We start from the raw sequence: 144,179 nt of genomic DNA on the forward strand, positions 1-144,179 counted from the left end.
CAAGACAGTCAGTACCATAAGATATAGGTAAAAACAAAACGTTAAAAAGCAGGGGGGATGAAGTTAAGATGTAGAGTTATTTTATGTTCCTTTTTGTTTCTCTGTTACTGTAAACAGTGTTAAGTTGTTCTCAGCTTAAAATACTGGGTTATAAGATAGTATTTGTAAGCCTCATGGTAACCTCAAACCAAAAACCATACACTAGGTACACAAAAAAAGAAAAAAGCGAGAAACTAAATTATATCACCAGAGAAAATCACCTTCACTAAAAGGAAGACAGGAAGGAAAGAAAGAAAGAAAAGAAGACTACAAAACAACAAAAATACAAATAACAAAATGGCAGGAGTAAGTGCTTCCTTATCAGTAACAGCATTGAATGTAAATGGACTAACCTCTCAATCAAAAGACATAGTGTGGCTGAATGTATTAAAAGAAAATAAGATCCAGTAATATGCTGTCTACATGAAAATCACCTCACCTATAAAGACACATAGGCTGAAAATAAGGGGATAGAAAAAGATATTTCTTGCCAATGGAAACCAAAAAAGAGCAGGGTAACTATATTTAGACAAAATAGAATTCAAGACAACAAAAACTTGGATAAAGAAGGTCACTATATAATCATAAAGAGGTCAATTCAGGAAGAGAATCCAACGATTTTAAATATGCATGCATGCAACACTACATATATAAAGCAAATATTATTTTAGCTAAATAGAGAGTTAGACCTCAATACAATAATAGTTGGAGACATCAACACCCACTCTCAGCAAAGGACAGATCTTCCAGAAAGATAATTAAAAAAATAAACCCATCAGATTTAAACTGCACTGTAGACAAAATGAACTTAATAGGTATTTACAGAATATTTCATCCAACAGCTGCAGAATACACGTTCTTCTTGTCAGTACATGGATCATTCTCAAGGGTAGACCATATGTTAGGTCAGAAAACAAGTCTTAAAACATTGAAAAAATGAGAGTATCAATTATCTTCTCTGATCACAATGGAATAAAACTAGAAATCAATAATGAGAGGAATTTTGGATAATATGTAATTACATGGAAATTAGATAATATGCTATGGAATGACCAGTAGGTCAATGAAGACATTAAGAAGGGAATTGAAAATTTATTTAAAACAAATGATAATGGAAACACAACATACCAAAACCTATGGGAATACAGAAGAAGCGGTACTAAGAGGGAAGTTTATAGCTATAACTGCCTACATCAAAAAAGAAGAGGAACTTCAAATAAACAACCTAACAATGCCTCTTAAAGAACTAGAAAAGCAAGAGCAAACCAAAGCCAAAATTAGGAGAAAAAAAGCAAATAATATAGATCAGAGATGAAATTGAAATGAAAAAAATACAAAAGATCAGTGAAACAAAAAGTTGTTCTTTTGAGAAGTTAAAATTGACAAACCCTTAAGCCAAACTGAGAAAAAAAAAAAAAAAAAAAAAAAAAAGAAGACCTAAATAAATGAAATCAGAAATGAAAAAAGAGACATTAAAACTGATACCACAGAAAGTCAAAAGGCCATTAGTGGCTACTGTTAGCAACTATATGACAATATACTGGAAAATCTAGAAGAAATGGACAAATTCCTAGACACATACGACCAACCAACATCAAACCATGAAGAAATGGAAAATCGGAACACAACAATAATAAGTAATGAGATTGAAGCCATAATAATAAAAAAAAAAAACTTCCAGTAAGGAAAAGCCCAGCATCCAATGGCTTTGTTGCTGAATTCTACCAAACATTTAATGAAGAATTAATACTAATCTTACTCAAGCTATTCTGAAAAATAGATGAGGAGGGAGTACTTCCAAAATCATTCCTATGAAGCCAATATTACCCGAGTACCAAAATCAAAGACAATTCTAAAAAAGAAAACTACAGGACATTATCTCTGATGAAAATTAATGCAAAAATCCTCAACAAATCAAATTCAACAATACATTAGTAAGAGCCTTAATCATGGCCAAGTGCGATTTATCCCGAGGTTGCAAGGATGGCTCAACATATGCAAATCAATCAATGTGGTACATCATATCAACAAAATAAAGGACAAAAACGATATGATCATTTCAATTGATGATGAAAATGCATTTGATAGAATTCAACATGATTTCATGATAAAAACCTTTAAAAAGAACTGGGTAGAGAAGGGACATACGCCAAGATAAAGGCCATATGTAACAGACCCACAATGTATGGTTGTATTAAAACATCTCATGTACCTTGTATGTACCCATAAAAATAAAAAACTAAAATGTGTGTGAGTATATAATAGAGAGAGAGAGAAGAGAGCGAAGGGAGGACAGAATATTCAAAGCCTGCAATTCATTTTCAGTGATTAGTTGACTATACTCTGATTTAAGAGGAACTCACACAATAGTCACCCACCATTTTCTCCTTGACTGTGCTGCAAAAGTGAATACAACAACCATAATATGATTAATTTTTAAATACATCTCTTGCTCCTAATAAAAAAAAAAATGTAGCTGGCCTGTCAAAATAGTTGCTGCCTTCCAAATTTCCAGATTACAGGTGTTCCCTTAATGACTTAAATGATTGTCTTTCTGCCAAGATGACAAAGGTGGGACAATTGATGTAACTGTTATCCATCTTGTAAAGAGTTTATAAAATCCTTCCTCATGATTGGCTTCACACGCTGATTAATAGACACTTTCTATTTCAGACTTTAATTAAAAGCAATAAAAGCAGTCAACTGTAGGCTATGAATGTGTTGGTGACAAAAAAAAAAAAAAGTGCCATTAGAGAGATGGAAGATCAAGCACTGAACAAATTTAGTGTGAAGCCTCGTAAGTAGATCCATATGCCTGTGCTTAAAGCCTCTCTGTGATAGCCACAATAGCTAAGGGATTGCACAGATAGAATAAAACAGCAGTTAACAGGAGAACCGTCCGTTTGAGACCCAATCTGCTTTAATTTAAGAAAACTATGCACCATCGTTCTTCATATTTATATAAATGTCAAAGTTAATGAAAACAAAAAAAAAGATGACTTTTGAAGGAACAAACTCTAGCCGGCAAGTTGTGTTATAAAACATAAATTGGTAATTTAATTCAGTTGCATCTGAAGAGTAATTTAATATACATCATTGAACAGATGTCATAGACTGTTGTGAGTCATAGAGAAAATTCGAGCAAATGGATATCGATTCCCACCGTATTACAGTAATTATTCACTTACCACTCAATTAGAAACATTTACCTGTACTTAAAGCCATATAACTCAAGAAAGTGAGTGTGTGAAAATGCAGTCCTGTTAGCAGCACACAGAAGGATACAAGTTGTTAGAGGGACAAAACATGACATGTGGGTTTTGCTTCCTGCTGGCATTTTTGTAGCCATCTCTAAGCACTTGAGTGATAAAAAGCAGCAAATGTCACGGATTCCTTAAAGCCTGATACACACATTTGGATATTTCACAAATATGCACACACATCCTCACTTTCTCGGAGATCACAAGGGGCATTTTCTACTTGCATGCCTGGATCACAACCAAATAAAGAAGATTTCAGGAAAAGTCTGAGTTAAGTTGATCTTTCAAAGGAAGGCATCTTTCCTAAATCCTGCCACGGAGGAATGCAACACGGTGTTTTTGCATGAGGTAAGGCCCTGACTTCTCAGGGCTCAGTATTTTGGCACAGGAGGCAGACAGATACCAACTTGGCAATTTAAGAAGGCCATGTTACAGAGAATTGAAAAATGAAATCTAGTGTGACAGGAAAAACATTAACATCTGAGTTTCATAGCCTCTCTTCCTTCACTCCCCATCAAAGATAATTCTATTTTGCCAGTTTTATTCAGGTTCTTACTGTGCCGACTGGCACAGTTGGGGTTGAGGGGTGGAAGGCTGGAAATAAAAGAAGCTAAAACCAAAATGATTGATTTTGTTGAAAAAGGCAGAGATTTACTCCTACAAAGGAGAAAAAGCATATGCATGTAGCAAGTGGAACTGGGGATAAACATAAAAGCCAGTGATATCGTGCTGTAGAGAGGTATTGTGGGGCCAGGGGCATGTTTTACTTTTTGCTTTGCTGAAGGGAGTGAAGTATGGAAGGATGGAGGAGGGAAGAAGATTTCTGTTTAATTTAAATAAATTTTCTTTTACGAACCTGTGATCTTTTCAAAGGCAACAGTGAATTTTATTTTTGTTTATTGTTTTAGACACAGAACTGACATTTTATTTTAACGAAATGTTTAAAAAATTTATCCCAAATGGAAATAATTTGTGCGGGTTTTGCAAAAACAATATTTAGTGCAAAGGGCAAAGTATCTCTTTTTTTAAAATGCATAAATCTTAGGATCTAGCCAGTTTTTCTTAAAGCTACAATAGTACTATTAATTCTAGTTACTCAAAACATAATATACATTTAAATATGTGTTTTAGTGTGAGCTGTTGTGTTTAAACATATTGATATTAGATGTTTAGAGGTAGACTAACTTCTCTGCTAAGACAGGAAAAGCTATGTCTTCTTCTCACTATAAACTGAAACTAAGAATATCTCCACACACAGACACATGCACAGGTAAGTGCTCACCGTTTTTTCCTGGATGGATGTTATTCGATTTCTGTTTTCTAAAACCTTCATATCAGTTGCAAACCACCATAGCTTAATTCCCCGGAAATGCAGGAAGGACCATTTTTTGCTATTATATTCAGTTAAATTATGATTAAAAAATCCAAATGTCCTGATTATTTCATCATCAGTCCACTAGTCCATTAAATCCCAATATTAGTGGTTTCATGTAATTAAAATGCATCTGTACATTCCTTTCAGTGATCATGAGACAACTTCTAATTTATACAATCAATGAATATAAATTTTAGGAAACTAGGGATAAACATCCTAAACCTAAAAATATCTCTACTTATATACTTGCAAAAATCCTATTCAGCAAGCAAATCCAGATTTACATGTATACCATTTCCACCACTCACCATTCAATCCATTGACCCATCTACCCTCTCTTCTGCGTCATGTTATTTTGTGTCATTAGATAAAATTTAGTGCGTGTGACAGAGTCAGAACATCCGGGTTGAGCCTAGGCTCTTTTTCCTAGTAACTGGATATCCCTGTACAATCAGCATAAGTCAGTCACTTTTCTTATCTGTGAATTGGAGATAAAAATTATACATGCCTCATACATTCCTGTTGACATTTCTATACAACCTTGCATGGAGCATGCACAATACTCAACATAAGGGACCAGTACATGGCAAGGTCCAAAAAAAGGAAGCTGTTCTTTTCATTATTGAGTTAATGTTCCCTTTCCTTTCCCCTGCAGAGTCTCATAGAATAAGACTTTGTATTTCAACATTGATGCTTTTAGTTAGGCAAGCCATCATCAACATAAACAAATGTAAAATGTTCACACTATGTAGACATGAAAACCACCCACTAGGCCTAATATTAGAATGCCTTGACTTTCCCAGACGTTTACATATTCTTCCCTACAGAAAACATTCACTGCAAATATCTCCATGAATTTTGGGACATAGATGAGAAACACAACTCTCCCAGTTCTCTCTCTCTCTCTCTCTCTCTCTCTCTCTCTCTCTCTCTCTCTCTCTCTCTCTCTTCCACTCTCCCTCTCTACACCTACTCTGTTTCTCAAAAGGCCATACACACTGATTTTTGGGAAACAAAAATGAGAACCTCTTTTAAAATTCTATCATTATGGAGGGCAAATGAAGATATTCTATGTTTTGTGGTTGTGATGGTTAATACTGAGTGTCAACTCGATTAGACTGAAGGATGCAAAGTATTGTTCTTGGGTGTGTCTGTGAAGGGGTTGTCAAAAGAGACTAACATTTGAGTCAGTGGACTGGGAGAGGCAGACCCATCCTCAATCTGGGTGGGTGCCATCTAATCAGCTGCCTGTGCAGTTAGGATAAAAACAGGCAGAGGAATGTGGAAGGACTGGACTGGCTTAGTCTTCTGGCCTCCATCTTTCTCCCATGCTGGATGCTTCCTATCATCAAACAGTAGAATCCAAGTTCTTTGGCTTTTGGCCTCTTGGACCTACAGCAGTGATTTGCCAGGGGCTCTCAGGCCTTTGGCCACAGACTGAAGGTTGCACTGTTGGCTTCCCTACTTTTCAGGTTTTGGGACTTGGACTGGCTGCCTGGTTTCTCAGCTTGCAGACAGCCTATTGAGCTTCAGCTTGTGATTGTGTAATAAACTCCCTTTCACATATACCTCTAACCCATTAGTCCTTTCCCTCTAGAGAACCCTGACTGATATAGTGGTATATTTGTATCTCTTTAAGATGTTGGGCTCAAATGCAGTAATTACTTCAATCAGGGAAATATTACTTCCACCAGGGAAATATAGTTAGACATGGTTCTAACTATAATTATTGTAATTGCTCTCACCTTGAGCAATTCCTTGATAAGATGGACACATTTTATCTTTTCTGTGGTCAGTGCCCCTGCTTCCTTCCCCTCTAAAGTGAGATAAGAAGGCTAGAGGGGGCTGGAATTGGGGAGAGTGGAAGAGGTAGTACTCTTCTCCAGCAGAGAGAAGGCTCTGATAAAGTTGCTTTATCTGCAGACGTGTCCTTCTGGAGAATACTCTGGGCATATTTCTCAAAGGTTGATTTCTCCCTTTCATGCCAGATTCCTCAGAGGATCTTTTCTTGCTCTTTACCACAGCAATCCCACCTGGTGGGATTCCTGGACGGAAAGCTCATGCAAGCCTGTGTGACCTCAAGGAGGGGACTCTCTATCTCCCTCACTCCCCTCCCCACTGTCAGGATCTAAAAAAACCAACACCATTTTAATGCAGCTGACAGCTAATTTTAATGCCTTATGAGCTCAAATGTAAAAAAAAAAAAAAAAAAAAAATCAAAGAAAAGATAAAACAAAATGAAAGCTAAGCAATGATATATGAGGATAGTTTTTAAAAATTGACTAAAAAATTATTTCCTTTCACCCCAAAATGTCTAATCATGTCAATAGTGGAGAAAATAAGGGGGCATTTGCTATTTAATGCCAGTGAAGACAAAATATTTTTTAGTGTAGCAGCTCCTCCTTCCCTTCAGGTGTCCTGGTATTTACTATAAATATTGGAAAGGAAATCTCATTATGGCCTCTGTCCACTTATGGAGAATGTTTGAAAGAGGATATAATATGTAGAGAGAGAACACCAGGGAGAAACAGAACAATGAAAATTTTCTGGTAATAATCAACAGGCTTGCCAGAACAAGAATAGCTAATTCTGAGTGTTAACAGGTCTTACAATGCAATCACATTCTCTCCAATTTCCCTCTATCTTATACAGAGCTTTGTAGGGAGAAGATATTGAGAAAACATTTAGCGCAGGCCGATGCTATATAGAAAAGGTAGATTACTTATTAACAGATATTATTAGTTCAGCTCAAGAAATTCAGAGCCAAGAATGGCCAGGAATTATGTCATATTTCTCCATGTATCAGAGATTTTCTTGCACAAGTACAACCGGAATTGCTATAATATTTGGGATGTAGGTTATAGTGATATTTCTATAATATTTGGGATGTAGGTTATAGTGATACAAATACCTTTAGAAATATCTAGAATTCTCATTCTAAATGAGAATTACTTATGTCAAGCCCAATTTTGCAATAATTCTAGATGTTGCTGACATCTGTGTTACATCTGTAATACCTGTAACAGAGATACTCCTTTACAACTTGTGTTTACTAGGCCATATAATCTTGTTAGTAGAAATAACAAAATAACAAAAACTCCTACTAGACATTTTTTGTTTCATATCCACTAAATTTGCTGAAATTTCAGTCTCAAAAAATCCTTCCCGTATAGCTCTGTAGAGGGTGTGGGATGGGATGGGTTAGAAAGAGATGAGATGAGACAGGGTGAGGTGGGATGGGAATGGGATGGGTTAGAAAGAGATGAGATGAGACAGGGTGAGGTGGGATGGGAAAAGATGGAATAGTATGAGAATGGGATGGATGAGATGAGATAGAATGACATCCATGGGATGGGATGGGATGAGATGAAATGTTATGAGAATGAGATGGATGAGATAAGATGTAATGAGATCCCATGGGATAGAATGGAATGGGATGAGATGAAGTGGTATGAGAATGAGATGGGCAAGATAAGATGGAATGAGATGCCATGGGATGGGATGGGATGGGATGGGATGGCATGGGATGGGATGGGATGGCATGGGATCGGAGGGGATGGAATGGGACAGGGTGAAATGGGATGGAATGGGATGGATGGGATAAGATGAAATGGTATAAGAATGAGGTGGGTGAGATAAGATGGAATAAGATGCCTTGCAATGGGATGGGATGGGATGGGGTGGCCAGGGATGGGGAGCAGAAGGGAAATTCTCTATCTACTCTTCGTATGCCCATCATTATCCTCTCCTAACTAGCTCATGCTAATGATGTCTTTAGTCACTCTCCAAGTCAGAAATGACCATCATGGCCCTTATGACTATCAAAGATCCTGCTGCTACTATTGCTGCCAGTGTCCACTGTGTGACCTGCACACACTGTGTGACCAAAGTCATTCATTCCCTACCAAGAACACCAGTAGGCAATTTGGTGCGTCCTAAATGCAAAGCTGTTGCCAACCCAAAGACCCCATTCTTAGTGTTACTTCCTTATTCACCGCAATTAATATTTGGAGTATTCATTGCACCATGGAAATCGAATAAAGTATTATCTTTACTTTCAATTTGTCTTTTATTACTGCTTCTTTTCTAGAGGATCAGGCACAAATTCAGGAAGAATGACCCAGTGAGACTGTATTTTTATTACTTCTTCTCAAGAGAGGTATTAAAATCAAGGGCAAGAAAATTGATCATGTCTTATATCTAAGAAATTGGCATTCATTCTTACAAAGTGTAAGAATAAATGTAAAACTTAAAGTTCTGGTTTGCCTTGTCATGGTTCTCCTATCTCTTTAGAAAGCTTTTCTTTTCCAAACAACTGATGTGTAAGGAGGATCTGGGTGCAAGTTGTTAAGGAATTGAGGAGGACAAATCTAATTTGCCTCGTCAAAAAATAAAATACATTATGCAGAAGTATTTGACCTAAAACTTGGAGATTATTTATTGATGCAGCAAGTAGAAATGGGGCCTGAGTGGGGTGGGGTGAGTGCCATGCTTTTATGCACTCTGAAGATATCTGTTTAGTACCTCACATATGCTAGGTGCTATGATGTAGAGTTGAAGAAAGAACATGCAGCCTTTTCCCTCTGGATCTACTAATCTAGTGGAGGAAACACACTTGACACAAATAATGGTACAACTACTTTTGTAATTACTAATTGTCGTGAGTTCAATGATATAAAAGTGAAGGGTACTATGGAGTGGTGTAATGAAGAAATTAATTTATATTGAGACCATTAGGGAGTATTTTGTTGAAGAAGGGGTCTTAAATATAAGATCTTGTTGAAGAAAAAGTGACAGGAATCTAGCCAGAAGGAGCAAAGGGCAAAAGTGAAGCCTTTGTGGATTAAATGTGAGGTCATCCCAGGAACTCGAAGAAGACTCATGTGGTTGAACACAGAGTGGTAGATTACAGGGGTGAATCTAGAGACATGAGTATATTGTGATGTTGAATTTTATCTCAGGGATAATAATGATGCATTAAGCATAACTCTGTAAAAAGGGTTTCATTTTTCTCTCTATTTTGAACTACTCCTTTCAAGGGTCCTTAAAATGGAATTACTGAGCTTCAGGTAGAAAACTTAAAAAACTCTCAGTATATGGTACTAGAAGGGCCTAAATTGTGTCTCCTCAAAACCGGTATGTTGAACCCCCCAAACCCTAGTGCCTCACAGTATGACTATATCTGAACATAGAGACTTTAAATAAGTGGTTAAGTTAAAATAAGACCATTGTCACAGCCCTAATCCAATATGACCAGTATCCTTACAGTAACAGGAAGAGACCCCAGGAGAACATGCACACAGAAGGACATAGTGAAAAGTTAGCTATCTGCCAACCAAAGAGAAGTCTCAGAAGACACCAAACATGCTGGCACCTTGATCTTGGACTTCCAACCTACAGAGATATGAGAAAATAAATTTCTGTTGTTTAAGCCACCTGTTCTGTGGTATTTTTTTTTATGGTAGCTTTGGCAAGCTAATACAAGTGCCAAAGTGGTTTGCCAAGTGATATGGTTTGGCTGTGCCCCACCCAAATCTCATCTTGAATTATAGCTCTCATAATCCCCACGTCATGGGAGGGACCTGATGGGAGTTAACTGAATCCTGGGGGTGGGTTTTTCCCATGCTGTTCTCATGATAGTGAATAAGTCTCACATGATCTGACAGTTTTATAAAGAGCAGTTCCCCTGCACACACTCTCTTGCCTGCCACTATGTAAGATGCGACTTTGCTCCTCCTGTGCCTTCCGCCATGATTGTGGAGTCTTTCCAGCCATGTGGAACTGTGAGTCCATCACACCTCTTTGTCTTTATAAATTACCCAATCTCAGGTATATCTTTATTAGCAGCATGAGAACCGTCTAATACACCAACAAATGAAAACAAGATATAATAGAAACAAGATCATATTAATCTGGAAACAAAAGCTGGTGATACATATGTTTATATTTCATTTATAGAAAAACTATGATGGCTGGTGGGAAATGTTCTAAACCTAAGGGATGCAGGAGGCAAACGCCTTGAGATGATTTTAAGATAGCCTCAAAACAGGTCAGGGCCTGATTCAGTGTGGGTAGCAGGAGAGGAGAGGAGGAAAAGAACTGAAGAAGATTTGGATATGGGAATTGAACAAACTTAATTACACCTGAGTTTTTATTTTTTGTAACAACTAGTAAATATTTGTCAACAGAGATTACAATTTGAGGAAAAAGTAATTTTCTGCAAATAGGGAACTACGGTTACCCATGTATATTTAGAAAGATATTTCAAGAAAAGTTGTGCATACCATCTTCTCATTCTGCCAGAGAAAAATGTTTTCCAGAAAATTGCGTCATTACCACTTTTAGGGTCTGGATGAAAACATTCATTCTGGAATAGTTGAATAAATAATAAAAAGCAACAAATGTGTTACAGTGTGTGATGAAAACACACACACACATATGCATACAGATATAACATTTCATTAAACCTTTGACCTAGGAGTAAGGAAGACAAAACACAGTAAACTAATAGAAAGGAAAGAGAGAAAGATGGTGCCAACAGTTAGTAAAGGAACAGCTGTCACTGGGGACTAATGTGAACAGAGGAAACCTGGAGGATTAGGCTGAATTTCACTAAAATTGAAAAGAAATAATACTTGGTAAGTCACGGTAACTGGAGCACGTAGAAAGCAAGGAAATCACAATCCTCGGTGATTGTGGTGAAGTCTTAACACTAGGAAAAAATAGAAGACATGGTTGGAGAAAGATTGTGATAGAGTTAAAGTATAAGAACTCTCTCTCAAAAAAAATTTTTAAAAATATACGCAACGAATAGCTGAAGGATGACTGAGATTGCAGAGCTCTGCATCTTAGCTCAGGATGTTTGGTCTTAGGAAGAAAACTCATACAACCTTCGGTTTCATTTGCTCTCCTGCTAACTAAGGATTCTATTATGTAGGCCATGTAAATGGTGCAAAAATGAGTGATCCATAGACGAATAGATTTAACTATGCCTGAAGTACTGCTACATGGGTGAGCAATAGCCACCTCTGTTGCAATACGTGTTTTAAACTGACATTCTCTGAAATATATTTTGTAGCTAAGCTGTATATAAGACATTTCCAAAATGAGGAATATATGGAGAAGTTGCTACATTTGATCAATACCCAATGAGTCAATTCAGTTGGCATCTGTCAAAAATACTATAGAGATGGAATTGTAGTACTTGGAAGCACAGATTATTCACAAGTTTCATAAGAGCCAGTACTGTATTGGGTAAATGGTCTAGAAGAAAGTTGAAGTTAGTAGCATTAGGACAATCCATTTTCCAGGCAACAAATCATTCAACTGTATGATTACCATGCACTTCCAAAGGCATTTAGGTTTTCTTTTGAAAGAAACAATGTGTTTAATTCTTTAATAAATTTGAATCATTGAAATAAGCAAGTACATTCCAGTGTACCCAGTGGGAAGTACTTTGCTTATAAGATCTTGGACACTGGATCCAAAGTTGTGTTTTGAAACAGGCATTAAGAGTAACGTCATTTAAAAGTGACATCAGAGTCCAGATTTCCTCTGGTGCAATATTTACATTATGTGAACACATCTCTTGCTCTTGACACTGGAAAGAAACTAATATTATCATGGTTCTTTTCTCTCTTTAATGATTGGTATTCAAGGTCAACATACCCCAAACTACATTTTTTATTTTATGTAAGTAAACTCATCAAAGGTAGTAAAGTCAGGCATCATGTGCATTTGACCTGTAACCTGCAGTGGAGCCATTCAGCAGATCCCAGACATGATCAACTAAACCATAGTCAATCTGCAAACCCACGATTATGGTGTGTCGGGAATTGGTTCCTTCTGGTGGGTTCTTGGTGTCACTGACTTCAAGAATGAAGTCGCGGACCCTCGTGGTGTTACAGATCTTAAAGATGGTGTGTCCAGAGTTTGTTCCTTCAGATGTGCAGATGTGTCTGGAGTTGTTATTTCCTCCCAGTGGGTTCATGGTCTCACTGACTTCAGGAGTGAAGTCACAGACCTTCGCGGTGAGCGTTACAGCTCATGAAAGTAGTGGCCACCCAAAGAGTCAGCAGCAGCAAGATTTATTGCCAAGAGCGAAAGAACAAAGCCTCCACAGCACGGAAGGCAACCAGTCGCTTGCTGCTGTTGTTGCGGGTGGCCAGCTTTTATTCCCTTATTTGGTCCCACCCACATCCTGCTGATTGGTCCATTTTACAGAGTGCTGATTGGTCCATTTTACAGAGTGCTGATTGGTCCGTTTTTACAGAGTGCTGATTGGTGCGTTTACAAACCTTTAGCTAGACACACAGCGCTGATTGGTGTGTTTACAATCCTTTAGCTAGACAGGAAAGTTCTACAATTCCCCATCCCACTGAGAAGCCCAGCTGGCTTCACCTCTCCATAGGATAAGTTTTGGTTGCCTTAAGTCATTCAGAATGGGATAGATGCTATACAGTATTATTGTGGCAATAGCTCATTGATATTTGAATCAGTGTCTAAGAAAGATTTTGTAAATCTAAAATGAGGCCAAAATTCACAAAGATGTTTAAATAAATCATGCAATCACTAAGCAAAAAAGAAAATTAGGATAGCATAGATAAAAATAGGAAGATTTGAAGTAATAATATTTGACTAAATCTCAGATTAGTGTAGTGAGCTGTTGTATGTGTCAAGAAACCAGACTTTCTAAAAAACAAAACAAAACCCTACGGATCATCAGTGTGTCAAGAGCACCAGCAGCAGCCTTGTCTTGTCTGAGTTCTGTATGCTCTACTGAGATTGAAACCTATATCCCTACTATTGCTCATAAATTGACCCTTTAAAAGTTTGTCCTAAAATAAGCACAATGGCTATTGTATTTGTTAGGCAGAGAATAGAATAAAACTAAGTAGTCCATTTTAACCAGGCTGAATTTTACAAAGAAGCCAAAAAAGGGCAAAATCATAAAAGTGGGAGAATCTTAAGAATATAAACCTATTTCATTTATACCAATAATGATATTGATCTCCCTGACCCGAATCTGCTTTGCCAGCTGAGCCATCTGATATCATGACACACCTCATCATGTAAATTCATCATTCTTGGTGATCCAGTCAAAATTTTAAAAACTGCAACATAAGGTAAACAAAATGTATAATGGCCTATTTTTCTTTACAATTTTTATTTCAAAACTACTTTCCCCTTAATTCAAGAACTTTATCATTAGCTATACTATTAAAAATTCATATCTTTCTTGTATTTTATATATCTAGACTACTTGGAGAATAGTTCATTTATTTATTCATTAACTCAATGATATTTACTGAGAGTTTACCAGCACTCACCAAAGCAAGTGAGTGAGTGACCCAACAAAGAAACAAAAAACTCATGGTCCCTGCTCTCAAGAAACAAAATGATAAGAATCAATGAAGAAAGAAGAACTACGCAGGGTAAAATTTAATGCTTCTAAACAAGCTAAAATTGCAAGGTAGAGGAAGAAAATGTCATTGTACTTCAACTTCAGGGGTGAGGGACTGTGTCACAGAGGAAACAAAATGTTATATGACCCTTGGAAAAAAATGTGAAGTGATTTATCTGTACAGAGAACAGAAAAACCTTATATACTAATAAAGTACAAAGTCTATTGTGGAGGTGAAAGAATGCAGCATGTATAAGTAGCTGTGTTTAAAGAGATTTGGCAAGAGTGAAGCTTGATGAGTAAAAGTGAACAACAAAGCAGAAATCACGTGCAAAATGAAACTAAGAGCGACTAGGTTCAAGGGCTGTTGTGATCTGTAAACACATCAAACGGGGCCAGTTTCCAGAATCTTAATGACTTTAGGAGGTCAAGAGTTCATTAAAACCTAAGACCCCTAAAAGCTGACCTCCAGGTAAATTTCAGCTAAGGAAGATACTTATCTCAAGTATGCAAGATATAATGTTCTGAAAATACCCTAGTAACCGAAACAGAGCAGTCCAGTTAAATGGTGGCTGAGCTAAGTGATTTTCGGTAGAAGAATTAAGAGGTAGATGGCCTATCATTCTGTAAAGCTGAGTGATTAGGCTGTGGGAAAAAACTCATCCATTCAAGGATAAACATGTACTTACATCCCACCGTGTGCTATCTGGGCTCTGTGCTAAGAACTGGGGATGCAACGTTGGACTAAGCTGGCAGGCAAGAAGGACTGTGGATTGGAAAAGAGAAATAGAGTTATGCTCATTTTTTCACACTAAATTGAAGTTTAATTTTCAAAGGCATTTTCAAAACGTCCTAAGCACAGGGAGGATGGTGGATATTGTGGATACAGAGGCAAGTAGGATGCGGTCATCATTTCCCTTCTTGGCCCTGCCCGTTAATAAAGTCCTGTAGGCCAGCTGGAGGGTCCTCCGTTAAAGAAGATCATGAGTCCTCACCAATCACACACATGCATTTTAGCCACAACAGTCTGAAAATACACTGAATTCATCGGTAAGAAAGTGAAAAAAAATGTGACTTAAGCCAAATTGGCAAGGCAATCTGATCCAGAGGAAGGAGCTGTGAGGCTGGTACAGGAAGTGGAAGAATTTGGGTGAGGAATGGCATTGCTGGATGAAGTAGAGCAGTGCATGAATCATGACTGCATTACTGACATCCCCTGGGATGTTCCTTTAATGGGATGCCCAAATTCACACTGCCACTGCAGAGGTGACTCAGTAGAACCATTCTGCAGGATGCAGGGCCTCAAGATATGGACCTGGTTTTTCAAAACAGGCTCTAGACTATAAATGGAGTGTTGAGAAGTAAAAGAGTAGAGGGCAAGCCAAAGGAGGCAGATAGTCTTGGACACCAACAATCATGAGGTCTCTTCAAAAGATCAAAACCAATTTAGCATCAGAGAAAATTGGGGCTGAAATTTTGAAATACTCAATTCGGCCATTTTTAATGCTAGAGAAATACTTGATTTCCAAGACCAAGGGATGTAGGAGGACTGTGTAACCTGGAAAATTAAATGCAGGGATTAATTACAGGGGTGGGTGATTACAGGCATACAAATTAGCCACAGGCATTGTGCAAGATGGATTAGAAAAGCAGGTATTAGGCACATGGAGAGGAGTTAGGAAGGTCCTGGAGGGTCCTGGTAGGATTTCAAGAATGTACCTTGGAATGAGCCTGTGGAAATAGGAAGGAATGGATGGATCTGAAAAAAAAAAAAATTAAAGAAAGCCTGGGGAGGAATTGTTGAGGGAAAGAAGATAACAAGGAAGGCAGAAGGAAAAGATAGAAATAAGGCTTTTTTTGGTAACAGTATTAATAAAAGCTATCGATTACTGAACGGCAACTCTGTGCCAGGCATGGTGATATGTGCTTTTATATTCTATTTGAATTGCAATCTGAATGAATTAAATAGCTATGCCCCAATGTGACAGCTACTAAATAGTTGTAGTAGACACTACAATGCTCTGGCCAGACACCCTCACTCAGATCCTTTGTATCATTGGACATGCGTGTATGTACACATGTGCATCATATACATGTGTTTGTGTGATCTACATGTGTGTGTGCATGTGCATAGTGTGCATGACATGCTGTGTGCATAGCTATGGGTGTGCATGGTGGGCATGTATGCATGTCTCTGTGTGTGCATGGTGTACATATGTGCATGTGTGTGGTGTATGTACATGTGTACATGTCTATGTGTGTATGTTTGTGTGTGCACGTGTGTCTGTTTGCATGGTGTGTGTATGCATGCCATGCGCACTTTTATGCCCGTTCTTCAATCGTCTTTTGGGTGCCTTGCTTTTGATAGCTGGCACCTGGCACTTTCTTCCATGGATGTGTTTGAACTGCGGGAGCCACCTACATTTACAGAAAATGGAGGTACCCAGAAAATTACACCTTCTCCAGAACATATCTTAACGGAAACAAGACAATCACTGCCCCTTGTTTAAGGTGAGGCAAACTCTGAGGTATAAGTTGTACTTCAGAACTCTCTGTGGAGTGAGATGGGGCTGGGAATACACCTGAGCTCACAACAGAAATTGTCTTCTTTCCCCCTGCCTTTCCCCTGGCTCCTTTAGTGGATTTTTAGAAGGAATTCCTCAAAATTGCTTGCTCATGAGTTGTCAAGACAGGGCCTACTTCTAAGGAATCAGGCCTAAGAAACTGCTAGAACCGAACTTGAACCCAGGGCTGGTTCACTACAAAACCGCTGCTCCCAACTCTGCATCACATCATGGTAAAACATGCAGAGAAAGTTAGGCCTCCAACAAGCACCCCCTTAGCCCCCATCTAACCCATGCCTAACCCCCACCTAGCCCCAGGATGGTTCCTGACTAAAGCCACACTAGCTCTCCACATTATGCAAGTACTGCCTGGCGATGGCAAAATGCACGAAAACTAGGTAGTCAAACATGAAACAAACAAGACTAACAGAAACTTTCCAAGTTCCAAAATATTGAAGTTGAACTGTGGCGCTTCCTGAACTACAGAACAGTTCAGAATCATAGAAATTATTGACAAGTGTTATGTAAGAAACTGAAGATTACTTTTTTTCCTCTAGAATCTAATAATCTAAACTTGAAGCAGAGTGAGCTTGTGACATTTGCATGACACTCAAACGGAATATGTAGTAGGCATTTGGGAAGCAGGATGCAGTTTCCTAAGAAGTAAGCAATTTCAGATTAATTACTCTCTGACATTCATATGTGGAGCCACCAAATCACTAATGTAATGCGTGATCTCAATGAATACGAAAGGACGGAAGCAAACTCGCCAAACTGAGACAGCCAAGAAGCTTAAGTTGAAAGAACATTAACAATAGCTTAGAAAAGCAGGTCAGGGGATAGTAGGTACCACCCTAAGAGAATCACCAGGCCCTTGGCCTGTTTGGGCAACTTTCATCTTTGGAGGAAGAAAAATGCCTTGAGGTAAAACGCTCTGTAGTTTACACTATATTTTGTTTCATCACATTTTTAACTTGTATTTTAAGTTCAAGGGTCCATGTGAAAGTCTGTTACATAGGTAAACACGTGTCATGGGTGTTTATTGTACAAATTATTTCATCACCCAGGTATTAAACCCAGTACCCAATAATTATACATGTTTAAAATTATAATCATTTCCAAAATATTGAAGTATCTTTTTTATTATATCTACTTTTACCCTAAATGTTCCCAAATATCTTATGAGACTTTATTTAACATATGTCTGTATTCCTCGTTTATCTTCTGACTAACTACTTGGATCCTGATTTTCTATAGGAAGAAATCTTTGCTGTTGAGTGTTGGCAAAATGGGTGAAAACTCAGGTAGTCAATGACTCTCCCTGAGCCTGAGAGAAGAAGGTCTTTCGCAGAGCCTTTTAGAGGGAGCCCATTGGTACAGCAATTGGCCAGATTTACTCATATAGTCTATTACAATTTTTCAAGTATTGAAAACCCTCCTTAAATTGTCCCACTGGATTCACACAGATATCCATTCAAGAACTCTATCATTTAATGAAACTTAGAAAAAAATCCCCTATTCTTCTCATAATAAGTAAGGTCATGCTTTAAGGTCAAGCATGCTATCCTAAGTAGAATTTCTTTTAAAAAAATTAAACCTGGTAGATAGACACTCAAATCTGAAAAACAGTGAGGTCAAGTTCTCTGGAAAATGATGTACTTCCAGAATATAATCCACACTCCAATATCTACTTTCCTGGCTCATGAGAGGAGTCATTCACTGTTTGAATAACCGTTAGGGACACTCTAAAGGCCAAATAAAGCCATGATTTTTTTCTAAATTAGAATATTAAAGATAAGTGACAGAGAGAGAATCAACGGCATTAAGATAAAGCATGTAAGGTGAAGGCTAAAGTGCGACATATCACCGAGGAATTCTCAGAGCAAGAGCAAAGTTTGTCTGGACCCTGTGCTATGCCCGTGGATTGCAGATGGTGTTGGGATGAAGGGGTGTGTGGCTGGGTCTTCTCAAGAGGCGGTGAGCAGACGGGGCCCCTGCAGGGATTCCCATGAGCGTTTCCTGAGGACCTCACAACCAAGTTGGCTCCAGCAGCATCAGCAGATGGAAAGGTAGGGATGCAAAGAAGAGCAGGGGGCAACCAGGCATTGTCAGCTGCCATTGCTGAATCCTGTCACAATGGTTCTCTCATATCCACAGAGAAAAAATGAACAAAATAGCTTTCCGAACAAGTGACCACGTTTCCTCTTCAACCTTGCCTGAGAAAGTGAACATGAACCATAAAAGCATCTGAGGTGAAAAGAACTTGATTATGGGATTGCCTCTAAAAGTAAGGAAAGAGTCCTGTGGCCAGACCTCAGAGACCAGTCACCAAAGATGCAGTATGAGAGGGGAATGATGTCCTTCACTTAGGCTGTGTTCTTTTCTGTTTCCACACTCAGGAGGTAGAGGTGAGTCCACTGCAACAACTGTGCCTGTCCACCGTGTCTCTCCACGGAGCTAAAGCAAGAGGATTAATGGTTTCATTTCCTCCCACTCAGTTCTCGCTCCCATTTTCTTCCTTCCACCAAATGGACATTAAAGATCACCACTCTCGCCCAGGTGCAGTGGTTCATGCCTGTAATCCCAACAATTTGTGAGGCCAAGGTGAGTGGATCACTTGAGGTCAGGAGTTTAAGATGAGCCTGGCAAAATATAGTGAAACTCCTTCTCTACTAAAAATATATAAGTTATCCAGGTGTGGTGGTGCATGCCTGTAATCCCAGCTACTCCGGAGGCTGAGGCGGGATAATCTCTTGAAATGGGGAGGTGCAGGCTTCAGTGAGCCATGATTGTGCCACTGCATTCCAGCCTGGGTGAGAGAGCAAGAGAAAGAAAGAAAAGAGAAAGAGAGAGAGAGAGAGAGAGAGAGAGAGAGAGAGAGAGAGGAAAGAAGAAGAAGAAGATAAAATCACTACTCTCCACATTTAGTAGCCAAGTGTAGATTATTACATATTTTCAGTTGTGAGGTTAATTCTTCATCCTCCCCGGAGTTCCAAATAATACTTACATTTTTTCTCTTCCTCTCCAAGGCTGTGTCACACTTTGGAGCTTTGAAAGTATCCAAAGCAAACATGAGATCAGCAGTATCTATCTCAAGACATTTGATGCTACCGCTAAGCAGGTTTGAGGGAGAGAAGGCAAAAGCACAGAGGCCATTAACTTTCTTTTCCAAAATCACCTTTCTCATTAGATGTGAAAAATGTGTTTTAGAACAGCAGTTTATGGCAGTTGACTAGATAAAACTTCAGAAAGATAGTACACACAACGAAAGGTGAGACAAATTGCAGTGATAAGGTATGTCAGCAGAGGGCTGATGCTGCAAGAATCTAGTGTCTTTGTGTCTGTAGTCATTCATTAAGCAAGGTTATGTCAGTGTGGTTGGCACAGAGAAATGAACACTCCGATATACCCAGGAGCAGCTCAACATAATTATCAGGACCTCTGGATTTCTGTATCCTTTCCTCAGACTATGTATCGGCACTGATATGTTCATTTAAAAAATAATATGCTGGAAAATTACTTTAAAAATAATTATTTTTAGTAATTTAATAAACAATTTATGAACTAAAAGTAACTATCTCTCCACATTACAAAAGTGAGGATTTTCTTTCAGAAAGAAATCGGTCCGTTTTCACACTGCTATAAAGAACTACCTGAGACTGGGTAATTTGTAAAGAAAGAGATTTAATTGACTCACAGTTCCACAGGGTTGGGGAGGCTTCAGGAAGCTTACAATCATGGGGGAAGGTAAAGTGGAAGCAAGTAACTTCATCACAAGGCTGCAGGAGAGAGAGAGTGAGGGGGGAAGTGCCACACGTTTAAACCATCAGATCCCATGAGAACTCACTCACTATCCCAAGAACGACATGGGGGAAATCCACCCCCATGATCCAACCACCTACCACCAGGTCACTCCCCTGATGCATGGGGATTTATAATTCCACATGAGATTTGGGTAGGGACACAGAGCCAAACCATATCAAATGTGTAATTATTAATTCTGAATAAGTATGAAAATTCAAAGGTGTTCCATCAGCTTAGGAAACATAGTTATGTTTCCTGAAGAAAATTTAAAAATAATGATACAAGGTTTTTTTCAAATTATGTTTTCAATTTTAAGCTCTATCAGTATGTTTCAGTATATACCATTATAATGGAATAGCATCAGTGTTCAATTCCTCACTTACCAATGAAGCAGAGATAGGTTCATATTAAGGAAAATAGCAGTATTGCCCACAAAAGAAAATTAGGAAATGGCAGATTTTTATCTAAGAAGGTTTTCCAATGCTTTTATCTTATACCTGGAGAATGGTCACAGCTTCTCTTCATTAACTTTCTCTTGGAGAGGACATTACTACCGCACTACACATGAATAATAGGGATCTGAGGTAAACAATTTCGTTTTGCAATATTAAGTCTCTTAAATGTGAATGTGGAAAAATCAGAAAATAACTTCCACATAATCCCTAACCCTACCACCTTCCCACTGTATACTCACATACTCTGACCTCATTTCCATCTCCATGGATGACTCTCTCTGCTGCTTTCTAAGGCTAACTATTTGTTTTTTCAGTGGCTCTCATGCTCTCTCACCTACACAAGAATGTTGTTTCTGCAAATAAAATTTCTTATGTATCTACTGGATCATCCCATGAGCCCAAATATATGTTATACCTTCTTCCACTATGAAAACAAACAAGTTTTTAAAAATACCCTGACTCCACATCTCTCGAAATTAAGGCAAAAATAAATAAGTTATTTGAAACCAATGAGAACAAAGACGCAACGTACAAGAATCTCTGGGACACAGCTAACGCAGTGTTTAGAGGGAGATTTATAGCACTAAATGCCCACAGGAGAAAGCAGGAAAGATCTCAAATCAACCCCTTGATATCGCAATTGAGAGAACTAGAGAAGCAAGAGCAAACAAATTCAAAAACTAGCAGAAGACAAGAAATAACTAATATCAGAGCAGAACTGAAGGAGATGGAGACACAAAAAAAACCCTTCAAAAAATCAATGAATCCAGGAGGTAGTTTTTTGAAAAGATTGACAAAATACATAGACTGCTAGCCAGACTAATAAAGAAGAAAAGAGAGAAGAATCAAATAGACACAATAAAAATGATAAAGAGGAGATCACTGATCCCACAGAAATACAAACTATTATCAGAGAATACTATAAACCCCTCTATGCAAATAGACTAGAAAATCTAGAAGAAAGGGATAAATTACTGGACATATACACCCTCCCAAGACTAAATCAGGAAGAAGTAGAATCCTTGAATAGACCAATAACAAGTTCTGAAATTAAGGCAGTAATTAATAGCCTACCAACCAAAAAAAGCCCAGGATCAGATGGGTTCACAGCTGAATTCTACCACAGGTACGAAAAGGAGCTGGTACTATTCCTTCTAAAATTATTCCAAACAATAGAAAAAGAGGGACTCCTCCCTAACTCGTTTGGTATCATCCTGATACCAAAACCTGGCAGAGACACAACGACGAAAGAAAATTTCGGGCCAATATCTCTGATGAACATCGATGCAAAAATTCTCAATACAATACTGACAAATCGAATCCAGCAGCACATGAAAAAGCTTGTCCACCACAATCAACTCGAATTCATCCCTAGGAGGCAAGGCTGGTTCAACATATGAAAATCAATAAATGTAATCTATCACATAAACAGAACCAGTGGAATAAAAACACATAATTATCTGAATAGATTCAGAAAAGGCTTTCGATAAAATTCAACACCGCTTCATGCTAAAAACTCTCAATAAACTAGGCATTGATGGAAAGTATCTCAAAATAATAAGAACGTATCTCAAAATAATAAGAGCTATTTATGACAAACCCACAGGAATATCATACTGAATGGGCAAAAGCTGGAAACATTCCCTTTGAAAATTGGCACAAGACAAGGATGCCCTCTCTCACCACTTCTATTCAAAATAGTATTGGAAGTTCTGGCCAGGGCAATTAGGCAAGAGAAAGAAATAAAGGGTATTCAAATAGGAAGAGAGGAAGTAAAATTTTCTCTGTTTGCAGATGACAGGAGTGTATATTTAGAAAACCCCATCGTCTCAGCCCAAAATGTCCTTAAGCTGATAAGGAACTTCACCAAAGTATCAGGAAACAAAATCAATGTGCAAAAATCACAAGCATTCCTATACACCAATAATAGACAAACAGAGAGTCAAATCATAAGTGAACTCCCATTCACAATTGCTACAGACAGAATAAAATACCTAGGAATACAACTTACAAAGGATGTGAAGGACCTCTTCAAGGAGAACTACAAGCCAATTCTCAAGGAAATAAGACAGGACACAAACAAATAAAAAAGTATTCCATGCTCATGGATGGGAAGAATCCACATTGTGAAAATGGCCATACTGCCCAAAGTACTTTATTGCTATCCCCAACAAGCTACAATTGACTTTCTTCAAAGAATTAGAAAAAACTACTTTAAATTTCATATGGAACCAAAAAAGAGCCCATAAAGCCAAGACAATCCTAAGGAAAAAGGACAAAACTGGAGGCATCACACTACCTGAATTCAAACTATACTACAAGGTTACAGTAACCAAAACAGCATGGTACTGGTACAAAAACAGATATAGACCAATAGAGCAGAACAGAGGCCTCAGAAATAATGTCACACATCTACAACCATCTGATATTTGACAAACCTGACAAAAACAAGCACGGAGGAAAGGATTCCCTATCTAATAAATGGTGTTGGGAAAATTGGCTAGCCATAAGCAGAAAACTGAAACTGAACCCCTTCTTTATACTTTATACAAAAATTAACTCAAGGTGGATTAAATACTTAAATGTAAGACCTAAAACTGTAAAAATCCTAGAAGAAAACCTAGGCAGTATCATTCAGGACATAGGCATGGGCAAAGACTTCATGACTAAAACACCAAAAGCAATGGCAAGAAAAGCCAAAATTGACAAATGAGATCTAATTAAACTAAAGAACTTCTGCACAGCAAAAGAAACTATCATCAGAGTGAACAGGAAACCTACAGAATGGGAGAAAATGTTTGCAATCTATCCATCTGACATAGGGCTAATATCTAGACTCTACAAGGCACTTAAGCAAATTTACAAGAAAAAAAACAAACATCCCCATCAAAAAGTGGGCAAAGGGATATGAACAGACACTTCTCAAAAGAAGACATTTATGCGGCCAACAAAGGTATGAAAAAAAGCTCATCATCACTGGTCATTAGAGAAATGCAAATCAAAACCACAATGAGATACCATCTCAAGCCAGTTAGAATGATGATCATCAACAAATCAGGAAACAGATGCTGGAGAGGATGTGGAGAAATAGGAACACTTTTACACTGTTGGTGGGAGTGTAAATTAGTTAAACCGTTGTGGAAGACAGAGTGGTGATTCCTCAAGGGTCTAGAACCAGAACTACCGTTTGACCCAGGAATCCCATTACTGGGTATATACCCATAGGATTATAAATCATTCTACTATAAAAACACATGCACACGTATGTTTATTGCAGCACTGTTCACAATAGCAAAGGCTTGGATGGAACAACCCAAATGCCCATCCATGATAGACTGGATAAAGAAAATGTGGTACATATACACCATAGATTACTAGGCAGCCATAAAAAAGATGATTTCATGTCCTTTGCAGGGACATGAATGAAGCTAGAAACCATCATTCTCAGCAAACTAACACAAGAACAGAAAACCAAACACTGCATGTTCTCACTCATAAGTGGGAGTTGAACAATGAGAACACATGGACACAAGGAGGGGACTATCACACACAGGCATCTGTCAGGGGTGGGGAGGGATAGCATTAGGAGAAATACCTTGTGTAGATGACGGGTTGATGAGTGCAGCAAACCACCCTGGTATATGTATACCTGTGTAACAAACCTGCACATTCGGCACATGTATCCCAGAACTTAAAGTATAATAATAATAAAAAAGAAATTTACACACATTAATGGTGCCATGCTGAAATTGTTCTTTTCATTACAACACCTTATTTATGTAAAAAAACCCACACAATGAACAATCACTTCACACATGTCAGGATGTGGGTGTGTTATAAAAATAAAACACATGTATATAACATGCTATCAAAAAGACAAGGGATTACAAGTATTGGTAAGAATGTGGAGGAAAGGAAAACCGTGTGCACCTGCTGATGGCGATGTAAATTAGTGCAACCATTATGGAAAACAGTACAGAGTTTCATCAAAAAATTCAAAACAGAATAACAAGATGATTCAGCAATCCCACTTCTGGGTATATATATCCAAATGAAATGGAAATCAATATCTTCAAGAGATAGCTGCATTCCCAAGCTTATTTGCAACACTATTCACAATAGCCAGGATATGGAAATGATCTATATGTCCATTGATGGATGAATGGGAAAAAAAGTGTGTTTTATATAACCTGGAGAACGTTATTCTAAGTGAAACAAGCCCGACACCAAAGGGCAAATACTATATGATCTCACTTATATGCGGAATCTAAAAAGTCAGACCTGTAGAAGCAGATAGTAAAATGGTAGTTTCCAGGGGCTAGGGTTTGGCATGGGTACAGGATAGAGAGATGTTGGTCAAAGGCTACAAACTTTCAGTTATAAGATGAATAACTTCTGGAGCTCTAATATGTGGCATGGTGACTCTAGTTAGTAATGCTGTATCGCATACACGAAATTTGCTGAAAGAGTAGGTCTTAAGTGTTCTCACACATGCACATAACTACATAAGGTGATGGATGTGTTAATTAGCTTGGTTTCAGTAATCATTTCACAATGTGTATGTATATACGTATATAAAATGATCATGTTGTATGCAATAAATGTGTACAGTTTTTATCAATTATAACAAGAAAACTGGAAAATAAAGGAAAAACTGAATGAAAAAACTGTCTGTACTCATTGAATTCCACCATTCCACCAAAGCTGCTCTTATCCACAGTCTTCAAAATATCAACTCAAATGATCAAACGTTGGTCCTCCTCTTTCTTGTCTTCTCAGCAATCTTTACCCAGATGTTTTCTCCCTCGTTCTGGGAGCATTCTCTCACCTTCCTAAACATCAAATTGTCTTCATTTTTTCTTCTTTTTGGTTTGTCTCACTCTCTCTAGTGGCTATCCCTCCTCTTTCTGAGACTTTGTAATATTCAAGCATTGAGGCTCAAGCCTTGAAGCTTTTCTCCTGTCTCCCTACTCATCCTTGGTGTGGTATCATTTATATGACAGTAAGTGCCGTGTTTACGCTGATGACTCCCACAGTAACTTCTATGATCTCAACCTCACCCCCGAAATCACTACCATTACGTTCTCATGTTCATTTTGCATGTCCTCTTGACTCCCTTCAGATCTTAAATAAATAAGTGAATGAATGAGTTTATGGAAAAGAAATCCTGAATAACTAATAGAAAAGATTCTCAATTTACACAGTCATCAGGGAGAGATACAATAAATCACTAACGATACACTATTTTGGAACCTTTATAATGGCAGAAAATATTTTTAAAAAACAAACAAGAAATCTGATTTATAAACTGATGGTGATGATATGGCAGAAATCAAGTCCGAAAAGACTCTGTATTCTTGAGACTAAGGAGAACTATCAGGCTTTTCCCAGTTAGCAGAAGATTACACATGCCCTACGACTTAACAGACTTATTATCATGTCTCTACACAAAGAAATGTTCCTGCAGGAAAAATAGATTGAGTAACTATGAGCAACTTTTGCCTGAAATTTGCATATGCAGAAATCAAAGTGACAAGTAGGCTCATTACAAAACCAATTACTTTTGTAAAATGTAGGAACAATCTAAGTTTATGTTAATAGTGGAATGGGTAAACTTTGACATATTTATATAATTTAACATAGATAACTAAAGTAAATTTTAAGACATAATGATAACAAAACCAAGTTGAAGAATGTGTACATTTCTTAATGTGCTATGGGTGGTCATGTACATTTATAACCACATAACTAATGGGCCTGGAAAGAAATGCACCATATTTAACATAATCTTACCTTTGGTGTATTGAAGGACAGAAAGGTCCAGGTAGACAACAAATAAAAGCCCAACGGTATATATAACATTTTATGTAATAAAAAATATTCTTTGAATAAAAAAAATCATGCTTTCAAGTGTTTTAAAAACTGTATAGCTAGAAAGAAACTAACATGTATCAATGACCTACTGTACTCAGATTCAGAGAGAGTATAGAGTCCAGAACCAGAATGCCTGGGCTTATATCCTGACCTTACCATTTGCTAGATAGATCACTTTGAACAAGTGAATTAGCCATGCTAAGATTTGGTCTGTATAAAAAATGAGGATAGTAATAGTTTCTATCACTTAGCACTGTTGTGATAATTTAATTAGAGGATTCATTTACAAAGTATTTCCTATATGCCTGTCATTGACAAAGGCACAGTAAATATGAGTTATTATTTTTAGACTATGAACTCAGCCAGTCTGCCTCCCTCCAGAGCCTCCCCACGCTATTCAAGGAGAAAACCAAACTGAAAAATAATAATCATTGGGATTCACCTTTTGTTTTTTCTATCCTGAAACTATACCCATTGTTGATGAGGTCATTAGCAAGAGGAGCTGCAGCCTATTCTTGATTAATTAGCACAAGGCCTTAAGCATAGGTCAAGCTTGGTGAGTTGTTTCCCCTCAACTGACAAATAATATCATGTCCATAAATCTAAGCAATTAACAGATACTATTTCATCAAGGATTCTTGTAAAATTTGAATATGAAATGTTAAAACATAATTGAAATACTATTCATTAATGCAGTTATTGCATAGTCTAAATTACACTGATACTAAGGTGAATGCTCAAACTGAAAATAAAAACATCAATTACCTGTCAATTCCATCAGGAGGATTATATATTAACCAGTTGGGGGAATTGCAATCAATGGCTTTATAAATACATAACATCAAATTTGCTGAATTTGAGTCTGTTTCTAAAATTCATACTTTTTTTTCTGAACATTAAAAAATACAGCAGAATTGAAGGTTAAGGAAGAGATAGGAAAGATTTTTGCGAGAATAATTTAACCTAGGAAGGAGGTTCTCTGCCTGGCCTAGTTACCAGATTTCTGCTGAGGTGGCATTCCTTGGAGTGCTTGCTCTTGTGAACACATGCTTTTGTATTTATTTCCTAGGTTTTTCTTATTTCAACTTTTACATGGTTTCCTTCTATAATTCCTCGGGGGTCACCTGGCCTCTTTTCCAGAGTAAGTGCTTAGGTCGGTACTGAAGGCGAGCCAGTAGCCACCTGCACTCTGAAACTCCCTCCCTCAGCCTTCATAAAGTGGCTGCAGGGCCCACAAAGCAATAAAACACCGCCACTTCTGGACACAGTATCCTTACTCTCTTTCTATTTCACTACCGTCATCTGATTGAGTGAAAATACCCTAACCCGTTTGCCATGCTTCTCGTGATAAAACTAGAGAAGTATAGAATGTTCAAGAGGGATTTAAACTGTCACAGACACAAGAACATTTCAGACACAACTCATTTTGATTTTAAAGTGAAATCCATTTAGGTTGGTTTTCTCATCTTTACAGAGACCTCAACATCAAAGGAATTAAAGAAAGAATAGAAGCTTGTTAAATGACAGGCATTTATACCTATGTACTTGCTACTGTGAAATAACCTATGAATATTTTTTAAAGACATTTCCAAAGATGAGATTTTTTTTATTTACCTTATGAATTTGGCAGTAATAAATTTACTAAGAAGCATTTTAATTGTGTGTTTCCATTTTTAGACATAAAAAGAAAACACATGTATAGAACAAAGAGAACAACTGTCTTTATCTCCAAACAGGTGTTTAGAAAATGTCATATATAGCAGAATGTTTAGTGTTCACTTAAAAGAAAAAAACCCTGCAACTCCAGAAGGTAACCTGATTATTTCAGAAAGTTTCTGATTTTTTAAATTAAAGAACCATTGTAAATTACAAAGGCAGGAGCATTATTATTAGAAATTATAATTGATGAATAGAAAAGTGAATCCTCCAATCCCAGAATGAGTTTGAGCCTTGTAGCTATCAGGTTGGTTAGGAAATGGCATATAATCATGTCAGGACTATAGAAGCCAATTTTGATTAAATTCTGTTTCTGAAGTGGAACCCATAGAAAAAAGAATATTTTCAGACACTCATCTTTTCAAAGTTCCTTTTGAAAAAGCTTGGAATCTAACATTGAGCACTGACATACTAGCATTATTGCCTGTAATAGGTGGAAAGTGGTTTACAGAAAATGGAAGAATTCATTTTAAATGTTTGTTGTATTTTTATGATATTTTGATATATAAACTTCAACACAATGGACTAAAACTATATATTCATACTTCTTAAAAAGTATTTTAGTATTTCATAACTTAGCAAGATAGAAAAAAAAGATGACAATGTTATCTTTGGATATATAAACATAGTATTCACAATGATAGCATGCACAATTTATAGTATTTTCTAATTATTTCAGCCAATCATTCCATGAATATTTATTTTGCATCTTCTATGTATGACATTGTGTTCTAGACACTGGGAACGCAAAAGTTAATAAACAGACAACACTACCTTCACACAGTGTATAAACAAGCAGAAAAATAAACAAGCTTGTGTCTGTCTACATTGTAGACAGTAAGGACTAAAGAATAAATAAAGCAGAGAGGCAGGGGCATGAACTGCCATGGTTGAGAGTTACTGTTTTAGATAGGGTGGCCAAGGATAGCTTCACTGGGAAGATAAATTTTGAATACACCTGCTGAAAGTGAGAACTTTCACCATGTTGACATCTGTGGTTTCCATGAGAAGTGAATCCTGGTGAAACCGTAATTAAATCTGAGGCTCTTCCAAGATGCCAGAGTGCCCTGGTGCCTGAGGGATGGCAGAAAAAATAGGAAGTAGAAGTGGCAAAGAGACACTAAGTCATGTAGGGTTTAGAGTCACAAGATTTTGTATTTTACTCTGAGTGAGCTGAGAAGGCATTATGGACATGTGAGTGAGGAATGGCATTTTAGTTGAACAGCTGTGGCTGATTTTTGAGAAGATACTGCAAGGTGAAATGGTGGAAATGAGCTCAGGTCGGAAACAATTGATGTATTATAGCATTTTGGTAAGAGACGATAGTGAGTTGGGAGGGTGAAATGTGCCTGAATTCTATATATTGAAGCTGCCAGGATTTACTGACAAATTGGAATAAGAGACTGAGGGTGATAAAATTGAGAAGTCTCTGGCAACATCAAATTTGTGGGCCTTAATAATGTCGGGAAGGTGGATGCATACAACTAAGAATGGAAGAACTACAGAAGCAACAGATCTAGGGAACTTGGGGACTCTGCTTTGAACATAGTAGAAAATGGCTACACCACTCTAGCACCCCTGTGAAAGATCTAAGTGTGAAATTCCATTTGAATAATTATCAGAGGATAGAGCACGTATCCACTCATGGACTGAATGAAATAAACCAGGGAATGAGGAAGGACAGAAAATATTTTCACAATCTGAGCACTGGAGTAGTGCAACATTAAAAGGACAAGGAGATAAGGGTAACAAGCCAAATAGAAGAGAAGAAATCGGAAGAAAAATAGAACAAAAACCAAGTTAGTGTGGCATCCTGAAAACTAACTGAAGTCAACGTTTCAAGGAAGAAAATTTTCAGATGCCTCAGGCAGGTTTTATAGGGTAAGGATCAAGAAATGGTCATAAGACTATGTGGTTTTTGGTACACTTGACAGAAACTTAATAGAGATCATCCATAGAAGAATGGAAGGAGAGGCAATAAACATGGACAGACTTTTCTAGCACTTCGGTTGTAGACATAAGGACAGTACCTGCAGGAAAAAAAAAAAAATGAGGGAATAAATGGAATTTTAAAGTGAGTGACATAATAGCATGGGAGTGTGTCCGTGACAAGGGTACATGGAAGATGTATGAAAAGGAGGGTGAGGGGGGAAGGGATGGAGCATTGTCCTTGGGGTGGGGGTAGGGAACAAGGGGTACCTGGTACCTGAGTGGAGGGTAAGGCTCCTAGACCATCTCCTATTACTCATCAATGTCATTTCATGAGAAGGACTTACCTGACCAAGCTGAATTCCTCCCCACTCCAACTGCCTAGGCATGCCTTTTCCCCTTATGCTGTCATATTTTCCCCACATGTAATAGTTAACTAAGTTCAACTGTGGTATAAATAGACCAACCGATGCATAACGGTTCGAGTCTAATAAGTTTATGTTACTCTCACATTTTAGGTTGAAGTGAATATTCCAATATTCCTGGTCACTGAGTGGTGGTTCTTTTCATGGGGACTCAGGATGAGAGGTTCATTTCATTTGCAGTTTTTTTTTTTTTTATTCCGAGTCTTGTCTTGGTAGCAGCTGAAGAGAGGATGGAGGAGGGAGCTAACTTATAAGCCTTAAGAAGTGGGCACACAGGGCTTTTGCCCACTTTGCAGCAGTGAGAGAAAGGGCCGCACCTCACGTACATTTGAAAAGAAGGACAGATTTTGGTGGAAGCTTGCTTACCATGACATACTATACTGAAATTGTACAGAAAATTATCTATCTATTTTCACTGTGAAACTGTTAGAAGCTAGGCGCCATTAAAGAGCTTTGCTTACTTTTATATTTCTAATGGCTTGACAAAACTCAAACATGCACTAGACACTCAACAAGTATTTCCTAAATGAACAAATTTGAAGCATACAGACTTTTTGGCCTAAAAGAGAGTTTCTCCTGAGCCAGAAAAGGCAGCTATCTCGGCTTTCAGGATAACGTATCCATCTGCCAATGCTATTTTGCTTTGCTTAATAAGCTTCAAATGTGGAATGTATTTTCCACAATTTCCCACAAGATAAAAATAGACTTTAAAAAATACATGTTTTGCCTATTCTGATAAATGTATATAATGTTAAAGCTTCATTTGATATGGTTCCACATGCGTGAACTCTATTTTTTTGTCTTTTGATATTTCTTACTAGGTAAATGTTACTCAATTTAAATGTGTCCTTTAAATATATAATAGCTAATCAGAAAGTAAATTTAAGATTTACTATCTAGAAGAAACTAATTGAGATATTTTTATTATCATAATACATTTAACTATTTTTTTTGTCTTCTGATATTTCTTACTAGGTAAATGTTATTAAATTTATGCATACCTTTTAATTATCTAATAGATAATCAGAGGATAAATGTAACATTTACTATCCAGAAGAAAGTGAGATTTTGTATTATTATAATATGTTTATTATTTTCTTTTGATATTTCTTACAAGGTAAATGTTACTAAATATATGTATACCTTTACAACATATAATAGATAATCAGAGAGTAAATTTAACATTTGCAACCCAGAAGCCACTGAGTTTTTTATAATTATAATGTTTTTGACTCCTCAACCTGGTTTAGCTAATTTGACTGATCCCTACTACTGCTAGTATTGGAAAAATAAAAAAATATATATTAAAATTCACAGTTACAATTAAGAGATACAGAAGTCACCTCAAACTCAGTTACCAATGTGAATGCTCTTAGGAATATTTAGGCAGGTAGAAATTATCTAAGTTACGATATTTTACATTACAATACAAAGTGTGGGAAATTTATATAGCTCTGTTTTGAAATATTGCTGAACATGTGTTGCGTTAAATATATGGCCTCTAGGTACATGCTCATTTGCTTATTTAGATTTTCTGAAGTTTGAGCCTTAAATGATTGAGAGCTAATTGTGGTAATCTGTTTTGGGATAATAGTACTGAGTGACACTCAGGAGCCCTAGCTGGAAGACAAAAGTGGCCATACGCTTAAGGTCATGGGATTTGTGACACCTCCACCAGCTGTGCTCTAGAGCCCACTCTGGCTGCCTCTTTGTTTCTACATGTAATTCATAGTGTTGACATTTTGATTTATAATCGTGTCCAAGTCCTGAGTGCTTCTCTGGTAAGTGCCCAAGCAAATGAATGTTCTGAGGGGCTATTTTTGAAGTTAACTCACTTTTTAGTCAGTCTATGGACAAAGTCTAGCCTCCAACAGTTATCACTAATGCCAAGAAGTATTCATAGTGAAATTCCAAAATTTCTTTAGCTTGAATTTTGTCAATGATTCAACTGGACTTCGAGGTTACCTTACAGCAGAACCAAAACTCTGTGTGAGTCTAATTAAGCAAGTCAATCTTTTCATTGAAATGGGTTCTGGGTGAGATGAGGTGGGTAAGTTTCCTCTCAGAATGAATACATGTAGTTTTGGACACCATTCTGAAAAACATCTTTGTGAAATTTTCCTAGAACTCCTGAACCATAAACTACTAAAGTTTTTAAAAATTGAAGACCCATTCAAGTACTATTGCCAAGCCACTAGTGGTATCTAACATGATCATCCAAGTTATTTGTTCTGCCTTCATCTTCACAGTTTTCGTTATAACTTCTTCAGTTAATAAAGATATTAACTTTGATCAAATTTGGAAATAGAGATGAAAAAATGCCCTGGTTTAGGCAGTACATCTTTGTCCACTGTTGCCATGGAACATCACAATATTATTGAATCTTTATTAAGTGCTCACAACACACCATGAGATGTGAAAATTACTCAATTCATATTCTCCACATTAATTCTAACAAACAATACCTATGAGATGTTATATTATAGTAGCAATAAGGTAATACTATGGATAATTGACTGTGGAAGGAACTGAAGCTTCGAGAATTTAACAATGAATTGCATCTCAGCTAAAATATGGGAGAAGCAGGATATAAACCCCAGCCCCCAGCTACAGACTTTTCACCTCTACGTTGTATTTCCTTGATTTAAAGTATCACACATTTTTTAATCTATTGGCCATATCGTTTTCTTTAGAATGCAATCACTGTCCCATTTTCATCTTTGGATGCCTACTTATGTTTCAAAGTCCAATTAAAATAAATATACAGATAGTTTTCACGGCAAGGATTGGCTAATTTTTCACCACAATTGAGAAGACCTATATTCTTTATTCCTTCCTTTGTTCACTACTAGACCGTATTTCCCAGGCTCCTCATATCTGGTTGGGACCATGGGACAGTTGTTCGTGGAATGTGGAATGTGTGTGGGAGGGTGAGTGCCACTTCTGGGCCTGATCCTCTCACATGTCCTCCTTACACAATTCCTATGCTATCTTTTTTCACCTCTTGACTGGAAGCACTGAATTCAGTAAAGGACACCAAGACTTTACAACATGATGGAACTAGCCTACGTCTTCGATTCACCATGTGCCTGCTGGGAACATCTGCGATGGATTTTTCATGGGTTTGTATCATACTTTTATTGTCTTAAGTCCCTGAGAATTATTATTTTTGTGTGTATGATAGCAGTTGATGCCTACCTTGCCTAAAGCACCATTTAACCTTGATTACCCATTTTAAGTTTACAATGTATTTTCCCACAAGTAATATCCTATTTTAACGCTATAACACTCATATGACATGAGTACTATTAGTGACTCTTACGAGCTGCTGTTTTACCCCCAAATGTATATATCAAAGTGCTAAACCCCAGTACCTCAGAGTGTGATTGTATTTGGAGATGGGTCCTTAAAGAGGTAATTAAGTACAATGAGGTTGTTAGGATGGACTTGAACTTACTATGACTAGTGTCCTTGTATGAAGAAGAGATGTAGACACACCACATGGGGAGACCACATGAAGACACGGAAGAGACAGCAGCCATTTGCAAGCCAAGGAGAGAGGCCTCAGAAGAAACCAACCCTGCTAACACAGTCATATCAGATTTCTGCTTTCCAGGATTTTAAGAAACTAAATGTCTCTTGTTTAAACCTCCCAGTGTGCAGTGCTCTGTTACAACTGCCTGAGCAAACCAACACAGGGTTGCGCTCTGATGAATGCATGAAGCTTAGAGAGAAAAAGGAACTTTATAAATGACACATGAAAATAAGCAGCAGCATCAGGCATCAAACTCAGTTTTTGAAATGCCACCAGCCGACATTTAGTATTTTCTCAGACCTGTACAATAAAGATTCTAGTTGGATAATTTCTTCTGATTTCTATATTGTTTACTATTTTTACCATTAATTTGGAATATTTATAATACCATAGTTATTTATTTTTATAGTTTTCCTTATTAGATTTTAAGCTTGTAGTAGGCAAAGACCATATTTCTAAATACTTATATCACTTATAGCATATGAACCAAAGCCTAAAGTTGAGAAGTCAACGATCAGACGTTAAAATGTAACATAAGCGGGGGGAATAACATATAATGAGGGAGTCCAAAACCAATGTCATAGGTTATTCATGATGCAATACAAGTATGTAGCAACATATCAGATGGTTTCATGTAGTTTGCTTGTAAAAATATTTGTCAAACATGTATTTCTTTAATATTCAAAATGTGATTTCTTTTTCCTTTTATTTTCTTTCTTTTCCTTTTTTAGCCAAAAGGTTTTTGTGAAGACATTTTAAGTTGTATGTATAGATTGAGTCTGCACTGTTTTGCAATTCACACTTATCCTTATAAAAAACTTTATATGTTTTTAATAACTTGGAAATTAACATTGTTATAGATATTAGCATAGCAGTATATGTAAATACAAACTTCACACTTACCCTTTGCTTCTATATGTGGGATTTAGAAAAGCTCTGTTCAAATATTTATTGCATTACTTATCCTGATTCCTTTATGCATCCTATTTGTTTGATACTATCTCACTATAAAGGTCTGAGGCAGAGTTCCTTAAAATTATGATTGTCATGATAACTACCAGCTACCACTGTAATGGTAACCCTGGTAGTGTGGTTTCCTCTAAAATATTTAAGGCTGGAATAGCAAAAAGCAAAATAAAATGACTTTGTAATAACAGAAATTAATTTAAAAATAGATTCATAAATCTAACATTCCTGTTTGTCACTTTTGAAACATTATTAGCTTGTAAAACATAAAAAAATTAGACAAAAATATATGCATGCTGACATAAATTAGATTTCAAAAGCATCATTTTTAATAAAGGCTTTTAACTGCCTCAGTCTGGAAATAGTCTGCAATCTGGTTGATAAATATGCGGCAAATGACAAATTAATATGTGTTGGCCCTCATCAACATCGGAGACAAATGTTATTATAACGTTTTGGACTCTGCTCAGTTTTGTCTGTCTGGAGAAGGCTGTACAAATGGCAGAGAGTCTGCAATTCAGAGGGACGAAGCTGCCCTCTATGTGAAAACAGTGTGTGCTGCACCATGCAATAAAAAGTGAAAGGTGAAAAGATTTAGAAAAAAACACATTTTATTAATATGCCAAATCCATTAAAACCCTTAAAGATTGAAAACAAGGACTATGTAACTGAGATCCAATAGGACCTGTAAAATCTCAATGGAACTAGTCCATGCTTTCCCTGTGGATTATCTACTTCTAGAATTCAATACTCTACTAAATGTGTCTCTCTTAAAATTTTTCATCTATAAACTTTTAAAAATGGAATAAAACATTTCAGAAAATGTAGAATAATACATAGAAAATATAGACAATTAAAATGATTTTAAACATTTCTGATATCTTAGACTGTGTATAAACCTAATAATAAACCAAACTATTTTCTTATTCTCAAAATATTTCTATAAAACAAATGTTTTTATGAGTTTCCTCAGAGTTTTCTTTCCCAAGAAAACAGGCCAATTATGACATATGTAACATCAAGAGTCCAGAAATGTGCCCATGTCTCAAGTCACTAATATTAAATAATATTTTTATGGGTTTTATTATTCATATTTTTATTTTCTCTTCTATATTTAGATTGACAAAAGTGATTACTAGGACTTCATATGGAAAGATGCTATATTATATTATTTGATTACTATGGATTTATAAATAATTGTATTTTAGTCCCAGATGTGTCCATTAATGGATATATTATTCTGGACAAAAACAGAAAAATTTATAGTATATCAAACAGACTTCTTCCAAAGATTAAACATATCTCAGGACTAAAAAACACTTTCTCAGCAAAAGGCACCTAGTAAGTTATTAATAAATATTGCATATCCTTACTATTAATATTGCTATGATGTAAGTTTTTGTCTTGAAATCTGGAGCACATCATAATGAAAGTACTCTTTTCCACTGAGATGGTCTTGCTTATGTTCCATCCCAGCATATCAAAGTAATAGTGGTCAGAATATTGTGCCACAACTATTAAATTGTGTTTGACCCTACCATTTCCAATTCTGATTTTCACCTAGCATGGGATCACTACTATGTTTGTCTTCAGATCTGCCTTCCCCCTTTCTGCTTAAAAATTGCTCTGGGAGCTTGGGAATTGAGTTTGTTCAGGGTTAGAGAAAGCCTAAAGCTAGTAATATTCTACAAGTGCATTGCTGTGTGCAAATACCATTACAACAAATATTAAAACATCCCCCATATAACAAAGATTTCCAAATTCTTGCCAATGGCACTTTTGGTATGAACTACAGTCAATACAACTAACTTTCAGTGCATAAAAATAATTTGAGGGTATTTTGAAAGTATTTCATTATTATAAGAGCGTATCATCTGCAATTTATTTCAAAATTAAGTAATCGTTCAATTTTTACTGATCACCTATTTTGTGTTTTTGTATAAAATATGCACCAAATAAAATGTTTTATAGAGTAAAAGAGGGAATTACAGTGCCCATAATGACTTCTGAATATATAGCTAAACCATAGATTAAAACAAAGTTAAAACTTCAAATTTTCTATAGTCTGAGAAGGTTCAATAGTGCTGTTATACGCTCCAGTGCATGGAATCATAAGAACAGAACACAAAAAGAAGAAAAATTCTTCTGTGTCATATGGTGGAGAAAAGATGAGTTACTAGCACACAGGAGTTTCCTACCTGATTCTGCCATGTGACCGCCAGCAAATCATTTTACTTATATACAACTCCAGACCTTCATGTATAAATTCAGAGGTGTTCTTATTCTCCAAGTTTCTCCTATCTCTGTAAAGCTAAAGTTCTAATTTTTTTTTTTTATAAACAAAGGCTTATCTCCAGCCCATACCATAGCTATGGTGGCCCCAAATCAGAGAAGAGGACCAGGAAGCCACAGTAGGTCCTGAGGCAGGTACATGCATTTGCAGTAACCTGCAAGATAGCGGAATTCTACTCCAATATACCGCGATAGCCTCTGTGTAAGCTCAAACGAACATATGACCTTTTTTCTCTCAATGTAGGTCAAGATTAATAATGTCTTCTATTATCCTTTACATTGTACAGTTGAGAATGAGCCATTGTAAATCAAGCCAGGCTTGATTTGTAGTAGGTTAATAATAGCATCTTTGTAAATAAGATAACTGCAGTGCTTACATGCTTAAAAGATCCATAAATATAACATAGGTTTCAATGACACTTTATTTTAAATCACTGAGTAATTTAGGCACTAAGGAGAATCTGAGTATTTTTATAAAGTGAAAAAAAATGAGTGAAACCAAGAGTTTTAACCAAACTACTAGGACTTGCCTATTCATGAAGGGTGAAAGTGGGGGAGGAAATAACCTAACATTTACCAAGAGCCTTCTTCTCTATGCCAGACATTCTGTTATACTTACTGTTTTTCTCATGCTCTAAATGCGGAATTTGAGGCATGAGGGGGTTATGTCATATGTCCAAAGTCAAACAACTGGTGTACTGTGCAACAAGCATTGGGTTCCATGTAAGTTAGTCACTACAGTTTGTGCTCTTTCTACTATGATGTACTAGCCTAATAGTCGTCACCTTGGAATTCTCTAAATTTATGCCAATAATTAAGTTAATTAATAACCAAACTTACCTGAAATTTTCTTTTTTAAATTCCCTTTAAAGTAAATTATGCGCACACACACACAAACACACACACACACACTGACAGTCACATATGCACACATTCCATCAAATTATTCTCATAACCATAGTAGTATCTCAGATAGAGTCTTTTTTCACAATGTTACATTTCTTTATTGTCTTTGGATGACTTAACATCAATATCATGTTATCTCATATGGTTTGGCTGTGTCCCCAACCAAATCTCATCTTGAATTGTAGTCCCCATAATCCCCACATGTCATCGGAGGGAGCCGGTGGGAGTGAATCATGGGTTTGGTTACCCCCATGCTGCTGTTCTTGTGATAGTGAGTGAGTTCTTATGAATTCTGATGGTTTTATAAGGGGCTTTTGCCCCTTTTGCTCAGCACTTCCCCTTTGCCGCCACTGTATGAAGAAGGAAATGTTTGCTTCCCCTTCTGCCATGATTGTAAGTTTCCTGAGGCCTCCCCAGCCATGCTGAACTGTGAGTCAATTAAACATCTTCCTTTTATACATTACCCAGTCTCGGGTATGTCTTTATTAGCAGCATGAGAAATGACTAATACATCATCCTTGTAGGATCTATCTGAATAATATTTGGCTCCAGGGTGGCACAGAAGACAAGTTTAACATTTGGTAGAACTAGTAAAGGAAAACCTACAAATAACAAGTGTTTTTCATCTAGATCAATGTGCCTTGGTCATCCATACTTGAGAACACATGCTTGAGATGGATTTAAATTGATCTCATTAATATACTGCATGTCTAAACCACAGAATCTTTATTAAATATTAAACAAAACTATTTTCAACATGTTAGTGCCTGTCATTGCTAAGTTTGATCTTAACTAGTCTTATATGCATGTACGAAACTTATGGTTACCATATACCATATATAAAAAATGAAATAAAATTATATATGGTAGGAAAAAATAACATTCAAAAAGCAAAAACATTAAACTTTCTTAAAAAGGTAATGACTACAAAAAATTCTATCTGACTTTGAGAAAGACTGAATGGATAGTAAGAAGGTGAAAAATCAGAGGCTTTCCTTCCTACACTTTGCCTCTATTCTAAATAAAAATTCATTATTTTAAATCAAGGAAACTTTTTAGTTAGTCTGAAAAGTTCACAGAGATCAAGACAAGGGACTTAAAAATTTCACAGAAAGTAATGTAATGTTGAGCTCTAAATGGAAATTCAAAAGTTACAAAACCACCCTTAATTGCCCTTTGTAATACTAATACCGCCTGAGCCCTGAGCCCCACCTCCTGTCACATCAGCCATGACATTAGATTCTGATAGGACCCTGAACCCTATGGTGAACTGCACATATGTGGGATCTAGGTGCATTCTCCTTACGGGAATCTAATGCCTGATGATCTGTCACTGTTTCCCATCACCCCTAGATGGGACCATCTAGTTTCAGGAAAACAAGCTCAGGCTCCCACTGAATCTACATTGTGGTGAATTGTATAATTATTTCATTGTATATGACAATGGAATAATAACAGAAATAAAGTGCATAATAAATGTAATGCACTTGAATCACCCTGAAACCATCTTCTCCTCATCGGTAGAAAAATTGTCTTCCATGAAACCAACTCCTGGTGTCAAACAGCTTGGGACCTGCTGATATAATTATACGAATTTTATTCCATTGGTCAGAGGATTATCATGAAGGGTAACAAATTTAATCTTTATTTTCAATGTAGTCAACCAATAATTATGAAGTGCTTACTATGTCAAGCATGGTTAGAGAGGTTTTCTTAAATTTGCCCCTATGTTCATACCTATTACCCATCTTTTTCACTAAATCCTTTCAAATATGTAACATCATTAAAGTTTTTCTCTGACAATTACAATATCTTGATCATCTGTGTGACTAGTTTTGTTGAGATTTTAAGTGTGAGTTACATTTTCTTGCTTCTTTAGGAATCATGTAATGGTTGATTAAATGTTCACAAGAACAGCAGGAAGTTAAATAAATAACATTATCTGGAAAATTCCATGGCTTTTCTTTTATCAGGCCTCTGGTTTGCTGATTTTAGCCATTGTCTATAATTGAGATAGACTGGGACTTTGTTGTTGATTTAAATTTAGTGCAGCTTGAATTCAACTCAACTCATTTGAGGCAAGTATCAGGGCCTTCCCTCAGCAGAGCTTGGGCTTTAGTGCTCCAAAGTGTGTCTCCATTCTCCCACACTCCAGGAGGCCCAGTGGGCTTGCCCTTGTGTTTCCTGGTACAGTCACCTTTCCCCAAAGCAGCAAGTGGCCACTGCACATTTTCACTGTAAAACATGGAGTGTCTGGAGGGTTTTTTTATGATTTATCTGTCCTGCCCTCAGATTTTCCTCAAAGAAGATCACTCTTACTTCTCTTCTTCTTCACCATTAACATTCAGTGAAGAGCTGTGGGCAAGAATTTTTAAGTGAATGCAATGCACACACCCTGTACGTGTGAGGCTGTCAAGATACGCAACCATCTGATCACCACACAGTCTGACTTTCAGACTTTATTAAGGTCCATCTGTTTTTGTCTCATTTGTGTCTATTTTATTAAATAATTCACCTAACTTAGTTATTTAGCACCCACTCAGTTCCAAGACTTTTTGTAGATGTGATTTCTCTTCTTTCAATAGTAACACATCTTTATAATTCATGTTTAAGTTTTATATTTGTATAACCATATAGAGACACTAAATACCTATAACATATCCTGTTCTCAGTTTCTTACTTCACACTCTACCATATTGTTGTTAGCTACGTTTTTAGGTCATAATGTAATTGCCTTGCAGTGCATAATTGTATATCCTTGATTGCATCTATATTTACTGATATTTAAACCAATCTTTGTGGTATGTTTTTGAATCCCTTACATACCTAAATTAGTAATATTATTTTCTCAAACATGAATTTTCCTTCAGCTGTGTATAAAACAGGATAAAATTTATCATGCCTTGATACTTGGACAATATTTCTTAATTTTCTTCTGCATTCACTAGAGATAATGAAGCATATGTTATATATCTGATTCTTATTCCTTCGAAGATACTAGAAAAATTAGCATAGAGTAGGATTAAAAATTAAGAATTTAAATTTTGGATATACCACTTACTATACATACATATTATGTGAGGAAGCTATTTAAATAATTTGTGCCCTAGTTTTCATGCCTGTAACATAACAATAATAATATTAGTTACCTCCTCAGGTCATTGTAATGGTTAAATTATGTAGTTAAAAGAGATACTTAGGCCTTCCACTAGAAAATGCTAAATAACTGTGAGCTGTTATTGTTCTTGCTATGTAAAACTTTTAGCATTTTTTAATTTTCAGAATTCTGAATTGTACCCTAATGTATCTAAGTGTGACTATTATTTCTTACCTAGTACTCCATAGGCCTCAGAGTGCAAATACACAAAGAAATGAAAACACACAGTATTGCTTTAATATTCAAGTCATGGGCAGTTAGGAAACTGATATCAGACTCTGAGGAGATAAAGATTGGTCACAATATGTGTGTGGTGACCCATTACAATAGCTGCCAGCTGTGATAACTTGGAAATCACGCTGGCCAAGCCCACAGCTTCAAGATACGAGGTTAGAAAACTATTAGTTGCATGGTGGTAGTTTCTTGATGCAACAAGAGATAAAATTGAGCAAAAGTCAATTTGTTTGAGATAAGAAGTAAAGGCCAAAGAGAGAATGCAGAGATGTGGCACATTGTAAAACCGGAACCTGGCTGAATACCAGAGTGAAATGAATAAAGCCGAAAGTAAAAACTTTGAAGAACAAGGTCCGGGAAGAATCACTTAAACAGGGAAGCTAAGTCCTGTGGCAAAGATCAGATGAATGGTTTCCTTCTCACCAAATTGTTTTCAATGGTTTCAAAGTGGTCTCCTTTAGGTTTACAAGACAGAAAACACAGGTGGAAGAAATTGGCCAACTTGAGATGTACACAGAGACAGTGACTTTACCTGGGGTTACTGAAAATGGAAGCAAATAGCTCAGAAGGCCAATGGCATTTGTGGGGGTTATATACCCAAGGAAACCTTGAGTCTGACCCAAGTAATCCTATGATGGTGAAAAACCCAAAATCAGGCTAGGAAACTGCCATTCTCCAAGATGGCATTGTCCAAGATGGCATTCTTTCAGATGTGGTCTAGGAAGAAACTGAACAAGGAGGAACTTCTCAGCATTTGGAAACAGAAGACAGGATGTATAGTGGATGAATCTTGCAATCAATGAGACTTCCTTACAGAGAGCAGATTCAGAGACTTGTCAGGGAAATTCCTTCATTGCAAGGGCAGGGGGCCCTCCCCTTGCCTGCATAGCACGTTTCATATGGCCTAGTGACTGTAGGGTGTTGTGCAGTATTACCTGAGGCTCCATCACTCTATAATTTGATTTTGGTGGTGGGAACAATGGGGAAGCTGATGTGTCATCTAACCTTCATGTAGAACAGATGAGGAAGCCGATGATCCATCTCATCTTCCTCAAGGCTGATCTGGACACAGACACTGGATGGGACTTTGCTCTGTCTTCCTTGGGAAGGATGAAAATGTTCTCTGTAGGAAAAGTAACTTATGCAGTTATTTGGTTGTAAGAGGGGCAGATGGAGTCTTGACTGAGCTAGTTGCTCCTGAAATCCATGCTGTTTCTATAGTATGGGATTTTCATTGTGACATAGCTATTTATCCAGGAACTAACTATCCTAAGCCTCTTGCATCTAGAAGTATCCACATCAGTAACTGTCAGAAGTGAGGTGTGGGTTTTTAAGAAGCTAATATACCACATTCACTTACTCTTTCCCCTCATCATGCCACAGGCACAGGATTCTTGGGCCATTCCTGATAAAAAGAGCTACAAAATGGAAGGAGGCTGAATCCCTGAATCAATCCAGGGAGAAAAGCCTCTTATTCACTGCCCAAGATCACCTGCATTGAATGGTTATTTGAGTAAAAGTATGTTTCTCTTTTGTCACACAACTTGAATTTGGAGGTTGACTGTAACACTATCTAATAATTTTCTATAATACACTTACCACTCATTGCACCTTTTTTTTTTCTTCCAGATTTTCTAGCATTTAAAAAAATTGACACTACTGACATTTTGGATCAAATAATTATTTGGGTTGAGGGTCCCCCAGTGCGTTGTAAGATATTCAGCAGCATTTCTTGTCTTACCTGTTTAATGCCAGCTACCTCCACTACTCTATGCAGTTGTGACAATGAAGTATGGTTCTAGGCACTGCCAAATGCCCAGTGACAAATCACCTCTGGTTGAGAACTACTATATTAGATGATGTTTGGAACATCTGAACCTGTCTTCTCTTTCCTTTGACTTTTCTTTCATTGTTTTAATATTATTGTTATTGGCCAATGTGATGCATTCAGGTAGATTTTGGCTTGATCTCTGTGCTTCATAGACCTCTCCAATACCTAAGACCACTTAGTGCTACAGTCATTAGACTCTCACATCTACTGACCATGGAATGTGCTATCTGTGCTGATGCTGCCTCAGAGATGATAGTTTCTCCTTCCCAACACTTATAACTCAATTATGGTTTTATTTCTGTATTTAAACATTTTATGCTGTTTTACCAGGGGCAAGAGATTGCAGTATCAGTTTGTTACCTTGAAAGGGCAACGCCTGACCTACATCTTGGATATTCCTTTGTTTTTACTCTTGATCTGATGTATTTTTATGTGTATTCTTTGGCTGTTTTCTCTCACTGATATCTGCCTTAAGTTTCAGTTAGGTGACTTAATTGCTATTTAATGAATAATGACTCTCAACTAACCTACTTTGACACTGTCATGTAAAACTCTTGTTGATATTCATAGAGAATTAGAATGGATTGGCACTGTGCACGCTTTCGAGTAGCCACGCATAAAGTATATGTTGAAAAACTCCTGAAAATATGTTTTAGAGACCAGTATTCTGAGCACACTCTCCACACTTCTGGACCTTTCTCTCATCCAAAGGCGATTCCTTCATGAGTTTGTTATGATCTCTCCTCCAGCTGACATTTTATGCTTCTGCAATTCCCCTCTCAGCTCTTGTGAGCCAAATAATATCACCTAACAGCACAGACTCTGCCACCACACTATATTAAAATTTCATATTAAACAAGTCAATGTACATATACTTTGTATTGACCATGCTAAATTGCTTTCTATATCTGATTCAGCCTTTTAAAATGTAAATCCATCACCAATGATTTCAAGCTACTGCAAGCGATATTACCTGATAATCACCTTCACTTAGGCAAAGAGCTGCCTCAGTGCTGTGTATAGGTGGGTGGTTTTCAGGAAAGAAAATGGAGATGCCTCAATCGAATTTGTAAGTCTTTTGGACAATAGGACCAGTAATGCTAGTAATCGTCTCTGTACTGTCAGCTAAATGCAGCCCTAGAATTTCCAAGTCTTCTGAATTTTTTTCAGTGGAATTCTAAAGCAATAAAGGTAACTCCAGCAGGAAACTCAGTAACTATATGTAGAGAGTTATATAGTTAAATAGGAATCTATACATATAACTATATATAGTTACATGTAATTATTTATATTTTATTTGTGTAACTGAATATACAGATAAATAAAATTTCAGGAACATGCCATTCCTTGCAAATAATGTGTCTGATTTTACTGATTTTTGATAAACAGATATGCAAATATATATATATATATATATATACATTTTTTTTTTTGAGACGGAGTCTCGCTCTGTCGCCCGGGCTGGAGTGCAGTGGCCGGATCTCAGCTCACTGCAAGCTCCGCCTCCCGGGTTTACGCCATTCTCCTGCCTCAGCCTCCCGAGTAGCTGGGACTACAGGCGCCCGCCACCTCGCCCGGCTAGTTTTTTGTATTTTTTAGTAGAGACGGGGTTTCACCGTGTTAGCCAGGATGGTCTCGATCTCCTGACCTCGTGATCCGCCCGTCTCGGCCTCCCAAAGTGCTGGGATTACAGGCTTGAGCCACCGCGCCCGGCCGCAAATATATTTTTAAGAATGCATCTGAACAACAGAGAATGACTTCTCTGTTGGACTGAATATTCAACCCTTCTTATTTTGAGGACAACTTTGTATTTGTACACCTGAGTGTGTTTGTGGGTGTGTGTGCGTGTGTCTGTATGTGTTTGTGTTTATAACCATTATATGGTATAAATCTCCCTTATCAGAACTACCATCTAAAAGTGATAATCTCTTTCTCTTTTCCAACAATGATAAAATTAAGTTTTTCACAGAAATGTTATCTATATTTACATATATGTGCACACACCCATATTTATATACATGTACACACACCTATGTTTATATACATGTACACACATCTATATTTATATACGTGTACACGCACCTATATTTATATATATGTGCACACACCTAGACCCACATATGTCCACGTGTGTATGCATATGTGTGTTTTCAGCCAGGCATATTCATATATGCAAACTGCTTGTCTTACCTCTTAAATTGTTACTTTTCTATCTAGCTTCATAAGCTTTCTCAATCTGGTTACATCTTCCTATTTAGCAAGAAGAAATTTTATTATCTTTGATGTTATGTTTATATTTTATATTATTCTTCCAATAGATTGCAGAAATTTTCTAAATTAGAGGACTTTTCATAACAAGACAAAGCAAATGGAAATAGTATATATAAAACTAGTTTGTAACTATTAATGATAAGAAGGGTCTATTGAAATGAAATTTTAGTAGCGCTAAGAATAGAATGGATAAATATATGTTAGCATCATAGGCTTGAGTACAAAGGCTGTAAGGTTATAATTTTAGAACATGCTATTTTTACTTTTTAGGTTTCCTTTTATCCAAGCGTAGCCAAAAGACAGTGTCCTACCCAGATTCCCTTGATCTTACTACTTCCATGCACTTCAGCTTAGCTTCCAAATGCCAGCACCTCCTTGTCTTTGCCTGCTGGCTTTCTCTTGTGTCTGAAGACCAAGTTCCTGCCTGAAATACTAGGGAATCTATGTCCCTCAAAAGCAGCCTTTAACAAAAGACCACTTGGAATTGATGTGCATGTTTTATTCTCTTTGCTCCTTAGATGGGATAATTCTGGGATGCAGTTTGACTCTAACACCCAAGACTTCTCCCGTGGGATCAAGCCCTATTATCCTCAATTGCAAAGTGCATGACAGTAAAATGTATTAAATGCTTTTTCCCCACTCTCTCCCTTTCCCACTCCCCTACTGAAGCTTCTTGGAATCGCTCTCAGAATAAATTGTTTGCACTGGAATCCCCAGATCAGGTTCTATTCTAGTGGTAACTAATCTCAGACAGTTGGTGGCAGAAAAAGCTACAGGAAGTAGATATTCAGAATGAGATTTAAGAATTAGACTGCCTGCTAGCAAGATGGCAACAAGGACCCCTTTACGGGTGTTAAAAGGGGGTAGTGATACACACTAGCATGCTTCACCATCACAACTAGTAAGAAACTCAACTGTGGCGAATTGGGATGGAATTCACTGGTTTATGCAGGATCTCCAGTATTTAAGATATATGGAGACCATGGCATTGCAGAAGACTGCGGAGAAATTTGCGGTTAAATGCAACCAACTCATTGAAAAAATAAAATTATAGACTCAATCTACCTATACTTCAGGCATAGAGTAATGGGAGAATTTAAAGACCTTCATCTGCTGTGACCAGAGGGCAGAGCCTGCTGGAAAAACAGCCCCAGGGCTTAACTGCGAAAATAACATAACTAAAAAGAAGGCAGCGTTCTGCAAAGGCAGCATTCTGAAGCCCAGCAAGCCTCTGACACTGAAGTTGGTGTCTTGATAGGGAAGTAATGAAGCCCTGAGACACCGAGTGGAGACATCTGGGTGTATTGGCTTAAGAACCTTGAACACCCAGATTCCCATGAACTCTCCGGCTTAGAAATGGTTCACTACCACTTGTGAGAGCATAGCAACTTCCATGTGTAGGATATTGAAAGGCTTCCGCTGAGACAGTTGCCTCATGAGATGATGTTTCCATTTCCCATATCTTCCCCCAGCTTCCTACTGCCCCTTCCCACCTCCTCACCGCTCTAGACCAGTCACTGGTTCAGAGGTTCAACAGCGTAGAGAGGGAGCTTTATCCCAGGTTCAGAGAAAAAGGGATTTTCCGTAATTATCGTGTCACATTTCACTATGATATGTGGTCAAGAACTGGAAAAACATTCACGGGATGGATGTTTTGTGCCCAAGATTAAGAGAGGGGAGGGTGTAAAGCTGATAAGCCACAGAAATGCAATTTCCACAGTTCTGGAAGCTGGATGTCTGAGAGCAGGGTGCCAGCCAGCAAAATTGAGTTCTGATGAGGATCCTCTTCCATCTTCTCACCAGGTCCCTGTATGACAGAAGAGAGCTCTCTGGGATCTCTTTTATAAGGGCACTGATACCATTGATGAGGGCTCCACCTTCATGACCTAACCACTCCTTAATATATCACTTTGATACATGAAGTCTGGAGACACACATTTATTCCAATACACCTCTTATTTAATTCCTAGTAAGGATGCTTAAACTGATCTTGATGTGCAGCAGGAAGTGCTCCTTGAAGCTTGGAAACGTGATGGGGAGATTGTGGCCTTTTCTTGAGAGTGTGGTGGAAGGAATGAAATGGGTTCAAGGAGTAGGCATTCTAGAATTGATTTATTGGATAAAATATGAGAACCCACCAGGTCATCATATGCCCTGGAAGGGATCATAAAACAGTCCCTTTACTAAAGCAATAAGAAAAGCCTAGTGAGGAGGTACTGGAATCATTGAGAAGCCCAGTGGTGTCTCTCCTTTGTGGACCAGGGCTGGATGGTAAGAGGTATGACTGTGCAACTGGGCTTCTTGCATTGAAGGTGGTGGTAGAGCTGATGGCTGTCCTCAAGCATCAAAAGCAAGGTGGGCATAATTGTGAAATGAGCAATAAGGCTAGAACAGTAACCACAGACCCCTGACCCCCACAATCTGTGATGATGGCTGATGGACCCTGGGGAACCTAGAAGCAGTGTAGAAAGACAAACAGATGCTACTTGATCTATGCAGCAAAAAAAATTGAACAGCAGATAGGCTGGTAGCTAATGTCATCCCTTAGAAAAATTACTATTCTTCAATGAGTTTTCAGACCTGAGACAATTCTCAGACTCAGAGCCCATCAACGAAAGTAGGAAACAGCTACTTTTAAGCTTTGCAATGCAAGAACACACTAAACATAAGCAATAGTAATTCATCCATTTTTTTTTTTCCCTGAAGCTATTTACTAGAGTAAAGGAGTTATCTAGACCGTTAGATACAGGGTCTGAAGTGACCCTTATACCAGGAGACTCATAATTGCATCATGGCCTCTGGTTAGAGTGGAGGCTATGGGAACCAGGCAATAAATAGAGTTGGGGCAGTGTCCATATCCTAGTTCATTCAATGGGCCCACAGAACCAATCCTGCAAGATGCAAATTTCAGCCTTGATTACTAGGCTGAAATTATGATCATCTTATGACCAAGATGAATATACTTATATTTGTCAAGCCCTCAGTCACACTGGTTTCTTTACCTGTTACGTAATAATAGGGTAGTACAAAAAGAAGCCCCTAAAACTGTACCTGCCCTGCTCTGGTCCTGACAAATTTAGTAAATCAGAATCAGTCCTGTATCCTAAATAGAATGACAGAGACATACAAAGACTTACAGAGCCCAGAAATGGTGGCCATCGTCGTATCCCTGTTTAATTCACTGGTCTGTTTCCTGCTGACACAAGATGGATCTATGGTGCCAGATCCCAGCAAGTAACCATAAACTTGAAGTGGTAGCTCCAATAGCAGCTGCTAGCTGGATGTTCCCTCATTACTTGACTGAATCCACATGCCCTCTGACACTTTGAATGGAGGTATTGATCCAGCAAACGTGTTCTTTTTAATCTCTACCAGGAAGGAGAATCAGAAGCAATTTCCATTCACTTGGAACAGACAGCATTACACATTCATGTTCTCAGCCTAGCCAGGCATGTCCACAAGTGACCTAAAACTGCTGGAATTCTGGACATGGTGGAGTTCTACAGCTGGCAGTTCCAAGGCCTGCAACAGGGACTGTCGCTTGTCCCATTAAACTTCCTGCTAAAGGTTTCTGTTTCTCATTTATTTCTTTCATTCTCATATGTGACTGACAATCCCTTCGAGGAACTGATGACAGGGTGGAAGGACCTTAACATGGTGCATGAGTGGCCTCAGGAGGGTGGGTGAGTAGCTGCAGAAGGAAGGGTGCTGCCCATATCCCTCACCTCTTCCATGCCAGTGTCTACCAGCCTGAGTTCTCATTGCCAACACTTGCATTTCTTTTCCTGAGAGGTTTTCTGGTTTCTGGACCCTACTTTCTTGCTTATATGGCAGGCCAGAGGGGCTGACGATTTGACCCCTCCAGGCTACACTTCTCTAAGAATGGAACTCTTCCCACTCCTGGGACAGGGATAACTCCATAGTGCCTGTTTTACACTGACTTTTAAGTTGCTTAACAGGATTAAAAGCTGCTGTCACCCACTGTCATAACAGGTTTGATGACAACAAACCGATTTTTACCTTCCTTTTATTTCCAGCTTCTGCCTCTCAGTTTCCCTTCTATGTTTCCTGAAACCACCTCTAAAATCAACTTCTTCCTTTTGAATCCTTCTCTTGGGGTCCGTTTCATGTGACTCAAACTAAGACATTCAGGAAGAGTAAAGGAGTATAATTAACTGAAGGTGGAGATATGATGCAACTTGTAAATCTTGAAACTTCATGCTGAGAAAATATATCAACAACGTGCACCCAGAGCCACCTTCAAGCCTGGAGAAGGAATTATTTCCATCTGTGATCATTGCCCTTCTTCTAGCGTGTATTTCCACTTATATCAAGCCCCAAACATTCACCATGCTTTCTATAAATATTGATTCGTTGAATAAATTGCTAGAAATCTCTGACAATGCTTTGAAAAGTTGTAAAACTCCAGCAAAATAAGTGACAGAATTAAAGAAGTGTGAAAAAGAAAGTAGGAAGATGACTTCTTCAGACTTCTAGAAATAATCACTGGGGTTAGTGATATCCCAATATGGCTCCTATGATTTTAAGAAATTTTTATACTAAACTAGATTGTTGTCAGAGACCTCCCTTTCATTTCCCACAGCATGGAATTCTTTTAGATTTTCTAGTTATGTTACTAGATTCTTTAAATTGTTGTAACTCTCTGGGACTTCAAAAAATTTCTAAAGTGGAGTTTAATAATAAAGTATAATGACTGGTTGGGCGCAGTGGCTCATGACTGTAATCCCAGCACTGTGGGAGGCCAAGGCGGATGGATCACTTGAGGTCAGGAATTCAAGACCAGCTTGGCCAACATGGTGAAATCCTGTCTCTACAAAAAATACAATGAAAAATTAGCCAGGCATGGTGACGCACGCTTGTAGTCCCAGCTACCTGGGAGACTGAAGCAGGAGAATCACTTGAACATGGGAGGTGGAGGTTGCAGTGAGCCGAGATTGCACCACTGCACTCCATCCTGGGTGACAGAGAGAGACTTGGTCTCAAACATAAATAAATAAATAAATAAATAAATAAATAAATAAATAAATAAAGACTTTATGAAATTCTGATTCTGATACTTATAAAATAATTCTACCTCATATTAAAAAAAAAAAAATTCTCACTCTGTTGCCCAGGCTGGAGTGCAGTGGTGTGATCTTGGCTCACTGCAACATCTGCCTCCCGGATTCAAGGGATTCTCCTGCCTCAGCCTCCCAAGCAGCTGGGATTACGGGTGGTGTACCACCATGCCCTGCTACTTTTTGTATTTTCAGTAAAGACAGGGTTTCCTCATGTTGGCTAGCCTGGTTTCAAATGCCTGAACTCAGGTGATCCACCCATCTTGGCTTTCCAAAGTGCTGGGATTACAAACGTGAGCCACTGGGCCAACTCAATTCTACATTTTTAATCATTCCTACATTCTTGGTGGCAAGTTTCCATCCCAGAGCCTTTCTTGCACTGTAACCTCATTCGGGTCTTCATGTTTGTCCGTTTCATCCTCCTGGGTTTACCAGCAGTAAGTAAGACCCTGGGGACTCCTAGTACACTGCCTGCTGCATTACAGAATCACAGCCAAGTCAAACTTCTCTTCTTCTCTTTCCTTTTAGTGATATTAAACGGTTTGTGTTAAGTTCACAAGATCTTAATTTGAAAACGAAATCATAGCTTTTGATTTCTGATAAAGAATTTACTTAGGCCAGGCATGGCGGCTTATGCAGGAAGAATGGCTTGAGGCCAGGAGTTTGAGACCAGTCTGGAAAACACAGCAGGACCCCACCTCTACAAAAACATTAAAAATTGGTGGCATGTGCCTGTAGTTCCAGCTTATCGGGAGACTGAGATGGGGGGATTGCTCGAGACCAGTAGTTTGAGGCGACAGTGAGCCATAATTGTACCACTGCACTCCACTCCAACCTGACCGATAGGCTGAAACCTTGTCTCTACTAAAAAGATATATACATTTCAAGAACAGCAACAAAAAATACATTGATGATAGTAGAGCCTTATTTTAAATGTGAATTGATTTGTTGGCGAAATACTTGTTTTGGCTTGCAATACCTAAAGGGAAATTATTTGCTAAGCTAATGTGTGAAAATGAACTCATTCTCCTATTTATATCGTGAAACAGTATCTTTTTTGTTTTTCTTAATTAGATGAACAGTCTCCTTGCCCATCCACGCAATCTTAAAGCCATTACCCTTTACCTCTCATATGCTAGCCCTGTGATCTGGCAAAAGGCCTCAAAGAGTAAAAAAGAAATAGGTTTAATAATGAGGTTCCTGATGCTGGTGTTTCCACTCTGTGCAACCATACGGAGAGCTGAACACAGCAGAAAACATCTTCTACTGCAGTTATTTTAATTGAATAAGCACAATTTTAACATGAATGCATTAAAAAACTTCTTTGGTTCTGGGAAACTGAGTATTAGAAATATGATGAGCATATTGGAGTAAGTTCAAAACTGAACATCAGGAGTAATTAAGGGAGTGGAGAGATTGATTTATGAGAAAAGATTAAAAGAGCTCAATCTGTTTAGCTTGGCTAACAGACAACTAAGTAGGGGATATGGTAATTGTTTACAAGTACTTACAGGATGTAAATATCAAGGCTGGAGCAGAAATGTTCAGGCTGACATCAGAAAGCCTGAATCCCTCCACATTAATAAAGAGAAAATTTAGGTTGACTGCCATCCAAAATTTGGTGATAGTTAAGGCCTTTCAGTAGGAATTGTCTCATAGGGAAAATAGAAAAACAAACTCTTCAGGATGTTTAAATGTGGAATAGCTTTTGTAAAACTATAGCTGCTTCACATTTATCACCAGCATTATTTGAGAAGTATTTACGATGCATCATATTAGGTGCTGAAATGGCTCTCTACGCTGTTCCAATGAACCACAGTATTTCTGAAATATATTGTATGAAGATAAAATTCTGCTAAAGATAGATAAACAAAAGATATGTAGATAGACATTATTATTATCCTTAAAAAAGAAGCAAAGTACTTTTTACTTTTGTTTTTAAAACTTTTCTTGAACCCAAATAAGTCATACTTTGGGATAGTAATAGGAACAACTTCTTGCAAAAATGTATCAGTAACAAAATAGTGCATTATTATGTTTATATGAGTGCCAGTGATATTAATGCACCAACGTTTTTTAAAATTAATAGAAATAAGAGATAGACAGCTATTTATTGTATGCACGTAAAGATTACCGAATAGAAAAATAATAATAAGAGCATTATTATATTGAAATAACATAAAACATATGTTGTGATTACATGGATTTTTTTATATAAAAATAATTCTAAGCTAGGAAAATTTAATAAAATAATATTAATCCTATAGCAGTAACATATGTGTACATGTGTGTATACATATATAAAATATGGTTTATGTTTGTGCATACATACATTTTCTTTTTCCTACATTTTCTACCTGTTTTCTACATTTTATACACACTTTCTACATTTTTCATACATATCTACTAACTTTGATATTTATTGGTTTTCAAATAGATGATTATTTTTAAAAATAGATAAACTAGATTGACAACCATGCCACTCCTTTACAATGTGCTTCTTAAATATTTACCCTTGACTCTATTCAGAAGGTTTAAATTGAACTAAACAATCTGTTGCATATATATCCATTGCCTGAGAATTCTTGTACCTCTGACTACATATACGTGCTGTTCACCTATTGGCCGCTTAGGGCCAATGGGGGAATTAGGGTATATATATACACACACACCACATACACACCACACACACACATTGTGCACCACAGTTACACCCACTGCACACACCTCATATATCACACAGGTGCCACAAACACACACACCAGTTTGCATCATGGCTGCCCTTTCCTTGAGATTATTTTCTCCCTCATTGAGAACATCTATTTTTAAAGTAGACATTGGGAATGGGAATTCATTTGTTCATATGATTTGTAAAAGAATTTAAAGTAAATGAAGAGGTTTGTGTCATGTACAAAAGCATTCCTTTATGATAACTGTGCATAGATAAAAATAATTATTGTAATTTTAAACAAAATAAATTATAATTTAGGTTCTGAGTTGTTAAATTACCACAGAAAGAATATTGCTGATATTTTTGAGTACTCATAATGGTTTTAGTGAACATCAGTATATCTATAAAATTATAAAATCATATGTATTGCTTTCTTGTAGATGAACATATAAATGAAACAGCATAATATAAAAGAATAGATATAATGCCAAAATGAAAGCATATGATTCATTTGGCATAAGCCACTATTATACCAGATTAAGAAAGAACAAAAACTGGCAGAATTCATAAATGTGAATGAAGACCTGTGGAAATTCATTTTTCTCATAATCGATAGAAATTTCACTAATTTGGATGCGTTAAAATGGGCATTAACATATCTGTAATATTACGAGACCATCTGATCTCACTTTCTACATGTCCCTGTGCACCTCTTCCAATACTATTACACAAAATCATCTCTCTGTGATTAAGGATGTGTTGCTGAAGTATCACCATTATTTTATTTAAGCTAATACTGCCATGATGGCCAATCAAAACTTGATTTATGTTAGATTATGTGTACAGAATCATGTTCTCTCAGAGACTTCGAGGCTCTTTCTGGAGTCATTTATCTCATGGGTAGGAAACAAAGAATCCCATTTCACTCCAGGGGATGAAGACCATAATTCTAAGCAAAATTTTTGCTGGATTAAGTTGCATGACTGCCTAGCTTCAATCAGTTCACTCCCAAGGATCTAAAATATTAAATAAAATATTAAATAAAAATAAAAATATTGATTTCTAGAACAGAGATAATCCTGAATATTAGACAAAGTCTGTTACTATTACATTAAAGAGAAATATCCTAGGACTGTACACAGATCATAAGATTGTACAAGAGGTCACGAAGCAAGAGGCAGGATTGTCTAAAAATCACTCTGGCACTCGGTCTGTGTTGCCTGGACCATGAGCCAATGGGAATCAAGGGCATCCTCCTTCTTCCAGTAGGAAGAGCAGCACCCAAAGCCCACCTCCTACAGGATGGCAGTTTCGATCTCCCAGCAAGAAGGCCACCATCTTCCCATGGCCTCTATGTTTCCTGGGTGTGGGAAGTCTGCTTTCTGAGTTAATATAACTGAACAGCTGCCATGCAAACCCAGACTACCAAGTGGCCAAGCAGTCCTTCCAAGACTGATGGACAGGGTGCTACCTGCCTGGCATGTAAGTATGGAGACAACAGAAGCTGGCGTATCTGTCAGGATATGGGCATTACCCCCTCCAAAAATAAAATGAGAGATGAGAGGAACTTGCCTTTTCTCTTTTGTTGCTGCCACTTGTCTTGTTAGTTTTTCTAATGAAGCTTATTTCTTAACCCAGACACTTGGTGACATTATGGAATTTGTATCCCACCTCAATTAATGACGAATACAAGAAGGCCACCTCACAATACTAAAGAGGAAGCTCTCTTAAGATATATGTGTAAGGACTATAGTTGGGAACGTATGGGTATTCAAACAGAACGTTCCTTAAATTTGAAGTGAACTTGATATTCAGAAGAATAATGAAAGCTATCAGTAGATACCCAGTTGTTATTTTAGGATTTGACTAAGAACACACACATCTCCTTCACAGTCCTTTGTCGGTTACAGCGACATCTATTTTTCAAAGAGAAAAATGTTTCCCAGAATGTACCTGGAGATGCAGTGTACTCCAGTGATCTGCAAGTCAGAACTAGGTCATGTGGCCCAACCCATCCACACAAGAGTCTGGCAAATATATAATCAACTTATTATTCGTTATTTTAGAGGAGAGTAAGTGATGAAGGATGTAAACCCAAGTGTTTTTAACCAATCATCACCGTTCACTTCTTGCACTGATATTTTAACTGAGTATGTGGAGGGAATTGATACCTTTAATGAATCGAGGGAAATACATATGTATGTTTATTCCAACAAGTGTAACATGTGTCATGGTCTAAATACACTCCGTGGGATATCCATGTCTCACACAGTTGATGTCTGAGAAAGCTACATGGTATTCCAGGAGAAGCTGAAGTTGTGTATTCTTTCTAGGAAGCAGCATCTCTCTGCCAAGGAGTATTGTGAAAAGGTTAGGTCAAAGATGGCCTAATCGCTCCACAGTTGTGCATATTCTAGAATATTTTCAGTCTCTCCTACGCTGGACCCACGACTTAGATGTTTTAGATACTGTTGGCCTGAACCAACATGATCCCTTCAGTGCCTTCTGGGCTAGTCTCTTTCCCACACTCATGCTTTACTGGATCACAGGAGAAGTGGGACTTCTGGGATACCCATATGTAAGATTCATCCTCATCAAGTGCACCAGAAAGTCATCCTGCCTGAGTCTTTGCAATTTACCAAGGCTGCTGCCACAGAGGACAGCGTGGTTTATTGACACACACTGGACCCACTGACCTCAGACAGATTCCGATATCCATATAAATCTCTCCCTATCAATTCTGGCTTCACTTCGAGTTCTTAACATTTTAAAGCAGGAAAATATCACTCATTTCTTCTATTTTTTCTAATTCCAGGATCACAGCTGTTCACAGCACCATGTCAATGCCCTTCTTCAGACTAAGTGCGGGTGGTGCAGATTGCGTCATTTTACCCCAAAGCAGCTTTCTGTGGGTGTGATCCCCAGACAGCCCCTCACCTTGAACTCTGATTATTAGTGTTAACATTGATAACTCAGCACTCTACACAGAGAAGCCTCAGTATGTGATTTGGAAATATTCTTGGAACTGCTTAATTATTTGCCTATGAAGGAATTAGAACTATGATTGTGAAGCAAAATTATTGAGAAAGAAATATTATCTAATATAATACTTTAGATCAACAGTATGGACAATATAACAGTAAATCAAGTAAATGGAAACAGCAATTAAAAATAAGCAAATAAATGCATATGTTTTCCCCTATTCCACATGGTCTACATGATACTAGCATGTAGGGAGACAGCTGTGGAAAGGCGTTGGAGGTGAAGCTAGGTATGGTAGGTATACATTCCTGAACCACCACACGCATGTGATATCGCACACGTTTCAACTTTCTGAGTCTCCTATCCCACTGGGCCCTGCTGAGGTTTGAGCTGTTGTACATAGAAGAGATTTGTAAACTGAAATATGATACATCCGTAAGGTGTTATAACACATACTTCCTGACTTATTTCAACCTGCCAAAATGACATCTTATCTTCCTATCCTACTTTTGCTCAAGAATTAAAGAAAAAGTATTTTCCTGTATTCACCAAGTTCTGAGAAAAATAAAAATAGATAGAAAAAGCGCCGAAAGGAAAATTACAAAATAGAAATTGCACCTCTGTAGGAAAAAAAAAAAAAAAGAGAGAGAGAGCTACAATACAAGAAAGAAAAAACACTTCAGATTATTGCTCCTGTTGTTGGAGGGTGAGAATAAGGTCAAAGATTTTGCAAGCTTGGCCAAGGCCTCCTCAGAGACTGACAGCGCCAGCCAGATTCTCACATCTGGTTAAGCTCAGGGGTTCTGTGGCTGCTGTATATTGACAAGTTTTCAAAACTATACATAGAAATTGATCTGTTACAGTTAACTCTGGGTAATAGCATGTGGATTAGCCCTTTGCTGATTATGCTTTGTTGACATAAATAATGTCATAATTTACAGCTGCCCAGCAGGAGCTAGCAGAAAAGGAAACCAACTTTTAAGTTTATTAATCACTTCCTTGTCTCAGAGAAGGTACGGAGGATTCAGTATACCAGACAGACCTATTCTAATTAAGACCCACTCACTGCATACATTGAAGGGAAAATGTGGAGTTTAAGAGGGTACAATGCACCCAATGGGAAAAAGTTAACAACAGCGTGACACAAGGTGGACATTCATATCTATAGAACAGGACCTATAAAGCAAGATTTGTTAATCACTCACTATCTTTAATTATCTTGATATTTCATGATACAAAGTAAATATATCATTAGGCCTAGCAATTAAAACATAGAGCTTTCATCATATGGGATTCAAATATTGTATGGGTGGTTGTACCAAGTCTGTGAGAAGAATATGATTTCAGAAGAAAGCAGCTAACAGAGTAGTTCCGACTTGTCAGGGTAAAATTAAGAGCAACTGCAGCAGCAAACAATTATGTGGTAGCCAATACACATCAATAATGGGCAGCATGCTATGCACTGGCAAAATATGATCTGATTAAGCCACTGTCAACATCCACACAGAGATTACAATCTACTCTAGGGGGGAAGGTGTTTCTTGGTGGTTGCTTTTACCATCCAGCATTCCTTTGTTCTCCTTCCTATTAAGACTCCTACCATTTTCTTTCAGAAACCCAAAGTTCATATTTTGAGCCTCGCGGGTATTTTGGGTGGCCCTGAATGAAGTAAGTCAAACAGCAAGAGCCAGCCTTTTAGGCAGGAGAATTTGTGTGTTTAAAGGCATGCAATCAGAACCAATGTGGTACTTATTAGTGACTCTGAAACTTAATCTTTCATAGCAGGTTTTGAAGGTGACAATCACTCTTTCATGGGACAATATCCACAGCCATTCTGGTACTTTGAGAAGACCAACCTGGAGATAACATTGAACCTAGAGGAAGGCAAAACCGAGACTTGCAAGCAAATGGAGCTTGAAACCAAATGATAAAATTGGAAGTCCTGAAACAAACCATATTCAAACCTAACGCTTTCCATGAGCTGTTCTAATAGAAGGGAAATGCATTTCGCTTTTATTTTTTTTTTTTCAGTTTCCAGTTTCATTAGCTTTGTTTTTCTAACCAGGATTCTAAATATTCTTATGTTGTCACTTAGGAATAATCATAGAGAACAACTGTGGTTGTCTGGGTTTATGAAAATTGAGTTCCGCCAGCTCCATTATTAACTGGCTGTGGTGCTGGGAAGATTTTTTTTTAACCTCTCTCAGCATGTTTCTTTTCTTCCTTTCTTTTTATTTATTCCTTTCCTCTTCTCTCTGTTTTCATCTCTTCTATAAACTTTTTGATGCAATCACAATAGTTTCTTGACTGAAATTTCAAATATGAAACAAAATATTTTTTGATCTTCATGGATTTACAGAAGAGTAGAAATGATATTCAAATAAACAGTTTACTGCAGCAATGTCATCAGTATCATAGAGCCTTCGACCAACTCAGAAGTGGTGAGAGCTCAGAGAAGTCATTACAGAATTCTGTCTGCAGATGGCCCGGCATCTCTATTGTACTGTGATGATTACAGTTCGTTTTCCCAGTCCAGAATGTGCACTAATCCCTTTCTTCTTCTTGTAATAATTATGTCTTTCTTGTGGGTAGTTCAGCCCCATCTCATTTAATTCATGTGTAACTGACACCCCACCATCCCTAAGGCATGAAGAGCACATCTCATTCAAAATCTTTTTCAAGAATCTCCATGTAGCCATTACACGCTAACCTGGAACATTTGCCAAGAACATAAAGAAGGAGTTACATAATTTTGTTTTGGTTGCTCAGATCTATGATCATTAGCTATACAAGTATGGCTAGGAAGAGTTGCTTGGCAAATTTTGCCTCCAAATAGGTAAAAATCATATTAGAAGACTTCAATTCTGCATAAAGCAGAAAACATAAGAAAAGACAGACTCCAAATTGTAATGCTTTGAAAAACTGATGTCCTAAATTGTTTAAAACTACTCAGTTTCACCATCTAAATATGATTCCTGTCCAAGTAGGTTTTTCTTTCTTTTTCCAGTTGATCACATGATAATGTTTAAAAATAAAGGTGACCCCATAGAGGAAATCGTGTTTGAAATAAGACAAACTATAAATAAAGTTCTTGTTTGTTGTGGCAATATGATAAAATATATAAACAGAATTACTTGTGCATCTAACAACAAGAGATTCTGGTCAAAAATAACGAATACTGAAAAAGAAAAGAAAATCCAAAGTGCCAGAAAAGCAAATGTATCCTAAATTGAAAAACAGGATGGTTAGTGTATAAGCCATATTCAGCTTCCATATATATAAAAATATGTGTGTGTGCGTGCACGCGCATGTGTGTTTGTGTGTGTGTGCATGCGTTGTGTTATTGATGTGGACTGCAGTAATCCAGAAGCCTGGATTGTAATAACAATAATTGAACAGAAGTTGAGATCTTGAGCTTACATGAGGCAATGAGTTGGAAAGGAGCCTTCAAATAAACCTTGGACCTTAACTGTTAACAGCTTTATAGTGATGTAGTAATGCTGGGCCAGAAAAATGATCTCACAGGTAAAGAAAGAAACAGGGAAACTAATTGGTATTTAATCCCAACTCGGGGGGAAACTCTTGCATGATAATTTTTAATTTGGTTTCCAGTCTTCTATTTTTTAGTTCCAATGTGTAATACTCAAAGTTTTGAAGATCCCCCAGATGAGAAATGCAACCAAGAAATTAGCCAAACTACTCTTGAGGGGGGACATCCTTAATTCAGGCCATGCGGAATAAAGTGATGAGGCAGAGGAACTCACAAAAAATATCAATCTACAGTGACCAAATTTTGACATACACAATCAACCTAAGGAAGAGAATCCAAGTTTGTCAGATAACAGACAATCTGAAAAAAAAAAAAAACGAATAAACAAGCATATTAAAAATGAGAATGTAAGAAAAGGAATCAAATGTATAAGAAGAGGCACTATGAAAAAAAGAGAGCAAGCATATATAAGAAAGAAACATAATTTGTAAAAATGAAAAATTGAAGGCATGTTGGAAAATTAACAATGTCATGTGAACAAAGCATCATCCAAAGGTGCAAGAATATCAGACAGTTCAGAGAAAGGATTAAAAAAAGAGGAGGTTGAAAAGATGCTCATCATTATTTGTCATTAGCGAAATACAAATCAGACTGATAGTGAGGTCCTACTACACACCTATTGCAATGACCAAAATGTTTATGAATGACAAACATCAATTCAAGTGTTCATCTGGGAAGGTTAGTGAGGATGAGAGATGCTTAGGCTTTAGTGGTATCTGTAATGTTTTATTTGTCTAAAAAATTAAAAGAGAAAGTTGAAACAAATACAGCACAATGTTAACATCTGTTTAATCTTGGGGTTTGGAGTACAGGGCTCTCTTCTGTTATTTTCACTATCTTCCCATATGTTTAAAGTGGTTTGTAATTAAAATAAAACACGGATGAGTAGGAATTAGTCTGGTAGAAAAAAGTCTGAACATGCATGGCAGGCAGAAGGAAGCAAATAATTAGGAAGCTCTAAAAGAACAAGTTGGCTTCAGAGAACCCTAAATAATTTGGCATGGCTTTGGTCTAAATACTAGTAAGGAATTAGGAGAGGATAAGGATGAATAAGATCAATTATTGATAATAACAAGGTCTTGGGTATTATTCTATCAAAATTAGACTTCATCTCATGGGTCATTGTGGTAGGCAAAAACCTTGATTCCCTAAAGCTGTCTGCTACATAATCCTCATAATCTGTGAGTATGGAACCAGGCAAAAGGGACTTTGTCGATTCTATTAAATTTAAGATCTTAACATGGGGGAATTTTCTGGATGGGACCAATGTAACCACAAAATTCCTTGTCAGAGGGAGGCAGAAGAGCCACATGAGGGGAGGAGATGTGACTTTGGAAGCAGAACTCAGAGGGGTCTGTGAGCCAAGGATGGTAGATCACGTCTGGAAACTGGGAAAGGCAAGAAAGTGCATTGTCCCATCGTGGCTCCAGAAAGCAGTCCTGCTGATGCATTTTGGATTTCTCACCTACAGAATGGTAAAATAGTAAATTTGTGTCATTTTAATGCATTAAGTTTTGGTAACTTGTTCTAGCAGCATTGGTAACTTGTTCACGTAGCAGTGATGATGAAATATGGTTCCATGGAAGAACAAGTAGAGGTTCTGTCTCTGTGTGTGTTCTGGGCTGGGGGAGAGGCAGCCACCTCTGCAGTGCTGCTGTTCATATCAACAACAGAGTGATGGTCACTTACCCTACTAATTTGATTAAAAAGAAATCAGAGGGGAAAATGAGCAAGTAAACAAACCAAAATTAAAACTCAAAACACTCCCTTGGGTGCAGGCAGTGTATATAAAAATGTACCAGGAGAATATGTGTCAGTTACTAGAGTTATTCAAAGAACATGAGGGAAAGGACGTAGCTGTTGGGACAGCTGTAAAGAAAAGTTCAATGAGAGTAAAATAGAGGGGGGGGAGCAAGATGGCCGAATAGGAACAGCTCCAGTCTCCAACTCCCAGCACGAGCGACACAGAAGACCGGTGATTTCTGCATTTTCAACTGAGGTACTGGGGTCATCTCACTAGGGAGTGCCGGACAATCGGTGCTGGTCAGCTGCTGCAGCCTGACCAGCGAGAGCTGAAGCAGGGCGAGGCATCACCTCACCTGGAAGCACAAGGGGGAAGGGAATCCGTTTTCCTAGCCAGGGGAACTGAGACACACAACACCTGCAAAATTGGGTAACTCCCACCCCAATACTGTGCTTTAAGCAAACAGGTACACCAGGAGACTATATCCCACACCTGGCCGGGAGGGTCCCACGCCCACGGAGCCTCCCTCACTGCTAACATAGCAGTCTGCAGCGATCTATCCGCAAGGCAGCAGCGAGGCTGGGGGAGGGGCGCCCGCCATTGCTGAGGCTTAAGTAGGTAAACAAAGCCGCTGGGAAGCTCGAACTGGGTGGAGCTCACAGCAGCTCAAGGAAGCCTGCCTGTCTCTGTAGTCTCCACCTCTGGGGACACCGCACAGCTGAAGACCAACAGCGGAAGCAGCGGGGGCCGGTGCAGACGCGAACGACTCTGTCTGACAGCTTTGGGGAGAGCCGTGGATCTCCCAACGTGGAGGTTGAGATCTGAGAACGGACAGACTGCCTGCTCAGGTGGGTCCCTGACCCCTGAGTAGCCTAACTGGGAGACATCCCCCACTAGGGGCAGTCTGACACCCCACACCTCACAGGGTGGAGTACACCCCTGAGAGGAAGCTTCCAAAGTAAGAATCAGACAGGTACACTCGCTGTTCAGCAATATTCTATCTTCGGCAACCTCTGCTGCTGATACCCAGGCAAACAGGGTCTAGAGTGGACCTCAAGCAATCTCCAACAGACCAACAGACAGTCCTTCTGACTGTCAGAAGGAAAACTATCAAACAGGAAGGACACCTATACCAAAACCCCATCAGTACGTCACCATCATCAAAGACCAGAGGCAGATAAAACCACTAAGATGGGGAAGAAGCAGGGCAGAAAAGCTGGAAATTCAAAAAATAAGAGCACATCTCCCCCTGCAAAGGAGCGCAGCCCATGGCCAGCAATGGATCAAAGCTGGTCAGAGAATGACTTTGACGAGATGAGAGAAGAAGGCTTCAGTCCATCAAACTTGGTACCCAGCGCAAAGAAACTAAAAATCTTGAAAAAAGAGTGGAAGAATTGACAGCTAGACTAATTAATGCAGAGAAGATCATAAACGAAATGACAGAGATGAAAACCATGACACGAGAAATACGTGACAAATGCACAAGCTTCAGTAACCGACTCGATCAACTGGAAGAAAGAGTATCAGCGATTGAGGATCAAATGAATGAAATGAAGCAAGAAGAGAAACCAAAAGAAAAAAGAAGAAAAAGAAATGAACAAAGCCTGCAAGAAGTATGGGATTATGTAAAAAGACCAAATCTACGTCTGATTGGGGTGCCTGAAAGTGAGGGGGAAAATGGAACCAAGTTGGAAAACACTCTTCAGGATATCATCCAGGAGAACTTCCCCAACCTAGTAGGGCAGGCCAACATTCAAATTCAGGAAATACAGAGAACGCCACAAAGATACTCCTCGAGAAGAGTAACTCCAAGACACATAATTGCCAGATTCACCAAAGTTGAAATGAAGGAAAAAATCTTAAAGGCAGCCAGAGAGAAAGGTCAGGTTACCCACAAAGGGAAGCCCATCAGACAAACAGCAGATCTCTCGGCAGAAACTCTCCAAGCCAGAAGAGAGTGGGGGCCAATATTCAACGTTCTTAAAGAAAAGAATTTTAAACCCAGAATTTCATATCCAGCCAAACTAAATTTCATAAGTGAAGGAGAAATAAAATCCTTTACAGATAAGCAAATGCTTAGAGATTTTGTCACCACCAGGCCTGCCTTACAAGAGACCCTGAAGGAAGCCCTAAACATGGAAAGGAACAACCGGTACCAGCCATCGCAAAAACATGCCAAAATGTAAAGACCATCGAGGCTAGGAAGAAACTGCATCAACTAACGAGCAAAATAACCAGTTAATATCATAATGGCAGGATCAAGTTCACACATAACAATATTAACCTTAAATGTAAATGGACTAAATGCTCCAATTAAAAGACACAGACTGGCAAACTGGATAAAGAGTCAAGACCCATCAGTCTGCTGTATTCAGGAGACCCATCTCACATGCAGAGACATACATAGGCTCAAAATAAAGGGATGGAGGAAGATCTACCAAGCAAATGGAGAACAAAAAAAAGCAGGGGTTGCAATCCTAGTCTCTGATAAAACAGACTTTAAACCATCAAAGATCAAAAGAGACAAAGAAGGCCATTACATAATGGTAAAGGGATCAATTCAACAGGAAGAGCTAACTATCCTAAATATATATGCACCCAATACAGGAGCACCCAGATTCATAAAGCAAGTCCTTAGAGACTTACAAAGAGACTTAGACTCCCATACAATAATAATGGGAGGCTTCAACACTCCACTGTCAACATTAGACAGATCAACGAGACAGAAAGTTAACAAGGATATCCAGAATTGAACTCATCTCTGCACCAAGCAGACCTAATAGACATCTATAGAACTCTCCACCCCAAATCAACAGAATATACATTCTTCTCAGCACCACATCGCACTTATTCCAAAATTGACCACATAATTGGAAGTAAAGCACTCCTCAGCAAATGTACAAGAACAGAAATTATAACAAACTGTCTCTCAGACCACAGGGCAATTAAACTAGAACTCAGGACTAAGAAACTCAATCAAAACCGCTCAACTACATGGAAACTGAACAACCTGCTCCTGAATGACTACTGGGTACATAACGAAATGAAAGCAGAAATAAAGATGTTCTTTGAAACCAATGAGAACAAAGATACAACATACCAGAATCTCTGGGACACATTTAAAGCAGTGTGTAGAGGGAAATTTATAGCACTAAATGCCCACAAGAGAAAGCAGGAAAGATCTAAAATGGACACTCTAACATCACAATTAAAAGAACTAGAGAGGCAAGAGCAAACACATTCAAAAGCTAGCAGAAGGCAAGAAATAACTAAGATCAGAGCAGAACTGAAGGAGATAGAGACACAAAAAACCCTCCAAAAAATCAATGAATCCAGGAGTTGGTTTTTTGAAAAGATCAACAAAATTGACAGACCGCTAGCAAGACTAATAAAGAAGAAAAGAGAGAGGAATCAAATAGACGCAATAAAAAATGATAAAGGGGATATCACCACTGACCCCACAGAAATACAAACAACCATCAGAGAATACTATAAATGCCTCTACGCAAATCAACTAGAAAATCTAGAAGAAATGGATAATTTCCTGGACACTTACACTCTCCCAAGACTAAACCAGGAAGAAGTTGAATCCCTGAATAGACCAATAGCAGGCTCTGAAATTGAGGCAACAATTAATAGCCTACCTACCAAAAAAGTCCAGGACCAGATGTATTCACAGCTGAATTCTACCAGAGGTACAAGGAGGAGCTGGTACCATTCCTTCTGAAACTATTCCAATCAATAGAAAAAGAAGGAATCCTCCCTAACTCATTTTATGAGGCCAACATCATCCTGATACCAAAGCCTGGCAGAGACGCAACAAAAAAAGAATTTTAGACCAATATCCCTGATGAACATCGATGCAAAAATTCTCAATAAAATACTGGCAAACCGGATTCAGCAGCACATCAAAAAGCTTATCCACCATGGTCAAGTGGGCTTCATCCCTGGGATGCAAGGCTGGTTCAACATTCGCAAATCAATAAATGTAATCCAGCATATAAACAGAACCAAAGACAAGAACCACATGATTATCTCAATAGATGCAGAAAAGGCTTTTGACAAAATTCAACAGCCCTTCATGCTAAAAATGCTCAATAAATTCGGTATTGACGGAACGTACCTCAAAATAATAAGAGCTATTTATGACAAACCCACAGCTAATATCATTCTGAATGGGCAAAAACTAGAAAAATTCCCTTTGAAAACTGGCACAAGACAGGGATGCCCTCTCTCACCACTCCTATTCAACATAGTGTTGGAAGTTCTGGCTAGGGCAATTAGGCAAGAGAAAGAAATCAAGGGTATTCAGTTAGGAAAAGAAGAAGTCAAATTGTCCCTGTTTGCAGATGACATGATTGTATATTTAGAAAACCCCATTGTCTCAGCCCAAAATCTCCTTAAGCTGATAAGCAACTTCAGCATAGTCTCAGGATACAAAATTAATGTGCAAAAATCACAAGCATTCTTATACACCAGTAACAGACAAGCAGAGAGCCAAATCAGGAATGAACTTCCATTCACAATTGCTTCAAAGAGAATAAAATACCTAGGAATCCAGCTTACAAGGGATGTCAAGGACCTCTTCAAGGAGAACTACAAACCACTGCTCAGTGAAATAAAAGAGGACACAAACAAATGGAAGAACATACCATGCTCATGGATAGGAAGAATCAATATCGTGAAAATGGCCATACTGCCCAAGGTTATTTACAGATTCAATGCCATCCCCATCAAGCTACCAATGAGTTTCTTCACAGAATTGGAAAAAACGGCTTTAAAGTTCATATGGAACCAAAAAAGAGCCCACATTGCCAAGACAATCCTAAGTCAAAAGGACAAAGCTGGAGGCGTCACGCTACCTGACTTCAAACTATACTACAAGGCTACAGTAACCAAAACAGCATGGTACTGGTACCAAAACAGAGATATAGATCAATGGAACAGAACAGAGTCCTCAGAAATAATACCACACATCTACAGCCATCTGATCTTTGACAAAGCTGAGAGAAACAAGAAATGGGGAAAGAATTCCCTATTTAATAAATGGTGCTGGGAAAATTGGCTAGCCATAAGTAGAAAGCTGAAACTGGATCCTTTCCTTACCCTTATACGAAGATTAATTCAAGATGGATTAGAGACTTAAATGTTAGACCTAATACCATAAAAACCCTAGAAGAAAATCTAGGTAGTACCATTCAGGACATAGGCATGGGCAAGGACTTCATGTCTAAAACACCAAAAGCAATGGCAGCAAAAGCCAAAATTGACAAATGGGATCTAATTAAACTAAAGAGCTTTTGCACAGCAAAAGAAACTACCATCAGAGTGAACAGGCAACCTACAGAATGGGAGAAAATTTTTGCAACCTACTCATCTGATAAAGGGCTAATATCCAGAATCTACAAAGAACTCAAACAAATATACAAGAAAAAAACAACCCCATCAAAAAGTGGGGAAAGGATATGAACAGATATTTCTCAAAAGAAGACATTCATACAGCCAACAGACACATGAAAAAATGCTCATCATCACTCGCCATCAGAGAAATGCAAATCAAAACCACAATGAGATACCATCTCACACCAGTTAGAATGGCAATCATTAAGAAGTCAGGAAACAACAGGTGTTGGAGAGGATGTGGAGAAATAGGAACACTTTTACACTGTTGGTGGGATTGTAAACTAGTTCAACCATTATGGAAAACAGTATGGCAATTCCTCAAGGATCTAGAACTAGATGTACCATATGACCCAGCCATCCCACTACTGGGTATATACCCAAAGGATTATAAATTATTCTACTACAAAGACACATGCACACGTATGTTTATTGCGGCACTATTCACAATAGCAAAGACTTGGAATCAACCCAAATGTCTATCTGTGACAGACTGGATTAAGAAAATGTGGCACATATACACCATAGAATACTATGCAGCCATAAAAAAGGATGAGTTTGCGTCCTTTGTAGGGACATGGATGCAGCTGGAAACCATCATTCTTAGCAAACTATCATAAGAAGAGAAAACCAAACACCGCATGTTCTCATTCATAGGTGGGAACTGAACAATGAGATCACTTGGACTCGAGAAGGGGAATATCACACACTGGGGCCTATCATGGGGAGGGGGGAGGAGGGAGGGATTGCATTGGGGAATTATACATGATATAAATGATGAATTGATGGGTGCTGACGAGTTGATGGGTGCAGCACACCAACATGGCATAAGTATACATATGTAACAAACCTGCACGTTATGCACATGTACCCTAGCACTTAAAGTATAATAAAAAAAAAAAAAAAAAAGAAAAGTTCAATGAAAAAAAGTGCACCTGCCCTGTGGCATATTTATTTATATTGAATTTATCAAAAGTGAAGAACAGACTTGCTTTTATATTTGTGCATAAAGACTTACTATTTAGGCAAGTTTAAGTTAAAAATATAACTAATATATAAATATAAATTTTAATTTATATTATGACTGTGCTTTTATTCTGGATAAATGTCAAGGCCACACACTAACATGTCACAGAACTTTCAAATACCTGAAAACCTTTGAAACATGGAAGATATTCTGGGGTCAAATTTAAAACATCATTTAAAAATATCACAGAGCTCTAAGAAATGAATGAAGCATTATGAATATTATCTTTGGCATAAATTTCTCATTTATGATTTAATTACTTTGTTTAAATTTGTATGAATTTCCATCGCAAAGCCACTGAAATATAAGTATTTTTTAAAAACAGAATAACAACAGCCAAAAACAGCATGCAAATTCATATTTTTTTTCTTGCTTTTATAGCTACTACATCTTTCTTATGTGGTAAATTTGAAAATTCAGGAAAAAATCCTATCATTCTACAAAATATCTTTTTACACGTATATTAAATTTGAACCTGAAAGATTTTGGCAATGAAGGAATTAACTGAACATAGTAATACACATATTTTGCATAGCAATTTGTCAGACTCCCCAACTTCCCAACAAACAATATAAACGTGTAAAAATATAACACCAAATGAAATGTTTGGCTTTCATAAACATTTATGAAAAGAGAAACAAAATTAATAGATTTGAAAACAAAATTTGGGTTTTAAACTTGAATTAGATGATTCCTAGTTGAATAAGCCATTTAATATCTATTGTAAATGGGGTTTGAATCCTTGCAGTATAATGATTAAATAAAATATTTTGGTGTGAAATCACTAGACTGTACCATGGCTTACAATTGTAACAAATATATTCTTATGTACTGATTAAGATAAACTAAGACAGAAGCAGTATTATAAAATGAGAATTGATTTGTAAAGAATCTTTCAAAAAATTACAGACAGCAGAATACATATACTTTCAAAAATACTTCTTTGCCACATAAAATCATTGTTGATGTTAAGATGGTCAAGATATCTTGCAAGAAAAATATTAGCAGAATCCAAAAGAATGAATCCTTAACCTGGCACAGTGATGTAGAGACTAAAGAGAGAGGCCTTAGTGCCAAGACTTTGTTACTGGGTCTGAAAAATAGGCCCGTATCTGTTATTGAGTGCTCAGTGTCGACACTTTTATGCTTAATTTCTCTAAGGTGTAACCCATCAGATTTAATCCTTTGCATCTATAAGTTACAACTATTCACTATAAAATACATATCTAAAAAAGGAAGCTCAGAAAGATTTAATGAAGAGTGAATTTATAGGTTCTATGTAAGATTCTTTATTATTTATTCAAAAGCCAAAAGTGAGTATTACTCAAAAGTGGGCATTCATACAATTGTAAACGTTCTTTTGTTTGTTGGTTTGTTTTATCTCATTCTGTTATTCAATACATAGTAGCTCAAAATAGAGAACAAAGCTGGGTGTGTGGCTCATAGCCATAATCTCAGCCCTTTGGGAGGGTTAGGCAAGAGGACAGCTTGAGGTCAGAAGTTTGAGACCAGCCTGGGCAGCATAGCAAGACCCTTTCTGTACAAAAAATAAAAAAGAAAACAAAATTATCTGTTCCAACCTAGTATTAAAACCTATATAGGTCTATATGTATACATATAGTAAAGAAAAAAAAAAAACAGTGAAAAAAGGACTGGAATGTATTTCTCTACTACTTCAGATAAAAAGGTAACAGGTTTTATTTAGTTTTTTAGAAACGTCTTTAAAAATCCAATTTTTTAAATGTAAACTTATATTTTGAAATAATTTTAGATACACAGAGAAATTGCAAAAATGGCACAGAGTTCTCAAACATCCTTCACCTAGTTCCTCTAAACTTAACATCTTAAATAATGATGGTGCATTTGGCAAAACTAAGAAATTAACATGGGTACAATACTGATATTCTGATACAATATTATTAGAATAATATTAGTATAACATTATTAACTAACCTCCACACTTTACTTAAATTCACCAGTTTTTCCACTCATGTTCTTTTTTGTTTGAAGGTCCAATCTACAATACCAAATTATATTTAGCACAATATTTCAAAACTCTAGAAAATCTTAAACTTCTGTCTCTGACAAATTTTCTAAACTCCATGTAACCAGGGACAGTTCTTACAGGTCCTTTATTCTTCCTCAAAAATGCAAGTGTTCCTGGTTCACGTACCTTATGTCAACCATGAGTCATTGTATTAAAGCTATTTGTAAACTTTAAACATAACAGATTTATTTTCTATCTCACGAACGGCCAGACTTTGAAAAATCATGAAGTGCACATTTTGTATGTTTAAGGCTATCTTCCTTCAAATATTTCTTCTATCCTACAAGTGCTTTGAAGTAAACACTGTTTCCTAACACCAGATGGTACAATGCCTTCCCTTAGCTAGGAATTTGGCCCCAAATTTGCCCTGGCATTCTCTGCCTGACTTCCTATTCCCACATTTTTTCTGTTCACTATACTAAATTTTACTTGAGATTTTCCCACACTTTTACACCTCTTTCTCTCTGTTTATCAAATAAGCTAATATATAAAGTGATAATAAGGCAAGACATTAGGGCCCCCCTAATGGAGAAGTTTCACTTCATCCTCCTTTCATCACATCTGTTGCCACGTCTCAAAGATACAAATGTTGCCTCTTGAAACCAAGATCCTGCTATAGTTCTCTATGATACTCCCTTTATGCAGCAAAACCAAAATAATAACTCCTACATACCCACACCTAGTGTGTGGGCACCTCCCACTGCAATAACAGCAGCAATAATAATGTTAAAAATTGGTGGCACTTATATATTATTCTAAATAGTTCTATTACACTGCAACACTTCATACCAAACTATTAGTGTATCCATTGAACAAAGGAGAAAATGGAGGCTGACAGCAGTTAAGGTAGCTACCCAGTCTTCAAGCCCATTGAAACAACCTCTCATTGTGGGGTTACTTGTGCTCTTATCACATAGAAGCGATCTTTGCTGAATTGTTTATCCCATACCCAGAATTTGGCATCACCTTTGTAGGTGACATACCCAGACTGGACCTGTCTCCCTGGTGGTGATCTCTTTCAGCTGGTGTTGTGTACTGTGATCTTTGTAAATGAAAACGACGGACTTCTGTCCTCCTCACACTGGAGGCAGAATGTGCTTTCTCTAATGAGACTGATGAAGAAGACCACAGCCATCCTTAGAAACCTGAAGCCATCCTCCCTCATCCTAGATAGTCTAATATAAGCTCTTCTCTCTACCTCTTTATAATTTTGCATCCACTCAGTTTTCTTCTGAATTTACATGTTCTCCTCTCATCAGTTTTTGAAACTGATTCCACATCTGTTTCATTCTGGAGCTATCATCAGCCTGGCTCCAAATGACCCCACTCTGGCGTCAGGGTAGCTGACTTCTGCCCTATCCTGCATCAGCACTGCAAAGAATCAAATTTATAGCCAGCACCCAGCATGTTTTATCCCTAAAACAAGAAACAAACACATGTAAACTGGAACCATTACCCTAGATTGGGTTCATATGGTTATCTCAAGCAGAAAAAAAAAATCTCTTAAAAACATTTTCTGATTTTTTATTTTTTTGACACAGGGACCCAGGCTGGCCTCAAACTCTTGGGATCAAAGAATCTTCCCACCACAGACTACCAAATCGCTGGAACTACAAGTGTGTGTCACTGCTCCCGAACAGAAAAAGAAGTATGTCTTTTAACAGAATCTCTTTGACTCTTTGAAAAGAATTTCTTAGCCCTGAGGAGTCCTTTGCAAGGTGGTGACATAGGTTTGGTAGCATACCTAGGGGAACAGCACAAGGATTCACCTAAAGGCAGGATTTCCACTGCAGCAAAATGCCAAAACATCAACAAATCATACTCGCCACTACTGTCCAAGTGTGCTGTTTAATATAGCACACTGAATAGAAATACTTCAAGTTTTTCTAATTAAACACTCTTTTGTAAACTATTACATTATAAAAATAGTCAAAATAATTTTAAAAAGAACAGCTCACATTTTACTTAACATGTAATTTTATAAACAAATTTAACACAATATGGAATGTGAATGAGCAACTGAAGATTAAATGTGTGCCTCTGCATACACGATGGATCATATGCATGCACCATACATATGGGAATACATTAATATAAATATTTAAATTATTTCTATATACACAACATGTGTACTTGTTTTACATGCACGCACAGTAAGGCCATTGATATATCCTGTATTATTTACTAGAACTTTGCAAAAGTAGATGTAACAAAAATTTCCTAGTGCCTATTTTTGAAAATTATTTAGCCTGGGAGTCTCTTTCATTTCGAGAAGCGGATAAAAAGAGATTTTCAATCCCCTTACCAATCTCCTGCTTTCTCTCAGGTGGATTGCGAACATTTTACTTAAAATAATTCTCTTAAATCAACATGACAGAGTTCTTTCCATTGCTCCCAAAAGCTTGAGTTCCTCTTTTTATTTATTTCTACTTATTTATTTCCGGTTTATTTTGTGTTTTTGGTTTTGGAAGGGTTCTTTGTTTTCTGTGGGGGGTTTTTTGCCCACTAAGCCTGACTTGCTAACTTTCCCTCAGGTGGCCCTTCAAGAACCTTTGCTAAATGCTCAAATAAACAAGAGGAAAAATGTCAGCTTCCATGGTTGGCAAGACAACCAGGCCCGAAGGGTAGGAAACAGCTTCACAGCAGGCAGCAGAGATGAACAAGCAGGAGCTGTTTCATTTTCAACAGGTGCAAAAGAGTTCTGAAGGAACCCAACTTCCCCAACACTTTCTATTCATCAAATGCTGCTCTGTTGGCTGTCACTGTGGAATATTTCTCTAAGGTCAGAGTCAAACTGATTGGAGAAATCAATAGAGCAAAGAGACAGAAAAGCTCACTCATAAATATAGTACTTTGAACAACCAAATTATTTACAGAATCCTGTCTTAGCCAGTGCTCGTGATGATTTTTTCTTTCTTAAACTCAGGAAATTTGCCTCAAAAAATATCAAAACAGGTTTAGTTAGGTTGGTAATGTGATACTACCTGGCTAGGATATTGATGACACAACTTTGCAGTTATTGAGGGCATTGCCATTAAAAAAAGAAAAAAAAAAAAGGAAAAAAAGTAGTGAAACAGTCAATTGGTCCATTGTAAATGAAGAAGAAATCCTAGGATTTCTTCTACACTTACCTTTTCTTTAAACTTTCAAGATTAATAGTTATTTAAAGCAGCATTTGGGAATTTAGAGAATTAATGTTATTCTTTACACAAAAAGGAGAGTGTGGAGGGTGTCTTGACTTTCTAGAATTCTTCATGGAATTTTTAAAAACGCTAAACAATAAATGCAGCTAGCTTATTGGTTGGAGTAAACTCATTAGAATATAAACAGTTGTTTTTTTTTTTTTCCCTACCATCATTGTTCTGAAATGTATTTTGATAAATTTCCCTTTCCTGACCCTTAGGAACATCCTAGAAAAATCCCATAGCTTTCCAGTCATGTTAATTCCAGTCCTCTCTTAATCAAACTGTGAATCTGGTTTTCATCTAACACCTTTTCCTAGCCCTGTCTAAGACCACTCCAGAGCTGGATCAGGGAGCAAAAGGAGAGTGGCCTTTCTTCTTGCTTTTTTTTTTTTTTTTTTTTTTTTTTTGGGACGGAGTCTCGCTCTGTCGCCCGGGCTGGAGTGCAGTGGCCGGATCTCAGCTCACTGCAAGCTCCGCCTCCCGGGTTCACGCCATTCTCCTGCCTCAGCCTCCCGAGTAGCTGGGATTACAGGCGCCCGCCACCTCGCCCGGCTAGTTTTTTGTATTTTTTAGTAGAGACGGTGTTTCACCGTGTTAGCCAGGATGGTCTCGATCTCCTGACCTCGTGATCCGCCCGCCTCGGGCTCCCAAAGTGCTGGGATTACAGGCTTGAGCCACCGCGCCCGGCCTCTTCTTGCTTTTTTTTCCCTTCCTCTATTCCACTTTGCTTCTCCTTCAAGGTTGGAGCCACAGAAAAGGGGATTAGAAGGAACACAGCAATACCTATTTCCGTGTCTCAGGGGGAATCCCTCGTGTCCACTGACTCTTTGCAGATGACTGTGAGCCCTCCTGGGGCCCATAATTTGAGGAGATCACATACTTGCCAGGGTCGCTTTCCTTTCCAACTCCTCTCACCTCCTGCTTGGGGCTATACTCTTGCGGTCCCCTTGCCCAGGGAGGTAGCTCCTTTAGATCAGAATTTTGTGAAGATAATTAGAGCAAAGCTACCTTCTGCTGCGGCCATTTGTCCCAAAGAAAAATCCAAAATTTCTTATCCCAGGAAACAGTACGGGCTCAGGTCGCTCTCACTTCTACCTTGCTGCTTGCCCTGACGTTGCTGCTTGACCTGACGTTGCTCCTTGACCTGACGTTGCTGCTTGACCTGACGTTGCGGCTTATCCAGCCAGCTTTCTATTGTTGGCTTCTCCAGGCTTGGGACAGACACCTGCCTCCATCAGCATGTATGCCAAGCCTCTGGGGCATATTCCAACATTTCCAAGAACTTTCTGATGCTTAACTGCTTCTGCTGGGCTGAGAAACTCAACAAGCAGTCAATAAGGGAATGAAATATCAATCTTTTCTAATTCAAATGACTCCAAACTTTTTGTGTACTCAGAAGCTGCCAAACCTTGTCGAGGGTGGGAAGAATTATCCACCATTTCTCCCCCCTGAAGATGGGCTGACATAGTATTTCATTTTTGCTAAAGTTTTTGCTACTCATTTAGGAAAAAAAAAAAAAAAAAAAAAAAAAACCTAAAACTGTTTACTGCATGTATCTTCACTGAGGCTATCTTTCTATGTACTGTAGGATTTGATGATCACTTAACCAGGTTAGTCCCTTCTTAAAGTCTTAACTGTCTTTAAAATGTACAGATAATTAACATGCACTTTTCTCAACTTTCAGCTGACTTAGAGACAACAGAAAAAAATCCCATGATATTTTTCTCTAATGATTCATTTTCTCACACACACACACACACACACACACTCACACTCAAATTTGAGTTGCTTAACCTGGCAAATGAGGCTTGCTTCATACCTCAGTAGATAAAAATACATAAATTTTCAGTAACTTCTAAAAAAAATACCTGATTATTTCTTACATGTTGACTCAGTAATGCTCATCAGGTGGACTCTGAGGCCATGTTTTCCATGACTCCACCATTTTTCATTCACCACCTACCCAGCCTGTATTGCTGGGCTTTTCTGTGCTCTACTCTTGAATAAGTCTAGAGTTCCTCATTGTTGTACATCTTCTTTGATGAAACCTGAGGGCTCAGACCTCTCGCACAGATTCAAACTCCAAAGCTAAACCTTGGCACAGAAAATCCACAAGATAAAACAACTCAGACCTTTACCTGGGAATCCAAACAATCCCCTAACTCATTGAGCAGAGGGGTTTTAAATATGGTAATTTGGGAAATCCATATCATTATTAGGGGTGGTAGTGATCTTTACACTAAACTAACTGACTATATTATAGTTAATAACTGAAGTGGTAATATACTGTAGTCATGAAGAGATAAACTCCTGGGTCAGAAAACATCTGACATGGTATCTTGGCTCCCACTTCACAAGCTGGGCCACCTTGAGTGTGTTACTCAACTTCTTAATGCCTTAATTTCCTCAGCTGAAAAAAAGGTATATTAATTTCTACATTATAATTTTATAGTAAAGATAAATATTCTGATGTATTGTCTTAGTCTATGTTGCTATAGCCAACCACCACAGACTTACCCTAGGCTTAAACAACAAACATTTATTTCTCACAGTTCTGGAGGTGGGAAGTTCCCGATCAGGACACCAGTTTGGAATTCTGAGATCAGGGCCAGGTTCTGGCGAGCACCCTTTACTGAGTTGCAGACGTCTCCCTGTATCTGCACAGAGGGGAGAGAGAGGGATAGCTCTCTTCCTCTTCTTATAAAGACTCTAGAGCCATTATGGGGGCACAACTCTGATGACCTATTTACTTCTCCTCATAATACTACCCTGTTGGGATTTAGAATTTCAACCTATGAATTTGAGGGGATGTAAATATGCAGTCCTTAATAATATGAATTACTATTAGTATATACCAATGTTTGGACCCTATAATTTTCCTAATGCCCAATCTCACCTGTCACCCAACAGCTTGGAATTGTTATTAGACAGTTTGATATTCTGTGTGATACTTAATTTAAAACGGGGCACATGCATTAACAGATACCTCTGTCAGTCACTCAAAGTTTAGATGAAACTATAGTTGAAGTGCTAGCTACTATCACCTTTCCTGAGGGCAGTGGCAAAACATAGATTTAACATAATTGGGGCTTTTACATTAATTAGTAGATAATGGACTTTAACAAATAAGTGAAATAAACTCTTCAAAGAAATAAGTTCATTGAAGAAAATGTAAATATAACGAATTATGAAAATATTAATATTGAATAAGAAAAAGGTGTTGCTGGGAATATTTGAAAATAATATTTGATATATAATTTTGTACATATGCCATACAAGAGCTCGAGAAAGGTAATTCATATTTACCAAAAAATGCTGTGAACTGCTTGGAAAGTAGACTATCCAACTAGAGAAGAATGAATTCTGAGAGTCCTGTAGTTTGGTGTAGGTATTCTAAACTGATAAACTAGTATTGATTTTGTCAAAACATTCCTCAGTTCTTAAGTTTCTCAAATTAGTTTTTCATCTACTCAGGTAAAGCTTTAGGATGCTACAGATATCTGGTACTAAACACAGCTACAGTCACAACACAAGATGATAAATTGACTTACAGAAACAGCTCAAATTGGTGTGAATTTTGGTCACATACTTACAAGGTTCAGAGATGAATTGATCCCAGTTGGGTCCAAATATACATTTTTGATAGACTGATTTTTTTTTTTTATTAAACAGAGTCTTGCTCTGTCGCTCAGCCTGGAGAGCAGTGGTGGGATCTTGTCTCACTGCAACCTCAGACTCCTGGGTTCAAGAGATTCTCGTGCCTCAGCCTCCCTAGTAGCTGGAATTACAGACATGAGCCACCATGCCTGGCTAATTTTTGTATTTTTAGTAGAGATGGAGTTTCACCATGTTAGCTAGGCTGACTGGAACTCCCAACCTCAAGTAAGTTGCCTGCCTTGGCTTCCCAAAGTGTTGGGATTATAGGTGTGAGCCACCGTGCTGGGCTGATAGACTGAATGTTGACCCTGATGATTGCAAGACCTATCTGTGCGTGAAGTTTCGAATCGCAGGAGCTCAGTCAGCTTCACTACATTGAACATGAGGGCTATTTTCACATCATAAAAGGTGACAGACTCTTTGACGGCTACCATAAGCACGTCTTCCAGTCAATGAGCTGTCTCCAGATTTGTTTATTTGGTATTATGGGTTTTAACCAGGACCATCCCCATCAATTTTCATTATTTTTTGCCATAATTTGTTTAAATATTTCCACGGTGATAAAGATTATTGATTTTCTGAAACTAAAGAATGGGACTTCATTATTCAAACTGTTTGTTTAATTTCATGTAAAGTGTTATATAGACTATATAGTGTTTTTGATATTTTAAAAATAACAGAATAAATGTTAGGTATTTAACATGAGTTTTACAAATACATTATCAACAACTTTAAAGTCCTCTGTGTTATCCTTCCAGATTTCATTAACCAAACTCCCATTTGCCATATAGGCAAGCATGAGTCTCAGTTTTGTTCAAATCATATTTTTCTCTTCATTACAGATTTCAACATGAAGAGTTGGTTTTGGTTTTTGTCAATGTTCTCCAGAGAGACAAAATAATGAGGATACGTATATGTGTGTGTGTGTTTGTCTCCCTTTCTCTCTCTCTCTCTCTCTCTCTCTCTCTCTCTCTCTCTCTCTCTCTCTCTTTGTATATATACATACGAAGAGAAGGGATTTATTAGGGAAATTGGCTTACTCAATTATGGAGGCGGAGAAGTCCCGAGATAGGGACTCTGTAAGCTGGAGAGCCAGGGCAGACTGAGAGCCAAGGAAGATGATGTAATTCTCAGTCCAAGGCCAAAGGCCTGAGAGCCCGGGAGGCTGCTATTGTGAGTTTTTGAGTCCAAAGGCTGGACAATCTGGAGCCCTGACATCCAAATGCAAGAGAAGGGCATTCCAGTTCTGGAGGAACAAACAAGAATTCCCCCTTCCTCTGCTTTTTCTTCCATCTGGGCCCCCAACTGACTAGATGCTGCCCACTCACATTGAGGGTGGATCTTCCCATTCTGTCCACCCACTCATGCACCAATCTCCTCTGGAAACGCCCTCACAGACACACGTGGGGGAGCCCAACCATTCTGATCAGATGCCAAACCACCTGGGTTTCCCTTTCAGCAAAAGGGGGATGGGCTCAGTGCCTCTGAAAAGTTGAGAATAATTAATTCAAGGATTGAAAATGAATAATACTTTACCAACTATCTGGGTATTCCTTAGTCTAGACAAATTGACAACCAAAATCAATCATTGCAGGGGTATTACTAAATAATGTATTCATTCAATCGTACTATTCATTATGTTTTATATGAATAGAATCCTGCTATACACCCTTTCATGACTTTTCTTACAGTGTTGTTCACAAATCATTCATTGTGATGTGTGAAGCTGCAGTTCATATTTTTTACCTGCTGTATCATATTCTAACACACAAATATGTTACAATATATTTATCTATCCTTTTGTCAATAGATACTGGGGTGGTTTATATTTTTTCTTCTGCTATACATGCATACATGTAGATGAACATGAACATATACATGTTCATACACATTCATAGTAGCTTATGTCCTTTGATGTATATATGAAAGAGTCCTCCAGTGATCATTGCTCATATTATCCATGGATGAGCAGAATTTGTGTTGTACAGACATCATCTTGTACAAGCACTTCTTACTTAAGTGGAGAATGCCATGGTGTTTTATAAAGTGGTTTTTCTGAAATGCCTTCTTACCAGCTATCTAGAATGTTTCCTATGACAGAGATTGCTAGATACCTATGCAATATCCAAGTTATTTTGAAATATACATACATATATATATCCATCTCATATATAATACACAGTAATAACCCCCAAATGAAAAACTAATTTTTTTCAAGTCCCTTTTGCTTATAAGCTTTGTCAGTGAGAATTATTTGGTAGTACTACCCAGAATACAAAAATATTTTATCAATTGAATTTTCCAAATGCCACTGCTTGAAATGTAGAAGTGATCTTTGGAGTTCCAGGAGTCCACTTGGTATGGTGAGGAAAAGATGATGGGAATCACCAAGAACTCAGACCTGATATCCTTGAGCCACTAACTCATGCCAATGGCCAAATTCTGACTGCAGTGAAAAAAAATAAACTCATGCACTTAAATAAAATATGCTCTTTAGCAGTAAGCCAAACCAAATCCTGATATATTTTCACCGAGAATTTCAATCGCATTTCTCTAATTACTAATAAAGTTAATTGAAATATGTTAAATATAAAACCTAATAGATGTCATATAAAAAAACCTGTAAAAATGTTGAAACCATTGCCTTTAAAATCAGTAAGAAGTCTCACTATCTCTTCTATTCAACATTGTACTGGAAGTCCAAAACAATGCGATTAGACAAGAGAAAGATAAACAATTTATGCATACTGAAAAGAAAGAAAAAAATTAATTAAATTAGATGTGATAATTCATAAAATAATTTTCCAAAATACACAGTTATTTGGAAAATAATAAGAAATTTTATCATGTTTCATCATGTCAGATATAAGATCAAGATACAGGAGTAACTGCATTTCTAAATGCAGGAAACATTATAAAATAAAACGAAGTGTTTTTAATAGCAGACTGTATGAAATATTTTAAAACAATAAATGCACAACGATATCCAATAAATATTTGAAAAATAAATATATTTATCAAACCACACTTTAAAAGACATAAATATTTATAGACAGAAAGATTCTCTACAGAGAAGATAGCAATTCTGCCATATTAATATCCAGATTTAATGGAACTTCAGTTAAAGTACATGTAAGTGCATTTGTGGATATTGAAAACAATAACCTTATATAAATTTGGTAAAACGATATACTTTGAAACGAAAACATTTGGAAGATAATGCTGAGCCAGATTTCAGGGTGTATCAGAAAGTTCCAATAATTTAAAAGTATAGCATTGATGACAGAACAATATTGAGAACTCTGAAACTGATCCATGCGTATTTAAAAATGATATACGACAAGGAATGGCATTGCAAATCATAAGAGGAGATTGTTTAATAAAAGGATTATAAATATGAGTTATCTCTACAAAATACAGGAGTCTAAATTATTACATCCTCATATTCATAATATTATTTTCAAGTGGATCAAGAATAATACAATATTTTTAGACTTCTAAAAAGATAGCGGGTATTAGCTAAAAGTAAGGGAGAATTTTTTAAATACAGGAAATGTGAGTCATTAGGGAAAAGATTAGCAATGTTGCCTTTATGCAAATCAAGAAGTCATTCATCAAAAACACCATTAATTAGTCCATACCCATTTCTACCATGGTGGTGTTAGCCTCCAATTATCCATCTACTCACAAATGCAAACTCTGGGAAAAACAACAACAAAATAAAATGAAACAACTACCTGAGGGGAGAAGTCAAAACCTGGAGAAGAACTCCACAGAGGATGGCTTCAAATTTTTTAGAAACATCAAAAATTGAGGCAAGAAGCTGTGTGAATGGCTACAACTCAGAGGAACCACTGCAGGTTAAGGAATGAGGAGCAAATCTTAGAATGATAACCAGAGAAAGGGATCTCTTGTTTTTATGCATAAATTCACAGAAGTCACAGCCTAACTTGAGAGAGATGCATGAGTAGGACTGATATAAGCCATGTAGTAAAAATACAGAAAAAGAAACTAAGATTTGGATCACTGAACAAAGAAGGTAAGATATAATTTGTAGTCTGAACCTTATTGATATGATCAAATGCTAAAACACTTTGCTGGAGGATTAAAACAGCAACCAGATTCTGGACAACCAACATTAAAAAGTTTAGGACACAACCCATACTTACTCAAAGAGCAAGGAAAATGTGAACAATTTGAAATGTTAAAGTTTATCTCCTGAAGTGAGGCAAAAAAATAAAAGAAGAAACATTGCATAAGATGTTGCTTATGACTTCCTACCAAATGATAAAAAATATGCAAGGTTGCATTAATTATCCTGTATATCTGATTTTTTATGTTGGAGAACATTATTTTATTGTCAGTGCAAATGTAGATGTGATATCAATCTTTCCACAGTTTTGCCTTTTATAGAACATCATATAATTAGAATTATATAGTGTATAGCCTTCCAGACTGATTTCTTTCACTCTAAGATGCATTTAAGATTTCTTCATGTCTTTTCATGGTTTGATAGTTCATGTCTTTTTATTGCTAAATATTCTTGCATGGTATACATGAATCACAGTTATTCTATTCACATACTGAAGGACATCATCTTGGTTGCATCCAATTTTTTTCAATTATGAATAAAGAAAATTGCTGTAAATATCAGTGTGTAGTTTTGTGTGTGTGTGTGTGTGTGTGTGTGTGTGTGTGTGTGCATAAGTTTTCAACTTATTTGGGTGATAAGGTTAGGAATTGTGTCCCTACCCAAATCTCCTCTTGAATTGTAATTGCCAGGGTTTGAGGGAGGAACTAGGTGGGAGGTGATTGGATCATGGAGGCAGTTTCCCCCATGCTTTTCTCATGATAGTGAGTGAATACTTAAGATAGCTGATGGTTTCATAAGTATTTCACAAGTTCCCCTTTTGCTTACTCATCTCTCTCCTGCTGCCTTATGAGGAAGGTGCTGCTTCCCCTTAGACTTCCACCATGATTGTAAGTTTCCTGAGGCCTCTCCAGCCATGCAGAACTGTGAGTCATTAAATCTGTTTTCCTTTATAAATCACCCAGTCTTGGATATTTCTTTATAGCAGTGTGAAAACACTAATAAATTTGGTTAATAGCTGGAAGCACGATTGTTGAATCTTCTGGTAACAGTATGTTGGGCTTTGTAAGGAACTGACAATCTTTCAAAGTGGCTGTATCTTTTGCATTCTTACTAGCAATGAATGAATGAATCCTTGACAAGATTTGGTGTTATCAGTGTTTTGAATTTTAGCTAATCTCATAGGTATATCATTGCTGTTTTAATTCACAATTCTCATGTAACATATGATTTCGAACATATTTTATATGATTATTTACCATTGTCATAGTTTATATGATAATGATTTTAAATGATTATGTCTTCTTTGATGAGCTATTTGTTCAGATTTTAACCCAGTTTTTAATTCATTCTTGTTTTTCTTATTGAGCTTTAACTATTTTTTTGTATTTTGGATACAAGTTTTTTAACAGATATGTTGTTTGCAAACATTTTCTCCAAGTTTGTGTCTTGTTTTTTCATTCCTTTAATGCTATATTCATACAGTTATTGAAATTTTAAAAACTCAAAATATTTGTATAACCTTATTTTAACTTTGTGTCATTATGCTTATGTGCTTCTATGAATTATACATACAAATGTATTGATATAACCTGTCTTACTATGAGCTACCTATTTCCTGAAGAGTCACGTCATCTGTGTTGTAGTTCCCCTTCCTGAATTATTGAACATACTTTCCAAACAGAAAATATTATACATAGAAAAAATGTATTTAAATAAAACTAATTAAAATTGGTTATATGCCCCCAAAATGTATAAAGATTTGCTTTTACATCTATTAAAATATTTTTCTGTTGAATATTTCTGACAGTCCAATAATAATAACATACAAATAATATATAAATATATATAACTATATAACTTATATGACAATCCTAAAAATACTGAACCTGAGAGTTTCAATTTTACTTTTGTTTGGTGGTCTGTATTCTACAATTATTTCTAGTTTAGTAAAAAATGTTTTGCCACAACAACTGCACCTCTTTAGAGAAGTCTTCTATGGGGAAAGAAGCAGCCTTGGATGACATGAAGGAATCATGTCAGAATAGATTCTCCTGCCTTGTCTACTTGATTATCTGTGTTAATCTTAAATCTTAGAAATTGTTTTCCAGGGCATTGTTATTATCCATGTTGTTTCCCTCATGTCCTAAACAAAATGGTACTCTTCTAAATGAAGCCTCCTCCCTATACTTATAAAGTAGAAGAGATAAATGAGAAACTAATTGAAATAAATAATGTGGTAAACGCTTTGGCATAAATTTTCAGGCTACTGAAGCTGAACACCTGGTGGATGGTCAGTTACGATAAATTATTTGTAACAATGTATTTTTATTTATTAATTTTTATATGTCAGGCATGAAATTGAGTATGAAACAATTATAAGGCTACACTTATTAAGGCAGCAAATGTGTGGTTTGAACTCCAGCAAGTGCAATACAGCAGGCGCTTTATAAAACGAGGCCTTAGAGAATGCTTGCATGCAATTAACAGTTAAGGACACCAGCTTTATACAAGTTTAAAGAAGTATGGTCAGTATACCCTTACCTTGCTACTGCAGAGGTTATTTTTACAAACTCTTAATAGGACAATTAGTATTGGAGGGCTATTGCCCTACATTAGTTGCTAACTACAACAAAAAATAAAGACAAAAATATAGAATGGTTGGTTCCCAAGAGAAATTTCCTGATTACATAGACTAAAGAGGTGAACAGATCAGCAGAGTGGCTCATAGCCATGCAGTCATTCAGACACTCACTAATGAAGGCTTCATCATTTTCAACATGTGCCTTATATTAGTATCCAAATATTCAATTTTATCAATCTTGTATTTGTGTATTCTGGATTTTACTAACACATTCAACAAGTCTCTACATGTTATCATGGAGATAAATACTAACACATTCACTTGTGATATAAACTGAAGTCAGAACATTTAGACGTAAAGTAAGTTAGATTTGAAATGTGAGTCTAAAATGACACTTGGTATTACCAATTAGGTTAAAGGAAAACATTTTCCAAAATTTCAGAAATCTAAATCTGAAACTAATTTTTTGATGACAATGTATTTAAAATATGCTTACCATATGCATTATGTCAAAATTTTATATGTAGCATATATATTTAAGTTATGATATGAAAACTAATATCCATTTTAAAATGCTCAAGAAGCTGCATACTATTTGCTATAATCTTAGAGAGTATTTGAGCAAAATGGTAGAAAGCCACTAATTTAACGATATGGGGATAATGAGCTCTAAAGGTGGACAAACAGTAGTTCATCGGAGACATTGCAGGATGCAGTTACAAACCATTTTTAATTCTGATTTTCAACCCACAACATTGACCAGATTAATGAATTTTTAAAAATAAATATGCCACAGAAATGATTTTTTATTATAAGAATAAAATAAAATATGTCCATAATAAAAGTTGTCTTAAAACGTTTTTAAAGAGTCATTAATGATAATGACTTTCAAAAATGGGAAGGAATTTGTTGTGATTCTTTAACTTCTAAATTAGACAAAGCATTGAGGAATATGGAGCCCTTTCCCTTGGAGTTAAAGTTCCTGAATGTCTCCAATGGTGACTCATTGAAGACTCTTAATGTTTTACTTTCTCAATAGTTTTCCAATTAACTATAATTTAATATGTTCAGGCAGTCATATATTCACTTATGTGCTATTTGCTCTAAATTTTTCTGTCTTCCTCAAATTATTCTGCAATGTATTAAACAAAGGTTGTAAAACCTCACTTTCATAAAATTATGTTGTTTATGTGGTCTGAATATATAAAGTACACTGGAAAAGATGATAAGGTAAAAAACAAAACTAAAATGAACTATTTGGTATTCTGGTCCCAATTTTACTAAATGTACTAAAATTTGACAAGAAATATAAAAATCTCAGAAAGAAAGATCATCCTTCACGTTAATTTGGTAGATACATATGGCTTGAAATGAGAAACTGCCAAAATTAATATTAAAGAAACCCTGAAACCTAAATTTAAGATACAGTAGGCAGGGCGCGGTGGCTCATGCCTGTAATCCCAACACTTTGGGAGGCTGAGGAGGGCAGATCACCTGAGGTAAGGAGTTCGAGATTAGCCTGGTCAGCATGGCGAAACCCCGTCTCTACTAAAAGTACAACAATTAGTTGGGTATGGTGGCAGGTGCCTGTAATCTCAGCAACTCAGGAGGCTGAGGCAGGAGAATCATTTGAATCCAGGAGGCGGAGGTTGCAGTGAGCAGAGATCGCACCACTGCACTTCAGTCTGGACGACAAGAGCAAGACTCCATCTCACAAAAAAAAAAAAAAAGGAAAGACACAGTAAAAGGGGTGAAGTATGCTGTTCTTATTCTGTGTAATATGGAAAAAAATGATCATGAGGGAAATATGAGAATGCACAGTTCAACATTTGCCATGGCTTAAATAATGACATAAAAATGAGCTTCCTGTTTATTACAGATGTATTTGATTTATTTTTGCTTTTATATTTATGTATGTATGTATGTATTTATTTTTGAGACCGAGTTTTGCTCTTGTGGTCCAGGCTGGAATGCAATGACACGATCTTGGCTCACTGCAACGGGCTCCCGGGCTCAAGCGATTCTCCTGCCTCAGCCTCCCAAGTAGCTGGGATTACAGGTGCAAACCACCAGGCCCAGACATTTTTTTGTATTTTTAGTAGAGATGGGGTTTCACCATGTTGACCAGGCTGGTCTCAAACTCCTGACCTCAGGTGATCCGCCCGCCTCAGCCTCCCAAAGTGTTGGGATTACTGGGTGCCCCTGCACCCAGCCTATTTTTTGCTTTTATTATGAGGTTATTGAACTTTATATGGCTTAATTCTTAGAACTTAGAGTTCATGTCTTAGTTTGTTAGGTATACTACAGGAGAATATAATAGGCTTGGTGGATTATGAACAACAAATGTATTTCTGCGGATGTGGTGTCTGGTGAGGGACTGCTTCCTGGTCCATAGATGCCATCCTCTCAATCCTTTTATGGCAGAAAGGATGAAGGCTCCCTGTTGCCTCTCACATTAAAAAGTGGGAAATTATATTATAAAGTACCTACCAAAGGCCCCACTTTTTAATCAGGAAATTAGGTTATAGGAGAAATTTCTGTTATAGGGTTCTACCAAACATCCCACTTTTTAGTGCAATCACATTGGGGGTTAGGATTTCAATATATGAATTTGGGTGGAATACAAGTGTTAGTCTACAGCACTTCAGTTATTTAGCTGATAATGCTCTTTTGATTTCTGATATAAGGGAAAATAACACTGAATGAGTAACTCAATATTACAAAGACACTTAGTGGAAGTCATAGTCTTTGTAATGTTGGGATTGTTATTTAGCACATGAGTAATAAAAGACATCCTCAGATAAAGCTGTAGAAAAATGTGAATGTGATTAGTGCTATAATTTTAAAAAGGAGGGAGAAATGTGTCCAATATAAATGGGAAAACATGGTGACTATAACTTATCTTGGGCACTTTCAGAATCAGACCACAAGAGATCAAAAGAGAGGAGAATCATGATAGAAAAACCACAGTAGAACGGGAACTTATTTAAGTGAGAATCATCTATCCCTGTAAGATGTGATTCTCCAGAAGATGGTTTCCTAAATGTTGAACAGAGCGATTTTAATTTATGTATTTTCTACTTAGCTTGTTTACACTCTTTAAAGCAGTTTAGCCTGCCCAGGGAAGACCTTATTTATCCTCAAATACAAATAAGAAAAGAATAATAAATTTGACTCCATAAATAGTGACTTTTAGAAATTCAAAAGACAAGTAGTAAAAGGAAAAACCTATTTGTGTCTCATATTGTAGTCCAATAGACATGATCTATAAAATATAAAGCCCTTCTAAAAATTAAAAAAGTGATTGCTAAAAAATTGCTATGGAGAAAATTGGACAAAGGGGATAAATAAATAACTCAAAGGAAATTAAATAATTATGTTTCTATGTGTATATTTTAAAAACCTCTATTTTCCTCAAAGTAAGAAGAATACAGTATAATTTTTCTAAATACCATTTTTTTTTCACTTAGTTTCACAAAAATCAAAATGTTTGTTAACCTTGTGTTGGTGTAGGGTTCATATATTGTTGGTGGATTTGTAAATTGTTATATTCTCTATTCAAGACAATGTGACCTTCATCATGAAAATAACAAGTGAAAACACTCTTTGATTCAACAATTTCTTTTCCTGGAGTTTATTCAACAAATGTTGTTTTGTTCAGAATGAAGTCTGTGCAGGTTTTCAGTGCATTCTTGTGATATCAAAAGTAGCAAAAGCTATTGTTCTTGTGATAGAAGAAGTATCTCTTTTCTTGTGATAAAAATGTAAGAATTACAATTAAATGTCTATTTGTAAAGATATAGTCAAAACACTGATATTTTATGACACCATAAAATGAAATGAAGGAGCTCTTCATACATTCAGAGGCAATAATTTCAAACATAGAATTTTAACAACATATGAGGACATATTATATACATTGTTATAACATATGTTCTTATAAGTATGAAAATGGGTTAAAGAATACACACGTGAATTTGTGTGTATATGTATGAATGTGTGTGTGTTGTTTGTGCATAAAATCTATGGAAAGGCTACACCAGAAACTGCAAACTTTGGTTTGTCCCAGGAGTAATTAGATGTTTAAGAGACTGATGCAGCAGGAAAACTTTGTAATACATATACATTTACACCTTTTTAATAGAACATCATGTGAATATGCATTATTATATGCTATTTTTTTAAAATGAGTAACAATGCCCAAACCCCAGAGCTGTTGGTATTACATTTTATTAACATATTACCAGTAGTATTGTGTATTAACATGACCTAAGATTTTTCTAAATTGTTCATATTCAGTAATCTTGCTTTAACTTTATCTATTTTTAAATTTTGAACAATGAACAAAAGTTTTACAAAATGGGAATTGGTAAATTCAAAATAATACATTGAGCACAATTTTATTGGTAGAGATTTTACGATTCTCATAAAGATTAACTTGCCACACTTAATTAGCAATGAATGACAATTAATTAGCAAAACTTTTTTCTAAAAAGATTTGATATCTGGGTGAAATGCAAGACAATATTTACAAAAATATAGAAATGAGACCAACTGTTCTAAGGTGATACAATAATAATTTTTTTAGCAAAACTTTTTGCTAAAAAGATTTGATGTCTAAGTAAAATGCAAGATGATATTTACAATAATATAGAAATCAAACACTTTTCTAAGGGGACACAATAATACTTTTTTTCAGGATCATCAGATCACATCTTGCATTATTCTCTGCCCTTCAAACTCCCTGAATTTCAAACAAAGCTTGAAGTTACAATGATAGCTGGATAAATGTTTTACTGATTAACAATTACAAAGGGCTGTATATCAACATCATATCAAAATTAAGGACTTATTTTAAACTCTGGAATATGTCATCCTGTAAACTTTTATTAACAAGTCTCAACTGGCAGAGGTAGAAATCAGAGTAGAGATTTTGGGAAACTACAAAAAACCTGGAGAATGAATGAGGACTACAAAGCTGAACAAATATCTAGAGGAGGAAATCCTGGTTTGAGGGACCCCAAGAATACACAGTAAGAAATCAGGTGACATCACTGATATGCAATGACTCCTCCTTGATATCATTACGAAATGAAGAAGCTCTTTGTATGTTCAGAGGCAATATTGCACGGAGAGAATTTTAACAACACATGAGGACATATTATACAACAATGTGTACGACATGAATGTGTATTATTTTACCCATTGCATATATATTACATGAAATATATATTATGCTCTCATTTGTATGAAATAGGTAAAAGAATACACACACACGACTTTCTGTGTGTATATGTGTGTGTCGTTGAAATACAAATACCATATTTGGTTGTCATCTCAGACTAACATTTAGCTTTGCGTAGCTGCCTCTGTGTTCAAAGAGAGGTTGCTGGTGATCTCTACAAATATCCTGTTGATGCCCTCTTACGAAACTACCAAAGCCTTATTAAGATATTAAATTTCACATTTTTAAAAATTTTTCACTCAGAAAAAGATCCTTAATAATCAGGATTCTGAAACCATAGCTACAGTTGTTACATGAGATAGTTTTTCTCTCTCACTGAGGGGTAATATGTCTGCAGCAAGACTTGGCTTTGAGCCATGGTCACACCGGGAGTGAGCAGAGAGCTCTTTCTGGGAAATAATGTGTCACATTTGGTGTGTTCAAACAGAAGGTCTGGCTTAAGTTTTCTGCTCAACTAAGCTTCCAGACACTCTCAGGGGTACATTGTTAGAAAGGCCATGGGCTGAGGCTGCAACTTGTAAAAACTCTCAGGCTAAATTAATTAAATTTCTGGAAATGATGGGAGAAAAGAAGAAAAAAATCAAGGAACTGTGGGATCTGGGGAAGTAATTTACTTTTGAATTATTGCTTGGGAATTTTTAGGTGATACTGGAGGCCAAAGGAGGAAATATTATCACTGATAACTAACTCTTAATGAGGGTCTACTGAAGTGTAGCTATGATCTAATACCGATTTCAGGGCAACAAAAGAATACAGAAGATCTATATGACATGACCCCATTAGTTCAAGGAAGTTACAGTCATTGAGGAAACTAATTACATGACATAATTAAACTGGACAAATAGAGGCATGAACTGTATCTTTGTCCTATTGTTTTAGTAAGCGATCCAGTTGAAAATCATAAATTTTGGAGTCATTCGACTTTCAGATTTTTAGGGGAAACCATAGGAGAGGAAGAGATCACTGTCAAGTGATGGACAAGATTACTCAGGAGGCTGAGGCAGGAGGATCTCTTGAGGCCAGAAGTTGGAGACCAGCCTGAGCAACATAGCAATGCCCCATCCTTAACAACAACAACAACAACAACAACAACAAATTAGCTGGGTGTGGGGGCATGCACCTGTAGTCCCAGCTACTGTGACTGAGGTGGGAGGATCCCTTGACTCCAGAAGTTCAAGGCTGCAGTGAGCTATGATCATGCCACTGCACTCCAGCCTGGGTGACAGAGCAAGACCCTGTCTCAAAAAAATAATAATAATAAAATAAAATAAGTACAAGGTCTATGGTTGCAACCTGCTTGCAAGTTCATCAGTTTACCAGCCAGAGTTGCATAGATGCTGGCAGAAGACACAAGAAGACATAGGCACCTGGGTAAGAGAAACAGCAGCAGCCAGAGCTTCATGTCTGTTTCCCTCCCTTCCCCATGCTGCTGTCTTAAGTCCCATGGGGGTGAAGCAAATGGACTCATGATGGACGCTTGCACATAGCAGGCTGCATTGCAGGAGAAAAGCATTGAGCCTGAAGAATCTAGTGCTTTTGTAGAAAGCATAAGGCAGTTTGTCCTTACCGTGGGAGGAAATTTCATGTCATTTTCAGAGTAACTCATTGAAAGCACAACCCAAATAAATTCCTGGGATAAAAGTATTTATAGCTCTATGTTCTTAACTTACTCGGTAAGAACGCACAGCGACAATCCAAGGCAGACAGAGCATCTCTCCCAACCATCACCAGGGAGAATAGGAGAAACAGTAGAACGCTAATAGTGAACTTTAGGAAACACCAACATTAAAACGATGCAGAGGGGACTAAAGAAGAATAGTGAAAAAAATCAACTAAAACAAAATAGTCTATAGATGTAACAAGACCATGTGATTCAGAAGTATCAACAATGTATTAGTCTCTTTTACATTGCTACAAAAGAATACCTGACGCTGGGTAATTTACAAAGAAAAGAGGTTTTATTTACTCACCCTTGTGCAGGCTCTACAGGAAGTATGACTTCTGGTGAGGCCTCAGGAAGTTTTGCTCATGGAAGAAGGCAAAGTGGGAGCAGGCATGTGACACTGCAAGAGAGGGAGCAAGAGAGATGCCAGGCGCTTTGAAACAGGCAGCTCATCCATGAACCAACAGACTGAGAACTCACTCGTTACTACAGAGAAGACACCAAGACAATAAAGACAGATCCACACACCCAGAATCCAAAGCCTCCCACTAGGCCATACCTACAACATCGGAGATCACATTTCAACATAAGTTTTGGAGCGGATGAACATCCAAACTACATCAAACAATCTTCCCTGTAAATAAATGATACGAAATTGTTTAAAACAGTAGCTTACAATGTTTTTTCTGTCTCAGTATGCATTTACCCTCTTAAGAAGCATTGAGAATCCCAAGAGCTTTTGTTGTGGGTTGTATCTATTGATACTCACTATATTAAAAATTAAATCTGAGAAAAATTAACATAACAATTACATGTTTTAGGAAAACATGCTATATTTTCTAAGACTAAAAACTTATTGAGAGCATTGTTTTACATTTTTGTAAATCTCTTTAATGTCTGCCTTAAAACAAATACTTTGATTCTTATATCTGCTTCTGTATTCACTATATTGTCATAAGTTGTTTAGATTGAAGTATATGAAGAAAATCCAATCTCACACAGATGCAGTTGATAAAGGGAGGAGGGCATTTTAATAGACTTTTTTAAATAACCAGGGACATTCTTCTTTAATACTGTACCAAAACTTGACAAGTAGAAATTTTTTAAATAGCAATTGAAATGTGGAATCAGAATACATTATCACTATTTTTTGTACTATTACATTCGAATTCATTGGTCTATCTTGCATTTCTTTGGTTGCTTTTTGAGACAAGTTCTTGCTCTGTTGTCAAGGTTGAAGTGGAGTGGAGCAATCATGGCTCACTGCAGCCTCATCTTCCTGGGCTCAAAAAATATTCCTGCCTCAGTCTCCCATGTAGCTGGGACCACAGGAGTGCCACCACACCAGACTGATCTTTTTTTTTTTTTTTAATGTTTGTAGAGACAGAGTCTCATTCTGTTTCCCAAGCTGGTCTCAAACTCCTGGGCTCAAGCAATCTTCCCACCTAGGCCTTCCAAAGAATTGGGATTATAGGCGTAAGCCACCTCACCCACCTTATCTTGCACTTGGGATTATTTACCTATGCATGATTTGTTATGTAATGCATAGATTATTCAGAAAGTACTGGTTTACTGAGTTATACTGACCTTTCAAATACTGACATACTTCACCATATCAGAAAGTACGGTTTACTAAGTTACGCTGATCTTTCAAATGTCGACACATTTCACTATATAATATCTAGTATCACATTAATTAATTTTATCATCTATATAACCATAAAAATATTTAGGAGTTAGGTATTGTCAATCTCACAGTAGTGAATACAAGTTTTCCACATTTCTAATTTCCATGTGAAAGCTTGAATTTTATCATTGACAACAAATGCCATCAGTTGCTTTTCTTAAAGTGGCAGGTTCACTTTCTTGGTTCACCATCAAGAAAATGTCTGCAAAATACCCACCTCTGAATAACCATAGGTTTTCTGTCAGTTTTTCTTTCAAGGAAAAATGGTGCTTCAAGCAAAAGATGCAGCTAGCCTAGCCTGCAACTTAGACAATTACACGCGCCAGAGAACAATCATCATACTTCATTATGCTGTGGGGCGGCCTTGAGAGCTCTTCCCATTTCATCACACAGAACATTAAAACACTGTGACTGGAGAGCTGAGCCTGAATAAACTAATGATTTTCATGTTTCATCCAGGGCATTCTTAATTTTTGTGTTTGTTTTTCCCACTGGTTCCTGACTGTGAAGAACACAATGGCTACCAGTAGCTGGGTGCCCCTCCCTTGATTCATGCAAAGCCCCAGCATCTTCCCCACAATGCTTCTGCACCATCCATGCGTATGTCAGCACCATAAAACAGGCATGTAAGATCTCCCATCCTTATGAAAACAGATGGGCCTATCACAATGGATGTAGCTAAGGGACCCAGGAGTCTGTAAACAATGTTTTGAGAAGTATTATTTCGGAAACAGAAGTGAAGACTGAGGCCTTTTTCTTCCTTAAATTGCTCATCTAGTATTTTTTTTTTTAACATTTATTTTAGCTGTTTTTATCCTTTCTCTCCCCATCCACATTTTTCTCTCTCTCTCTCTTTCTCTTTCTGTGTATGTCTACATGTGTGCGAGCCCTGTCAGTATATATTCAGTCTAATTAAAACTTTAAGAAATACCTTATTTTCTTATTGCAGATCATTTTCAGAAATTCCTTCTGACTTCAGTAGTTACTTCAATGTGACTTCTTCAACAGTTGCTTTTATTTTTTATCAATAGAATTGTTTTTAGTGTATAATTCCTCTGCTGTAGACAAACATTTTGTAGAAACCTCTCAGTCAGTGTCTAGCTGGGTTAAAATCACAATCTCTAAATCTACTGTTATAAGTAATTTCTATGTGTTTAATAATCCGTGTAAATAAAATCATCACAGAAAATTCACCCAGATATATCTTCTCAACTTACATATGCCAGAATTTTAGAAAGGTGCAAAAAGATCAATCAGTAATTCCAAGATACATCTCAAATTTTTCTACTGTGAAGGCCTGACACCTAACTCACATCATTTTTAGTGCAAGCTCATCCAATTGATAAGATATGCATTACAGCAGTTGGATTTGAACCTGGTAACATTTTCACATGTTTTAAAAAGTCACAATATACAGTAATACAACAAACAGAAGTTGCATCACATTAGATAATAAAAAGATGATATAATGCAAAACTTAAGTATTTCTGGGATGCTCTCATATGTAGTACAACCTGAATATTTACACAAAGTACAGATTATTTATATCTTAAACAATCAAGAATATAAAGGATATTATAAATTTCACTTGTCTCAGAATTAGATGAATATATTTTAGAATGACTTATTTATAATAAATATTATTTGCATTTATATTAGGAAGCTTATTCACTAGCAAATGTGATTGAAAGTGTAATGGTCAATATAGTTTATAGTCTTTCTGCCTGAGTATTCAATTGTCCAATATGTCTTATGCAAATGCAGTAGGATAATATTTCTAAATGTATTCAATTCATTTGTCTTAGTTTCATTTTACTAGACACCATTCCTCCAACATTAAAATAATACTGAGTTTATTACCCCTGGGAAAATAGAACAAAAAAATAGAATGTGAACAGTAAAATAGTTGGCTTTAATTTCCAAATAGGCTTTAAAAATCCATAGTTAGAGCAAGTCTCAAGTGCACTTTTTATTTATATAAATTATGTATATGGATTTGTAGGGAAGAAAAATGATTTGAATATTCCAAGCATTCAGATACTAAACATTTATAAGACAGAGAAATGTAAATAATGAATAGCAGAGTGAGAAAGACACTATGCAAATCCATTAGGCATTTTTCCATTGTAACGGAAAAAAGGTCTCAGTAGGTAAGCAGGAAGAGGAAATCCAGGGAAGTTACTATGATTCACTGGAGGCTGCTCGTGCCTAGGAAGAGGCCTGACACTCCTGTTCCTTGGGACTCTGCCCAGGGAGAAAGGGCTGAACTCTGTGTAAGTTTAGGGGAACCTGAATGTAGAGGAAGTGTCTTCTACATATATATATATACACACACACATGTGTGTGTGTGTGTGTATATATATATATATTTTTTGGACAGTCTCGCTCTGTCGCCCAGGCTGGAGTGCAGTGGCACAATCTCGGCTCACTGCAAGCTCCGCCTGCCGGGTTCACGCCATTCTCCTGCCTCAGCGTCCTGAGTAGCTGGGACTACAGGTGCCCGCCACCGCGCCCAGCTATTTTTTTTTTTTTTTTTTTTTTTTTTTTTTTTTTTTTTTGTATTTTTAGTAGAGTTGGGGTTTCACTGTGCTAGCCAGGACTGGTCTCTATCTCCTGACCTCCCAATCTGCCCACCTCGGCCTCCCAAAAATGCTGGGATTAAAGTCTTGAGCCACCATGCCTGGCCAGTGTCTTCTGTATTTTTAATGTACTGTCTATGGACAGTCAAACATGGTAGGGGAACTCCACATTAAGTATGGTCGTGCCAAATTAATAAAATAGATGCAGGCCGTGAGTTTGACAGTAACTCCAGAAAGTTCTGATAAACCTGGCCTGGTGCAGATACTGAAGCAAGTCTCCCATAAGGTAGGTGTGGCAGAAGATTTTTTCAAATATGATTGCAACAAGTACTCTCATTTCCCTTGCTGTTTTCACTGTGTGACTCTGAAAGTTCTCACCTGAAGACATGAGGTTAGTATTTCTTCTTGAATCTGGTGGGCTTATGAACAGAAGTGATACGATATTTTGAGCCTAAGCCATAAAAAGCAAACAACTTCCTCCTGTTTCTCTTGGATTTTTTTTTTTTTTTCTTGGAACCCAGCTATTCATGCTATGAAGGAGCTCATTTAGCCAAGAGAGGCTCCACGTGGGTGTTGGGCCAATAGGTCCAGCTGAGATTGCAACCAACAGCCAGCGGTAACATTCAGACATCTGAGTCAAAGGAAGCTCTTTACATGAGCCCAGTCTCCAGACTCCAAGTACTCTAGATGAAGCCCAAAATATCTCAAAGCAGAAACAAACTGTTCCCACTCAGCCTGTTCTGGACTCCTTGTCCTTAGAATCTAAGAACATAATAAAATGGTTGTTGTTTTATGGCATTGAATTTGGATTTCTTTGTCATGAGGGATAGATAACAGGGAAGGTGTGGTAGGGAAAAGAGAGAGTAGAGGCTAGAGGGCCTATGAAGGAGAAGAATTGCTTTGGGGGAAAGTAATCCAAGTGTCTAAGTGCCTAGACCTCACCTCTAGGAGCCGCGGCGGGGGCCTGCGGTATCAGGAGCAGATCTCCTGGCAGGTGCTTCAATACCAGGCTAATTGAGTTAGGTCTGCACAGGTGCAGGCAGGGGCAGACTGTAACAACGTTACAACATGTTTTCTTAAATACTATGATAATACCATCGATTCCTGGAATTGAGGAGGCTATAAAAGAATGGAAGAAAATGTGAAATGGGACGAATCACAGATTGACAAGGTCTCATCCTAAGATATCCACAGTTAAATAATGTACTGGAATTGGGATGATTTAGTTTTCCTTTGACCCTTCTACATTATTGCTGATTTTGTCATTGAGAAATAAAGTCCAATTTGACTTATCTTAAACTCTAACTTTATAAAATGGCCAAAATGCTGGCTAAACGTATATTTTAAAATGTGCTTGTTGAAATGGGCAAAGCTGTGAGCAGGTGATCTCGTTCAGTGCCCCCCTACGGAGTTTAAAATTGTAATTGGAAAATAGTTTTTAGGTTGGCAAATGGAGACCAAAACTTCATGTCTGCAGTAGAACCAATGTGAACAGTAACTAACAGCTCTTTCTGCTTCCAGATTTAATTTATTTTTTGAATTGTGGTAAAATACACATAACACAATTTAACAACTTAACTGTTCTTAAGCATACAGGTGAGTCGTTTCTGTTTCCACTTTCAATGATTTATTCTACACTTTAGAGCTCTATCTAGTATACATTTTTAAGGAGGAATCTTAAGAAAAGAACATAATTACTGTTGGTGAATAACATGGTCTAAATTTCTGCTAATGATAATAGAGCTATACTCATCTAACCAAACTCTTCTATTGAATGTTCTGGGAGACCTGTAGTAAAAATTATAAGATAAATTGCCCTGATGGGGCTGCTGCTGTGGCCCCAATTCACATGAAGTTCACTGGCCCAAATGGGAGTTGAATCTATAGCCATGTGTTCCAAGAAGCTCGGTGTATCTGACACAGCCAGATTATAACTTATCAGGAACATTGTCTCTACTAAAATTGATAAATGGCCAATATGATACAATTTTTGTAAATGTTGATTTTATAACAAATCACATTTGTTGTCATATTCTGATCATTTGGTGTTGGTTTAATTCATTATATGCTCATGGAATTAGTATGTTCAATTTCAAGAAAATAAAATGAAATGCTATTTAATTATCTTATTTGAAGCCAGCAATTTCAGCGAAAGCTCTGAGGAGTCCCTCCCCAATCCCGTGTAGCCTTAAGCATGTTGCATCCACATGCTTTTTCCTTCCTGTCTCTAAGCCTTGGTTCCCTAACTTTGATTTCCTCTTCCTCGGAAGCCTCAGCTCGATTCCTTTCTGAGATGCTAGGCTTCAGTTCCGTGTCACCGTTGTCTCAAAACTGGAGTGGTGCTACCAGTGAAAGAAAATTGTGGGAGAGGTTCAAGACATTTTAGTGAACAAAACTATTAGCTATAGAAACTGGGGTCTTAAAGAAAATATGCAGACTTTGAGCAGATGTATTGTAATATTTTATTGTAAACAATATTATAGAAGTTGAATTCAGTGGCTTTTCATAAAAATAAAAGTAAAATTTCAGTATCATGTCTTCAAGCGGTTAGTAACTTCCTTATTTTGTGACAAATAAATTATTGATGATTTCTTGAGTTCAGCTCTCAGAGAGAAAAAGAAGAGGAAGAGACAAATCCATAATTTAATTTCTACTCCAACTTTGAGAGAACTTGGGTGAGCTAAGGCCACTAATTACACTGTGGGTTCATTCTTATTGATTCCAGAAAGAGATAAACATGTATGGAGTATTGCTAATACTGAATTCCTAACTTTTTTGGCCATGGATCCTTTTTGTAATCAAGGGAAGATCATGGATCTTCATTTTTAAACACATAAAATAACATACATGGGATTACAAAGAAATAATTATTAACAACTAATAATTTTTATAATCTCAAAGTAGTGGTGAATGCACAACTTTCAATATCACCAATAACCTGAATGAAATATGAAAGTTTCGATTTGATTTCCATGGATAGCAAAGTCATCCAGAATTGCTAGTACTACCGTGGCTTATGATTACATTTCACATGGAAGTAAATGCTAAATTTCAGCTATGGGATAGTAAAAATAATGATGCATTTTTTTTTTCTCTTATCCAAGTTCATCAACCTCCAAAGGTCCATGCCTAGACCCCTTAAGGTTTGGTGGATCCTAGTTTAAGAAACCCAGAGTTAAGATGAGGCTATAGTTTTATTTTGCCTGGGCAATGGATTGCTTCACGCTTCATCCTAATGTCAAAAAGAGTCATTTCTTATAAAAGCTGAGCTAACGTCTAAAAGCAACAACAACAAAAGCCGCAAAAATTCAAAATTTGTCCACCATGAATAAACTAGCAGCCATAAACTGACTTATTTTCAAGAGACAGGGGCTGTATGTGTTAGACTTCAAAAATATTTCGGGAGACTTGCCATTTTCAGCTTAGGTCACTTCCACATTTGATTAGGGAAAAAAAGCAACTGAAGAAAATTTATGGGCATATTAGATGAGCCAGGTACTATCTGTGCTTAATATGTTCTTTCTTCTACTGGTCCTTCAAGTGAAATTTCTTCATCAGTTAGTTTTGTGGGAAACTTCAGCTATGCCAATTACATAGGAAAGGGCAAGTTACTTAAACATTCAGCTCTTTAGTTTTCTCCTGTGTAAAATGAATGGGTTAAGTGAAATGATCTGTTAGGGGGATTACAGTGGAAAGAGAATTAGTGTTAAAGTTAAACAGCACTTAAAATCTCCATTGCAATGCTCTTAAATAAAATATGATTTAAGAAATTGAGACCCAGATCATTACAGAGTTATGAGGATCAAATAAGATAGTATAGGGCCGGTCGCGGTGGCTCAAGCCTGTAATCCCAGCACTTTGGGAGGCCGAGACGGGCGGATCACGAGGTCAGGAGATCGAGACCATCCTGGCTAACACGGTGAAACCCCGTCTCTACTAAAAAAATACAAAAAACTAGCCGGGCGAGGTGGCGGGCGCCTGTAGTCCCAGCTACTCGGGAGGCTGAGGCAGGAGAATGGCGTAAACCTGGGAGGCGGAGCTTGCAGTGAGCTGAGATCCAGCCACTGCACTCCAGCCTGGGCGACAGAGCGAGACTCCGCCTCAAAAAAAAAAAAAAAAAAAAAAAAAAGATAGTATATAATGTAATGTTACTAGTATCTTATCCTTTTTTTTTTTTTTTTTTTTTTTTTTTTTGAGACGGAGCCTTGCTTTGTCGCGTAGGCTGGAGTGCAGTGGCACGATCTTGGCTCACTGCATCCTCCACCTCCCAGGTTTAAGCAATTCTCCTGCCTCAGCCTCCTGAGCAGCTGAGATGACAGGTGCCTGCCACCGGGCTAATTTTTGTATTTTTAGTAGAGATGGAGTTTCACCATCTTGGTCAGGCTGGTCTCGATCTCCTGAACTTGTGATCCACCTGCCTTAGCCTCCTAAAGTGCTGGGATTACAGGCATAAGCCACCGCGCCTGGCCAATATTATCTTGTCTTAATATTCCTCTATAAGGCACACAGTAAGCACTAAATAATGTGACTTCATATTAAGATTCTAACACGCTTGATCTAGAAATGCCTGCTCCATGTGTCTGTGTGTATGGAACCCCAATTGTTATTTTCAGATAACTGCTTATTGAAAGCACTCTGCGCATTATGTTACAAGATGCTCGCATACTTTAGAGAAGAAAAGCAACCCATATATCTCTCAATTGCTGACATCGGAAATGATGGACTGTAAGATATAAGGCAAAGAATGTTAAAGAATGTGAAGCTGTCTGATAACATGGTCAGATCTTAGTCTAAGTGAGAGCTTTCCGGAACTCCTTTTAACATAAAATAATTACAAGACACATAGAAAACTTTATATACACACATATATGATGTTTATTTAACATATACAATATAGTATAACATATATTTATGCATATAAACATATATGATATTCATATCATATTTCCAAAGCATGAGAGAAAACTGAAGGCTGCATTTACATAACATAAGCTAGATGGGATTTGAACTGTCCACAATCACTCTGAGATGCTAGGAGATTAATTAATATCTCTGAATTGGTCATTAAATGTCATTTCCAATTTTCTTTCAGAAATGGTAACTGACAGCTTCTTGGACTATCGTTTTAAAGTTTGTCAGTATTGACAAAAATGCGAAAGATTTCACCTGGTAATTGCAATGCATACTGTAAATATACAATTAGCTAAACAATTCAGTAGCCAAATGTAATCATTTTGATAACTTGATCTCCCTGAAGCCTTTGAACACAACTGCAGACCATCTATAGTCTCTCATATTTCCAAATTCACAGTACTAATTAAATAGCCCTTCATTTGAATATTATTGTGCCATCTAATGACACTTTTTTTTTTTTTTCAAGACAGAGTCTTGCTGTTGCCCAGACTGGAGTGCAGTGGTGCAATCTCAGCTCACTGTAACTTCCGCCTCTCAGGTTCAAGAGGTTCTCATGCATGAGCCTGAGAGTAGCTGGGACTACAGACAGGCATGCACCACCACACCCGGCTAAATTTTGTATTTTTAGTAGAGACAGGATTTCGCCATGTTGCCCAGGCTCTTCTCCAACTCCTGAGCTCAAGTAATCCTATCACGTCAGCCTCCCGAAGTGCTGGGATTACAGGCATGAGCCACCGTGCCTGGCCTAATGACACTTTTTAATTTACTTCTTTACTCAAATGAATACATCTTGTTTCTCCACTAGAGTATATAGATGAAAGGGCTCATTCATTTTTAAAAACTCAGTACATAATAGACATTATGTCACCACACTTTTTTTTAGATTGCTTTAATTTTATTGAGTTGGCATTAACATGTTTAATTTTACTATGTTCCAGTTAATTTTCTACTTAGTACAGATGAGAATACAACTGATTCCTTCCATCAGAGCCTGAAGGAGAGACAAGATACATCATGGTGGAGCTAATATCTGTACCTCAATACTTGCAGCCTGAAGCTTTGGTTTTATTGACAATCAGGTATTAGCATCATTGTCACATAGGTACAAAATATTTGGTTGGCTTAATTCCTTCACTAACTCAATAAACATTTACAGAGGAGTGCAAAAGTCCAGCATTATTTCTGTTATTGGCAATATAAATAATGATTTTATTTGTCATATATTTTAAAGAGAAAAATGGGAAAGTGATTTTCAGATGGCACACTTTTTTTGTGTGTGGCTTATGACTGCATTAGCAAAGAATCAGTCCTAAGAAGAAGATTAAGACGTGATCCAATTTTTTTAATCTTTGTAATGTCTTAGAAAGATTTTCCTCAGAATAGCTGCATTTGTAATAGAGAGGATTAAAATAAAGAACAGGGCTTTTTATACTGTAATATTCAGACTCCAGGCTGTTACATATCTGGAGAAGAAGAAATTTTAGAGGTAGGGAAACCATGAAATGAGGGGGAAACGTGAGAAATGAAGAGACATCACCTGGCATTGTGTGGGTATGGTGCAGACTGCATAAGGTTATGTATTTTATAACTACCCCTGCCTTTCTCCATCATTCGTGGCACTAGAGGGTTGGACTGCAATTGTTCATCGTGCCCTTTAGGAACAATGAAAAATGTTCTTTAAACCAGAGCTATATTGTTTAAAATTAAAGAGAACTTTCCTTGACTAAAACATTATGTGAGAACCACAGGCAGTTTATTAAACAATTAGTCAGAAATGTCTATACTGGATATCAAAATACAGGTAACATATAAAGTGATACTGATTAACCTTTAGTTCTTCCCACATAAAAAATTGATGCAATTCTTAGCTTATCACGTCCAATTGGGGTCTGTATGCTCCCTTCACCACACTCTGATCTGGGGTTAGTTTCAAACACTCTCTGGCATTTACATTGTTCAAATTATTAGCTTTGGTAAGATTTATATCAATACAAACTTACAGACAACTCCTAATTTATATGGTCTGCTAATGTTCAAATGCAAACAAAATTCAAATCTTCATCAATTATTTGTGTAATACCACCTAAGTCTTTACTACCAGCCACTGGGCTTGTCCATGCAATGACCCAGGAGACTGTTTTCAAAGGGCCTCCTACGAACTCGTGGCACAGGTTGACAGTTGCTTTAACTGGACAATGTGCTATCTCTTATTGTAGATGTAAAACTCATTGAGTTTTGTCTTCTATTTGGAATCTGATTTGAGCTAGGATAGTAAGATACATTTTATAGCTGACTTCAGCTTTGGGTCTGAACTAAACTATTGCTGGTCCCTTCATAGCAACTTTGACTCTGTGATACTTCTGGTTTCTAGTAGTAAAAGTCTCTTCTGGACACTGTATATTGTAGTCAAGGCATCTAGGAGTTTGCCCTTCAACTGTTTCATTCTCATTGCTCCCTGGTATTTAACACTAAGCAGTTACCATTATATTTTAAATGATAAGTTGATGAGTGAATTCTTTAAAAAAGAATTCATTGTTTAGATACATTATTTCAAAAATATAAAACATAAAACTTTGTTACTGTGAAAACTATGACTACCCTTTCTATTTTATCAAAAGTAAGCTGTTAATAGGCACCGATATGGTTTGGCTTGACCCCACCCAAACCTCATCTTGAATTGTAGCTCTTATAATCCCCACATGTCATGGGAGGAACCCAGTAGGAGGTAATTGAATCATGGGGCCAGGTCTTTCCCGTGTTGTTCTCGTGATAGTGAGTAAGTCTCATGAGATCTGATGGTTTTGTAAAGAGTAGTTCACCTGCACACACTCTCTCCCTTGCCATCATGTAAGATATGCCTTTGTTTCTCCTTTGCCTTCTACCATGATGGTGAGGCCTCCCCAGCCATGTGGACCTGTGAGTCCATCACGCCTCTTTTTCTTTATAAATTACCCAGTCTTCGGTATTTCTCAATAACAGTATGAAAATGGACTAATACAGACACCTAGGTATTGAGAGAGATATAGATGGGTTGATGGGTAGATAGATAAATAGATCATTTTATCTCTCCCTTAAACAAAAGGAAAAAATATTCTATCACATATACATGAATAAGTAAGAGTCTGTTTTAGTAAAAAAGAGAGGAAGGGTTGTTCTTTGCTTTTTGAATAGAAACTGAACAAGAGGTTTTATAAGGTTATTTGACATGAATTCTATTATGTTACTAACATAATTTTCGTTAAGCGCTATGTTGCTAAGCCTTGTGTTATATTAACCATTTATTATAATAGGAAGGCATGCTCTATTATAGGATTTATTAAAATATGGATTTATTTGAATTATGATAGACACTATATGGGAGATTATATATATACAGTATCTACTAGAAGTAGCAAATAATATTTTAAGAGATACTGATCTTTTGTGATGTAAGTATAAATTTCAGGCTAACAGCAAAATTAATTAAAGAATTCAAATATGTTATGTTATTTCTACAAATTTAAGAAGATTAATTTGCTCTCTGCTTTCATAAAATTAATTTTAAAACATAATGCAGTATGGTATCTACCTTTAAAAATTATAGTTTTGTTTTACTCTTCCCTTAAGAGTCCACTAACTCTAGATAAATGCTGTATATTCTACAAACTGCCTTCATGTCACAAAAATGTCTATTTTCTGAACAGACCGAAAGAGCTCTTCCTCTTCTAATGTATCATTCTCAAGTCTGGAGGAAAACAGTGACTAGGTCAAAAGGAGCTTAAAGCAGCAGGATACTTCAGTTAATAAGACAAGACAAATATTTGAGTAGCTTTAAAGATTCATTTCTCATAAAGATTTGGATAATCATCATATGTTATATAATGACTTCATTTTCCTAATCATCATTTGAAATTCTCTTCAAATTAAATGTATATATATATATATATATTACAAGTAGATATATTTTATTTGACATATTCTCCCAATGAAACAATTACTTTAGTAAATTTAATGGCCTTCCTCCTGATAGAGCTGTGTAATGTTCACCATTCTGCTATTAAAATATTCTAATTAAATCAGTCACCCTGGTCCCATCTGTTATATACTGATCTCATGCGGAGAAGCTGCTGGAATCTCTCCAGGGCAGTGAACGCACTTAGTTCCTTTCATGGCTCATTGGATGTCACACGCAGGAGGACCTTGTTCTTTGTTTGAAATTATAACTAAGGCCCTGGGCATACAATAAACTTCAGGGAATGTTATGGAGATTAATTCGGCTCTTTTTTCATACTCTCAGAATGCCTTGTATGAAAACAACTATGGTTCATGTCATTGTGTAGCAACCACTTTTCACCATGATCTAGGAAAAGCCTGAGGAGAATCCATGAACCCTCTCCCTCCGTTCTAAGCATAAGGTGATGTGGGCCCCAGGAACCTAGGATGGTAGGAACATGAGTGAACTGCTTGGTCCACTAATCAAAGCTACATCTGATTGGAGTTCCAGAGCTCAGGGCTGAAGACAGATTCATCCTGTGCAGATTGATCTTCCCCGAAGATCATGGGACCTGCTAGCATCATTTTCCAACACATTTACTGGTTTTTAACTTTCGAATTCTTAGAAATTAGCAATAGTTTTGCAGCAGGGCAACCCATAGAACTTCCTATGTATAATCTTGTTAAAAGAGGATAGTAACAATGATCTTGATATATTAATTAGGAGAATTTAGCTGAAAAAATTGTAGCACTCTATTTCCATAATTGATAGGTGAGAAAAACTGCACTTTTCTCTGTAATTGATGCTGCTATTTTTTCAGCTCTAACTGCTTGATTCATGGAGTGCCAGATGTCTTTTGAAAAGAAAAAAAAAAAAACCTTATTTTTATTACTAAGTTTTAACAATTAGGTGGGTGAGTCTAGCTGACATCGCTGTTCCCTGAAATGTACGTCTACACACTATTGTGAGTATGCTTTATTTTAGACACTTGGCAATTCAGCTAATACTTCAGATCATTTTTGGCATTAAGCAGGACATTAATTGTAAGCAAATAAATACATATTTATTCAAACAGCCAACCAGACAACTTACTTATTTGTGTACATACAAATAGGCATAAGCTTTTTTCTTATTATTTTTAATGCTTGTTTTATATTTATATTAAAATATATATTTAAGATTTGGTTTATCAAAGCTATTCATATATATAATTTAAAGAATCAACTACTTCTATCAGATTTGAACATAAAATTCAGTCCTTTTTAGAAGCAACGATTTTTAGCTTCTGTATCTGAAACTTTGTGTATTCAATTCCTTTTTTACAAATTAATACTTGTTATTACCTATTAACCTTATATGACAGCTGTTTTCTACCTGACTCTTTTTTTTATCTTTGTGCCTCCTCCTACCCACATGCAACTTGCTCATCCATTCTTTTTCCTGGTAAGGTCATACCCTACTAGGCTGTGATCCACACTCAGGTTTAATGCTTATATGATCCCACAACTTACTCAGAACTCATTTTAAGTTTACTTGGATCATTCACTTTCCTATCCTCTGAGTCTACCATTTCTCATCTTGTCTTTTCAAACCTCCAACACCTCCTCCCCAGTCCTCACTCACAGCTGAGAAAACAGATGTAAGTAGGAGAGAACATCCATAAGCTCTCCCATATAACACAACTACCCCATATCTGCAACACCCTCGGCCTTTCTCTGCATGGATACAGATGAGGTGTCTGTGATCCTCACTCGCACCAGTCTTTCCTCTTGTCCAGCAGGTCCTCCTCCCTCTGGCTCTTTCGAGGCATTTGCTACAGTGTTTCTTCCTTTCCTGCATTACTACTCAATCACAATTATTATTTTTACCATTTTAAAAAAGAACAATTCCTCTCTTAATACACTTAACTCTAGTTCCCATTTAGCGCTGCTTCTTCAACTACCCCTAACTTCTATTAAGGCAGATCGCCACAAAGTACTGCACAGACTTGCTCTCTTAAATTCAGATTTTCACATTTTCCCTTGAGCCCTCCCATGATTTTTTTCTCACCATACTTCCAAAATCCTTAACATGAAGACAAATTTCCATTCTTCATCTAACTTGTATATCAACAACATTTGAACTGATCTTGCCCTGAAATATTTTTCATACTTGAATTCCAAGAGACACCTGGCATGCTGGCCTTTTAAAAATAACCAGTCTCCGATATTCTTTTATTTTCTACTCTTACAGGAGTCAAAGATGAGTTAAAGAAAACAGGCATAAAGTACACTTGGTGGTGTTTATCATAGATTCCAGACAGAAGGGAAAAAAAATTCCCCTTATAATTCAAAAATCACGCATCACTCACAGTTCATGTACGTTTGAGGTGTAAATTAATGTTAATCTGTGTATACCAGAAACTTCAAGAAGTGTTATTTAATTTACAGCTGTCTTAGGTGGTTATTATTCTCAAGCATTTTCAGAAGCAATAGTAAGCTTTTTTTTTTTTTTTTTGAGACGGAGTCTCGCTCTGTCACCCAAGCTGGAGTGCAGTGGCCGGTTCTCAGCTCACTGCAAGCTCCGCCTCCCAGGTTTACGCCATTCTCCTGCCTCAGCCTCCCGAGTAGCTGGGACCACCTCGCCCTGCTAGTTTTTGTATTTTTAGTAGAGACGGGGTTTCACCGTGTTAGCCAGGATGGTCTCGATCTCCTGACCTCGTGATCCGCCCGTCTCGGCCTCCCAAAGTGCTGGGATTACAGGCTTGAGCCACCGCGCCCGGCCACGTAAGCTTTTTTTTAAGAAAGGAAGAGTAATGGAATTTCACACTAGGCTTCAAAAAACACTCACGGTTGAAGTGGGAAGACTTTGGGATTCCCGGTGAAGATTACAGAACACCCAAGGCTATGAAGTATGGAGGGTGAGAGCCAGCACAGGCCACAAAGAGCGGGGCCAGACCCACGGATGCTTCAGACTTTGGAGATCTTACCTTCACCATACAAAATCCGCATACGGAATGTATCCCAGAGAAAGCAACTATGAAAATATGAGTAGCACTTAATAAACAAAACAACACGTTTTAAGAATAGTGCAAAACTCTAGAAATAAAAACTATGATTAAAAAATTTGAAACGCAATGCATTGAACATAGATTAAAAGAGTTAGACTCCAAAACTATCAGACTGGATTCCACAAAGAAAACTATACGGAACTTGAAAGAAGTGATAGAAATCATATATTTAAAAAAAGAGGAATTGTTCTAACATATATCTAATTTACTTTTCTCAAAAAATAATGGGAAAAAATGGAAAAGAGGCACTATTCAAAGAAATAATATGTGAGATTTTTACAGCTATAAGATAGTAAATCTCAGATCCAGGAGGCAGTGAAAATACACATAAAAAGAAATCCACACTTAAAAATTCCATAGTGAAATGAAAGAAACCCAAAGCAAAAGAAAAAAATACTTGATATACAAATATTCATGTCAAAAAGATCACTTACGAAGACAGGACAATTAGGCTAATAACTGACTAATTGCCAACATCAATGAAATGAAAGCCACATACAGAAATATGATAATTTAATCTTCTAAAAGACAATAGTCATCAACTTAAAATTCACAATTCAGGTTGGGAATGGAGTTTTACATTTTGAATATTTAAAACCTAAAATAGTTTATCACCAACATGCTTTTACCTAAGAAAATTCAGACAGACACATTCCAGGTAGAAAGAAAATGATTTCAGAATGTAGGTTTAAGACACCAAAAAAACACTCGTTTAAAAAAAAAATTAATTTCACTATATGGGTAAACATAGATTAACACTGGTTCTATGTAACAATAATACATGATGTCTAGGCTGAGTAGTTGGAATAAAGCAAGAAAAACATGAGCTGGGAGGAAGACCCAGATCTAGTAAATTCCCCGATTAAACTGAGGCGATAAATAAGAGATTCGTAGGCAAGGAGGAGCTGCAAGGAAGAATAGGATTTGGAGAATGGAAGTTGATCAAAGAATCAGTCTTCTGGTTTATAATCCTAGAGGAAGCAATCCCTGATGGCCGACTCCACAATAAGGAAATGTAAATTCCTGGTGAAGCAATATAAACATCTAAATCAAAGTGCCAATACAATTGGAGGTCCATATGGTCTTTTATGCATTTAAAAAATGCAAGGAGATTAACAAATGAAGGGAACTCTCTACACGAAGACGAAGAATAAAAGTTTTTTACATCCCAGGGCCACCTGGCTGCCTCTACTCCTTCCTCTCATTAACATATTATTTTTTACTCCTTCATTTGCCCTGATCTCATTAAAGGCAAAAAAAGCTTTAAACCTCCTGTCTCAAGGCAAGATTTTATGTTTGATTGTATTTATTTAAAGAAGTCAGGAGATAAGAGACTATTATTACTCAGCTTAATTTCACTTTGAAAGGAAAACTCAAGCATCAGATGCTAATATGTTCAGTTTCCTAAACAAGTCCCCTTTGAACAGTAAAAGCATTTCTTTGTCAAAGCCTTCTTCTATTTTTTCCTCCCCCATCAAAGGAATAGAGAAGTGTTGACTTTCTTTTGATTTTACTTCATAGGTGTCAATTTGTTATAAAAGCTTTTTGGGAACAATTGTATTTTCCTACGTATATTCGAATATTAAAGAGTCATGTAATAAATTTGTTTTCTGGAAAGAAGAGGTCTGTAAAGTGTATTTATGACAAGGCAAAAGACCAAGAATAATAAGCAACATTGGTCATCTTATTTCCGTACCTATTTGAGTTTTCTCCAAACATTTGCATGCGTGCTTGTTCCTAGTAGCCTTTAACCATAGAGACAGTAGAACAGCCATATGGACTTGTTTAATTCCTTATATCTCTTTAAGCCTCTCCTTGGGGTGTTACCACCATAACATTCTTTTGTGACTCTGACCTTGTGTGGTTCTTTTGGTAAACCCAGCATGTAAGAGCCTCTCTTATTTCTACATACCAAGTCAACATTCTCTGTTAGATAACCCTTTGAATTCTTAAAGAACATCATAACACTGATTTACTTCTTTCTTGACTAGAAAAAAAATTCCATTTTATTCTCTTATCTATATCATTTTCTAACTCTTTTATCTAACATTATCTCTACTCTTTCTGTCTCTTAACTGTATTTCCTAAGATAACATCTTTGGTCATCTGCTTCTCTCCAACCTTTCCGTCCTTAATGAGCTTATCTCAGGGTTTAAACTATCCTCTCAAAAACTGTGTGATGCCCAAGGTGAATTATAGGGTTCTTAGAAATTTCTGCAAAGATAAAATCTGACAAATAAACTGAGTTTAAACATAAGCAGTTCTTCTAGACTGTTTCTTTAAATGTCTGAAATGTGAGTTACATTATAATTTATCAATTTGACCATAGAATTGTTAAAATAAACAAACATGTGTTATGTTAGAATAAAGAGATACTCTAAGATTAGACATTACTCATGCTTACTAAATATTCTGAAATATAATGTAGGCTATCACCACCTCTGCAACTGCCCATCCATGATCTTTTTTCACTTGCTCCTTCATGACTCTTGACATTAACCCAATCACTTTGGATAATGGTGCTAAATGTAAAACCCAGGATGGTAAAAGAAATACATTACAATCCCCAAAACCCTGGGCTTCATAGCTTTCCCATTCTTTGACTCATCAAAAATATTAATTTAATAAATCTCAAAGCAGGTTAAAAAAGAATCATTTTAAGCTTGGCCTTCTCCTAAATTGTGTTAGAGTCCTGTTGTGTGAATACCTGTAAGACTGACTTTTTTGTTTTAGGTTTGTCTTGATACTTTTATAAACACGTTGGCAATTAAAACCAATGTCAACTTATTCTCAAAAGTCATGAAAAACACATATTATAATAATTGAAATATAAGTTGATTTTTTTTGTATTACAGAAAATCTGGAATTTTTTGTTTGTTTTGGTTTTTTTTTTTGAGACAGTCTTGCTCTGTCACCCAGGCTAGAGTGCAATGCTGCGATCTCGGCTCACTGCAACCTCCACCTCCCAGGTTCCAGTGACTCTCTGCATCAGCCTCCTGAGTAGCTGGGATTACAGGCGTGTGCCACCATGCCCAGCTAATTTTTGTATTTTTAGTAGAGACAGGGTTTCACCATGTTGGTCAGGCTGGTCTAAAACCCCTGACCTCAGATGATTGACCTGTCTTGGCCTCCCAAACAGCTGGGAGCATTAGCCACTGCGCCTGGCCTGAAAATCGGGAATTTGAAACAAACTTCTAGAATATTATTTTGAGCAAAGAATGAATCTTCCATAAAATACTTAAATCTCACTTGAGTTTATAACATATACTAATAAAGAAATTCAACAGTTTTCTTTTCTAAATTTATTAAGAATTATCAATTACATTATTTCTGATGTTAGCCTTGTCATTTTATGGCTACTATGTTCTTTCTCTTAATCGTCACTATAATTATCACTGCATAACTTATAAATAACATTGCAAGAAATTTACTGCATAATTGATTGTTGTGTCACTAACTCATAAAATAGCTTCACAGTCTGAAGTGTTTCCTGCATAGTTCAAAATAAGGCTAAAAATTTTCAATTTTTTTCTTAAGCATGATGGTAATATTTTCGTGTTAATTGGAAAGGCCAACTATTGAAAAGCTAACTGGATAAAAATAGGTTGTACACAATAATATATCAAAGCTAAAGCAGCCCAGAGAGCTGACAGTATCAAGGAAAAGTCAAGGAAGTTGTACAGTAAATTGAATTATTGATAATGTAAAGATCTTATTGAATCCTTTAGTAATTTTGCATCTGTTGTTGAAACCATGGCTGCGTTCTCTCTTAATAGCCTAGAGTTAATCCTGTTACATTTTTAGTTCTCATTTATTTTCACTCCAATGCTCACTTTGGCTTTCATGTGATATTTAAATGTATCTGATAAGCAAATAATATGTATTAAGAGTATAGTGGATTCATTAGTCTATGCACGTGATTTGATAAGTTTTAGAACTCTGAAAGAAGACTTTGTTTAGTTGGTTTTGTTTGTTTTTGGTTTCTGTTTGTTGTTAAATTTAACCCAAGCCAAATATTTGGAAAATTGTTTCTCTTAATGAGTAATTAAGAATAAATTAAAATGCATTTTGAAAGACTTCATTTTCATTTAAGTTAACCAAAATGAAAATTATTCTTAAGTTTATTTGCAGTGGTACATGTACAGTGGTGAAACTGACAAAAATTCATATAACACTTTTATAAAAGTTAAATGCATAAAAATGGAAAAATGGATGCTCACTGAAATTTGAATTAGAAATAAACTCTTATGAATTAATTCTTAGAAAATAATTTGATAGTAACAGATTTTTTTCGAGACGGAGTCTCGCTCTGTCGCCCAGACGGGAGAGCAGTGGCGCCACCTCGGCTCACTGCAAGCTCCGCCTCCCGGGTTCCCGCCATTCTCCTGCCTCAGCCTCCTGAGTAGCTGGGACTACAGACCCCCGCCACCGCGCCCGGCTAATTTTTTGTATTTTTAGTAGAGACGGGGTTTCACCGTGGTCTCGATCTCCTGACCTTGTGATCCACCCGCCTCGGCCTCCCAAAGTGCTGGGATTACAGGCGTGAGCCACCGCGCCCGGCCTACAGCAGAAACACTATTATAACATTTTACTCTTAGTGATAACAATACAGCCTGCCACTCAGACAGCTTGAGACAGAAGAGTGGTTAAAATTTATTGATTTAGTGAAATGAGATTCTTCAAGTAATCAAATAAGTGTAACTTCAAACTTGCTTTGCTTGCAGGTTCTATGAGCTGTGTAGGAAAATCTCAAACTCAACATGGGTTTATCTTAGCCTAGTTTTTAGTGTTCATATTGCCATAATGAATTCTGCATTTTTAAACAGGAAATTCCGTTTAACTAATCTACACCCTTAGGTGATTAATGAAACAAAATCACATCGACAAGCAAACCATCAAGCAAACAAACTCTAAAGAAAAACTCATAACTCCATTCTTTTTAAAAATATGTTTAGCAGCTGAGATTATATTCATAATTGCCTGTCATTCAATGTAGTATATAAGTATATTCTATGACAGTAGAATTAAAGAATGGGATAAACAGGAATTATAAAACGAATTTAAAATAAACCTGGTGGTATGAACCTCTTACAATCTGCAGTCAACATCTCTAAGACACTTCTGCAGGACCCTAAGAGTCCAGGGAAGAACTTTACAGAAAAAAATACTGAAGAGAAAAAAATAATAATTTCCCCAAGACCCTGGTTTATGAATAGGTAATTCTTAAACTTGAGACTTACAACTGAAAAGCTATGGCTTTAGTTCATTCTTCATCAGTAAGTTTCAAATGATGACGCATTTTTTAGAACCTGGTATTTAATTTTCTCATTTTCTAGTAGTATTCTATAACAAACAGTAGAAACACAAGAACAACGCATAAATGTCTCATCACCTAGAACTCGACAGTTCTGATTTGTTACAATCAGTGAGAGGAAAAAGAAAAAGTAAAGTTACCACCCATAATTTCCTTCGCAATATTTGTTTATAACCCAGAACGATGCCTTCCAAAGATTATAAATTTCATTGAGGGGATTCTAAATATGTAATACCAACAGTTATTACCACCATCACCACCAATAGCAACAACAAAATAAATACCACTGTGTATGAAGCTTGAGGAAAATTTCCCCATACAGCTATTCAAAAAAATAAGGGTAAAATATTTGTGGATTCAGCTGTAAAACATGATAAAACATTTATACTTACAACTGTAACATCTTCAAGTTATAGTAGTTTCAGTGTGTAATATCTGATATGAAAAAATTAATGAAATAAAGTGAAATTCTATAAAAATCCCACTTAGCATGAATTATTGAACTACAAATACTGAACACATGAGTGATTGTCAGCATAATGCACACAATATAGCCTATAGAAATGTGTCAAAACTTACAAAATAGTACTTTATTAATAGGTGACACAGGATGTTCTAATATTTTTGTCATCAGAAAACTGCTTGGCTACAAGTGATCTTCACTCAAAGCATTTGGCTATGAAGCACTATTTTTTACATGTGTAAAATTTTTCATCAAAAACTCACTTAAAAATAATATTTCAGAGCTGTAATTTTCCTGAAATATTCTAATAAATCAATTAAGAAACATTCACTTATATAAAAACCTATTTCAATAGTTACAAAGCAATCAGAGGGTTTCAAAGAGTTTAATTTTGTCCTAATTTTTACACATGCTATAAGGAATTTAGTTGTAAAACTTAAAAACTCTCTAAAAAATTCATTTAATGGAGATTATGTCTATAAATATATAACAAAATTAACACTACCAAACTGATTTTAAGACTAAAAGTATTCAAATTAGTTCAAAGAACAAAAATAATTCAAACTCAATTCCTAACCTTTAATATAGTAGATTCATATAATATAGTAGATTCATGTTTCACTGATTTTTCTTTTCTAAATTTGTTTTTTCAAACCTTTTTTCAATATTCTTTTAAATACTTCATATAATCCAAGGCTATTGGCAAAAAATAAAGCAAAAACTTGACAGCAATATATCCTGAATACAGCGGGAAGATATGATATTTACTTGTTCATTCAACAAATATTTATTAAATGCTTACTGTTGCCAAGCAATGTTCCCTGCAAAAATGGTTTTCTTCCTCCACTGTATGGTCTTGTGAAGAAGCAAATAATCACAAAAAGAAGTAAAATAGATAGCATGTTGAATAATTATCAGTAGTAGAAAGGAATTATATATATATAATAATACATATATTTTTCTTATATTATATATTATGTTATATATTTCGGTTGCATATATGTATATATGTGTATATATTTATATATGTATGTATTATATGTATATATTACATAAGTCACATATTATATATGTATATATAATATACAAATATACATATGTGTATATTATGTAAGTGCACATATTATATGTATATATAATGTGTATATAATATATGTAGATATAATGTGTGCACTTATATAACATATACATACATACATATAGTATATACATATATTACATATGTAATATATACACATATAATATGTGTACTTATATAATATATACATATAATATATGTACATATATTATATACATATAGAGCATATAATATATAATATATACATATAATATATGTGATACATGTTTGTGCGTATATCATATATGTGTATATATAACATGTGTACATATGTGTATATATAACATGTGTGCATATCATATATGTGTGTATATAACATGAATACATATCATATATGTGTGTATATAACATGCATACATATCATATGTGTATATAATATGCATGTATATCATATGTGTATATATAATATGTGTATATATAACATAGATATCTGTGTGTGTATATATATATATTTCAATGGAAGTATGAGAGTAACTGATAACCATGAAAAGCCTCTCAGAGATAGCAGCAACATTTCAGACCAAGAAAACAGCAAGCAGCAAGAATAGACAGTAATAGGAAGCCAGATTATGCAGCATCTTACCATAGTAGGGATTTGAGGTTTTACTATTAATGAGATGGGAGCCATTGAAGAGCTGTGAGCCGAAGAGTGATACCATTTTACTTACACGTTAGCAAGATCCTTCTTACTATGCTGTTGAGGAGAGACTCCAAGGAGCAAGGCTGGAAGAAAAGCTGACCCAAGGACATGGTCAAATCATTTTCCATCTCTTTCTCAGATGAGAGAACACTGAGTCTTGTGGCTTGAAGGAGCATCCTTGTATATTCTTATATATTATATAAAACACATAATATATATTATTTTGTTCATTTCAGATAATCAGAAATATTTAAAATCTTATATTTAAAATTGCCCTTGCACCTACATGCTGGATTAAGTAATCAAGCATGGTCAAGAGAGCAGCAGTTACCAAATGACTGCACTGCCTCGCTCTAATTCTTTCTTCTTCCTCATGCCAGAAGTCATTGCTACCATAAATGTAATGTTTATGATTTTATGATTACTCCAGACTTCACATTTTTTAAGCAGATCTAAGAACCTGAGTATATTTTTCTTTCATCAATTAATAGTGTGTCAGGAAAACAGAAATCCTCTAAGTAGGGCTGAGGGAAGGCAATGCAGTAAATTGCTTACAAAATGTTGGAAAAATGAAGTAACAGGAGACACAGGTTTTACCCAGAACCCACAGAACATTACTGCTTTAGTGCTGAAGCTGCTGCAAATGCAGATTTTCAAAGTCAGGAGCCCAGGGAATTGCTGCCGCTTGGTGCGAACGCACCCTTCATTGAAGCTGAGGCAGGGACGCCATGCATCTGCTAAGGTTACTCAACCGTGGCTACTGCCATTGAAGAAAGAGACACAAGAAAGAGAAAACAAAAACTTGCTGCTCCTAAAATCTAGGAAATAACATTTTCAGACTTCTAGTCCTCTGCCATACAAAGAAAAAGCACAGAAGGTTAAAATAGAGAAACATTGACAAATAGCACATTTCAATAGAATTCTTTAAATTTTTAGATTTTTTTATGTGTAAATCTTTTAAATTATCTGAAATTAATTTCTGACATGGTGTAGAGATCCAGTTTTACCTTTTCTAAATATATGACCAGTTATTGATAATTCATTGATATTGATACCACATTGACTCACTAAAGATCAACATTAATGGTAGCATATCTTACGCTTTCCAGAAGAGACTTGAATTTGCTTCTGCCAGTCCCCTGGGGCGATTTCAACTTTGGATCATGTTATCTTAATTTCTTAACTCTGGCATTTCCTTGATCAATGCAGTAACATAAATAATGCAAATACAAATTCTAAACTTGTTGGAGAGAAATGTAGTGAGAAAAATTTTAGTATATATTATCTGTGCAGTGTTTATTTTCCCTTCTTAGATCCTAGATAAAAGTTCCCCTTATAATGAAAATTCTATTTTTTCTGCTCCTTTTTCTCCAGGGCTATGGTACCTTGAAAGTGCCAATTTTTTGTGGTAATTCAGCTTTCCACCGTGTTTGCGCCTAAAGTTCTGTTTCCTGACTCCCACACTTATATTAATATCTGAGCATTTAGACTTGTGCTTGCAGCATAACTCCACTGAACAAGTGGCTTCAGTGACTGAACACTGGTTTCCAGCTCACTCTTAAGTTTTGGGCTATCTGGCTTTCTTATTCTTTTGGAAGTGCAGTAAAGAATCTACTGAAAAGTTTTAGAGATTTTCAGAGAACAATTTTTAGCCTATTAAGTATGCCACAATGAAGAAATACAAATATTTAAATAGGTGCTATGTACTTTGAAGATAATCTATGAAAGATAGAATATAAGTACATTCTGATGATGCAGATATCTAAATATAAATTGATCTCAAAATTTTTTATCTAAATCGATCTCAAAATTGTATTATTCATATTTGACACCTTAGTATTATGTTAAATTATAATTGACTAATAAAATAAAAATAATGTTGGCTTAACATAGGAATGATTTATTTACATGAAGGAAAGACTGTCATCTTTTGCATAGTAGTCAAATCAAATAAAGGAAGATGGTGTATGTATTGAGCACACAGTGGAATAAATATGGTGAATTCCGAAGACAAGAGCAACGTGAATGCCAACTTAGTTTATCAAACAAAAGAATTATATTAATTAATCTCATGACATTGTAATGTTGTCATTAGAAATTTATTGGATTTATAATTTTACTAATGATTAAGTTGTATTTTGACATATATTTAGATTTATAAATGGAAGTCATTTCTATGTGATCTTGTGCTTTACTATATATGAGTAACATTAAAAATAATTTGTCATAACAACTTAATCCTGTGTCATAACAACATAATCCTTAGCGACTCACCATCCATCCACTCAATAGCCAAGTACCAAATTCCTCTGCTATCTGAAAATTATTAGCAAAATACTGAATAAAAGCAATGTGAAAATCTGAAAATCTAGTAATTTAAAAATTGTAATTTGTTAAAATAGAATTCTTTAGAAGTTAGTGCACTAATTGGAGAAAAAGCTGAATACTGTAGTGTGGAGGGTTGCAGGATTATTCTAGCAATTGACCGGGTCACTTGATGCAGCTTTGCTTAAATGGAAGAAATTGAGAAACGTGATTCAGTTACATTTACAAGTTGTTGCTAAGCTGTATATAATTAGATGATAATGTTTAAATATATAATTGTATTATTATTTAGTGCTTTCGATGTCCAGAAGTTATGTATAAACTCTATGCATACTACAACTTCTTTAATCCTCACAAGCCCCAACTGAAGAAGCCAAGTCTTAGATAAATATTAGGACATGCTCAATATTGCAGTGTTAACCAGTGTGAATGCCTGGTTATTTAACTTTAGAGTATATGCTCTTAATCTCAATGTCCTAGGGCCTCCCACACAAATCTACAAAACAAATAAATAATAAAATGGCATGTATTTCTAAAAGAAAAAGAACTAGGCCCAATCTCAGTTCTGCCACTTGCCAGAGCAAATTATTTAATTTTTCTATGTTTTGGTCCTCTTATTTGTAAAAAAGAAATCATGTATACTCACTAAGGATAATAGTTGTGGCCATGCTTAGCACCGTGGCTGGCATGCAAGTTTCTCCACCGTCTCTAATGGAAATTTATCAATCATACTCTTTCCCCAAATTATTTGTTGTTTCTTCACATATCTGTATTTTTTTTTCTTTCTAACCTTCTTCTACCAAATTTCCCTTTTTTAATTCACTAATCATTACTTTGCCTTTTAACTCGATCTCTCCTAGGTTTCTTGCATATCTTTAATTCTGGAAACCATTATCTTCCCACACTTAACTGTAATCCTAGTATTTTTTTTCTCTTGTTACTGTTTTCCCCTTGAGCTTCAACTCTTTCATATAACTTCTCTTTTTATATTGAACAAATGCTGGTGTTATTACAGTGCATTAACACAATCATTCAAGAGGGGAGATATCAAACTAATTCAGTTTAAAATGGCCAGGAAGTGTGTGACAATATTTATTTTTCCCTTATTATTAGTCATTATCCAAATTATTGTTTTAGATTTACACTATATTCAAGAGTAAAGAGAATGTCAGACAGTTTGAATGATATAAGAAAGCTTGTAAAGTCTGTTTAAATTTTTAAAAAATATATGATTAGATCACAAAAGAGGGCATATGAGAAGAGATTCTTTTAAGCTTAATAAAAATCCCCTGCATGGAACTGATAGTAATGCAGTTGTGTGCATTCTCTGTTTTATTAATTATCTGTTAACATTAATTCTATTGTTTCATAAAAATTTAATTCTAATTAATCAAACTTTTTTAAAAGTACATGTTTCAGTTATATTAACTCTTGGTTCTGATGGTGGTGATACATTAAAAAAATAAAAATATAGAGAAAGCTACCTTAGTGGTTTAAGAATTCAAAATATATTTAATATTACAAATATGAATATTCTCTAATACTATAATCTTATGTGTGTCAATTAAAAATTGGTGCCTTTTAAAAATGATTTCTCCTTTGTTGTGTGAGATTATTTCCTCTGAACCAAGAAGACTTCCAGAATAATCCCAATTAAGTAAAGCTGATTTCAAAAGCAGTTTTATAAATATTTAGGAACCAAACCCTTTCATTGTAAACCATGGAAACTGACTCTGCACTAATATTGTCTGACAGTGACCTAATTAGAGTTATTTGCATACTAATGAGACTTTGAAGGAGATAAGCAATAGCATGCTTGTAATAGATAATTAATTTGTATTTCAAAATAAGCTATGGCTATTTAACAACCCAAATGACACATTGAATTAAAATAGTTGTTCAAGTTACTTCTTAACAATAAACTACTGTTCTAGCTTTTCAATTTTGCTTAAACTTCAAACTTGTGAACACACTCCACGTATTCATGTATATTCATAAGGTGACTCCTCATTAAGTACTTAATTCTCAAACTCATCTTCAAAATAATATCTCTCTTTGCCAAGAAATTCAGAGTGATTTATTTATTATTAATTTAAATATTTCCTTCTTATGTAGCAACATGCATCTGAATAGCACAATGCACTTCTCAAATAATCTTACATCATCCCCTGGGATCCGCATTCCCACATTTTAGTCATTGAAATGGAAGCATTGAGTGAGGAAGGGATGTGGCCATGCAAAGCAAATCAAAATGACTCCTTCCCCGAGGCAGCCTTCTGCACTCTTCCTTTTGCCTCCTTAAGTGAAATAAGACTTTCAGAACCTTAAGTAAACTGACCAGGACAAATAATAAACTTGTTCAACACGTCTAATAAACTGTCCCTTATTGATCACTGAAAGCCTAAAATATCGAATGTCATTCAACAATCATGGCAACAGGAAATGAATGAGTGAGTTGGGGTGATTTATATAATGCCTTCCTCTTCTGGCCCATTCATCTAAGTTTCAAACTGTGACTGTGGTTTATTTTCATAAAGATAAGTCACTCTTCAGTATAGCTGTTCTGTTATCAATTACTCTATGCTGGCAATCCTGATGGCAGAATTGTGGGTGAATTACGGAAGTAATACAGGCCTTTCTCCAAGAGAAATTTTAAATTTTTACACACAAAAAATCTTCTCACTGACCCCTGATGGCACACCCAACACAGATACCCACTGGCATTATTTGTTTAGCTTCTGACAAGGAGATTAAGAGTAACCATTGTTGGAATTTTAAATAAATAGGAAAGAACACACAGGAAAGCAAGAGCACAAATGGGGAGGAGAAAAAGTGGCAGCGTGTTAGAAACACTAGTTTATGGTCAATTGTACAGCCTTGAAAACTCAAAATAACCTTAAAGCTTAGAAATCCTTTCTCCTTTACAATACAAAAGGTATTTTTTTGGAGTCAGGGATTACGGTTGTTTATATATCATGGTTCTAATAAACAGTAGAATCACAGACCCTAGAGCTAAAAGAAACCTGATGAGGTTTTATATAATGTTATATTACTTTTTAACCTGAAAACACTTAGAGATTTGATTTTTTATTGCACATGCAGGAATCACTAAAACCTAAAGGAAGTTAGGTGACATTCTTATAGTCGCGGCTGACGAGCTGTGGATCAGGAAGAAATCTTTTTGTATAATAGAACTAAATACCCACTTTTTTGAAAACTAAATCATATGCAATACTTTATCTGAGCAGGTACCTTCTAATCTTTGCATTGCAAAATCTCATTGTAATTCCTGCATTTAAAGGCTCTTGACCAAACGGACATTGTAGGTAAGAACACTTTTAAAACAAAGCATACCAAACATTAACATTTTGCTAATTTGGCAAAGGCCTATTTACTAATATTTCAAATATGACTAATTTCAAGAAATTGCTAATATTTCAAATATGACTAATTTCAAGAAATTGCTAATATTTCAAATATGACTAATTTCAAGAAATTGCTAATATTTCAAATATGACTAATTTCAAGAAATTAGTCATACTTGAAATTACTCATATTTGAAATATGAGTAAACACATATTTGATATATCAAATATAATTATCAGGCTAAAATATTCCATCTCTTTTCAAACCTAAAAGTAATCTAAGTTCGATTTTCTGACACAGATGGAACTGAACTTGTACTGCTTGGAAGTGATCAGTCTCATCCCAAAACAAACGTCATCATTTCAATATCCCTGTGTTCAGATTTTGGGATCCTATTTCACTTTATGCGTTTCTCAAAGTTACACACTGTTTTACTGATACATACACAGATATACAGGCTTTGCTAAGCAGATATTCGGATAAAAATAGCAGAGGCCTCCAGCACTGTTCCACATTTTATGGTCTCATGGACAAACACAAGAAATTTCATTTCAAAACAACAAAACCCATGGAGTGTTCCTTTAATTGTACAGAATGTTAGCATTTTCCTAGGTTATCCCCTTAGCCTAAATTACATCTGCATAATTGATGGATATCTGCATCTTGTTGTCAGTCATGAAGCTGAGCAGCTGTTACGTGTACTTAAGCTTACCTTGACCAAGTCTGTCTCCACACTCCAGAATCTGACTGTAGTTCTGGGTATTAAAGTTCAATAGCTCTAGAAAAAAGAAATTCAAAGATGGAAGTTCTTCTCAGTTCTTGTGCATGTTATTCATAAGGTAGTTAGCTGCATTTTTAAAAAATATCTGGACAAGTGTTCTGGTATAGATGTAACCTTTGTAGAGTTTTCTCAGATCTGTCAGCCCAGATGCTTGAATGGCAATAGGACTGAGGAGGCGAAGTGAGAAAGACAAATCTAAAAGATATGTTGATAATGGTTATTTATCTTAAGGCTGCTGAAAATTCTACCTCAGATGATTCAAGAAAGAGGTTAGTCCCTCTTGACGACATATTGTAGACAAAATTAGAAGATGGCTAATTGCATTGTGTCTAGTCAAATGCTGGACTAGGTAGCCCTTCAATACCTGACTGTTTGAAAGGAGAAAAAATTCCAAACAGATCTCTAACCTCTTCTTACCACATACTGGTTTACCATTAGCCATTTAAAGCATAGAGTTTCAAGCTGTAGGCAAGTCAGAAAGAACCAGGCAGACTTAGTGAGCATCTGGTGGGCTAGTCTGTCTAAGGAAAATGATGAAAAGAAATAAACTCTATTTAATAACTCATAGTCTAGAATAACTAGAGAAATATAAAAGAAAACATCATTATAATAAAATGATGAAAGCAAATGGCAAGCATATGGACAAGCTCTGATGGCAGTGGTAAGTAGAGCACACTTAAGTAGGTGTGAGCTTCCAGGAAAGTCTTGAGTGAGAAGGTGGCAATTGACATGAACCTTTTAACATGGTTGGAAATTTGAAGCTATCTCGGAAGTTACGACACTTAGCCAGAGTGGTCCCATGATTCTCAGTCCCTTTCTGCTCGCAACCGGTACAAACCTCTCCTCTCGAGAATGTGGGGAAGTTGTGATTTAGGCTTATCCAGTAGAATAGGGTGAAGGTGAAATAATTTAGTAATTAAGTAATCAAGGTAAGTTAATATTTCCATTGCTGCTTTGCAATTAGCTGTACCCAGCTTTGTGAGGGCTTTGGGTATCAATGGTAGTGGACAGGTGAGCTGGTTCATGGATTTTTGAGAGCTGGCAACCACTCTTTTTCACCTAAGTGTCTAGAGAAAACAATCCTGAATCCCTTGCTCCAAGGTGTGGAGGGGGTATTGTAGTTACAAGGATATGGTAGAGGGAAGAGGTTTAGGAGAGAGCTTGGGGAGCTAGTATACTGAATATTGATCACAACAAATGGAATCTCGGAGCACCACTGGCTTCATCTTATGTCATTAGGAGTAGAGTTTCTCTTCCTTAGATTTCATCCTCCAGATCTGGCAAAGTCATCCTCTGTCTCTGACAGCTCACACCCCTTGTTGCATACTGAGCACCCTGTGTTGATGAAACAGATGTAAATCAATTACATAAATCCCAGGACATGGTGTTGTTTAGTAAATAATGTAAACAGCAAACATAACTCAAGACTAATTGTGCTCTTTGAAATGACTCAAGGATGACTGGTATCACTAGCTGAGGGAATACCGCTGTTCTCAAGATTTTAATTGTATTGATGTTCTAAATATGTACTTGGCATTATTTTCTCCTTGAAACTGTCACTACTCCATACCAAGCATAACAATGCAAAATGAAGATGTGATACTTTTTATGCAGAAATTGGGATCTAAGTATTTTAGTACAGCTCTTAATGAAGAAATCAATAATTGTCTTTGGTGTTCAAAAATAGTTTAAATAGCTTATATCAATACCCACTATAGGAACTGGTGAAACGTGAAGAAAAAAAATGAAGGTTGATGGTTAGTTTGTTTTTGATTATTGTAAACAGCCAGATTTATAAACCAAGAATAATTACAATAGAGAGGTGCTATAAAATTATGATATACTATATAAGAGCAAGTATGATAACATTTTACACAATATAATTATTGTATATATATACTTACAATTGTATATATACACATATACATTGTGTATATATACAATAAAGATAAAATAAAATTTTAATTTAGTTATCTCATTCTGAAGTGCCAAAAGAATCTGAGTGGGATTAAAATTGGATATTAAAAAATTATAACACACTTTAGTTAGATAGCATACCTTTGGTCCTTTAAAAATAAAATCTCTTGAAAGTCAACAACGTGCGCTATTGAAGTTATTTTAAAGAAATATTCAGGTATGAGTGTAAGGATGTAGCAACAAGCAAATTTATTGCATTGTTTACAGTAGAATAAAAGTACCATTCAGTCAATAAAGTGGATTTTGCTAAAACACTTTGTTTTTGTTGCTGTTGCCCAGGCTGGAGTGCAGCGGCACAATCATAGCTCACTGCACCGTCAACCTCCTGGGCTCAAGTGATCCTGCTGCCTCAGCCTCCTGAGTAGCTGAGACTACAGGCATGTGCCACCACACCTAGCTAAATAACCACTTGTTAACATGAGAAAATAAATTGCAAAAGAGGGAAATATAGACAGAAAGAGAGATAAAAATGAGCCTCTACTACCACCACAGAATAATAAAAGAAACTAGAACACATAAACCAACAAGTTAGTAGTAGTTATATATTGGAGATGAGAAAATAAACACATTTTTGTTTTAAATATGTAGTTTTATATTCAGTTTTAGAGTTTTCTTCCTTAAGCATATATAATTATTATTTTTGTTGGAAACACACTGAATATTAGTAAATATAAGTTTTTAAAAGCTTTTGGAAAAGACCATGCAGCCCTTACTAATTCTGACAAAGTATGTTTAGTTTCCGATTTCTCATATTAATTCAAATAAAATAGTTTGATTTAAATCAAGTAATAGAATGGAAATTTAAATGTGAACATATTGCCTACACAATGTGGTCAATCAACATATAGGTATCTTTGTATTAAAACTTTATGTCATTTTCTTTAAGCCAATTTTTTATAAAAATGATTTATAAATCCTTAGGCCTTTCTGATAATGCTAAACTTAACATAATTATTACCACTTGATAGTTTTTCTGGAGAGGAAAGTCAGGCCTAAACTCACTAACTGTACACTATTGGTGGCATTTAATCATGTATTTATTTTTATTTCTGCATAATTTTTATTGTAAAATATTTCCTCCAGAGGATCCTACATTTCGTAACAGGTCTATTTCAAATCTCTTTGAGGTCCCTTAAAAAGTCAGTGTTACAACATATCTTCAGTGAATACTTTCCAACCAATTCAGATTTTTATTCAAAACCATCTAGAAGAAAATTTTCTACCTAAATCTCAAATTTACATGTAACATCACATCTACAGGAACCAAAACAAAACAAGAACAAATTAATCACAAAGCTCACAGAAAAAAATAAATAACTAAAATTAGAGCAGGACTATATGAAATTGAGACCCCAACATCCATACAAAAATAATCAGTGGAAACAAAAGTTGCTTCTCTGTAAGGATAAATGCAATTGATAGACTGCTAGCTAGATTTTTAACAAGAAAAATAGAGGGAAGATCCAAATAAGCACAATCATAAATGACAAAAGTAGCATTACAGCTGATACCACAGAAATACAAAAGATCTTCAGAGACTATTATGAACACAAACTGGAAAATTTAGAGGAAGTGGATAAATTCCTGGAAACACACAATCTCACAAGACTGAATTAGGAAGAAAATGAAGCCTTGAAGTGACCAATATCATGTTCTGAAATTGAATCAGTAATTAAAAACCTACCAACCAAAAGAAACTGCAGACTGGATGGATTTAGAGCCCAATTCTACTGGAAGTATGAAGAAAAGCTGGTACCTATCCTACTGAAATTATTCCAAAAATCATGAAGGAGGGACTCCTCCCTAACTCATTCTTTGAAGGCAGCATCACTGTAATACCAAAACCTGGCTAAGACACAATGAAAAAGAAAAAGAAAAACAAAAGCTATGGAGCAATATCCCTGATGAATATGGATGCAAATATCCTCAACACAATACTAGCAAGCTGAATTCAACAGCATATCAAAAAGTTAATTCTCCATGATTAGGTAGGCTTCATTCCTGGGATGCAGGTTTGGTTCAACATATACAAAACAATAAATGTAATTCATAACATAAAGAGAACTAAAAACAAAAACAAAAACCATATGACTATCTCAATAGACATGGAAAAAACTTTCAATAAAATCTAACATCCCTTCATGATTAACAGCCCCCAAACTCCCCCAAAACTAGACATCTAAGGAATATACTTCAAAATAATAAGAACCATCAATGCCAAACTCACAGCCAATATAATAATGAATAGACAAAAACCGGAAGCATCCTCCTTGAGAACTAGAATAAGAGGATGCCCACCGTCACCACTACTATTCAACATCATGCTGGAAGTGCTAGCTAGAGCAAATCAGGCAGGAGCAAGAAATAAAAGGCATCAAAACAGAAAAAGAAGAAGCCAAACTATCTCTCTTCTTGGATAATATTGTCCTATCCCTAGAAGACCCTAAAAACTCAGTCAAAGACTCTTGGCACTGATAAATAATAAATAATACAAAATTTCAGGATATAGAATCAATGTACAAAAATCAATACTATTTCTATACACCAATAATGTTCAAACTGAGACCCAAATCAAGAATGCAATCCCATTTAAATAGCCAAAATAAAATAAAATAAAATACTTAGTAATGCATCTAACTAAAGAAATGAAAGATCTCTATAAAGAGAACTACAAAACAGCTAAAAGGAATCACAGATTACACAAATAAATTAAAAAACATTCCAAGTTCATGGATCAAAATTGTCAGTATTATTTAAATGGCCATACTACCCAAAGCAATCTACAGATTCAAGGTTATTCCTATAAAATTACTAATTTTATTTTTCACAGAACTAGAAAAAAACTATTCTAAAATTCATTTAGAACCAAAAAAGAGCCCAAATTGCTAAAGCAATTCTAAACTTAAAGAACAAAACTGGAGGCATCATGTTATCTGACAAGACACCTAAGGAAAAACTACTACAAACTATGCTACAAGGCTACAGTAAACAAAACAGCATAATACTCACACAGAAACAGACACATAGACCATTGGAACAGAATAGGGAACCCAGAAATAAAGTTGAGCACCTATAGCCATCTGATCCTCGACAGTCAACAAAACAATAAATGAACAAATGATTCCCTATTCAATCAATGATACCAGCATAACTAGCTAGCCACACGCAGGGGAATGAAACTGGTTCCCTAACTTTCACCATACACAACAAAGAGCACAAGATCAATTAAATATTTAAATGTAGACCTTAAACTTTTTAGAATCCCAGAAGAAAACCTAGGAAACACCGTTCTGTCCATAGGCCTTAGGAAAAAAATTTATTACTAAGACCTCAAAAGCAATTCCAACAAAAACAAAATTGACAGGTGAGACCTAACTAAACTAAAAAAGCTACTGCACAGCAAAGGAAACGATCAACAGAGTAAACAGGCAACCTACAGAATGGGAAAAAATATTTACAAACTATGCATCCGACAAAGGTCTAATATTCAGAATCTTCAAGAAACTTAAACAATTGACCAAACGAAATAGAAATAAACCCATTAAGAAATGGGCAATTATCCTCAGCAAACTGACACAGGAACAGAAAACCAAATGCTACATGTTTTCACTCATAAGCGGGAGCTGAACAATGAGAACACATGGACACTGGGACAGGAACAACACACACTGGGGCCTATTGGGGGAGGGGAGAGGAGCGGGAGAGCATCAGGAAAGGTAACTAATGCATGCTGGGCTTAATACCTAGGTGATGGATTGACAGGTGCAGCACACCATCATGGCACACATTTACCTACGTAACAAACCTGCACATCCTGCACATGTACCCCAGAATTAAAATTTAAAAAATAAATGGACAACAGATATGCACAGACATTTCTCAAAAGATATACAAGTGTCCTCTATCCATATGAAAAATGCTTAACGTTACAAATAACTAGAGAAATGCAAATCAAAACCACAGTGAGATACCATCTCACACCAGTCAGAATAGTTATTATTAAAAAGTCAAAAATACAATAGCTGTTGGTGAGGTTGCAGAGCAAAGGGAACACTGATACACTGTTGGTGGGAGCGTACATTAGTTCAACCACTGTGGAAAGCAGTTTGGAGATTTCCCAAAGAACTTAAAATGGAGCTACAATTTACCTAGTAATCCCACTACTGGGTATATATACAGAGGAAAGCAAATATTTCTGCTAAAAAGACACATGCACCCTCATGTTCAGTGCAGCACTGTTCACAATAGTAAAGACATGTAATCAAACTAGATGCCCATCAACAGTAGACTGTATAAAGAAAATGTGGTACATACACACCATGGAATACTATGCAGCCACACAAAAGAATAAAATCCTGTCCTTTGCAACAACATAGATGCAACTGGAGTTCATTATCCTAAATGAAGTAACACAGTGACAGAAAACCAAATACTACATATTCTCAGTTATAAGTGGGAAGTAAACATTGGGTACTCATGGACATAAAGATGGGAACAATAGAAATTGGGGACTACTAGAGGAGAAAGGGAGGGAGGTGGGGAAGGGTCAGAAAAACTACCTATTGGGTACTATGCCTAGTACCCAGATGAAGGAATCATTCATACCCCAAACCTCAGCAACACACAATACACCCAGGTAAAAAGCCTGCATATGAACCCCATGAGTCTAAAATAAAAGTTGAAAAAAAAATGCGTGGCACATAAATTATATATAAATATAAAGTTTAATTCTATCTGTAGAAAATAAAATAATTATACATGTAACAGTTTAAAAATATAATCAAATTGTGCTGTTTCAGAAATAAAAGCTGGCTTTTGACATGGGGAAAAAAAAATGAGAACAGAGTTGAAAATAGGTTGGAATCACCTAACTATTTTAGGCATTCATAGAGACAGAAAGTTTGGAAAAAAATTCAGGTTTAGAGATCTATTGGGAGTTAACTCCAGAATACAACGGAGGTATATTTGGAGGAGAAACTAGAAAATCTGGGAGAGTAAAATGATTGTATGTTCTAAACAATCTTGTACTTTTGGTGAAAGAATCAGTTGTTAAGTAAACAACGACGAACACTGAGATTTGTTTATTTCAATTGAAATAATGCTCTGACAAAGCTACTAATGCCTTAATTCACTCATTTCCAAAAATATGCATCAGCAAAATGAGTCACTTATTACATCAATTTTATGTAGAAACCAATGGAACACTAATAAAAGTGGAAATACTTGGTCAAGGCGAGGATAGAGTTCTCCATGCTTTTCTTAGGAGCTTCCAAATGTGAGAAATGGTAACGTGAAAGAGCTTGTCCTTCAAGATGGATCCCCAGTGGCTAACTGGGCCTAAATCTAAATAGAATCAAGTGTAATTATTTGCTGGAAGCTACACACCTCTGAGTTTCCCAACAACTTCCACCTTTTAACATTGGGAATTTCAGAGGTCCGCTGTATCAAGAAGAAGCATCATTGGTAATCAAAAAATGTGAATATAATTGTGTAAAATTTATTACAGAAATACAGACTGAATTCAGTGCCAGGTAACTGTACCAAAATAATGATTTATAGATAACATGTATCTATTCTCAAAACAGGAAACTTCAATAGCATGGAAATTTTAAAAATAAACTTCTTCCACAAATATCTTCCTTGTATATACTCTATCCCTATTTTTATACAAAATTTAGTTCAATTAAAACACGATAATTACATAAATTTAAAATAAAATTTCAGATTAAAAAATTTAATTTTGTGATAATCTATGCATCGATTTGACTATTTTTAACTTTTTTAAACAACCACTTACTATGCATGTGTGGAAAAATATATTAACTACACATTCCAAATACAATCTATTTGTAATAAACACATGAATTTGAAGGCTGAAATAATGTGGTAAACTATTACATACGTGCTGTAAAATGTCTTTCAATAGAAACCTTTTACAGGAACATTTATGATTCTTATAAAAACAATCAGACTAAAGTTTTTTTTTTTTTTTTTTTTTTTTTTTTCTGCAACAGTCTCACTCTGTGCCCAGGCTGTAGTGCAGTGGCGCTATCTCAGCTCATTGCAACCTTCACCTCCCAGGTTCAAGCGATTCTCCTGCCTCAGCCTCCTGAGTAGCTGGGACTACAGGCATGAGCCACTACTCCCAATTACTCCCAGCTCATTTTTGTATTTTTAGTAGAGATGGGGTTTCACCATGTTGGCCAGGCTGGTTTTGAACCATTGACCTCAGGTCATCTGCCCACCTTGGCATCCCAAAGTGCTGGGATTATAGGCATGCAGACTAAAGTTAATTTAAAATATCATTCATGTGAGTACTAACACATACATTTAAAAACTCTGAAGGAAGCTTTCATCTCTCTCTTCTTTTCTCTTATTTCAAATGTACTTGTCCTATTGAGAGAAATGAAGTCAGTGACTACATAGAAAAACCCTTGATAGAGATACCATCACTTTAAATGTCTTAAATCCAATTTCAAATTCTGTCCAAATTAGAAGTTATCGCATGTGATCATGAAAATAGTACGCTTTGTAAGTGTAAATACGAATACTACCTTATATATAGTGCTTTATATGCACAGAAAAGTTAGATGGGTTGAATACTTCTACCTTTGAATTTATAGTTCTTATGTTGTTCCTGTAAGTGAAAAGTGGTAAATACATTTGATTCTAAAGTCTATCTTTCTGATATTTTTGGATTACAATTGGTCATTTAAAAGTGGCACGATCTCCCTTTCCTCAAAAGCAAAAACTTCATCGCTATGTGTTTTTGATTCTCTCCTATAATTAACTACATTGTTTTTAGTCTTATGTAACTTGTATTAATGAATACATAGTAAAGACCAATTTGCTTTTCCACTGAATAAAAAAGTGGGCATTTAAAGTATTCCATTAAATCAATGACCTTAAAAAGAGAACTTATGTTGATAACATAATAATACATTATCACTTGAGGGTAACAGCAGAGAAAATATACCTGTGCATTGAACGGAAAACTTAAAAGAAGAAACATTTTGCTTCAAATTTCTAACCAAAGAGCAATATATTTTCCAACTAAACATTGTAAAAAGTCTATTTTAATTTGTTTTTTTAGTTTCTAGTAGTGTCACATCTATAGGGGAAACTTTCCTTTCATTAAAATGTTGCCAACACATTCCAGTTCGTTTGAATTATAAGAAGCAAAATTTGACCGATCTATTCCTTCACTGCCCACTGATCTACTTCATGGCTTTTTCACTAGAGAGAGAAATAGCACCACGCAGGAAAATTTACACTAGAGTCATCCCAGAGTTATACTTAGGGAAAAGTATCCACTTAGTATGTGGACTAGATAGAACTTTGGAATATTCTAAAACATTAATTTCACCAACACATTTTCCCTGCCACCATACGCATTTGTTTAAAAGCTGGGCTTCAGCCTAGACACAAAGAGAAGTAGCTTACTATACCAACCAGGCAGTCAGGGCTTGATGTAAGGAATCCGTCTGTGAACAGTTTGGTGTGTGTTTTGTTGCTTTCTGTAACTAGAAATGGAAGATTTCAATAGTATAAAATATTTTGGAAGTATAAATGTCAAAACAGCATGCACTTCAGGTCATAGAATTTTTGAAAACGTAATTCTATCATAAACATCCAATTCACCATAGCCACCAGTAGAAATGCCACAATAAACCACAAAAACTCTGTATTTTCAATAATTGTATAATTGGCCGGGCATGGTAGCTCACGCCTGTAATCCTAACACTTTGGGAGGCTGAGGCAGGCAGATCCCCTGAGGTCAGGAGTTCAGGACCAGCCTGAACAACATGGAGAAACCCTGTCTCTACTTAAAAACAAAACAAAACAAAACAAAACAAAACAAAACAAAACACACAATTAGTAGGGTGTGATGGCGCATGCCTGTAATCCCAGCTACTCGGGAGGCTGAGGCAGGAGAACTGCTTGAACCCAGGAGGCGGAGGTTGCAGTAAGCCAAAATCACGCCACTGCACTCTAGCCTGGGCGACAAGAGCAAAACTCCGTCTCAAAAAGACAATAAATAAATAAATAAATAAATAAATAAATAAATAAATGATTATATTGAGAAGGCTGGGCTCTAACCTGGAAAAATAATGTAATCAAGCAAGAAGAGTATATTGAACTATATCTTTAATAAATGGAGGCTGACAAACAAGCTGGACTATTGAATACTATGGTTCCTGATATAGATGGGTGGGTATGTGTGTGTATGTACATGGCAAAAACACAAAATCAACATTCATCTCTCGCTGGGCATGCTTTTTCGAGAAGGACAGCCCAACAGCCTTCCACTCCTCCACCCTCGGATTATCACTAGTGTCTCTGAGAAGTGAGATGATTTTAAAGTGACAACTTTTAACGTATACACAGAATTTCTAAAAAGTCAAAACACTGGTAGTTGAGAAGGCCAAAAGCTAATTTATTTATATCAATAAAATATGCACCTCAAGATGCTCAAGACCTCGAGATGGTCTCAGTTGAGTAATGTATTGGATTTTCTACTGTTTTTAGAAGGAATGAGTAATGACAGTGAAAAGGCTTAAGTTCATTAAAGAAAAACAAATTTCATGTACTGAGTCCTTTATTTAGAAGGAGCCTGTGATGTGAGTTGACAGTCGCTTTGTTTAGACAAGTGTCATAGTTTTATTTCTGACCACCTTTTCAGCAAGTCAAATAAGGCAATCATTCTATCAGCATCCAGCCTGGACATCCAACATCAACAGGAAAACAATGGCTTCAAACTGAAGACCCAGACTATTCAAAATCTAATAATTAACTTTTTTTTTTTTTAAAACAATAATGGCAGCATTTTACATAATTTGACCCATATGGGGCTAGATCAATAGCTTACCGAGGTGAAATCTAATTCCTGGTCCTCATTCCACGTTTTTTTTTTTTTTTTTTTTTTCGGAAAAGAAAACATTTTAAAATAAATAAGAGATGTGTTGTTAATTAGCTACTGAAAAACTGAATATGCTGTTTTGAGGTTAACTATAACTTAACTCTAAGGTAGGTAATACTATTAAATATTCTTAATTAGGGATGACACGTATTTTGAAACAATGGTAATTAAATCCAGATATGTATTTTCTGTCACCCATAAAAGTGATACTTTCTTAAATTTTCATGATTTACATCTAGTAATTATCAAAAGTAAATATTAATTGTAGAGAAAGACTAGTTAGGATAGAGTGATCTTTAAAATTCTAAATATGATGAATTAAGCTTTTAGTGAATTTTTTTAAATTTTCTTGCCAATAGTATCCATCTACTAGGAAACATAAATCTGAGAGAAAATGTACAAAAATATAAATTTTTGAGAATCCAAATAGATACTGATTTATGAATTAATTTCAAATATAAATGCACATTTAAAAAAAATTACTGATTTCTGAGATTTTGCTTTCTAGAGTACATCAGAGTTTATATTAAGGATGCTTTGTAACTTCAGTCATATTCAGAAAATTAAAAACCTCCATCTCATTTAATCAGCTAATGTTCTTTTACAAAAGTTTTAAATAAATGACAATATTCCTTAGTGTGTGTGTGAAGACATAAAATTGGTCCACAGAACTTGGATAATTATCCCCATGATTTCAGCTGAAAAATAATTTTACTGAGTTATCTAAAATATAGAAACCATGGTTTTATTTGCTTAAATTATTTAAGTATTCACTTTCATTATTTAATTTGCTTCTACATACATTTGTTTTCTGCAAAGATCAAACAAGTTATAATTTGTAACCATCCCTACCACAAGAAAAACTCATTACATGAAACATAAAAAGCAAACAGTCCAAGAAACTTTTGAAGATTTTACAAGTAAGTGATAAAAAAAAAAAAAAAAAAAAAACAGAGAGATGATTCAATTTCAGTACCCTCTGGCTATTTCAAAAATAGTTTTATTTACTCTGTATTGTGAAAAATTTAACATGAAGTAATGAATATTGACTAAACCTGCAGTTAATGTAAAATCTGTTCGCCAAACCCATAACAGATGGTTTGATGTAAATTAAAGCCATTACTCTGCCATTTACAGTTTATAAAATATGCATACATTTGAAGGTACATTAGTTCCAAATTATTTCTTTCAAAGCCATTATACATTAAGAAAAACTAACCGATTGATTCTGTAGCATATACATTGTCTGCCAGATAATATAAAATTAATATAGAAAAGCCTTTACTGTATAAGAATATTCACATAAAATACTCTATCTCAATGCATAGGAGTGCTGTATTGAGTATACAGAAGGGTGTCATCAAAGCAGCTCAAGAGATTTAGGAGTCAAAGGTGAGGTTTATGTACATGATTCTTCTAGTAATTAATGAAGACACAAAATGTAAATCACTTGGTGTCATTGGCCCTCAGCTGCTTACCTGAAAACCACCTGGAGTCAGAAAGCAGTGATTTCTAAGTTTCTATAATATCATATGCATTTGGGATCCAGGTTATTAACTTGCCATGATGACCTCATTTGGGCTCAGGTATAGACAGTGGGTTGTCTTGGGGCCCAGCCGAAAGTGTTAAGAAGGAGTGATTGGTAGTCTCTAAAGTGCCACTGGGTACCACCTGCGTCCTGCGTGGCACCCATGCTTACAGTCAATTCTGCTTCAGAGACCAGCAGATTGCTTTTCTCTACAACAGACTTAATTGTTATACATTGAAAATAGAGCAATAAAGGGAAAAACTAAAGATTTATTATAATAACTAGTAACTACATATGGAAGAACAATATGTGCCTTCTTTTCAGGGGCACATTTATAATAAACTGAAGACCTTCCCCAGTAAGTTAGCAATGTGTTCACATGATTACACATTTTTGAAAACTTGGCAAAATTAAATATTTCAGTTATGATTAATAAAGATCACTTTCTGTTTTTGCTCTGATATTCCCTCTTATACCTCTTTCTCTGATTGATCATTAAGGGTACTTGATTTGGGGCATTCAACTGAAGGAAGTCCGTTTGAGAATTCTTTTCATATCGGTATGGTAGCATAGATTTATTTTATGCTTTGTCGTCACTTCCATAGTAAGATTTTGTGGACTGCCCCATGGTACAAGAAAGGCTTTCAGGCAAACGACTGTCCTCTGTGCTGACTTGTCCAGTCTACAGACTGATACAGGGCCAGAAGTCCTATCATAGTGTGAATGGAGTACTAGCGGCCTGGCGACAGAGGGTGCATGAGGAGTCTAGCAGCCACAAAAGACAGAAAATGTGTGAGGAAAATTCTTCCAATTGCCAAAAACGTGAACTCCTGTGAAGACTCAGTTTTCATTGAAAGTTAAAATAGAAATTCAAATAGCAGGATATGAATTTCTATTTTATAGTGAATATATAGATACAACATACACAGCTGTGCATGTCTGTGTGTGTGTATAAGTGTATGTCATATACAATGGTAAATGGATCACATATTTCTTTTCTGAAATGGAGTTGATCAGAATCCCTTTGTTTATGGGGCACAATCTCATAGCATCACTGCAAAGCACAGGAGTCTCTGTGTCTGCCACTGCATGTTTAATACATCCTAACCTACCAAATCATGTCTTAGCATAGCTGATGCATTTTGTCCTGATGAATTTTGACATGTCCAGCAAAATAGCACACTAAATTGCTACCAACCCAGCAAATCACAGCAAAGAGTCAAGTACTACACAGAGGCACCTACCCATATCAAAAAATACATCAAAGTGAGGTAAGAATAATCTGATCACATAATAATGTAGCTCAACATACATACAGCAGTTTAAAAGTGCTTGAATTGTTCTTATGTATGCCTTATTTTTATATTACTTTCAGGTATTTTTATTAGAAATATTTATCAAACCAGTAATTTAAAAGATATTGTAGAGTTGTTGTAGGAAACTAATCAATCAAGGCAGTCTCCTTTTTGTCTTTCTAAATGTTATGTCTGTGATGTTTGCCAAGTTTCTTATTTTAAATATTCAATTGTATATAATTTCAGATTTATAATTTTTATTCATTTTTATAAGAAATTCTAATTATTAAAAAATAACATTATAAAATCTTCAAATTTCACACAATCTGAATCTGTCCCTTCTATATGTCAGCATTGCTAGGGTAGCTTTAGTGATTGAAACCTATTCATCTGAATGGCCTGTCTTATCTAACATACTAGGATTCTTTGTAACTAAAACGTTCTTATACTTCCATTTGATATTCGCCCCAATCACTTTACAAGGTTAGTTTGGGTCCATGCAGATTTTTTTGTTTTGTTTTGTTTTCTTCTTCAATCTCAAGTCAGGAGGATTTACCCTGATTTAAGTAGTAAATGTTTTAAGATAATCTACAAAATCTGTGAGCATTTATTATTAGGCAAGTTCACCTGTTCATTTTCATATTCCTCATAAGGAAGGCAGATGGAAGATCTTGACCAACCATAGCCAATTTTTGACAATATTTAACACTAAAGTTTTAGCTGGAAGCACCTGTTTTCTAAGGGTAAAGACTATCCTTCCCAAGCACTTCACTCTAAGACTTTTGCCAATTCCTCTGTTATTTTTCTATTAGCGGTATTTACTCTTGGAAAATATTATTTTCTTATCCTGTGAAATAATTTTGGTTGACATACATTGGCATTACTATTATAGATTCAAAAGTTTTACAAAATAATGTATTTTCAGTTAAATGAAACAGCTCTGTGACTCTCGGTGTTTTCTGTCATGGATAGTTAAAATTTCAGAAGAGAGGTGGGCTTCAGTTATCACACAATCACATCAGGCTTTGTTTCTTGAATTCTTTTAGATTCATCAATTTTATCAGTTCTCCCTTAAACTTGTTTGCCTTAGCAGCAGCGGCCTGGGTATGAATAGAGAAACGATCAAATCTTAAATTCTCAATATGAAAATATGAGAGGATATGATATGCCAATTGTGTAAATTAACCAAAGTAAGAAAACAAAATAAATCGAATCTCTACCATGTGCAAGTATGACAGGCACCTGTACAAGCTTTCTCACCGAATTTTACAATCTTTCTTAGATTGATAGTATTTCCTCATTGTTCAAATTTAATACCTAAAGATCAGTGAAGTTAAATCATTTGCCTATGAAACTGAAAAATGGTAAAACATTTTAAGAGGTCCTCTTGCCAAGCTGATGTGCTTTGGCTGTGTCCCCACCAAAAATATCATCTTGAATTGTAATCCTCATAATCCCCATACAAGGCAGGCCCAGGTGGAGATAATCTTATCATGGGTGCAGGTTTCCCCTGTGCTGTTCTCGTGACAGTGAGTGAGTCTCGTGAGATCTGATGGTTTTATAAGGGTCTGGCATTTCCCCTGCTTGCACTCATTCCATCCTTCACCCTGTGAAGGAGACTGCTTCTCCTTTGCCTTCCATCATGACTGTAAGTTTCCTGAGACCTCCCCAGCAATGCAGAACTGTGAGTCAATTAAAATTCTTTCCTTTATAAATGACCCAGTCTTGGGTATTGCTTCATAGCAGTGTGAGAATGAACTAATATACAAGCTCATACTCTTTTTAGACTCATGCCATGCAGATTTAAAATACCTCTCAAACACAGACTGTTCAGTCATATTTATACATGGATAGCTATGCTCTTAGTGTTTATGCTACAGGAATTCTTGAAATTTTCCAGTAGAAGTTCTTTCAAATGTGATATTTCATCTGTCTGTTGAGGCTCATGCTGTGTGATAAACTTATTTCTCAAATAGATCCTAAATATTCTGATTATCTGAAACTTTCTCTTCTATACACAAGCAAATAGCCAAAAGCTAACATAGGACTTGAGGAATTTCTAAATACGCACTCATCTTGAGTTATGATTATATTTAGATGCTATCAAAATAGAAGACAAATTTACCATCTAAATGTTTGATTTGCTCAATAGCAAACAATTAGATTTACGCCTAACTGATTTTCTGTTTTGAATCTGTCTTTGCTCTATGTATAAACATAGAGCAAGTCTATTTTCACATGTAGAGGCAGGTGACAGAAATTAGGGCATGTAGGGGTTGAGGCATTCAAGAAAATAGGTGAGAAAGAGCTGCACATGTGGTCCACAGTAGTACTGCTCACAAGGCAAGTCAATTGCCTTCCTTGTGGTTTGAGATATCAGTTAATATTTTATACATTTCCAATGATGAGAGAAGACATACGAATAATATTGCTAAGTCTGCAAGCTGGCTGGGTATTTGAGAAGTTACCTAAATTATATCTCTGAGTGTATTTTAAAATGATTTTAATTACTATAAATTTTCAGTTTCCACAATAAAATATACTTAACTATTTACACATTGCCCAAGATTGGGCTGTAAGCTCTTTTCTCAGCAGAGGTCACAAAATAGGCCTCAGCCAATGTAAAGTCTACCCACTCATTCAGTGTGGCTGTTTCCTGAGGCCCACTGTGTTTTAAAAACGAATGTAACTAGATGCATTTGATCTCTGGTTCCTGTTCACATGTTAGAGTGTACATATTTTTTCTTGGATTCTCCAAGAATTTGTAATATCTACAATCATTTCAGTGTGCCTCCCTATTCTATGGTCCTTTCATCCGCATACAACCACAAAGATGGTTCTAGTTCCTTCTATGTGCCCAGGATGATTAAATGTAAGTTTCCACCCCAGCTCACCTCTAGACCCATGTACCAAAGGCGCTTTAAGGGTTTTCTATTTCAATAAATGCCATTGCTATCCAGTTAATGATGCAAACCAGAAAGTTAGAAGTCATTTATGATGCCTCCCTCCCCTTCATTACCATAGCTAGACCAACACAAAAACCTTTTAATTTTTTATTCCCAAATGTCTCAGGAATGTGATCATTTCTGTTCATTTCTAATTACTTCCTTGAATATACTCTCAAAGTGCCCTGTACTTTTCTTCACATGTGATTTATAAATATACAGCATGAGTAGAATTACTCACCAAAATCGATTTTCACCACTAAGTTCTAAACTTCAAGTGAATAGTGATAACGTATATTCTGGTCCCAGTTCATCTCCAAAAATTTTAGGAAAAATAAATGTGGAACTTTTAGTATGTTTCAGTTTCCTCTTTTTTTTTTTGAGATGGAGTCTCGCTCTGTTGCCCAGGTTGGAGTGCAGTGGCGTGATCTCGGCTCACTGTCAGCTCCACCTCCTGGGTTCCTGCCATTGTCTTGCCTCAACTTCCCGAGTAGCTGGGACTACAGGTGCCCACCACCACGCCCAGCTAATTTTTGTATTTTTTAGTGGAGACGGTGTCTCACCATGTTACCAGGGTGTTCTGGATCTCCTGACCTTGTGATCCGCCTGCCTTGGCCTCCCAAAATGCTGGGATTACAGGCGTGAGCTACCGCGCCCAGCCTCCATTTCCTTTTTTTAAAATGATAGGTTTATTATTATCATTGTGTATAAATGTTTACCATATTTTGGATTTTTTATGAAGTTTCCTGCCAGTAAAATTGTATCAAATGTTAGAAAACACCAGAAAGTTTCAATCAAGAAAAGTTTTATATTTTACATGCCCCAAAATAGAGTATGAAGTTATTTATCTACATTTTAAGCATTGATTTTTATATGGTTTTAATGTTTGCCAATTCAGTTTGATATTTTAATTTTTCCAATTTTATTATATTTGATCACTTGTGTGGCCCAGTGATATTTTCTGGCTCTGTGTCCCCACCTAAATCTCATCTCATATTTTTATTTACATAATAATCCCCACATGCCTAGGAAGGGACCAGGTAGGAGGTGATTTGATCATTGGGGCAGATCACCCATGCTGTTCTCCTGATAGTGGGTGAGTTCTCACAAGGTCTGATGGTTTTATAAGTGCTTGACAGTTCCTCTTTCACACATACTCTCTCTCTCACCTTCTGCCATGTGAGACATGCCTGCTTCCCCCTCTGCCACGATTACAAGTTTCTGGAGGCTACCTTGGCCATGTGGAACTGTCAGTCAATTAAACTTCTTTTCTTTTTTCCTTTATATTTTATTTATTTATTTATTTATTTATTTATTTATTTATTTATTTATTATTTTTTGAGATGAAGTCTCGCTCTGTTGCTAGGCTGGAGCGCAATGGGGTGACCTCGGCTCACCACAACCTCCACCTACTGAGTCCAAGCAATTCTGCCTCAGCCTCCAGAGCACCAGGATCACGGGCACATGCCACCAGGACAGAGCACCAGGATCACGGGCACATGCCACCAGGACTTGCTAATTTTCTGTACTTTTAGTAGAAATGTGGTTTCACCGTGTTAGCCAGGCTGGTCTTCAACTACCGACCTCAGGTGATCCACCCGCCTCGGCCTCCCAAAGTGCTGGGATCACAGGCATGAGCCATCGTGCCCTGGCCTTAAATATCTCTTCTTAATAAATGACCCGGTCTCAGGCGGTTCTTTATAGCAATGGGAAAACAAACTAATACCATTTGACAGAAATTTATATTTTTCCATAAATTGTCTTTTAGAGCCCTTTCTCAATTCTATTTGAGTATGAATGTTTCCTAAACCAATAATAAAAGCTATTTGTATATTAAAATTATTTGATAATATTAATTATTTATATATTAATATTCATAACATTAACATTTATACTACACATAAATGGAAATATTAATATTATTTATTTGCTAAATATGAGTGCTTTTGTCATGAGATGGGGTCTCACTATATTGTCCAGGTTGCTCTTGAACTCGCGGGCTTAAGTGGTTCTCCTGCCTCAGTCTGTGGAGTAGCTGAGACTTACTGCTTTTTTAGTAGTAACTATTTTCATTTTAATTCTATTTGTGACAGTTTGATATGCCAAGTATTTTACATTATATTTTACCAAAGCTGAACTTTATTTTTGTCTGTCATTCTGTGATAAGAATGCTTTTGCTCACTTTAAAATGGAGATAAACATGAACTTAAACTGGTGTCTATTTGTTATGAATTTCGGTTTTTCAAATACAGTTTTTAAATTCATCAAGTTTTTGTAATTGAAATTAACCTGACAAATATAATGCATGAAATTGTCTGTATTATGAAATGATTATTACAGGTAAAGCAAAAGTCCCCTTTGACCCCCAATCCTAAATCCATTGAGTAGATACTGAGCCAGGGCAACAATTTATCCCACTGTACACGATGACGGAAGAACTGCAGGGATAGTTTATAGAGGGAGGTAATTCCATTTACTGACAAGAGTGTAAAGATCTCTGATACCTTATCTAGTGATAACAGAACAGGGAATAATTCAGCAGAACTGAGGAGTGGTTTACATTATCAGGGCCACAGCGTTGAGAAATGTCAGAAACACAGTAGGAGTTTGGCCAAGCAGAGCCAAACTCCCGAGAGTGGCCACACCACCCACTCCAGCAACAGAACACACACCTTATGGTGATGGAAATGGCACCATAATGAGAAAAGCTAGCCCAGGCCCCTCTAAGGCAGTACTAAATAATAGCAGGTATTTGAGACACATTTTAAAAGATGTTTTGTTTGGTTGTTTTGGTTTCTGTTCTTAACTGTAGGAAAAGAATCAAGTCATAAGTATTATTTACAGATGGAGTGGCCAAGAAGATTTAGATATGGTTTTGGATACACTGAATGGTTTTGGATACACTGGATGTGCAGCGTGCTAACATATTTTTCCTCCTACTAAATTTCAACAGAGTCAGAACAGGTAATACTATTTAGTTGCCATTCAACTCTGTCAGCTTTTCTACTGTTTTGACATCACTGCCTGGAGAAATATATGGTCTAGGAGGAAGCAGAAGCCCTTCCTTTGGTCCCTGTGTAATTTGGCTGAGATTTGTAGCAATCAGAGAAGCCCGGCACTGAACCGTCTTATACTTTCAAACTTATGTTTCACTAAGTCCTCCTTCATGCCCCTGATGCCTTCCCTGTCCATCTCTATTATTATATTTTGATATTTACTAATTTATTAAACTTTTTAATGAAATTCTTTAGCTTCATTAACCAGTGCTAATTGATGATAGATTTATATTTTGTAATTTATACAGTATTTCTTATTAGTTTGTTTTTAGTTTTGATCAATCTCAGTTTTCAGATTTATTTAGTTTTGCTTTTTGTCTAGTTTTCTAAGTTGAAAATTTCATTTATTTAAAACGTTTGTATTTACAGTAGATGCATTTAAAGTTCTTAACCCCTTTCAGATATTGCTTTATCTACATTTACATATGTCATGTTTTTGTTACCATTCAATTCAAATTATTTTCAAAGTTTTAGCTCAATTTTTCCATATCACCCTCAATTGTATAGAAATATATTTTCTTAATTGCAGTATGTTACTTATTTCTATTTTTTCTAATTTCATTGAACTGTGGTAAATAATTATGATTTTAATATAAAATACGAAAAATTTGCTGAGATTTCTCACGTAGTTTAATGCATGGTTATTTTAATAATAGCTCACTGTATATATTCATTGTTTTAAAAATTTATGTACACAGCTGGGGGTGGTGGCTCACGCCTGAAATCCCAGCACTTTGGGAGGCCGAGGCGGGCAGATCATGAGGTCAGGGGATCGAGATCATCCTGGCTAACACAGTGAAACCCTGTCTCTACTAAAAATACAAAAAATTAGCCAGGCATTGTGGTGGGTGCCTGTAGTCCCAGCTACTCGGAAGGCTGAGGCAGGAGAATGGCATGAACCCAGGAGGCAGAGCTTGCAGTGAGGCCAAGATGGCACCACTGCACTCCAGCCTGGGCGACAGAGCGAGACTCCATCTAAAAAAAAAAAAAAAAAAAAAAAAAAAAAAAAAAATTATGTACACATGTCTATTATTTAGAAAAAGATTATTGTGTTATTCAATTGCTCCTTATAGTCATTTATTTTCTGTCTGTGGAATGTTCCATTTCTGGCATAGTATATTAAAAATTTCTAAACATTTCTAGGCATCTGCCAATTCTCCTGGTAGAACTTTACTCTTGAGTTCCCTCTTTTACCCTTTAAACAAAACTATTTTTAAAAAATTTTGCAGACTCATGATATCCAGTCTTTTGGACCTCAAAAACTGGGCTTTGTCCTTTAAGATCCCAAGACAAGTACTCTTAATATGGTTACCAGTGAAATTCCTGTTGTGAAATGCAATGATGTACTCCCAGGCTTCATCTTTGACAAAGGTAAGCATACCTTTCCCCTGAAAATATTTATTTTTTGGACTTCCCTAGCAGAAACCACACTTCACTAATTTTCATTCTAATTACCTGGCCATTCCTCTAAATCAACTTTAAGAACAATTTCTTTGATCTCTGAATTCTTGCTCTTTCAGTGGTTCAAGCTCCAATCCTTGGCCTCTTTTTTACTTAAATTAAGTCCCATGTTCCTTTAGTCAGACTCAGAGCTCTATTAATTATAAATCAGCGGGTTTAGTATGTTTTGGCTATAAATAAATCATCGGGAAATATTATTTGTCTACCCATTGAAACTTACATGTAATATTTCCATCTGCTGCATTAGTGGCATAGCCAGAAAATCCAGAAAATTCTCCTGGACTGATAATGACAAGGATACTCTGTGATAAATATATAAACTATACTAGGTAAAGTCTTTACCCTTTTGATAAAAATAGACTAAATTCACTATAAACAAATAAGGATATATAATATGAAAGAATGTCATGAAGAAGTTACTCAGTATAATCATCTTTAATATTATATAGACGTCATTGTAGGTATCTTTACATGCATAGAGTGTGAGCAAAAGTCATGACCCTTTCCCTTTCTGCATGAGAATCCAGCTTATGATTAACATCCTCATTCTTTCCCCTTCTGAGCTAATAACATGAAAGATGTTTATTATGATACTAGGCAACATTACCTAGTGGAAGGATTCAGAGAAATTACAAATAAGCTATAAGTATCTGATGGAGAGGCTATAGCTTTCTTGAGTGTGCTGACATATAATAATTGGGCTTAATTTTTGAGGGAACATTCAAACCAATTCCTGTGGGATTGTTATTAAAAAGATTGAATCCTCTGAGGTATGAAGATGATATGCTGGGGCATACATTGCATTCACCTAATGCAGAGTTGGTTTCCTTGAACCTCAGCTAACTCCTACACAACTATTCGAAGTGACACACACAGGGCTGCTATGACTCTTAAGTAAGAGTACTCCTGACACTGCACTGCTGGAAGTTGTCCTGCAGCTTTCTTTGCAGACTGGTGCCAAGGGAGGCCTATGAGGATCTTGTGAATCTGAATCTTTTGTAAATCTAAAGAAAATTACCATTGCAGATGTTATAGTTCGAGAGCAGAGTAGGTACAGTTTTATTTAATATGCCTTTGAATTGAATACATAAGAATACAGTACAGTGAAACTCAAGTAATGGTAAACTTTAAACATTTCTTCAACATAAATGTGTTCTTATCCAAAACCATTCCTATTTGTAAAAAAGATGAAAATAGATTTAGAATAAGTATGTGTATGTATATATGTGTATTTAAATATGCATTATACCTTACTATTTACTGACTCTCTGCTCTGAAAGATGAGAAAATTATTCCTCTTATGCTATGTTCAATCTCCCATCCTCCAATTTTTAAATTTATTTTGTAATAGATCATTAATGCTAATACTATGTATTCTAGAGTGATAATTCCAGTGTTGTTTTAATTATATGTAAATATAATACACATCACCAATATTTTTACCATTTTTTTATATTTATCTTGACTCATCTGATCACTGGATTCTAATTCAAAACCATTTATTCTAACTTCTGTAAGGTGCTAATTCCTTGAGTTCTTATAAAATTCTTGCAAATGCTAATTCCTTGAATTCTAGGGAGTTTGCTTACATGCCTTTGTAGGAGGGTTGGCCTAAAAGACTGCAAACTCCTGATTCATGGTCTCTCTTATTCTCCCATCCCTATACTGTGGTGACTCCATGTATTTCAAAGCCTCTGGCTCGTGTCTTTTTCTGGTCTTTCCACTGATTATACACATTAAACAAACCTAGCCCTCGTATCGAATTTAAATCATGCATGATCATGCATTTCAGCACATTTAACAAAAATCTCTTTATTCTCAAACATATCA

Source organism: Rhinopithecus roxellana, chromosome 18, assembly GCF_007565055.1.
Source record: "Rhinopithecus roxellana isolate Shanxi Qingling chromosome 18, ASM756505v1, whole genome shotgun sequence".
Taxonomy (NCBI): domain Eukaryota; kingdom Metazoa; phylum Chordata; class Mammalia; order Primates; family Cercopithecidae; genus Rhinopithecus; species Rhinopithecus roxellana.